This window comes from Triturus cristatus, chromosome 9 (assembly GCF_964204655.1).
Source record: "Triturus cristatus chromosome 9, aTriCri1.1, whole genome shotgun sequence".
Lineage (NCBI taxonomy): Eukaryota > Metazoa > Chordata > Amphibia > Caudata > Salamandridae > Triturus > Triturus cristatus.
In genome coordinates, this window is record NC_140592.1 from 622,284,078 (window position 1) to 622,428,256 (window position 144,179).

Genomic DNA, 144,179 nt, shown 5'->3' on the forward strand with positions numbered 1-144,179 from the left:
GGAAGTGAATAAAATAACATTTGGAGGCCTTTATTGTGCAATCAAAAACGCCTGTTTTTTGGTGAAAGTGATAACCACCCCCCCTTACGACATGCTTCAGAAACGAAAAAAATGGTCCATTTTCAAATGTTGCATCTTTGAACTACAATTCACATTTGTACGTGGATAATCACTTTTAGAGATAAAGTTAGATGTTTAAAGTGATTTTCAAGCTTCCAGGGGCCGTAAACACAAGATTTGAGGAATGGGTAAACGTGAATGAAAATGGCCAATTTATTCACTCTGAGGCCTTAAAAAGTTTTTCTGCTCCACGGGAAGTGAATAAAATACCATTTGTAGGCCTTTATTGTTCAATCAAAAACGCCTGTTTTTTGGTGAAAGAGATAAACACCCCCCCTTACGACATGCTTCAGAAGCGAACAAAAATGGTCCATTTTCAAATGTTGCCTCTTTGAACTACAATTCACATTGTACGTGGAAAATCACTTTTAGAGATAAAATGAGATGTTTAAAGTGATTTTCATGCTTCCAGGGGCCTTAAACACGAGATTTGAGGAATGGGTAAATGTGAATGAAAATGGCCAATTTATTCACTCTGAGGACTTAAAAAGTTTTTCTCCACCCGAGAAAGTGAATTAAATAACATTTGTAGGCCTTTATTGTTCAATCAAAAACGCCCGAGTTTTTGATGAAAGAGATAACCACCCCCCCTTACGACATGCTTCAGAAACTAAAAAAATGGCCGTTTTCAAATGTTGCCTCTTTGAACTACAATTCACATTTGTACGTGGAAAATCACTTTTAAAGAAAAAATGAGATGTTTAAAGTGATTTTCATGCTTCCAGGGGCCTTAAACACAAGATTTGAGAAATGTGTAAAAGTGAATGAAAATGGCTAATTTACTCACTCTGCGGCCTTAAAAAGTTTTTCTCCACCACGGGAAGTGAATTAAATAACATTTGGAGGCCTTTATTGTTCAACCAAAAACGCCTGTTTTTTGGTGAAAGAGATAACCACCCCCCCTTACGATATGCTTCAGAAACAAAAAAATGGTCCGTTTTCAAATGTTGCCTCTTTGAACTACAATTCACATTTGTACGTGGAAAATAACTTTTAAAGATAAAATGAGATGTTTAAAGTGATTTTCATGCTTCCAGGGGCCTTAAACACGAGATTTGAGGAATGGGTAAAAGTGAATGAAAATAGCCAAATTACTCACTCTGCGGCCTTAAAAAGTGTTTCTCCTCCACGGGAAGTGAATAAAATAACATTTGGAGGCCTTTATTGTTCAATCAAAAACGCCTGTTTTTTGGTGAAAGAGATAACCACCCCCCCTTACGACATGCTTCAGAAACGAAACAAATGGTCCATTTTCAAATGTTGCGTCTTTGAACTACAATTAACATTGTACGTGGATAATCACTTTTAGAGATAAAATGAGATGTTTAAAGTGATTTTCAAGCTTACAGGGGCCCTAAACACAAGATTTGAGAAATGGGTAAACGTGAATGAAAATGGCCAATTTACTCACTCTGCGGCCTTAAAAAGTGTTTCTCCTCCACGGGAAGTGAATAAAATAACATTTGGAGGCCTTTATTGTTCAATCAAAAACGCCCGTTTTTTGGTGAAAGAGATAACCACTCCCTTACGACATTCTTCAGAAATGAAAAAAATGGTCCATTTTCAAATGTTGCGTCTTTGAACTACAATTCACATTTGTACGTGGATAATCACTTTTAGAGATAAAATTAGATGTTTAAAGTGATTTTCAAGCTTCCAGGGGCCCTAAATACAAGATTTGAGGAATGGGTAAATGTGAATGAAAATGGCGAATTTATTCACTCTGAGGCCTTAAAAAGTTTTTCTCCTCCCCAGAAAGTGAATTAAATAACATTTGTAGGCCTTTATTGTTCAGTCAAAACGCCCGAGTTTTTGATGAAAGAGATAACCACCCCCCCTTACGACATGCTTCAGAAACTAAAAAAAATGGTCCGTTTTCAAATGTTGCCTCTTTGTACCACAATTCACATTTTTACGTGGAAAATCACTTTTAAAGATAAAATGAGATGTTTAAAGTGATTTTCATGCTTCCAGGGGCCTTAAACACAAGATTTGAGAAATGGGTAAAAGTGAATGAAAATGGCCAATTTACTCATTCTGAGGCCTTAAAAAGTGTTTCTCCTCCACGGGAAGTGAATTAAGAAATATTTGTAGGCCTTTATTGTTCAAGCAAAAACACCCGATTTTTGACGAAAGAGATAACCACCCCCCCTTACGACATGCTTCAGAAACAAAAAAAATAGTCCGTTTTCAAATGTTGCGTCTTTGAACTACAATTCACATTTGTACGTGGAAAATCACTTTTAAAGATAAAATGAGATGTTTAAAGTGATTTTCATGCTTCCAGGGGCCTTAAACACGAGATTTGAGGACTGGGTAAAAGTGAATGAAAATGGCCAATTTACTCACTCTGCGGCCTTAAAAAGTGTTTCTCCTCCACGGGAAGTGAATAAAATACCATTTGGAGGCATTTATAGTTCAATCAAAAACGCCTGTATTTTGGTGAAAGAGATAACCACCCCCCCTTACGACATGCTTCAGAAACGAAAAAAATGGTCCATTTTCAAATGTTGCGCCTTTGAACTACAATTAACATTGTACGTGGATAATCACTTTTAGAGATAAAATGAGATGTTTAAAGTGATTTTCAAGATTCCAGGGGCCCTAAACACAAGATTTGAGAAATGGGTAAACGTGAATGAAAATGGCCAATTTACTCACTCTGCGGCATTAAAAAGTGTTTCTCCTCCCGGGAAGTGAATAAAATAACATTTGTAGGCCTTTATTGTTCAATCAAAAACGCCAGTTTTTTGGTGAAAGAGATAACCACCCCCCCTTACGACATGCTTCAGAAACGAAAAAAATGATCCATTTTCAAATGTTGCGTCTTTGTACTACAATTAACATTGTACGTGGATTATCAATTTTAGAGATAAAATGAGATGTTTAACGTGATTTTCAAGCTTCCAGGTGCCCTAAACACAAGATTTGAGAAATGGGTAAACGTGAATGAAAATGGCCAATTTATTCACTCTGAGGCCTTTAAAAGTGTTTCTCCTCCACGGGAAGTGAATTAAATTACATTTGTAGGCCTTTATTGTTCAATCAAAAATGCCCGATTTTTGATGAAAGAGATAACCACCCCCCCTTACGACATGCTTCAGAAACTAAAAAAACGGTCCGTTTTCAAATGTTGCCTCTTTGAACTACAATTAACATTTGTACGTGGAAAATCACTTTTAGAGATAAAATGAGATGTTTAAAGTGATTTTCAAGCTTCCAGGGGCCCTAAACACAAGATTTGAGAAATGGGTAAACGTGAATGAAAATGGCCAATTTACTCACTCTGCGGCCTTAAAAAGTGTTTCTCCTCCACGGGAAGTGAATAAAATACCATTTGGAGGCCTTTATTGTGCAATCAAAAACGCCTGTTTTTTGGTGAAAGTGATAACCACCCCCCCTTACGACATGCTTCAGAAACGAAAAAAATGGTCCATTTTCAAATGTTGCATCTTTGAACTACAATTCACATTTGTACGTGGATAATCACTTTTAGAGATAAAGTTAGATGTTTAAAGTGATTTTCAAGCTTCCAGGGGCCGTAAACACAAGATTTGAGGAATGGGTAAATGTGAATGAAAATGGCCAATTTATTCACTCTGAGGCCTTAAAAAGTTTTTCTGCTCCACGGGAAGTGAATAAAATACCATTTGTAGGCCTTTATTGTTCAATCAAAAACGCCTGTTTTTTGGTGAAAGAGATAAACACCCCCCCTTACGACATGCTTCAGAAGCGAACAAAAATGGTCCATTTTCAAATGTTGCCTCTTTGAACTACAATTCACATTGTACGTGGAAAATCACTTTTAGAGATAAAATGAGATGTTTAAAGTGATTTTCATGCTTCCAGGGGCCTTAAACACGAGATTTGAGGAATGGGTAAATGTGAATGAAAATGGCCAATTTATTCACTCTGAGGACTTAAAAAGTTTTTCTCCACCCGAGAAAGTGAATTAAATAACATTTGTAGGCCTTTATTGTTCAATCAAAAACGCCCGAGTTTTTGATGAAAGAGATAACCACCCCCCCTTACGACATGCTTCAGAAACTAAAAAAATGGCCGTGTTCAAATGTTGCCTCTTTGAACTACAATTCACATTTGTACGTGGAAAATCACTTTTAAAGAAAAAATGAGATGTTTAAAGTGATTTTCATGCTTCCAGAGGCCTTAAACACAAGATTTGAGAAATGTGTAAAAGTGAATGAAAATGGCTAATTTACTCACTCTGCGGCCTTAAAAAGTTTTTCTCCACCACGGGAAGTGAATTAAATAACATTTGGAGGCCTTTATTGTTCAACCAAAAACGCCTGTTTTTTGGTGAAAGAGATAACCACCCCCCCTTACGATATGCTTCAGAAACAAAAAAATGGTCCGTTTTCAAATGTTGCCTCTTTGAACTACAATTCACATTTGTACGTGGAAAATAACTTTTAAAGATAAAATGAGATGTTTAAAGTGATTTTCATGCTTCCAGGGGCCTTAAACACGAGATTTGAGGAATGGGTAAAAGTGAATGAAAATAGCCAAATTACTCACTCTGCGGCCTTAAAAAGTGTTTCTCCTCCACGGGAAGTGAATAAAATAACATTTGGAGGCCTTTATTGTTCAATCAAAAACGCCTGTTTTTTGGTGAAAGAGATAACCACCCCCTCTTACGACATGCTTCAGAAACGAAACAAATGGTCCATTTTCAAATGTTGCGTCTTTGAACTACAATTAACATTGTACGTGGATAATCACTTTTAGAGATAAAATGAGATGTTTAAAGTGATTTTCAAGCTTACAGGGGCCCTAAACACAAGATTTGAGAAATGGGTAAACGTGAATGAAAATGGCCAATTTACTCACTCTGCGGCCTTAAAAAGTGTTTCTCCTCCACGGGAAGTGAATAAAATAACATTTGGAGGCCTTTATTGTTCAATCAAAAACGCCCGTTTTTTGGTGAAAGAGATAACCACTCCCTTACGACATTCTTCAGAAATGAAAAAAATGGTCCATTTTCAAATGTTGCGTCTTTGAACTACAATTCACATTTGTACGTGGATAATCACTTTTAGAGATAAAATGAGATGTTTAAAGTGATTTTCATGCTTCCAGGGGCCTTAAACACGAGATTTGAGAAATGGGTAAAAGTGAATGAAAATGGCCAATTTACTCATTCTGAGGCCTTAAAAAGTGTTTCTCCTCCACGGGAAGTGAATTAAGTAATATTTGTAGGCCTTTATTGTTCAAGCAAAAACGCCCGATTTTTGACGAAAGAGATAACCACCCCCCCTTACGACATGCTTCAGAAACAAAAAAAATGGTCCGTTTTCAAATGTTGCGTCTTTGAACTACAATTTACATTTGTACGTGGAAAATCACTTTTAAAGATAAAATGAGATGTTTAAAGTGATTTTCATGCTTCCAGGGGCCTTAAACACGAGATTTGAGGACTGGGTAAAAGTGAATGAAAATGGCCAATTTACTCACTCTGCGGCCTTAAAAAGTGTTTCTCCTCCACGGGAAGTGAATAAAATACCATTTGGAGGCATTTATAGTTCAATCAAAAACGCCTGTATTTTGGTGAAAGAGATAACCACCCCCCCTTACGACATGCTTCAGAAACGAAAAAAATGGTCCATTTTCAAATGTTGCGCCTTTGAACTACAATTAACATTGTACGTGGATAATCACTTTTAGAGATAAAATGAGATGTTTAAAGTGATTTTCAAGATTCCAGGGGCCCTAAACACAAGATTTGAGAAATGGGTAAACGTGAATGAAAATGGGCAATTTACTCACTCTGCGGCATTAAAAAGTGTTTCTCCTCCCGGGAAGTGATTAAAATAACATTTGTAGGCCTTTATTGTTCAATCAAAAACGCCAGTTTTTTGGTGAAAGAGATAACCACCCCCCCTTACGACATGCTTCAGAAACGAAAAAAATGATCCATTTTCAAATGTTGCGTCTTTGTACTACAATTAACATTGTACGTGGATTATCAATTTTAGAGATAAAATGAGATGTTTAACGTGATTTTCTAGCTTCCAGGCGCCCTAAACACAAGATTTGAGAAATGGGTAAACGTGAATGAAAATGGCCAATTTATTCACTCTGAGGCCTTTAAAAGTGTTTCTCCTCCACGGGAAGTGAATTAAATTACATTTGTAGGCCTTTATTGTTCAATCAAAAATGCCCGATTTTTGATGAAAGAGATAACCACCCCCCCTTACGACATGCTTCAGAAACTAAAAAAACGGTCCGTTTTCAAATGTTGCCTCTTTGAACTACAATTAACATTTGTACGTGGAAAATCACTTTTAGAGATAAAATGAGATGTTTAAAGTGATTTTCAAGCTTCCAGGGGCCCTAAACACAAGATTTGAGAAATGGGTAAACGTGAATGAAAATGGCCAATTTACTCACTCTGCGGCCTTAAAAAGTGTTTCTCCTCCACGGGAAGTGAATAAAATAACATTTGGAGGCCCTTATTGTTCAATCAAAAACGCCTGTTTTTTGGTGAAAGAGATAACCACCCCCCCTTACGACATGCTTCAGAAACGAAAAAAATGGTCCATTTTCAAATGTTGCATCTTTGAACTACAATTCACATTTGTACGTGGATAATCACTTTTAAAGATAAAGTTAGATGTTTAAAGTGATTTTCAAGCTTCCAGGGGCCGTAAACACAAGATTTGAGGAATGGGTAAATGTGAATGAAAATGGCCAATTTATTCACTCTGAGGCCTTAAAAAGTTTTTCTCCACCCCAGCAAGTGAATTAAATAACATTTGTAGGCCTTTATTGTTCAATCAAAAACGCCCGTTTTTTGGTGAAAGAGAACCCCACCCCCCCTTACGACATGCTTCAGAACCGAAAAAAATGGTCCATTTTCAAATGTTGCGCCTTTGAATTACAATTAACATTGTACGTGGATAATCACTTTTAGAGATAAAATGAGATGTTTAAATTGATTTTCAAGCTTCCAGGGGCCGTAAACACAAGATTTGAGGAATGGGTAAATGTGAATGAAAATGGCCAATTTATTCACTCTGAGGCCTTAAAAAGATTTTCTCCACCCCAGCAAGTGAATAAAATAACATTTGGAGGCCTTTATTGTTCAATCAAAAACGCCCGTTTTTTGGTGAAAGAGATAACCACCCCCCCCTTACGACATGCTTCAGAAACGAAAAAAATTGTCCATTTTCAAATGTTGCGTCTTTGAACTACAATTCACATTTGTACGTGGATAATCACTTTTAGAGATAAAATTAGATGTTTAAAGTGATTTTCAGCTTCCAGGGGCCCTAAATACAAGATTTGAGGAATGGGTAAATGTGAATGAAAATGGCCAATTTATTCACTCTGAGGCCTTAAAAAGTTTTTCTGCTCCACGGGAAGTGAATAAAATACCATTTGTAGGCCTTTATTGTTCAATCAAAAACGCCTGTTTTTTGGTGAAAGAGATAACCACCCCCCCTTACGACATGCTTCAGAAACGAAAAAAATGGTCCATTTTGAAATGTTGCCTCTTTGAACTACAATTCACATTGTACGTGGAAAATCACTTTTAGAGATAAAATTAGATGTTTAAAGTGATTTTCATGCTTCCAGGGGCCTTAAACACGAGATTTGAGGAATGGGTAAATGTGAATGAAAATGGCCAATTTATTCACTCTGAGGCCTTAAACAATTTTTCTCCACCCCAGCAAGTGAATTAAATAACATTTGTAGGCCTTTATTGTTCAATCAAAAACGCCCGTTTTTTGGTGAAAGAGATAACCACCCCCCCTTACGACATGCTTCAGAAACTAAAAAAATGGTCCGTTTTCAAATGTTGCCTCTTTGAACTACAATTCACATTTGTACGTGGAAAATCACTTTTAAAGATAAAATGAGATGTTTAAAGTGATTTTCATGCTTCCAGGGGCCTTAAACATAAGATTTGAGAAATGGGTAAAAGTGAATGAAAATGGCCAATTTACTCATTCTGAGGCCTTAAAAAGTGTTTCTCCTCCACGGGAAGTGAATTAAGAAATATTTGTAGGCCTTTATTGTTCAAGCAAAAACGCCCGATTTTTGACGAAAGAGATAACCACCCCCCCTTACGACATGCTTCAGAAACAAAAAAAATAGTCCGTTTTCAAATGTTGCGTCTTTGAACTACAATTCACATTTGTACGTGGAAAATCACTTTTAAAGATAAAATGAGATGTTTAAAGTGATTTTCATGCTTCCAGGGGCCTTAAACACGAGATTTGAGGACTGGGTAAAAGTGAATGAAAATGGCCAATTTACTCACTCTGCGGCCTTAAAAAGTGTTTCTCCTCCACGGGAAGTGAATAAAATACCATTTGGAGGCATTTATAGTTCAATCAAAAACGCCTGTATTTTGGTGAAAGAGATAACCACCCCCCCTTACGACATGCTTCAGAAACGAAAAAAATGGTCCATTTTCAAATGTTGCGCCTTTGAACTACAATTAACATTGTACGTGGATAATCACTTTTAGAGATAAAATGAGATGTTTAAAGTGATTTTCAAGATTCCAGGGGCCCTAAACACAAGATTTGAGAAATGGGTAAACGTGAATGAAAATGTCCAATTTACTCACTCTGCGGCATTAAAAAGTGTTTCTACTCCACGGGAAGTGAATAAAATACCATTTGGAGGCATTTATTGTTCAAGCAAAAACGCCTGTATTTTGGTGAAAGAGATAACCACCCCCCCTTACGACATGCTTCAGAAACGAAAAAAATGGTCCATTTTCAAATGTTGCGTCTTTGTACTACAATTAACATTGTACGTGGATTATCAATTTTAGAGATAAAATGAGATGTTTAATGTGATTTTCAAGCTTCCAGGGGCCCTAAACACAAGATTTGAGGAATGGGTAAATGTGAATGAAAATGGCGAATTTATTCACTCTGAGGCCTTAAAAAGTTTTTCTCCTCCCCAGAAAGTGAATTAAATAACATTTGTAGGCCTTTATTGTTCAGTCAAAAACGCCCGAGTTTTTGATGAAAGAGATAACCACCCCCCTTACGACATGCTTCAGAAACTAAAAAAATGGTCCGTTTTCAAATGTTGCCTCTTTGTACCACAATTCACATTTGTACGTGGAAAATCACTTTTAAAGATAAAATGAGATGTTTAAAGTGATTTTCATGCTTCCAGGGGCCTTAAACACAAGATTTGAGAAATGGGTAAAAGTGAATGAAAATGGCCAATTTACTCATTCTGAGACCTTAAAAAGTGTTTCTCCTCCACGGGAAGTGAATTAAGTAATATTTGTAGGCCTTTATTGTTCAAGCAAAAACGCCCGATTTTTGACGAAAGAGATAACCACCCCCTTACGACATTCTTCAGAAATGAAAAAAATGGTCCATTTTCAAATGTTGCGTCTTTGAACTACAATTCACATTTGTACGTGGAAAATCACTTTTAAAGATAAAATGAGATGTTTAAAGTGATTTTCATGCTTCCAAGGGCCTTAAACACGAGATTTGAGGACTGGGTAAAAGTGAATGAAAATGGCCAATTTACTCACTCTGCGGCCTTAAAAAGTGTTTCTACTCCACGGGAAGTGAATAAAATACCATTTGGAGGCATTTATTGTTCAAGCAAAAACGCCTGTATTTTGGTGAAAGAGATAACCACCCCCCCTTACGACATGCTTCAGAAACGAAAAAAATGGTCCATTTTCAAATGTTGCGCCTTTGAACTACAATTCACATTTGTACGTGGAAAATCACTTTTAAAGATAAAATGAGATGTTTAAAGTGATTTTCATGCTTCCACGGGCCTTAAACACGAGATTTGAGGACTGGGTAAAAGTGAATGAAAATGGCCAATTTACTCACTCTGCGGCCTTAAAAAGTGTTTCTCCTCCACGGGAAGTGAATAAAATACCATTTGGAGGCATTTATAGTTCAATCAAAAACGCCTGTATTTTGGTGAAAGAGATAACCACCCCCCCTTACGACATGCTTCAGAAACGAAAAAAATGGTCCATTTTCAAATGTTGCGCCTTTGAACTACAATTAACATTGTACGTGGATAATCACTTTTAGAGATAAAATGAGATGTTTAAAGTGATTTTCAAGATTCCAGGGGCCCTAAACACAAGATTTGAGAAATGGGTAAACGTGAATGAAAATGGCCAATTTACTCACTCTGCGGCCTTAAAAAGTGTTTCTCCTCCCGGGAAGTGAATAAAATAACATTTGTAGGCCTTTATTGTTCAATCAAAAACGCCAGTTTTTTGGTGAAAGAGATAACCACCCCCCCTTACGACATGCTTCAGAAACGAAAAAAATGATCCATTTTCAAATGTTGCGTCTTTGTACTACAATTAACATTGTACGTGGATTATCAATTTTAGAGATAAAATGAGATGTTTAATGTGATTTTCAAGCTTCCAGGGGCCCTAAACACAAGATTTGAGAAATGGGTAAACGTGAATGAAAATGGCCAATTTATTCACTCTGAGGCCTTTAAAAGTGTTTCTCCTCCACGGGAAGTGAATGAAATTACATTTGTAGGCCTTTATTGTTCAATCAAAAATGCCCGATTTTTGATGAAAGAGATAACCACCCCCCCTTACGACATGCTTCAGAAACTAAAAAAACGGTCCGTTTTCAAATGTTGCCTCTTTGAACTACAATTCACATTTGTACGTGGAAAATCACTTTTATAGATAAAATGAGATGTTTAAAGTGATTTTCAAGCTTCCAGGGGCCCTAAAGACAAGATTTGAGAAATGGGTAAATGTGAATAAAAATGGCCAATTTATTCACTCTGAGGCCTTAAAAAGTTTTTCTGCTCCACGGGAAGTGAATAAAATACCATTTGTAGGCCTTTATTGTTCAATCAAAAACGCCAGTTTTTTGGTGAAAGAGATAACCACCCCCCCTTACGACATGCTTCAGAAACGAAAAAAATGGTCCATTTTCAAATGTTGCCTCTTTGAACTACAATTCACATTGTAAGTGGAAAATCACTTTTAGAGATAAAATGAGATGTTTAAAGTGATTTTAAAGCTTCCAGGGGCCCTAAACACAAGATTTGAGAAATGGGTAAACGTGAATGAAATTGGCCAATTTAGTCACTCTGCGGCCTTAAAAAGTGTTTCTCCTCCACGGGAAGTGAATAAAATAACATTTGGAGGCCTTTATTGTTCAACCAAAAACGCCTGTTTTTTGGTGAAAGAGATAACCACCCCCCCTTACGACATGCTTCAGAAACGAAAAAAATGGTCCATTTTCAAATGTTGCATCTTTGAACTACAATTCACATTTGTACGTGGATAATCACTTTTAGAGATAAAGTTAGATGTTTAAAGTGATTTTCAAGCTTCCAGGGGCCGTAAACACAAGATTTGAGGAATGGGTAAATGTGAATGAAAATGGCCAATTTATTCACTCTGATGCCTTAAAAAGTTTTTCTCCACCCCAGCAAGTGAATTAAATACCATTTGTAGGCCTTTATTGTTCAATCAAAAACGCCCGTTTTTTGGTGAAAGAGAACCCCACCCCCCCTTACGACATGCTTCAGAAACGAAAAAAATGGTCCATTTTCAAATGTTGCGCCTTTGAATTACAATTAACATTGTACGTGGATAATCACTTTTAGAGATAAAATGAGATGTTTAAAGTGATTTTCAAGCTTCCAGGGGCCGTAAACACAAGATTTGAGGAATGGGTAAATGTGAATGAAAATGGCCAATTTATTCACTCTGAGGCCTTAAAAAGTTTTTCTCCACCCCAGCAAGTGAATAAAATAACATTTGGAGGCCTTTATTGTTCAATCAAAAACGCCTGTTTTTTGTTGAAAGAGATAACCACCCCCCCTTACGACATGCTTCAGAAATGAAAAAAATGGTCCATTTTCAAATGTTGCGTCTTTGAACGACAATTCACATTTGTACGTGGATAATCACTTTTAGACATAAAATTAGATGTTTAAAGTGATTTTCAAGCTTCCAGGGGCCCTAAACCCAAGCTTTGAGAACTGGGTAAAAGTGATTGAAAATGGCCAATTTACTCTCTCTGAGGCCTTAAAAAGTGATTCTCCTCCACGGGAAGTGAATAAAATAAGATTTGGAGGCCTTTATTGTTCAATCAAAAACGCCCGTTTTTTGGTGAAAGAGATAACCACCCCCCCTTACGACATGCTTCAGAAACGAAAAAAATTGTCCATTTTCAAATGTTGCGTCTTTGAACTACAATTCACATTTGTACGTGGATAATCACTTTTAGAGATAAAATTAGATGTTTAAAGTGATTTTCAGCTTCCAGGGGCCCTAAATACAAGATTTGAGGAATGGGTAAATGTGAATGAAAATGGCCAATTTATTCACTCTGAGGCCTTAAAAAGTTTTTCTGCTCCACGGGAAGTGAATAAAATACCATTTGTAGGCCTTTATTGTTCAATCAAAAACGCCTGTTTTTTGTTGAAAGAGATAACCACCCCCCCTTACGACATGCTTCAGAAATGAAAAAAATGGTCCATTTTCAAATGTTGCGTCTTTGAACGACAATTCACATTTGTACGTGGAAAATCACTTTTAAAGATAAAATGAGATGTTTAAAGTGATTTTCATGCTTCCAGGGGCCTTAAACACAAGATTTGAGAAATGTGTAAAAGGGAATGAAAATGGCTAATTTACTCACTCTGCGGCCTTAAAAAGTTTTTCTCCACCACGGGAAGTGAATTAAATAACATTTGGAGGCCTTTATTGTTCAAGCGAAAACGCCTGATTTTTGATGAAAGAGATAACCACCCCCCTTACAACATGCTTCTGAAACTAAAAAAATGGTTCATTTTCAAATGTTGCATCTTTGAACTACAATTAACATTGTACGTGGATAATCACTTTTAGAGATACAATGAGATGTTTAAAGTGATTTTCAAGCTTCCAGGGGCCATAAACACAAGATTTGAGAAATGGGTAAAAGTGAATGCAAATGGCCAATTTACTCACTCTGAGGCCTTAAAAAGTGTTTCTCCTCCACGGGAAGTGAATAAAATAACATTTGGAGGCCTTTATTGTTCAACCAAAAACGCCTGTTTTTTGGTGAAAGAGATAACCCCCCCCTTACGATATGCTTCAGAAACAAAAAAATGGTCCGTTTTCAAATGTTGCCTCTTTGAACTACAATTCACATTTGTACGTGGAAAATAACTTTTAAAGATAAAGGGCCTCATGTAGGTAAATAAATTTTACCGGTTCTTAAATACCGAGCCGTACCGAATCGGTAAATTAGAATCGGTAAGTTATATGTAGGTAAAAATTCGGTAACAGTTACCGATTCGGTAACATTCGGTAATCACGAATCGGAATTCACCAAATCGGTAAATACCGAGGTGGTATTTACCGAATCGGAAAATACCGAGGTGGTATTTACCGAATCGGAAAATACCGAGGTGGTATTAACCGAATCGGAAAATACCGAATCGGTATGTACGGATTCGGTAAATAAAATCACATGACTTGACGAAACAGCTAATCCTGTGCAACGACAGCCCACCCAACCAGGAAGTGCCCACACCCAGGCAGGTGTACATAATTAGCCGAAGTGGCCACACCCAGGCAGGTGTACATAATTAGCCGACCCTGGAGAGGCTTGGAGTGCAGAGGAGAGGCAGGGAGCCGTTGCATGTGCGAGCGGGTAAACGAACAGCATGTCCAGCCAGAGAACACAGAAAGACGGAGGGGAAAGGAGGAGGAAGCTGAAATTTAGCCCCAAGGAACTCCAGGTGCTGGTGGAGGAGGTGGTGAAGCAGCACCAGAAGCTGTTTGGAAGGCAATCCCTGCAAGTGCCTGAGGCGGAAAAGCGCAACATATGGCTGGCCATCCAGGCGCAGGTCAATGCTGTGGGAGTGACCCACAGGGACATTGAGGTCCTCAAAAAGCGCTGGTATGACCTGAGGATTGTAACCAAGAGGAAGATGGGCGACATCCAGAAGGAGGCCAGCCAGACCGGAGGTGGAACCAACAGGGCACCTGCCCTCACCGAACTGGAGGAGCTGGTGGCGGCCACAATCCAGCAGGAGAGCGTCGTGGGTCTTGGGGACGCCGACAGCTCTGCCAGAGCCGCAACACACCAAGGTAAGACGAAAGCACAGCAATGTAGCCCCCCCTACCCCAATCCCACATCCCCCATTGTGAAACGAGAATCACACTGCAGTCCACACGTGTCAGTGCAGACAGGCAATGCATTCCGGGAGATGTAGTCAGGGCAACACTAACCATGACGTAAATGTTACAGGGCAACAAGGCATGTCACGCACTCGAGGCACAAGGAGACAGAGGACATATTGGAATGTGAAATGTTTTATTGTGACGCTTGCAATGCAGCCCTTCGGGGACACTGAGCCAATGTTGTATTTCAGTCCACAGATGTGACATCATGCAGGACAGGGCATGCTGCAGGAGAGACGGCACACCGGCCACAAGTATCACCTCTAGCCAGCACCAGTTCAGACCAGGGAGCAGGCCCACTGGCAGCCGCACCACCAACACAGCCAGCCTCGCCGCACCCAGAGCCAGCATCACCTCACCGAGAGCCAGCATCACCACAACCAGAGCCAGCATCACCACAACCAGAGCCAGCATCGCCACTCATGTTCGATTCACCGGCCACATCTCCGCTTGCAGGTGTGAGAATGAGGAGGCGTCCAGCAGCCAGGCTACGAGCCTTAGACACCTCGTCAGACGACAGCATGGGCCCAGAAGACCGCACCGGGCCCCAGGAAGGGAGCCATGCCACTGTGCCCCACACCTCACAGGCAGCACAGACGGGAGCAAGAGGGCGCCGCAGGTCGCGTGTCCAGAGTCCACCAGCACCCACTGACGGCCATGGTGTCTTCTTGGGTCTCGAGGGCCAAATGTTGAAGCAACAGCGCCTGCAATCAAAGGCAGTCATGTCAGTCCAGAGGCACATGCGGGTGATGAGGACAACATTAGTCAACATGGACAGTAACATTAGCGGCATGGCTGCGGGCATTCGGGACATGTCCCAGTCAATCCAGCAGTTGTGCAGCAAATTAGATGCTGACATCGAAGCACGGCGCCGGGAACGCCAGAGAAGGGACACTACCAGCAGGGCATTCAAGCGTCTGGCAACTGCGACTTCTCTACTGTGCCGGCGCTCTGTGACGATGCAGGAGGGCCTAACACAGTGCTGCAGCGACCTGTCTCGGGGGATGGTGCAGGTGACAAGTGCACTAGGGGTGCTATTGACTAGTCAGGCGTCGACAACTGCTGCAGGGGATGCTGCGGAGAGCATCGACACCAGCAGAAGCATCACACCCCCCGTCCCAGAAGCACGCAGGAGCAGCAGGTGGCTTGGGGTTGGCTCTAGTGAGGATGCACAGGCCGTGCAATCCACCACTGCAGCGCGTATGCGCAAACATTGATGTAGCCCTGCTAAGCCACTTCCCATTGGGTGACGTAACCCTGGACATACTCCTTGTATAGATGGTATATTGCCTGATTGGCCTGTTCATGTGTTCATGGCGTGGTGCCACATTAAAACTACGTCAGTATTTCTCACAACTCGCTGTGTCCCCTCACTTACTCAGAAATAGTTGCATGTGATCTCTGCCCGTCTCTCTCTCCCATCGATTGCAGTTGGCACTCTAGCTGCGTTGCCCTCTGGCTGGCCTGACTCATCCTCGTTGTCCTCAAAATATGTTAGTTCCACATCTGTACCTTTTTTCGTGGCAAGGTTGTGCAGCATTGCACAAGTGGCAATAATCTTGCAGCAGGTGATGGGTTTGTACTGGTGTGCGCCTCCGCTCTTGTGCAGGCAGCGGAACCTGCTCTTCAGTAGTCCAAACGTGCGCTCCACCACATTGCGTGTTGTTTTATGTGCCACGTTGTATCGTCTCTCACTCTGGGTTGCTGGGTGTAGGTAGGGAGTGAGGATGAATGACCGGCATGCATATGCACTGTCGCCTGGATGAGTAAAAGGGAACCATCAGTAACATGCCTCTATACACTATGATTTGCAGGTTTCAAGGGGCGTCACTGTTACTTACCTAGCAGGTATCCCTCTCCGAATTCTCCGGCACTCAGTCGTGTGTAGATCCCACTATTCTGGAAGATGTAAGAGTCGTGGGTGCTCCCAGGAAACTTTGCAACAATATCTGTGATGATGTTCCCTGCATCACAGATCACCTGCACATTGATGGAGTGGGTGGACTTCCTGTTCCTGTACATGTGCTCTGTATCAGCTGGTGGACAGATTGGGATGTGTGTACCATCAATACAGCCGATGACATGGGGGAACTGTGCCATGTGATAAAAGTCTGTTTTTGTTTTCTGCAGTGCAGCCTGTGTGTTTGGGAAGCTTATGTAGTGGTGCATTCTCTGCATCATGGCATCCAGGAACTTCCTGAAGAAACGTGACAGGCAACTCTGGGATACCCCACCCACCGCAGCTATCACCACCTGATAACTGCCGGATGCCAACAGATGTAGGCTGCAGAGCACCTGCACATGTGGGGGTATGGCGTGCGCCCTTCTTATTGGCTGGTCCAGGAGTGGGTGAAGGTCCCTGATTAAGTCCATGATGGTTTCGGGGTGTAGCCTGTACCTCTCATGTATCTCTGCATCAGTCAGCTGGAATAGTGTGATGCGCTGTCTGTAGATTTGTTCCTCCCGTCGCCACACCCTCAGTCCTGCTGCCTGTAGACGTAGGCGCCTTGCAATGACGTACATGGCGGCCATGTTGTCCACGCTGTTGCATTTTGGGTTTGCCTATATGCATTGTTGATGGTTACCACCTGCTTTCAATCCGTGTTAATTACCGACTCTTATTTACCGATTTTCCTGGATTTCTTAATTACCGAGTGCTCCTACATGTCATTTTAAATTTTACCACTTCATATTTACCACTTCATGTTTACCGAATCGTTAATTATGTATTCGGTAACTCTGATTCGGTATTTTGGAATTCGGTAAATATGAATCGGTATTTACCGCCTCATATTTACCGAAAAGTGGTTTTTGGACTCCTACATCTCACTTGTCTGAATACCGGTCGGTAACGGCATATTTACCGAAAATCGGCCGTTACCGACCGGTATTTGGCTACCTACATGAGGCCCAAAATGAGATGTTTAAAGTGATTTTCATGCTTCCAGGGGCCTTAAACACGAGATTTGAGGAATGGGTAAAAGTGAATGAAAATAGCCAAATTACTCACTCTGCGGCCTTAAAAAGTGTTTCTCCTCCACGGGAAGTGAATAAAATAACATTTGGAGGCCTTTATTGTTCAATCAAAAACGCCAGTTTTTTGGTGAAAGAGATAACCACCCCCTTACGACATGCTTCAGAAACGAAAAAAATGGTCCATTTTCAAATGTTGCCTCTTTGAACTACAATTCACATTGTACGTGGAAAATCACTTTTAGAGATAAAATGAGATGTTTAAAGTGATTTTCATGCTTCCAGGGGCCTTAAACACGAGATTTGAGGAATGGGTAAATGTGAATGAAAATGGCCAATTTATTCACTCTGAGGCCTTAAAAAGTTTTTCTCAACCCCAGCAAGTGAATTAAATAACATTTGTAGGCCTTAATTGTTCAATCAAAAACGCCCGTTTTTTGGTGAAAGAGATAACCACCCCCCCTTACGACATGCTTCAGAAACTAAAAAAATGGTCCGTTTTCAAATGTTGCCTCTTTGGACTACAATTCACATTTGTACGTGGAAAATCACTTTTAAAGATAAAATGAGATGTTTAAAGTGATGTTCATGCTTCCAGGGGCCTTAAACACAAGATTTGAGGAATGGGTAAAAGTGAATGAAAATGGCCAATTTATTCACTCTGAGGCCTTAAAAAGTTTTTCTCCACCCCAGAAAGTGAATTAAATAACATTTGTAGGCCTTTATTGTTCAATCAAAAACGCCCGAGTTTTTGATGAAAGAGATAACCACCCCCCCTTACGACATGCTTCAGAAACTAAAAAAATGGTCCGTTTTCAAATGTTGCCTCTTTGAACTACAATTCACATTTGTACGTGGAAAATCACTTTTAAAGATAAAATGAGATGTTTAAAGTGATTTTCATGCTTCCAGGGGCCTTAAACACAAGATTTGAGAAATGTGTAAAAGTGAATGAAAATGGCTAATTTACTCACTCTGCGGCCTTAAAAAGTTTTTCTCCACCACGGGAAGTGAATTAAATAACATTTGGAGGCCTTTATTGTTCAAGCGAAAACGCCTGATTTTTGATGAAAGAGATAACCACCCCCCCTTACAACATGCTTCTGAAAATAAAAAAATGGTTCATTTTCAAATGTTGCATCTTTGAACTACAATTAACATTGTACGTGGATAATCACTTTTAGAGATACAATGAGATGTTTAAAGTGATTTTCAAGCTTCCAGGGGCCATAAACACAAGATTTGAGAAATGGGTAAAAGTGAATGCAAATGGCCAATTTACTCACTCTGAGGCCTTAAAAAGTGTTTCTCCTCCACGGGAAGTGAATTAAATAACATTTGGAGGCCTTTATTGTTCAACCAAAAACGCCTGTTTTTTGGTGAAAGAGATGACCACCCCCCCTTACGATGTGCTTCAGAAACAAAAAAATGGGCCGTTTTCAAATGTTGCCTCTTTGAACTACAATTCACATTTGTACGTGGAAAATAACTTTTAAAGATAAAATGAGATGTTTAAAGTGATTTTCATGCTTCCAGGGGCCTTAAACACGAGATTTGAGGAATGGGTAAAAGTGAATGAAAATAGCCAAATTACTCACTCTGCGGCCTTAAAAAGTGTTTCTCCTCCACGGGAAGTGAATAAAATAACATTTGGAGGCCTTTATTGTTCAATCAAAAACGCCTGTTTTTTGGTGAAAGAGATAACCACCCCCCCTTACGACATGCTTCAGAAACGAAACAAATGGTCCATTTTCAAATGTTGCGTCTTTGAACTACAATTAACATTGTACGTGGATAATCACTTTTAGAGATAAAATGAGATGTTTAAAGTGATTTTCAAGCTTACAGGGGCCCTAAACACAAGATTTGAGAAATGGGTAAACGTGAATGAAAATGGCCAATTTACTCACTCTGCGGCCTTAAAAAGTGTTTCTCCTCCACGGGAAGTGAATAAAATAACATTTGGAGGCCTTTATTGTTCAATCAAAAACGCCCGTTTTTTGGTGAAAGAGATAACCACCCCTTTACGACATTCTTCAGAAATGTAAAAAATGGTCCATTTTCAAATGTTGCGTCTTTGAACTACAATTCACATTTGTACGTGGATAATCACTTTTAGAGATAAAATTAGATGTTTAAAGTGATTTTCAAGCTTCCAGGGGCCCTAAATACAAGATTTGAGGAATGGGTAAATGTGAATGAAAATGGCGAATTTATTCACTCTGAGGCCTTAAAAAGTTTTTCTCCTCCCCAGAAAGTGAATTAAATAACATTTGTAGGCCTTTATTGTTCAGTCAAAAACGCCCGAGTTTTTGATGAAAGAGATAACCACCCCCCCTTACGACATGCTTCAGAAACTAAAAAAATGGTCCGTTTTCAAATGTTGCCTCTTTGTACCACAATTCACATTTGTACGTGGAAAATCACTTTTAAAGATAAAATGAGATGTTTAAAGTGATTTTCATGCTTCCAGGGGCCTTAAACACAAGATTTGAGAAATGGGTAAAAGTGAATGAAAATGGCCAATTTACTCATTCTGAGGCCTTAAAAAGTGTTTCTCCTCCACGGGAAGTGAATTAAGTAATATTTGTAGGCCTTTATTGTTCAAGCAAAAACGCCCGATTTTTGACGAAAGAGATAACCACCACCCCTTACGACATGCTTCAGAAACAAAAAAAATGGTCCGTTTTCAAATGTTGCGTCTTTGAACTACAATTCACATTTGTACGTGGAAAATCACTTTTAAAGATAAAATGAGATGTTTAAAGTGATTTTCATGCTTCCAAGGGCCTTAAACACGAGATTTGAGGACTGGGTAAAAGTGAATGAAAATGGCTTATTTACTCACTCTGCGGCCTTAAAAAGTGTTTCTCCTCCACGGGAAGTGAATAAAATACCATTTAGAGGCAATTATAGTTCAATCAAAAACGCCTGTATTTTGGTGAAAGAGATAACCACCCCCCCTTACGACATGCTTCAGAAACGAAAAAAATGGTCCATTTTCAAATGTTGCGCCTTTGAACTACAATTAACATTGTACGTGGATAATCACTTTTAGAGATAAAATGAGATGTTTAAAGTGATTTTCAAGATTCCAGGGGCCCTAAACACAAGATTTGAGAAATGGGTAAACGTGAATGAAAATGGCCAATTTACTCACTCTGCGGCCTTAAAAAGTGTTTCTCCTCCCGGGAAGTGAATAAAATAACATTTGTAGGCCTTTATTGTTCAATCAAAAACGCCAGTTTTTTGGTGAAAGAGATAACCACCCCCCCTTACGACATGCTTCAGAAACGAAAAAAATGATCCATTTTCAAATGTTGCGTCTTTGTACTACAATTAACATTGTACGTGGATTATCAATTTTAGAGATAAAATGAGATGTTTAACGTGATTTTCAAGCTTCCAGGGGCCCTAAACACAAGATTTGAGAAATGGGTAAACGTGAATGAAAATGGCCAATTTATTCACTCTGAGGCCTTTAAAAGTGTTTCTCCTCCACGGGAAGTGAATTAAATTACATTTGTAGGCCTTTATTGTTCAATCAAAAATGCCCGATTTTTGATGAAAGAGATAACCACCCCCCCTTACGACATGCTTCAGAAACTAAAAAAACGGTCCGTTTTCAAATGTTGCCTCTTTGAACTACAATTCACATTTGTACGTGGAAAATCACTTTTATAGATAAAATGAGATGTTTAAAGTGATTTTCAAGCTTCCAGGGGCCCTAAAGACAAGATTTGAGAAATGGGTAAATATGAATAAAAATGGCCAATTTATTCACTCTGAGGCCTTAAAAAGTTTTTCTGCTCCACGGGAAGTGAATAAAATACCATTTGTAGGCCTTTATTGTTCAATCAAAAACGCCAGTTTTTTGGTGAAAGAGATAACCACCCCCCTTACGACATGCTTCAGAAACGAAAAAAATGGTCCATTTTCAAATGTTGCCTCTTTGAACTACAATTCACATTGTAAGTGGAAAATCACTTTTAGAGATAAAATGAGATGTTTAAAGTGATTTTCAAGCTTCCAGGGGCCCTAAACACAAGATTTGAGAAATGGGTAAACGTGAATGAAATTGGCCAATTTAGTCACTCTGCGGCCTTAAAAAGTGTTTCTCCTCCACGGGAAGTGAATAAAATAACATTTGGAGGCCTTTATTGTTCAACCAAAAACGCCTGTTTTTTGGTGAAAGAGATAACCACCCCCCCTTACGACATGCTTCAGAAACGAAAAAAATGGTCCATTTTCAAATGTTGCATCTTTGAACTACAATTCACATTTGTTCGTGGATAATCACTTTTAGAGATAAAGTTAGATGTTTAAAGTGATTTTCAAGCTTCCAGGGGCCGTAAACACAAGATTTGAGGAATGGGTAAATGTGAATGAAAATGGCCAATTTATTCACTCTGATGCCTTAAAAAGTTTTTCTCCACCCCAGCAAGTGAATTAAATACCATTTGTAGGCCTTTATTGTTCAATCAAAAACGCCCGTTTTTTGGTGAAAGAGAACCCCACCCCCCCTTACGACATGCTTCAGAAACTAAAAAAATGGTCCATTTTCAAATGTTGCGTCTTTGAACTACAATTCACATTTGTACGTGGATAATCACTTTTAGAGATAAAATTAGATGTTTAAAGTGATTTTCAAGCTTCCAGGGGCCCTAAATACAAGATTTGAGGAATGGGTAAATGTGAATGAAAATGGCGAATTTATTCACTCTGAGGCCTTAAAAAGTTTTTCTCCTCCCCAGAAAGTGAATTAAATAACATTTGTAGGCCTTTATTGTTCAGTCAAAAACGCCCGAGTTTTTGATGAAAGAGATAACCACCCCCCCTTACGACATGCTTCAGAAACTAAAAAAAATGGTCCGTTTTCAAATGTTGCCTCTTTGTACCACAATTCACATTTGTACGTGGAAAATCACTTTTAAAGATAAAATGAGATGTTTAAAGTGATTTTCATGCTTCCAGGGGCCTTAAACACAAGATTTGAGAAATGGGTAAAAGTGAATGAAAATGGCCAATTTACTCATTCTGAGGCCTTAAAAAGTGTTTCTCCTCCACGGGAAATGAATTAAGTAATATTTGTAGGCCTTTATTGTTCAACCAAAAACGCCAGTTTTTTGGTGAAAGAGATAACCACCCCCCTTACGACATGCTTCAGAAACGAAAAAAATGGTCCATTTTCAAATGTTGCCTCTTTGAACTACAATTCACATTGTAAGTGGAAAATCACTTTTAGAGATAAAATGAGATGTTTAAAGTGATTTTCAAGCTTCCAGGGGCCCTAAACACAAGATTTGAGAAATGGGTAAACGTGAATGAAATTGGCCAATTTAGTCACTCTGCGGCCTTAAAAAGTGTTTCTCCTCCACGGGAAGTGAATAAAATAACATTTGGAGGCCTTTATTGTTCAACCAAAAACGCCTGTTTTTTGGTGAAAGAGATAACCACCCCCCTTACGACATGCTTCAGAAACGAAAAAAATGGTCCATTTTCAAATGTTGCATCTTTGAACTACAATTCACATTTGTACGTGGATAATCACTTTTAGAGATAAAGTTAGATGTTTAAAGTGATTTTCAAGCTTCCAGGGGCCGTAAACACAAGATTTGAGGAATGGGTAAATGTGAATGAAAATGGCCAATTTATTCACTCTGATGCCTTAAAAAGTTTTTTTCCACCCCAGCAAGTGAATTAAATACCATTTGTAGGCCTTTATTGTTCAATCAAAAACGCCCGTTTTTTGGTGAAAGAGAACCCCACCCCCCCTTACGACATGCTTCAGAAACTAAAAAAATGGTCCATTTTCAAATGTTGCGTCTTTGAACTACAATTCACATTTGTACGTGGATAATCACTTTTAGAGATAAAATTAGATGTTTAAAGTGATTTTCAAGCTTCCAGGGGCCCTAAATACAAGATTTGAGGAATGGGTAAATGTGAATGAAAATGGCGAATTTATTCACTCTGAGGCCTTAAAAAGTTTTTCTCCTCCCCAGAAAGTGAATTAAATAACATTTGTAGGCCTTTATTGTTCAGTCAAAAACGCCCGAGTTTTTGATGAAAGAGATAACCACCCCCCCTTACGACATGCTTCAGAAACTAAAAAAAATGGTCCGTTTTCAAATGTTGCCTCTTTGTACCACAATTCACATTTGTACGTGGAAAATCACTTTTAAAGATAAAATGAGATGTTTAAAGTGATTTTCATGCTTCCAGGGGCCTTAAACACAAGATTTGAGAAATGGGTAAAAGTGAATGAAAATGGCCAATTTACTCATTCTGAGGCCTTAAAAAGTGTTTCTCCTCCACGGGAAGTGAATTAAGTAATATTTGTAGGCCTTTATTGTTCAACCAAAAACGCCCGATTTTTGACGAAAGAGATAACCACCCCCCCTTACGACATGCTTCAGAAACAAAAAAAATGGTCCGTTTTCAAATGTTGCGTCTTTGAACTACAATTCACATTTGTACGTGGAAAATCACTTTTAAAGATAAAATGAGATGTTTAAAGTGATTTTCATGCTTCCAAGGGCCTTAAACACGAGATTTGAGGACTGGGTAAAAGTGAATGAAAATGGCTTATTTACTCACTCTGCGGCCTTAAAAAGTGTTTCTCCTCCACGGGAAGTGAATAAAATACCATTTAGAGGCAATTATAGTTCAATCAAAAACACCTGTATTTTGGTGAAAGAGATAACCACCCCCCCTTACGACATGCTTCAGAAACGAAAAAAATGGTCCATTTTCAAATGTTGCGCCTTTGAACTACAATTAACATTGTACGTGGATAATCACTTTTAGAGATAAAATGAGATGTTTAAAGTGATTTTCAAGATTCCAGGGGCCCTAAACACAAGATTTGAGAAATGGGTAAACGTGAATGAAAATGGCCAATTTACTCACTCTGCGGCCTTAAAAAGTGTTTCTCCTCCCGGGAAGTGAATAAAATAACATTGTAGGCCTTTATTGTTCAATCAAAAACGCCAGTTTTTTGGTGAAAGAGATAACCACCCCCCCTTACGACATGCTTCAGAAACGAAAAAAATGATCCATTTTCAAATGTTGCGTCTTTGTACTACAATTAACATTGTACGTGGATTATCAATTTTAGAGATAAAATGAGATGTTTAACGTGATTTTCAAGCTTCCAGGGGCCCTAAACACAAGATTTGAGAAATGGGTAAACGTGAATGAAAATGGCCAATTTATTCACTCTGAGGCCTTTAAAAGTGTTTCTCCTCCACGGGAAGTGAATTAAATTACATTTGTAGGCCTTTATTGTTCAATCAAAAATGCCCGATTTTTGATGAAAGAGATAACCACCCCCCCTTACGACATGCTTCAGAAACTAAAAAAACGGTCCGTTTTCAAATGTTGCCTCTTTGAACTACAATTCACATTTGTACGTGGAAAATCACTTTTATAGATAAAATGAGATGTTTAAAGTGATTTTCAAGCTTCCAGGGGCCCTAAAGACAAGATTTGAGAAATGGGTAAATGTGAATAAAAATGGCCAATTTATTCACTCTGAGGCCTTAAAAAGTTTTTCTGCTCCACGGGAAGTGAATAAAATACCATTTGTAGGCCTTTATTGTTCAATCAAAAACGCCAGTTTTCTGGTGAAAGAGATAACCACCCCCCCTTACGACATGCTTCAGAAACGAAAAAAATGGTCCATTTTCAAATGTTGCCTCTTTGAACTACAATTCACATTTGTACGTGGATAATCACTTTTAGAGATAAAGTTAGATGTTTAAAGTGATTTTCAAGCTTCCAGGGGCCGTAAACACAAGATTTGAGGAATGGGTAAATGTGAATGAAAATGGCCAATTTATTCACTCTGATGCCTTAAAAAGTTTTTCTCCACCCCAGCAAGTGAATTAAATACCATTTGTAGGCCTTTATTGTTCAATCAAAAATGCCCGTTTTTTGGTGAAAGAGAACCCCACCCCCCTTACGACATGCTTCAGAAACGAAAAAAATGGTCCATTTTCAAATGTTGCGCCTTTGAATTACAATTAACATTGTACGTGGATAATCACTTTTAGAGATAAAATGAGATGTTTAAAGTGATTTTCAAGCTTCCAGGGGCCGTAAACACAAGATTTGAGGAATGGGTAAATGTGAATGAAAATGGCCAATTTATTCACTCTGAGGCCTTAAAAAGTTTTTCTCCACCCCAGCAAGTGAATAAAATAACATTTGGAGGCCTTTATTGTTCAATCAAAAACGCCTGTTTTTTGTTGAAAGAGATAACCACCCCCCCTTACGACATGCTTCAGAAATGAAAAAAATGGTCCATTTTCAAATGTTGCGTCTTTGAACGACAATTCACATTTGTACGTGGATAATCACTTTTAGAGATAAAATTAGATGTTTAAAGTGATTTTCAAGCTTCCAGGGGCCCTAAACCCAAGCTTTGAGAACTGGGTAAAAGTGATTGAAAATGGCCAATTTACTCTCTCTGAGGCCTTAAAAAGTGTTTCTCCTCCACGGGAAGTGAATAAAATAAGATTTGGAGGCCTTTATTGTTCAATCAAAAACGCCCGTTTTTTGGTGAAAGAGATAACCACCCCCCCTTACGACATGCTTCAGAAACGAAAAAAATTGTCCATTTTCAAATGTTGCGTCTTTGAACTACAATTCACATTTGTACGTGGATAATCACTTTTAGAGATAAAATTAGATGTTTAAAGTGATTTTCAGCTTCCAGGGGCCCTAAATACAAGATTTGAGGAATGGGTAAATGTGAATGAAAATGGCCAATTTATTCACTCTGAGGCCTTAAAAAGTTTTTCTGCTCCACGGGAAGTGAATAAAATACCATTTGTAGGCCTTTATTGTTCAATCAAAAACGCCTGTTTTTTGGTGAAAGAGATAACCACCCCCCTTACGACATGCTTCAGAAACTAAAAAAATGGTCCGTTTTCAAATGTTGCCTCTTTGAACTACAATTCACATTTGTACGTGGAAAATCACTTTTAAAGATAAAATGAGATGTTTAAAGTGATTTTCATGCTTCCAGGGGCCTTAAACACAAGATTTGAGAAATGTGTAAAAGGGAATGAAAATGGCTAATTTACTCACTCTGCGGCCTTAAAAAGTTTTTCTCCACCACGGGAAGTGAATTAAATAACATTTGGAGGCCTTTATTGTTCAAGCGAAAACGCCTGATTTGTGATGAAAGAGATAACCACCCCCCTTACAACATGCTTCTGAAACTAAAAAAATGGTTCATTTTCAAATGTTGCATCTTTGAACTACAATTAACATTGTACGTGGATAATCACTTTTAGAGATACAATGAGATGTTTAAAGTGATTTTCAAGCTTCCAGGGGCCATAAACACAAGATTTGAGAAATGGGTAAAAGTGAATGCAAATGGCCAATTTACTCACTCTGAGGCCTTAAAAAGTGTTTCTCCTCCACGGGAAGTGAATTAAATAACATTTGGAGGCCTTTATTGTTCAACCAAAAACGCCTGTTTTTTGGTGAAAGAGATAACCACCCCCCCTTACGATATGCTTCAGAAACAAAAAAATGGTCCGTTTTCAAATGTTGCCTGTTTGAACTACAATTCACATTTGTACGTGGAAAATAACTTTTAAAGAAAAAATGAGATGTTTAAAGTGATTTTCATGCTTCCAGGGGCCTTAAACACGAGATTTGAGGAATGGGTAAAAGTGAATGAAAATAGCCAAATTACTCACTCTGCGGCCTTAAAAAGTGTTTCTCCTCCACGGGAAGTGAATAAAATAACATTTGGAGGCCTTTATTGTTCAATCAAAAACGCCTGTTTTTTGGTGAAAGAGATAACCACCCCCCCTTACGACATGCTTCAGAAACGAAACAAATGGTCCATTTTCAAATGTTGCGTCTTTGAACTACAATTAACATTGTACGTGGATAATCACTTTTAGAGATAAAATGAGATGTTTAAAGTGATTTTCAAGCTTACAGGGTCCCTAAACACAAGATTTGAGAAATGGGTAAACGTGAATGAAAATGGCCAATTTACTCACTCTGCGGCCTTAAAAAGTGTTTCTCCTCCACGGGAAGTGAATAAAATAACATTTGGAGGCCTTTATTGTTCAATCAAAAACGCCCGTTTTTTGGTGAAAGAGATAACCACCCCCTTACGACATTCTTCAGAAATGAAAAAAATGGTCCATTTTCAAATGTTGCGTCGTTGAACTACAATTCACATTTGTACGTGGAAATCACTTTTAGAGATCAAATTAGATGTTTAAAGTGATTTTCAAGCTTCCAGGGGCCCTAAATACAAGATTTGAGGAATGGGTAAATGTGAATGAAAATGGCGAATTTATTCACTCTGAGGCCTTAAAAAGTTTTTCTCCACCCCAGAAAGTGAATTAAGTAACATTTGTAGGCCTTTATTGTTCAATCAAAAACGCCTGTTTTTTGTTGAAAGAGATAACCACCCCCCCTTACGACATGCTTCAGAAATGAAAAAAATGGTCCATTTTCAAATGTTGCGTCTTTGAACGACAATTCACATTTGTACGTGGATAATCACTTTTAGAGATAAAATTAGATGTTTAAAGTGATTTTCAAGCTTCCAGGGGCCCTAAACCCAAGCTTTGAGAACTGGGTAAAAGTGATTGAAAATGGCCAATTTACTCTCTCTGAGGCCTTAAAAAGTGTTTCTCCTCCACGGGAAGTGAATAAAATACCATTTGCAGGCCTTTATTGTTCAATCAAAAACGCCAGTTTTTTGGTGAAAGAGATATCCACCCCCCCTTACGACATGCTTCAGAAACGAAAAAAATTGTCCATTTTCAAATGTTGCGTCTTTGAACTACAATTCACATTTGTACGTGGATAATCACTTTTAGAGATAAAATTAGATGTTTAAAGTGATTTTCAGCTTCCAGGGGCCCTAAATACAAGATTTGAGGAATGGGTAAATGTGAATGAAAATGGCCAATTTATTCACTCTGAGGCCTTAAAAAGTTTTTCTGCTCCACGGGAAGTGAATAAAATACCATTTGTAGGCCTTTATTGTTCAATCAAAAGCGCCCGTTTTTTGGTGAAAGAGATAACCACCCCCCCTTACGACATGCTTCAGAAACTAAAAAAATGGTCCGTTTTCAAATGTTGCCTCTTTGAACTACAATTCACATTTGTACGTGGAAAATCACTTTTAAAGATAAAATGAGATGTTTAAAGTGATTTTCATGCTTCCAGGGGCCTTAAACACAAGATTTGAGGAATGGGTAAAAGTGAATGAAAATGGCCAATTTATTCACTCTGAGGCCTTAAAAAGTTTTTCTCCACCCCAGAAAGTGAATTAAATAACATTTGTAGGCCTTTATTGTTCAATCAAAAACGCCCGAGTTTTTGATGAAAGAGATAACCACCCCACCTTACGACATGCTTCAGAAACTAAAAAAATGGTCCGTTTTCAAATGTTGCCTCTTTGTACCACAATTCACATTTGTACATGGAAACTCACTTTTAAAGATAAAATGAGATGTTTAAAGTGATTTCCATGCTTCCAGGGGCCTTAAACACAAGATTTGAGAAATGTGTAAAAGTGAATGAAAATGGCTAATTTACTCACTCTGCGGCCTTAAAAAGTTTTTCTCCACCACGGGAAGTGAATTAAAAAACATTTGGAGGCCTTTATTGTTCAAGCGAAAACGCCTGATTTTTGATGAAAGAGATAACCACCCCCCTTACAACATGCTTCTGAAACTAAAAAAATGGTTCATTTTCAAATGTTGCATCTTTGAACTACAATTAACATTGTACGTGGATAATCACTTTTAGAGATACAATGAGATGTTTAAAGTGATTTGCAAGCTTCCAGGGGCCATAAACACAAGATTTGAGAAATGGGTAAAAGTGAATGCAAATGGCCAATTTACTCACTCTGAGGCCTTAAAAAGTGTTTCCCCTCCACGGGAAGTGAATTAAATAACATTTGGAGGCCTTTATTGTTCAACCAAAAACGACTGTTTTTTGGTGAAAGAGATAACCACCCCCCCTTACGATATGCTTCAGAAACAAAAAAATGGTCCATTTTCAAATGTTGCCTCTTTGAACTACAATTCACATTGTACGTGGAAAATCACTTTTAGAGATAAAATTAGATGTTTAAAGTGATTTTCAAGCTTCCAGGGGCCCTAAACCCAAGCTTTGAGAACTGGGTAAAAGTGATTGAAAATGGCCAATTTACTCTCTCTGAGGCCTTAAAAAGTGTTTCTCCTCCACGGGAAGTGAATAAAATACCATTTGCAGGCCTTTATTGTTCAATCAAAAACGCCAGTTTTTTGGTGAAAAAGATAACCACCCCCTCCTTACGACATGCTTCAGAAACGAAAAAAATTGTCCATTTTCAAATGTTGCGTCTTTGAACTACAATTCACATTTGTACGTGGATAATCACTTTTAGAGATAAAATTAGATGTTTAAAGTGATTTTCAGCTTCCAGGGGCCCTAAATACAAGATTTGAGGAATGGGTAAATGTGAATGAAAATGGCCAATTTATTCACTCTGAGGCCTTAAAAAGCTTTTCTGCTCCACGGGAAGTGAATAAAATACCATTTGTAGGCCTTTATTGTTCAATCAAAAACGCCTGTTTTTTGGTGAAAGAGATAACCACCCCCCCTTACAACATGCTTCAGAAACAAAAAAAATGGTCCATTTTCAAATGTTGCCTCTTTGAACTACAATTCACATTGTACGTGGAAAATCACTTTTAGAGATAAAATGAGATGTTTAAAGTGATTTTCATGCTTCCAGGGGCCTTAAACACGAGATTTGAGGAATGGGTAAATGTGAATGAAAATGGCCAATTTATTCACTCTGAGGCCTTAAGTTTTTCTCCACCTCAGAAAGTGAATTAAATAACATTTGTAGGCCTTTATTGTTCAATCAAAAACGCCCGAGTTTTTGATGAAAGAGATAACCACCCCCCCTTACGACATGCTTCAGAAACGAAACAAATGGTCCATTTTCAAATGTTGCGTCTTTGAACTACAATTCACATTGTACGTGGATAATCACTTTTAGAGATAAAATGAGATGTTTAAAGTGATTTTCAAGCTTACAGGGGCCCTAAACACAAGATTTGAGAAATGGGTAAACGTGAATGAAAATGGCCAATTTACTCACTCTGCGGCCTTAAAAAGTGTTTCTCCTCCACGGGAAGTGAATAAAATAACATTTGGAGGCCTTTATTGTTCAATCAAAAACGCCCGTTTTTTGGTGAAAGAGATAACCACCCCCTTACGACATTCTTCAGAAATGAAAAAAATGGTCCATTTTCAAATGTTGCGTCTTTGAACTACAATTCACATTTGTACGTGGATAATCACTTTTAGAGATAAAATTAGATGTTTAAAGTGATTTTCAAGCTTCCAGGGGCCCTAAATACAAGATTTGAGGAATGGGTAAATGTGAATGAAAATGGCGAATTTATTCACTCTGAGGCCTTAAAAAGTTTTTCTCCACCCCAGAAAGTGAATTAAATAACATTTGTAGGCCTTTATTGTTCAATCAAAAACGCCCGAGTTTTTGATGAAAGAGATAACCACCCCCCCTTACGACATGCTTCAGAAACTAAAAAAATGGTCCGTTTTCAAATGTTGCCTCTTTGTACCACAATTCACATTTGTACGTGGAAAATCACTTTTAAAGATAAAATGAGATGTTTCAAGTGATTTTCATGCTTCCAGGGGCCTTAAACACAAGATTTGAGAAATGGGTAAACGTGAATGAAAATGGCCAATTTACTCACTCTGCGGCCTTAAAAAGAGTTTCTCCTCCCGGGAAGTGAATAAAATAACATTTGTAGGCCTTTATTGTTCAATCAAAAACGCCAGTTTTTTGGTGAAAGAGATAACCACCCCCCCTTACGACATGCTTCAGAAACGGAAAAAATGATCCATTTTCAAATGTTGCGTCTTTGTACTACAATTAACATTGTACGTGGATTATCAATTTTAGAGATAAAATGAGATGTTTAACGTGATTTTCAAGCTTCCAGGGGCCCTAAACACAAGATTTGAGAAATGGGTAAACGTGAATGAAAATGGCCAATTTATTCACTCTGAGGCCTTTAAAAGTGTTTCTCCTCCACGGGAAGTGAATTAAATTACATTTGTAGGCCTTTATTGTTCAATCAAAAATGCCCGATTTTTGATGAAAGAGATAACCACCCCCCCTTACGACATGCTTCAGAAACTAAAAAAACGGTCCGTTTTCAAATGTTGCCTCTTTGAACTACAATTCACATTTGTACGTGGAAAATCACTTTTATAGATAAAATGAGATGTTTAAAGTGATTTTCAAGCTTCCAGGGGCCCTAAAGACAAGATTTGAGAAATGGGTAAATGTGAATAAAAATGGCCAATTTATTCACTCTGAGGCCTTAAAAAGTTTTTCTGCTCCACGGGAAGTGAATAAAATACCATTTGTAGGCCTTTATTGTTCAATCAAAAACGCCAGTTTTCTGGTGAAAGAGATAACCACCCCCCCTTACGACATGCTTCAGAAACGAAAAAAATGGTCCATTTTCAAATGTTGCCTCTTTGAACTACAATTCACATTTGTACGTGGATAATCACTTTTAGAGATAAAGTTAGATGTTTAAAGTGATTTTCAAGCTTCCAGGGGCCGTAAACACAAGATTTGAGGAATGGGTAAATGTGAATGAAAATGGCCAATTTATTCACTCTGATGCCTTAAAAAGTTTTTCTCCACCCCAGCAAGTGAATTAAATACCATTTGTAGGCCTTTATTGTTCAATCAAAAATGCCCGTTTTTTGGTGAAAGAGAACCCCACCCCCCTTACGACATGCTTCAGAAACGAAAAAAATGGTCCATTTTCAAATGTTGCGCCTTTGAATTACAATTAACATTGTACGTGGATAATCACTTTTAGAGATAAAATGAGATGTTTAAAGTGATTTTCAAGCTTCCAGGGGCCGTAAACACAAGATTTGAGGAATGGGTAAATGTGAATGAAAATGGCCAATTTATTCACTCTGAGGCCTTAAAAAGTTTTTCTCCACCCCAGCAAGTGAATAAAATAACATTTGGAGGCCTTTATTGTTCAATCAAAAACGCCTGTTTTTTGTTGAAAGAGATAACCACCCCCCCTTACGACATGCTTCAGAAATGAAAAAAATGGTCCATTTTCAAATGTTGCGTCTTTGAACGACAATTCACATTTGTACGTGGATAATCACTTTTAGAGATAAAATTAGATGTTTAAAGTGATTTTCAAGCTTCCAGGGGCCCTAAACCCAAGCTTTGAGAACTGGGTAAAAGTGATTGAAAATGGCCAATTTACTCTCTCTGAGGCCTTAAAAAGTGTTTCTCCTCCACGGGAAGTGAATAAAATAAGATTTGGAGGCCTTTATTGTTCAATCAAAAACGCCCGTTTTTTGGTGAAAGAGATAACCACCCCCCCTTACGACATGCTTCAGAAACGAAAAAAATTGTCCATTTTCAAATGTTGCGTCTTTGAACTACAATTCACATTTGTACGTGGATAATCACTTTTAGAGATAAAATTAGATGTTTAAAGTGATTTTCAGCTTCCAGGGGCCCTAAATACAAGATTTGAGGAATGGGTAAATGTGAATGAAAATGGCCAATTTATTCACTCTGAGGCCTTAAAAAGTTTTTCTGCTCCACGGGAAGTGAATAAAATACCATTTGTAGGCCTTTATTGTTCAATCAAAAACGCCTGTTTTTTGGTGAAAGAGATAACCACCCCCCTTACGACATGCTTCAGAAACTAAAAAAATGGTCCGTTTTCAAATGTTGCCTCTTTGAACTACAATTCACATTTGTACGTGGAAAATCACTTTTAAAGATAAAATGAGATGTTTAAAGTGATTTTCATGCTTCCAGGGGCCTTAAACACAAGATTTGAGAAATGTGTAAAAGGGAATGAAAATGGCTAATTTACTCACTCTGCGGCCTTAAAAAGTTTTTCTCCACCACGGGAAGTGAATTAAATAACATTTGGAGGCCTTTATTGTTCAAGCGAAAACGCCTGATTTGTGATGAAAGAGATAACCACCCCCCTTACAACATGCTTCTGAAACTAAAAAAATGGTTCATTTTCAAATGTTGCATCTTTGAACTACAATTAACATTGTACGTGGATAATCACTTTTAGAGATACAATGAGATGTTTAAAGTGATTTTCAAGCTTCCAGGGGCCATAAACACAAGATTTGAGAAATGGGTAAAAGTGAATGCAAATGGCCAATTTACTCACTCTGAGGCCTTAAAAAGTGTTTCTCCTCCACGGGAAGTGAATTAAATAACATTTGGAGGCCTTTATTGTTCAACCAAAAACGCCTGTTTTTTGGTGAAAGAGATAACCACCCCCCCTTACGATATGCTTCAGAAACAAAAAAATGGTCCGTTTTCAAATGTTGCCTGTTTGAACTACAATTCACATTTGTACGTGGAAAATAACTTTTAAAGAAAAAATGAGATGTTTAAAGTGATTTTCATGCTTCCAGGGGCCTTAAACACGAGATTTGAGGAATGGGTAAAAGTGAATGAAAATAGCCAAATTACTCACTCTGCGGCCTTAAAAAGTGTTTCTCCTCCACGGGAAGTGAATAAAATAACATTTGGAGGCCTTTATTGTTCAATCAAAAACGCCTGTTTTTTGGTGAAAGAGATAACCACCCCCCCTTACGACATGCTTCAGAAACGAAACAAATGGTCCATTTTCAAATGTTGCGTCTTTGAACTACAATTAACATTGTACGTGGATAATCACTTTTAGAGATAAAATGAGATGTTTAAAGTGATTTTCAAGCTTACAGGGTCCCTAAACACAAGATTTGAGAAATGGGTAAACGTGAATGAAAATGGCCAATTTACTCACTCTGCGGCCTTAAAAAGTGTTTCTCCTCCACGGGAAGTGAATAAAATAACATTTGGAGGCCTTTATTGTTCAATCAAAAACGCCCGTTTTTTGGTGAAAGAGATAACCACCCCCTTACGACATTCTTCAGAAATGAAAAAAATGGTCCATTTTCAAATGTTGCGTCGTTGAACTACAATTCACATTTGTACGTGGAAATCACTTTTAGAGATCAAATTAGATGTTTAAAGTGATTTTCAAGCTTCCAGGGGCCCTAAATACAAGATTTGAGGAATGGGTAAATGTGAATGAAAATGGCGAATTTATTCACTCTGAGGCCTTAAAAAGTTTTTCTCCACCCCAGAAAGTGAATTAAGTAACATTTGTAGGCCTTTATTGTTCAATCAAAAACGCCTGTTTTTTGTTGAAAGAGATAACCACCCCCCCTTACGACATGCTTCAGAAATGAAAAAAATGGTCCATTTTCAAATGTTGCGTCTTTGAACGACAATTCACATTTGTACGTGGATAATCACTTTTAGAGATAAAATTAGATGTTTAAAGTGATTTTCAAGCTTCCAGGGGCCCTAAACCCAAGCTTTGAGAACTGGGTAAAAGTGATTGAAAATGGCCAATTTACTCTCTCTGAGGCCTTAAAAAGTGTTTCTCCTCCACGGGAAGTGAATAAAATACCATTTGCAGGCCTTTATTGTTCAATCAAAAACGCCAGTTTTTTGGTGAAAGAGATATCCACCCCCCCTTACGACATGCTTCAGAAACGAAAAAAATTGTCCATTTTCAAATGTTGCGTCTTTGAACTACAATTCACATTTGTACGTGGATAATCACTTTTAGAGATAAAATTAGATGTTTAAAGTGATTTTCAGCTTCCAGGGGCCCTAAATACAAGATTTGAGGAATGGGTAAATGTGAATGAAAATGGCCAATTTATTCACTCTGAGGCCTTAAAAAGTTTTTCTGCTCCACGGGAAGTGAATAAAATACCATTTGTAGGCCTTTATTGTTCAATCAAAAGCGCCCGTTTTTTGGTGAAAGAGATAACCACCCCCCCTTACGACATGCTTCAGAAACTAAAAAAATGGTCCGTTTTCAAATGTTGCCTCTTTGAACTACAATTCACATTTGTACGTGGAAAATCACTTTTAAAGATAAAATGAGATGTTTAAAGTGATTTTCATGCTTCCAGGGGCCTTAAACACAAGATTTGAGGAATGGGTAAAAGTGAATGAAAATGGCCAATTTATTCACTCTGAGGCCTTAAAAAGTTTTTCTCCACCCCAGAAAGTGAATTAAATAACATTTGTAGGCCTTTATTGTTCAATCAAAAACGCCCGAGTTTTTGATGAAAGAGATAACCACCCCACCTTACGACATGCTTCAGAAACTAAAAAAATGGTCCGTTTTCAAATGTTGCCTCTTTGTACCACAATTCACATTTGTACATGGAAACTCACTTTTAAAGATAAAATGAGATGTTTAAAGTGATTTCCATGCTTCCAGGGGCCTTAAACACAAGATTTGAGAAATGTGTAAAAGTGAATGAAAATGGCTAATTTACTCACTCTGCGGCCTTAAAAAGTTTTTCTCCACCACGGGAAGTGAATTAAAAAACATTTGGAGGCCTTTATTGTTCAAGCGAAAACGCCTGATTTTTGATGAAAGAGATAACCACCCCCCTTACAACATGCTTCTGAAACTAAAAAAATGGTTCATTTTCAAATGTTGCATCTTTGAACTACAATTAACATTGTACGTGGATAATCACTTTTAGAGATACAATGAGATGTTTAAAGTGATTTGCAAGCTTCCAGGGGCCATAAACACAAGATTTGAGAAATGGGTAAAAGTGAATGCAAATGGCCAATTTACTCACTCTGAGGCCTTAAAAAGTGTTTCCCCTCCACGGGAAGTGAATTAAATAACATTTGGAGGCCTTTATTGTTCAACCAAAAACGACTGTTTTTTGGTGAAAGAGATAACCACCCCCCCTTACGATATGCTTCAGAAACAAAAAAATGGTCCATTTTCAAATGTTGCCTCTTTGAACTACAATTCACATTGTACGTGGAAAATCACTTTTAGAGATAAAATTAGATGTTTAAAGTGATTTTCAAGCTTCCAGGGGCCCTAAACCCAAGCTTTGAGAACTGGGTAAAAGTGATTGAAAATGGCCAATTTACTCTCTCTGAGGCCTTAAAAAGTGTTTCTCCTCCACGGGAAGTGAATAAAATACCATTTGCAGGCCTTTATTGTTCAATCAAAAACGCCAGTTTTTTGGTGAAAAAGATAACCACCCCCTCCTTACGACATGCTTCAGAAACGAAAAAAATTGTCCATTTTCAAATGTTGCGTCTTTGAACTACAATTCACATTTGTACGTGGATAATCACTTTTAGAGATAAAATTAGATGTTTAAAGTGATTTTCAGCTTCCAGGGGCCCTAAATACAAGATTTGAGGAATGGGTAAATGTGAATGAAAATGGCCAATTTATTCACTCTGAGGCCTTAAAAAGCTTTTCTGCTCCACGGGAAGTGAATAAAATACCATTTGTAGGCCTTTATTGTTCAATCAAAAACGCCTGTTTTTTGGTGAAAGAGATAACCACCCCCCCTTACAACATGCTTCAGAAACAAAAAAAATGGTCCATTTTCAAATGTTGCCTCTTTGAACTACAATTCACATTGTACGTGGAAAATCACTTTTAGAGATAAAATGAGATGTTTAAAGTGATTTTCATGCTTCCAGGGGCCTTAAACACGAGATTTGAGGAATGGGTAAATGTGAATGAAAATGGCCAATTTATTCACTCTGAGGCCTTAAGTTTTTCTCCACCTCAGAAAGTGAATTAAATAACATTTGTAGGCCTTTATTGTTCAATCAAAAACGCCCGAGTTTTTGATGAAAGAGATAACCACCCCCCCTTACGACATGCTTCAGAAACGAAACAAATGGTCCATTTTCAAATGTTGCGTCTTTGAACTACAATTCACATTGTACGTGGATAATCACTTTTAGAGATAAAATGAGATGTTTAAAGTGATTTTCAAGCTTACAGGGGCCCTAAACACAAGATTTGAGAAATGGGTAAACGTGAATGAAAATGGCCAATTTACTCACTCTGCGGCCTTAAAAAGTGTTTCTCCTCCACGGGAAGTGAATAAAATAACATTTGGAGGCCTTTATTGTTCAATCAAAAACGCCCGTTTTTTGGTGAAAGAGATAACCACCCCCTTACGACATTCTTCAGAAATGAAAAAAATGGTCCATTTTCAAATGTTGCGTCTTTGAACTACAATTCACATTTGTACGTGGATAATCACTTTTAGAGATAAAATTAGATGTTTAAAGTGATTTTCAAGCTTCCAGGGGCCCTAAATACAAGATTTGAGGAATGGGTAAATGTGAATGAAAATGGCGAATTTATTCACTCTGAGGCCTTAAAAAGTTTTTCTCCACCCCAGAAAGTGAATTAAATAACATTTGTAGGCCTTTATTGTTCAATCAAAAACGCCCGAGTTTTTGATGAAAGAGATAACCACCCCCCCTTACGACATGCTTCAGAAACTAAAAAAATGGTCCGTTTTCAAATGTTGCCTCTTTGTACCACAATTCACATTTGTACGTGGAAAATCACTTTTAAAGATAAAATGAGATGTTTCAAGTGATTTTCATGCTTCCAGGGGCCTTAAACACAAGATTTGAGAAATGGGTAAACGTGAATGAAAATGGCCAATTTACTCACTCTGCGGCCTTAAAAAGAGTTTCTCCTCCCGGGAAGTGAATAAAATAACATTTGTAGGCCTTTATTGTTCAATCAAAAACGCCAGTTTTTTGGTGAAAGAGATAACCACCCCCCCTTACGACATGCTTCAGAAACGGAAAAAATGATCCATTTTCAAATGTTGCGTCTTTGTACTACAATTAACATTGTACGTGGATTATCAATTTTAGAGATAAAATGAGATTATTAACGTGATTTTCAAGCTTCCAGGGGCCCTAAACACAAGATTTGAGAAATGGGTAAACGTGAATGAAAATGGCCAATTTATTCACTCTGAGGCCTTTAAAAGTGTTTCTCCTCCACGGGAAGTGAATAAAATACCATCTGTAGGCCTTTATTGTTCAATCAAAAACGCCAGTTTTTTGGTGAAAGAGATAACCACCCCCCCTTAAGACATGCTTCAGAAACGAAAAAAATGGTCCATTTTCAAATGTTGCCTCTTTGAACTACAATTCACATTGTAAGTGGAAAATCACCTTTAGAGATAAAATGAGATGTTTAAAGTGATTTTCAAGCTTCCAGGGGCCCTAAACACAAGATTTGAGAAATGGGTAAACGTGAATGAAAATGGCCAATTTACTCACTCTGCGGCCTTAAAAAGTGTTTCTCCTCCACGGGAAGTGAATAAAATAACATTTGGAGGCCCTTATTGTTCAATCAAAAACGCCTGTTTTTTGGTGAAAGAGATAACCACCCCCCCTTACGACATGCTTCAGAAACGAAAAAAATGGTCCATTTTCAAATGTTGCATCTTTGAACTACAATTCACATTGTACGTGGATTATCAATTTTAGAGATAAAATGAGATGTTTAACGTGATTTTCAAGCTTCCAGGCGGCCTAAACACAAGATTTGAGAAATGGGTAAACGTGAATGAAAATGGCCAATTTATTCACTCTGAGGCCTTTAAAAGTGTTTCTCCTCCACGGGAAGTGAATTAAATTACATTTGTAGGCCTTTATTGTTCAATCAAAAATGCCCGATTTTTGATGAAAGAGATAACCACCCCCCCTTACGACATGCTTCAGAAACTAAAAAAACGGTCCGTTTTCAAATGTTGCCTCTTTGAACTACAATTAACATTTGTACGTGGAAAATCACTTTTAGAGATAAAATGAGATGTTTAAAGTGATTTTCAAGCTTCCAGGGGCCCTAAACACAAGATTTGAGAAATGGGTAAACGTGAATGAAAATGGCCAATTTACTCACTCTGCGGCCTTAAAAAGTGTTTCTCCTCCACGGGAAGTGAATAAAATAACATTTGGAGGCCCTTATTGTTCAATCAAAAACGCCTGTTTTTTGGTGAAAGAGATAACCACCCCCCCTTACGACATGCTTCAGAAACGAAAAAAATGGTCCATTTTCAAATGTTGCATCTTTGAACTACAATTCACATTTGTACGTGGATAATCACTTTTAAAGATAAAGTTAGATGTTTAAAGTGATTTTCAAGCTTCCAGGGGCCGTAAACACAAGATTTGAGGAATGGGTAAATGTGAATGAAAATGGCCAATTTATTCACTCTGAGGCCTTAAAAAGTTTTTCTCCACCCCAGCAAGTGAATTAAATAACATTTGTAGGCCTTTATTGTTCAATCAAAAACGCCCGTTTTTTGGTGAAAGAGAACCCCACCCCCCCTTACGACATGCTTCAGAACCGAAAAAAATGGTCCATTTTCAAATGTTGCGCCTTTGAATTACAATTAACATTGTACGTGGATAATCACTTTTAGAGATAAAATGAGATGTTTAAATTGATTTTCAAGCTTCCAGGGGCCGTAAACACAAGATTTGAGGAATGGGTAAATGTGAATGAAAATGGCCAATTTATTCACTCTGAGGCCTTAAAAAGATTTTCTCCACCCCAGCAAGTGAATAAAATAACATTTGGAGGCCTTTATTGTTCAATCAAAAACGCCCGTTTTTTAGTGAAAGAGATAACCACCCCCCCTTACGACATGCTTCAGAAACGAAAAAAATTGTCCATTTTCAAATGTTGCGTCTTTGAACTACAATTCACATTTGTACGTGGATAATCACTTTTAGAGATAAAATTAGATGTTTAAAGTGATTTTCAGCTTCCAGGGGCCCTAAATACAAGATTTGAGGAATGGGTAAATGTGAATGAAAATGGCCAATTTATTCACTCTGAGGCCTTAAAAAGTTTTTCTGCTCCACGGGAAGTGAATAAAATACCATTTGTAGGCCTTTATTGTTCAATCAAAAACGCCTGTTTTTTGGTGAAAGAGATAACCACCCCCCCTTACGACATGCTTCAGAAACGAAAAAAATGGTCCATTTTGAAATGTTGCCTCTTTGAACTACAATTCACATTGTACGTGGAAAATCACTTTTAGAGATAAAATTAGATGTTTAAAGTGATTTTCATGCTTCCAGGGGCCTTAAACACGAGATTTGAGGAATGGGTAAATGTGAATGAAAATGGCCAATTTATTCACTCTGAGGCCTTAAACAGTTTTTCTCCACCCCAGCAAGTGAATTAAATAACATTTGTAGGCCTTTATTGTTCAATCAAAAACGCCCGTTTTTTGGTGAAAGAGATAACCACCCCCCCTTACGACATGCTTCAGAAACTAAAAAAATGGTCCGTTTTCAAATGTTGCCTCTTTGAACTACAATTCACATTTGTACGTGGAAAATCACTTTTAAAGATAAAATGAGATGTTTAAAGTGATTTTCATGCTTCCAGGGGCCTTAAACATAAGATTTGAGAAATGGGTAAAAGTGAATGAAAATGGCCAATTTACTCATTCTGAGGCCTTAAAAAGTGTTTCTCCTCCACGGGAAGTGAATTAAGAAATATTTGTAGGCCTTTATTGTTCAAGCAAAAACGCCCGATTTTTGACGAAAGAGATAACCACCCCCCCTTACGACATGCTTCAGAAACAAAAAAAATAGTCCGTTTTCAAATGTTGCGTCTTTGAACTACAATTCACATTTGTACGTGGAAAATCACTTTTAAAGATAAAATGAGATGTTTAAAGTGATTTTCATGCTTCCAGGGGCCTTAAACACGAGATTTGAGGACTGGGTAAAAGTGAATGAAAATGGCCAATTTACTCACTCTGCGGCCTTAAAAAGTGTTTCTCCTCCACGGGAAGTGAATAAAATACCATTTGGAGGCATTTATAGTTCAATCAAAAACGCCTGTATTTTGGTGAAAGAGATAACCACCCCCCCTTACGACATGCTTCAGAAACGAAAAAAATGGTCCATTTTCAAATGTTGCGCCTTTGAACTACAATTAACATTGTACGTGGATAATCACTTTTAGAGATAAAATGAGATGTTTAAAGTGATTTTCAAGATTCCAGGGGCCCTAAACACAAGATTTGAGAAATGGGTAAACGTGAATGAAAATGGCCAATTTACTCACTCTGCGGCCTTAAAAAGTGTTTCTCCTCCCGGGAAGTGAATAAAATAACATTGTAGGCCTTTATTGTTCAATCAAAAACGCCAGTTTTTTGGTGAAAGAGATAACCACCCCCCCTTACGACATGCTTCAGAAACGAAAAAAATGATCCATTTTCAAATGTTGCGTCTTTGTACTACAATTAACATTGTACGTGGATTATCAATTTTAGAGATAAAATGAGATGTTTAACGTGATTTTCAAGCTTCCAGGGGCCCTAAACACAAGATTTGAGAAATGGGTAAACGTGAATGAAAATGGCCAATTTATTCACTCTGAGGCCTTTAAAAGTGTTTCTCCTCCACGGGAAGTGAATTAAATTACATTTGTAGGCCTTTATTGTTCAATCAAAAATGCCCGATTTTTGATGAAAGAGATAACCACCCCCCCTTACGACATGCTTCAGAAACTAAAAAAACGGTCCGTTTTCAAATGTTGCCTCTTTGAACTACAATTCACATTTGTACGTGGAAAATCACTTTTATAGATAAAATGAGATGTTTAAAGTGATTTTCAAGCTTCCAGGGGCCCTAAAGACAAGATTTGAGAAATGGGTAAATGTGAATAAAAATGGCCAATTTATTCACTCTGAGGCCTTAAAAAGTTTTTCTGCTCCACGGGAAGTGAATAAAATACCATTTGTAGGCCTTTATTGTTCAATCAAAAACGCCAGTTTTCTGGTGAAAGAGATAACCACCCCCCCTTACGACATGCTTCAGAAACGAAAAAAATGGTCCATTTTCAAATGTTGCCTCTTTGAACTACAATTCACATTTGTACGTGGATAATCACTTTTAGAGATAAAGTTAGATGTTTAAAGTGATTTTCAAGCTTCCAGGGGCCGTAAACACAAGATTTGAGGAATGGGTAAATGTGAATGAAAATGGCCAATTTATTCACTCTGATGCCTTAAAAAGTTTTTCTCCACCCCAGCAAGTGAATTAAATACCATTTGTAGGCCTTTATTGTTCAATCAAAAATGCCCGTTTTTTGGTGAAAGAGAACCCCACCCCCCTTACGACATGCTTCAGAAACGAAAAAAATGGTCCATTTTCAAATGTTGCGCCTTTGAATTACAATTAACATTGTACGTGGATAATCACTTTTAGAGATAAAATGAGATGTTTAAAGTGATTTTCAAGCTTCCAGGGGCCGTAAACACAAGATTTGAGGAATGGGTAAATGTGAATGAAAATGGCCAATTTATTCACTCTGAGGCCTTAAAAAGTTTTTCTCCACCCCAGCAAGTGAATAAAATAACATTTGGAGGCCTTTATTGTTCAATCAAAAACGCCTGTTTTTTGTTGAAAGAGATAACCACCCCCCCTTACGACATGCTTCAGAAATGAAAAAAATGGTCCATTTTCAAATGTTGCGTCTTTGAACGACAATTCACATTTGTACGTGGATAATCACTTTTAGAGATAAAATTAGATGTTTAAAGTGATTTTCAAGCTTCCAGGGGCCCTAAACCCAAGCTTTGAGAACTGGGTAAAAGTGATTGAAAATGGCCAATTTACTCTCTCTGAGGCCTTAAAAAGTGTTTCTCCTCCACGGGAAGTGAATAAAATAAGATTTGGAGGCCTTTATTGTTCAATCAAAAACGCCCGTTTTTTGGTGAAAGAGATAACCACCCCCCCTTACGACATGCTTCAGAAACGAAAAAAATTGTCCATTTTCAAATGTTGCGTCTTTGAACTACAATTCACATTTGTACGTGGATAATCACTTTTAGAGATAAAATTAGATGTTTAAAGTGATTTTCAGCTTCCAGGGGCCCTAAATACAAGATTTGAGGAATGGGTAAATGTGAATGAAAATGGCCAATTTATTCACTCTGAGGCCTTAAAAAGTTTTTCTGCTCCACGGGAAGTGAATAAAATACCATTTGTAGGCCTTTATTGTTCAATCAAAAACGCCTGTTTTTTGGTGAAAGAGATAACCACCCCCCTTACGACATGCTTCAGAAACTAAAAAAATGGTCCGTTTTCAAATGTTGCCTCTTTGAACTACAATTCACATTTGTACGTGGAAAATCACTTTTAAAGATAAAATGAGATGTTTAAAGTGATTTTCATGCTTCCAGGGGCCTTAAACACAAGATTTGAGAAATGTGTAAAAGGGAATGAAAATGGCTAATTTACTCACTCTGCGGCCTTAAAAAGTTTTTCTCCACCACGGGAAGTGAATTAAATAACATTTGGAGGCCTTTATTGTTCAAGCGAAAACGCCTGATTTGTGATGAAAGAGATAACCACCCCCCTTACAACATGCTTCTGAAACTAAAAAAATGGTTCATTTTCAAATGTTGCATCTTTGAACTACAATTAACATTGTACGTGGATAATCACTTTTAGAGATACAATGGGATGTTTAAAGTGATTTTCAAGCTTCCAGGGGCCATAAACACAAGATTTGAGAAATGGGTAAAAGTGAATGCAAATGGCCAATTTACTCACTCTGAGGCCTTAAAAAGTGTTTCTCCTCCACGGGAAGTGAATTAAATAACATTTGGAGGCCTTTATTGTTCAACCAAAAACGCCTGTTTTTTGGTGAAAGAGATAACCACCCCCCCTTACGATATGCTTCAGAAACAAAAAAATGGTCCGTTTTCAAATGTTGCCTGTTTGAACTACAATTCACATTTGTACGTGGAAAATAACTTTTAAAGAAAAAATGAGATGTTTAAAGTGATTTTCATGCTTCCAGGGGCCTTAAACACGAGATTTGAGGAATGGGTAAAAGTGAATGAAAATAGCCAAATTACTCACTCTGCGGCCTTAAAAAGTGTTTCTCCTCCACGGGAAGTGAATAAAATAACATTTGGAGGCCTTTATTGTTCAATCAAAAACGCCTGTTTTTTGGTGAAAGAGATAACCACCCCCCCTTACGACATGCTTCAGAAACGAAACAAATGGTCCATTTTCAAATGTTGCGTCTTTGAACTACAATTAACATTGTACGTGGATAATCACTTTTAGAGATAAAATGAGATGTTTAAAGTGATTTTCAAGCTTACAGGGTCCCTAAACACAAGATTTGAGAAATGGGTAAACGTGAATGAAAATGGCCAATTTACTCACTCTGCGGCCTTAAAAAGTGTTTCTCCTCCACGGGAAGTGAATAAAATAACATTTGGAGGCCTTTATTGTTCAATAAAAAACGCCCGTTTTTTGGTGAAAGAGATAACCACCCCCTTACGACATTCTTCAGAAATGAAAAAAATGGTCCATTTTCAAATGTTGCGTCGTTGAACTACAATTCACATTTGTACGTGGAAATCACTTTTAGAGATCAAATTAGATGTTTAAAGTGATTTTCAAGCTTCCAGGGGCCCTAAATACAAGATTTGAGGAATGGGTAAATGTGAATGAAAATGGCGAATTTATTCACTCTGAGGCCTTAAAAAGTTTTTCTCCACCCCAGAAAGTGAATTAAGTAACATTTGTAGGCCTTTATTGTTCAATCAAAAACGCCTGTTTTTTGTTGAAAGAGATAACCACCCCCCCTTACGACATGCTTCAGAAATGAAAAAAATGGTCCATTTTCAAATGTTGCGTCTTTGAACGACAATTCACATTTGTACGTGGATAATCACTTTTAGAGATAAAATTAGATGTTTAAAGTGATTTTCAAGCTTCCAGGGGCCCTAAACCCAAGCTTTGAGAACTGGGTAAAAGTGATTGAAAATGGCCAATTTACTCTCTCTGAGGCCTTAAAAAGTGTTTCTCCTCCACGGGAAGTGAATAAAATACCATTTGCAGGCCTTTATTGTTCAATCAAAAACGCCAGTTTTTTGGTGAAAGAGATATCCACCCCCCCTTACGACATGCTTCAGAAACGAAAAAAATTGTCCATTTTCAAATGTTGCGTCTTTGAACTACAATTCACATTTGTACGTGGATAATCACTTTTAGAGATAAAATTAGATGTTTAAAGTGATTTTCAGCTTCCAGGGGCCCTAAATACAAGATTTGAGGAATGGGTAAATGTGAATGAAAATGGCCAATTTATTCACTCTGAGGCCTTAAAAAGTTTTTCTGCTCCACGGGAAGTGAATAAAATACCATTTGTAGGCCTTTATTGTTCAATCAAAAGCGCCCGTTTTTTGGTGAAAGAGATAACCACCCCCCCTTACGACATGCTTCAGAAACTAAAAAAATGGTCCGTTTTCAAATGTTGCCTCTTTGAACTACAATTCACATTTGTACGTGGAAAATCACTTTTAAAGATAAAATGAGATGTTTAAAGTGATTTTCATGCTTCCAGGGGCCTTAAACACAAGATTTGAGGAATGGGTAAAAGTGAATGAAAATGGCCAATTTATTCACTCTGAGGCCTTTAAAAGTGTTTCTCCACCCCAGCAAGTGAATTAAATAACATTTGTAGGCCTTTATTGTTCAATCAAAAACGCCCGTTTTTTGGTGAAAGAGATAACCACCCCCCCTTACGACATGCTTCAGAAACTAAAAAAATGGTCCGTTTTCAAATGTTGCCTCTTTGAACTACAATTCACATTTGTACGTGGAAAATCACTTTTAAAGATAAAATGAGATGTTTAAAGTGATTTTCAAGCTTCCAGGGGCCGTAAACACAAGATTTGAGGAATGGGTAAATGTGAATGAAAATGGCCAATTTATTCACTCTGAGGCCTTAAAAAGTTTTTCTCCACCCCAGCAAGTGAATAAAATAACATTTGGAGGCCTTTATTGTTCAATCAAAAACGCCTGTTTTTTGTTGAAAGAGATAACCACCCCCCCTTACGACATGCTTCAGAAATGAAAAAAATGGTCCATTTTCAAATGTTGCGTCTTTGAACGACAATTCACATTTGTACGTGGATAATCACTTTTAGAGATAAAATTAGATGTTTAAAGTGATTTTCAAGCTTCCAGGGGCCCTAAACCCAAGCTTTGAGAACTGGGTAAAAGTGATTGAAAATGGCCAATTTACTCTCTCTGAGGCCTTAAAAAGTGTTTCTCCTCCACGGGAAGTGAATAAAATAAGATTTGGAGGCCTTTATTGTTCAATCAAAAACGCCCGTTTTTTGGTGAAAGAGATAACCACCCCCCCTTACGACATGCTTCAGAAACGAAAAAAATTGTCCATTTTCAAATGTTGCGTCTTTGAACTACAATTCACATTTGTACGTGGATAATCACTTTTAGAGATAAAATTAGATGTTTAAAGTGATTTTCAGCTTCCAGGGGCCCTAAATACAAGATTTGAGGAATGGGTAAATGTGAATGAAAATGGCCAATTTATTCACTCTGAGGCCTTAAAAAGTTTTTCTGCTCCACGGGAAGTGAATAAAATACCATTTGTAGGCCTTTATTGTTCAATCAAAAACGCCTGTTTTTTGGTGAAAGAGATAACCACCCCCCTTACGACATGCTTCAGAAACTAAAAAAATGGTCCGTTTTCAAATGTTGCCTCTTTGAACTACAATTCACATTTGTACGTGGAAAATCACTTTTAAAGATAAAATGAGATGTTTAAAGTGATTTTCATGCTTCCAGGGGCCTTAAACACAAGATTTGAGAAATGTGTAAAAGGGAATGAAAATGGCTAATTTACTCACTCTGCGGCCTTAAAAAGTTTTTCTCCACCACGGGAAGTGAATTAAATAACATTTGGAGGCCTTTATTGTTCAAGCGAAAACGCCTGATTTGTGATGAAAGAGATAACCACCCCCCTTACAACATGCTTCTGAAACTAAAAAAATGGTTCATTTTCAAATGTTGCATCTTTGAACTACAATTAACATTGTACGTGGATAATCACTTTTAGAGATACAATGGGATGTTTAAAGTGATTTTCAAGCTTCCAGGGGCCATAAACACAAGATTTGAGAAATGGGTAAAAGTGAATGCAAATGGCCAATTTACTCACTCTGAGGCCTTAAAAAGTGTTTCTCCTCCACGGGAAGTGAATTAAATAACATTTGGAGGCCTTTATTGTTCAACCAAAAACGCCTGTTTTTTGGTGAAAGAGATAACCACCCCCCCTTACGATATGCTTCAGAAACAAAAAAATGGTCCGTTTTCAAATGTTGCCTGTTTGAACTACAATTCACATTTGTACGTGGAAAATAACTTTTAAAGAAAAAATGAGATGTTTAAAGTGATTTTCATGCTTCCAGGGGCCTTAAACACGAGATTTGAGGAATGGGTAAAAGTGAATGAAAATAGCCAAATTACTCACTCTGCGGCCTTAAAAAGTGTTTCTCCTCCACGGGAAGTGAATAAAATAACATTTGGAGGCCTTTATTGTTCAATCAAAAACGCCTGTTTTTTGGTGAAAGAGATAACCACCCCCCCTTACGACATGCTTCAGAAACGAAACAAATGGTCCATTTTCAAATGTTGCGTCTTTGAACTACAATTAACATTGTACGTGGATAATCACTTTTAGAGATAAAATGAGATGTTTAAAGTGATTTTCAAGCTTACAGGGTCCCTAAACACAAGATTTGAGAAATGGGTAAACGTGAATGAAAATGGCCAATTTACTCACTCTGCGGCCTTAAAAAGTGTTTCTCCTCCACGGGAAGTGAATAAAATAACATTTGGAGGCCTTTATTGTTCAATAAAAAACGCCCGTTTTTTGGTGAAAGAGATAACCACCCCCTTACGACATTCTTCAGAAATGAAAAAAATGGTCCATTTTCAAATGTTGCGTCGTTGAACTACAATTCACATTTGTACGTGGAAATCACTTTTAGAGATCAAATTAGATGTTTAAAGTGATTTTCAAGCTTCCAGGGGCCCTAAATACAAGATTTGAGGAATGGGTAAATGTGAATGAAAATGGCGAATTTATTCACTCTGAGGCCTTAAAAAGTTTTTCTCCACCCCAGAAAGTGAATTAAGTAACATTTGTAGGCCTTTATTGTTCAATCAAAAACGCCTGTTTTTTGTTGAAAGAGATAACCACCCCCCCTTACGACATGCTTCAGAAATGAAAAAAATGGTCCATTTTCAAATGTTGCGTCTTTGAACGACAATTCACATTTGTACGTGGATAATCACTTTTAGAGATAAAATTAGATGTTTAAAGTGATTTTCAAGCTTCCAGGGGCCCTAAACCCAAGCTTTGAGAACTGGGTAAAAGTGATTGAAAATGGCCAATTTACTCTCTCTGAGGCCTTAAAAAGTGTTTCTCCTCCACGGGAAGTGAATAAAATACCATTTGCAGGCCTTTATTGTTCAATCAAAAACGCCAGTTTTTTGGTGAAAGAGATATCCACCCCCCCTTACGACATGCTTCAGAAACGAAAAAAATTGTCCATTTTCAAATGTTGCGTCTTTGAACTACAATTCACATTTGTACGTGGATAATCACTTTTAGAGATAAAATTAGATGTTTAAAGTGATTTTCAGCTTCCAGGGGCCCTAAATACAAGATTTGAGGAATGGGTAAATGTGAATGAAAATGGCCAATTTATTCACTCTGAGGCCTTAAAAAGTTTTTCTGCTCCACGGGAAGTGAATAAAATACCATTTGTAGGCCTTTATTGTTCAATCAAAAGCGCCCGTTTTTTGGTGAAAGAGATAACCACCCCCCCTTACGACATGCTTCAGAAACTAAAAAAATGGTCCGTTTTCAAATGTTGCCTCTTTGAACTACAATTCACATTTGTACGTGGAAAATCACTTTTAAAGATAAAATGAGATGTTTAAAGTGATTTTCATGCTTCCAGGGGCCTTAAACACAAGATTTGAGGAATGGGTAAAAGTGAATGAAAATGGCCAATTTATTCACTCTGAGGCCTTAAAAAGTTTTTCTCCACCCCAGAAAGTGAATTAAATAACATTTGTAGGCCTTTATTGTTCAATCAAAAACGCCCGAGTTTTTGATGAAAGAGATAACCACCCCACCTTACGACATGCTTCAGAAACTAAAAAAATGGTCCGTTTTCAAATGTTGCCTCTTTGTACCACAATTCACATTTGTACATGGAAACTCACTTTTAAAGATAAAATGAGATGTTTAAAGTGATTTCCATGCTTCCAGGGGCCTTAAACACAAGATTTGAGAAATGTGTAAAAGTGAATGAAAATGGCTAATTTACTCACTCTGCGGCCTTAAAAAGTTTTTCTCCACCACGGGAAGTGAATTAAAAAACATTTGGAGGCCTTTATTGTTCAAGCGAAAACGCCTGATTTTTGATGAAAGAGATAACCACCCCCCTTACAACATGCTTCTGAAACTAAAAAAATGGTTCATTTTCAAATGTTGCATCTTTGAACTACAATTAACATTGTACGTGGATAATCACTTTTAGAGATACAATGAGATGTTTAAAGTGATTTGCAAGCTTCCAGGGGCCATAAACACAAGATTTGAGAAATGGGTAAAAGTGAATGCAAATGGCCAATTTACTCACTCTGAGGCCTTAAAAAGTGTTTCCCCTCCACGGGAAGTGAATTAAATAACATTTGGAGGCCTTTATTGTTCAACCAAAAACGACTGTTTTTTGGTGAAAGAGATAACCACCCCCCCTTACGATATGCTTCAGAAACAAAAAAATGGTCCATTTTCAAATGTTGCCTCTTTGAACTACAATTCACATTGTACGTGGAAAATCACTTTTAGAGATAAAATTAGATGTTTAAAGTGATTTTCAAGCTTCCAGGGGCCCTAAACCCAAGCTTTGAGAACTGGGTAAAAGTGATTGAAAATGGCCAATTTACTCTCTCTGAGGCCTTAAAAAGTGTTTCTCCTCCACGGGAAGTGAATAAAATACCATTTGCAGGCCTTTATTGTTCAATCAAAAACGCCAGTTTTTTGGTGAAAGAGATAACCACCCCCCCTTACGACATGCTTCAGAAACGAAAAAAATTGTCCATTTTCAAATGTTGCGTCTTTGAACTACAATTCACATTTGTACGTGGATAATCACTTTTAGAGATAAAATTAGATGTTTAAAGTGATTTTCAGCTTCCAGGGGCCCTAAATACAAGATTTGAGGAATGGGTAAATGTGAATGAAAATGGCCAATTTATTCACTCTGAGGCCTTAAAAAGCTTTTCTGCTCCACGGGAAGTGAATAAAATACCATTTGTAGGCCTTTATTGTTCAATCAAAAACGCCTGTTTTTTGGTGAAAGAGATAACCACCCCCCCTTACAACATGCTTCAGAAACAAAAAAAATGGTCCATTTTCAAATGTTGCCTCTTTGAACTACAATTCACATTGTACGTGGAAAATCACTTTTAGAGATAAAATGAGATGTTTAAAGTGATTTTCATGCTTCCAGGGGCCTTAAACACGAGATTTGAGGAATGGGTAAATGTGAATGAAAATGGCCAATTTATTCACTCTGAGGCCTTAAGTTTTTCTCCACCTCAGAAAGTGAATTAAATAACATTTGTAGGCCTTTATTGTTCAATCAAAAACGCCCGAGTTTTTGATGAAAGAGATAACCACCCCCCCTTACGACATGCTTCAGAAACGAAACAAATGGTCCATTTTCAAATGTTGCGTCTTTGAACTACAATTCACATTGTACGTGGATAATCACTTTTAGAGATAAAATGAGATGTTTAAAGTGATTTTCAAGCTTACAGGGGCCCTAAACACAAGATTTGAGAAATGGGTAAACGTGAATGAAAATGGCCAATTTACTCACTCTGCGGCCTTAAAAAGTGTTTCTCCTCCACGGGAAGTGAATAAAATAACATTTGGAGGCCTTTATTGTTCAATCAAAAACGCCCGTTTTTTGGTGAAAGAGATAACCACCCCCTTACGACATTCTTCAGAAATGAAAAAAATGGTCCATTTTCAAATGTTGCGTCTTTGAACTACAATTCACATTTGTACGTGGATAATCACTTTTAGAGATAAAATTAGATGTTTAAAGTGATTTTCAAGCTTCCAGGGGCCCTAAATACAAGATTTGAGGAATGGGTAAATGTGAATGAAAATGGCGAATTTATTCACTCTGAGGCCTTAAAAAGTTTTTCTCCACCCCAGAAAGTGAATTAAATAACATTTGTAGGCCTTTATTGTTCAATCAAAAACGCCCGAGTTTTTGATGAAAGAGATAACCACCCCCCCTTACGACATGCTTCAGAAACTAAAAAAATGGTCCGTTTTCAAATGTTGCCTCTTTGTACCACAATTCACATTTGTACGTGGAAAATCACTTTTAAAGATAAAATGAGATGTTTCAAGTGATTTTCATGCTTCCAGGGGCCTTAAACACAAGATTTGAGAAATGGGTAAACGTGAATGAAAATGGCCAATTTACTCACTCTGCGGCCTTAAAAAGAGTTTCTCCTCCCGGGAAGTGAATAAAATAACATTTGTAGGCCTTTATTGTTCAATCAAAAACGCCAGTTTTTTGGTGAAAGAGATAACCACCCCCCCTTACGACATGCTTCAGAAACGGAAAAAATGATCCATTTTCAAATGTTGCGTCTTTGTACTACAATTAACATTGTACGTGGATTATCAATTTTAGAGATAAAATGAGATTATTAACGTGATTTTCAAGCTTCCAGGGGCCCTAAACACAAGATTTGAGAAATGGGTAAACGTGAATGAAAATGGCCAATTTATTCACTCTGAGGCCTTTAAAAGTGTTTCTCCTCCACGGGAAGTGAATAAAATACCATCTGTAGGCCTTTATTGTTCAATCAAAAACGCCAGTTTTTTGGTGAAAGAGATAACCACCCCCCCTTAAGACATGCTTCAGAAACGAAAAAAATGGTCCATTTTCAAATGTTGCCTCTTTGAACTACAATTCACATTGTAAGTGGAAAATCACCTTTAGAGATAAAATGAGATGTTTAAAGTGATTTTCAAGCTTCCAGGGGCCCTAAACACAAGATTTGAGAAATGGGTAAACGTGAATGAAAATGGCCAATTTACTCACTCTGCGGCCTTAAAAAGTGTTTCTCCTCCACGGGAAGTGAATAAAATAACATTTGGAGGCCCTTATTGTTCAATCAAAAACGCCTGTTTTTTGGTGAAAGAGATAACCACCCCCCCTTACGACATGCTTCAGAAACGAAAAAAATGGTCCATTTTCAAATGTTGCATCTTTGAACTACAATTCACATTGTACGTGGATTATCAATTTTAGAGATAAAATGAGATGTTTAACGTGATTTTCAAGCTTCCAGGCGGCCTAAACACAAGATTTGAGAAATGGGTAAACGTGAATGAAAATGGCCAATTTATTCACTCTGAGGCCTTTAAAAGTGTTTCTCCTCCACGGGAAGTGAATTAAATTACATTTGTAGGCCTTTATTGTTCAATCAAAAATGCCCGATTTTTGATGAAAGAGATAACCACCCCCCCTTACGACATGCTTCAGAAACTAAAAAAACGGTCCGTTTTCAAATGTTGCCTCTTTGAACTACAATTAACATTTGTACGTGGAAAATCACTTTTAGAGATAAAATGAGATGTTTAAAGTGATTTTCAAGCTTCCAGGGGCCCTAAACACAAGATTTGAGAAATGGGTAAACGTGAATGAAAATGGCCAATTTACTCACTCTGCGGCCTTAAAAAGTGTTTCTCCTCCACGGGAAGTGAATAAAATAACATTTGGAGGCCCTTATTGTTCAATCAAAAACGCCTGTTTTTTGGTGAAAGAGATAACCACCCCCCCTTACGACATGCTTCAGAAACGAAAAAAATGGTCCATTTTCAAATGTTGCATCTTTGAACTACAATTCACATTTGTACGTGGATAATCACTTTTAAAGATAAAGTTAGATGTTTAAAGTGATTTTCAAGCTTCCAGGGGCCGTAAACACAAGATTTGAGGAATGGGTAAATGTGAATGAAAATGGCCAATTTATTCACTCTGAGGCCTTAAAAAGTTTTTCTCCACCCCAGCAAGTGAATTAAATAACATTTGTAGGCCTTTATTGTTCAATCAAAAACGCCCGTTTTTTGGTGAAAGAGAACCCCACCCCCCCTTACGACATGCTTCAGAACCGAAAAAAATGGTCCATTTTCAAATGTTGCGCCTTTGAATTACAATTAACATTGTACGTGGATAATCACTTTTAGAGATAAAATGAGATGTTTAAATTGATTTTCAAGCTTCCAGGGGCCGTAAACACAAGATTTGAGGAATGGGTAAATGTGAATGAAAATGGCCAATTTATTCACTCTGAGGCCTTAAAAAGATTTTCTCCACCCCAGCAAGTGAATAAAATAACATTTGGAGGCCTTTATTGTTCAATCAAAAACGCCCGTTTTTTGGTGAAAGAGATAACCACCCCCCCCTTACGACATGCTTCAGAAACGAAAAAAATTGTCCATTTTCAAATGTTGCGTCTTTGAACTACAATTCACATTTGTACGTGGATAATCACTTTTAGAGATAAAATTAGATGTTTAAAGTGATTTTCAGCTTCCAGGGGCCCTAAATACAAGATTTGAGGAATGGGTAAATGTGAATGAAAATGGCCAATTTATTCACTCTGAGGCCTTAAAAAGTTTTTCTGCTCCACGGGAAGTGAATAAAATACCATTTGTAGGCCTTTATTGTTCAATCAAAAACGCCTGTTTTTTGGTGAAAGAGATAACCACCCCCCCTTACGACATGCTTCAGAAACGAAAAAAATGGTCCATTTTGAAATGTTGCCTCTTTGAACTACAATTCACATTGTACGTGGAAAATCACTTTTAGAGATAAAATTAGATATTTAAAGTGATTTTCATGCTTCCAGGGGCCTTAAACACGAGATTTGAGGAATGGGTAAATGTGAATGAAAATGGCCAATTTATTCACTCTGAGGCCTTAAACAGTTTTTCTCCACCCCAGCAAGTGAATTAAATAACATTTGTAGGCCTTTATTGTTCAATCAAAAACGCCCGTTTTTTGGTGAAAGAGATAACCACCCCCCCTTACGACATGCTTCAGAAACTAAAAAAATGGTCCGTTTTCAAATGTTGCCTCTTTGAACTACAATTCACATTTGTACGTGGAAAATCACTTTTAAAGATAAAATGAGATGTTTAAAGTGATTTTCATGCTTCCAGGGGCCTTAAACATAAGATTTGAGAAATGGGTAAAAGTGAATGAAAATGGCCAATTTACTCATTCTGAGGCCTTAAAAAGTGTTTCTCCTCCACGGGAAGTGAATTAAGAAATATTTGTAGGCCTTTATTGTTCAAGCAAAAACGCCCGATTTTTGACGAAAGAGATAACCACCCCCCCTTACGACATGCTTCAGAAACAAAAAAAATAGTCCGTTTTCAAATGTTGCGTCTTTGAACTACAATTCACATTTGTACGTGGAAAATCACTTTTAAAGATAAAATGAGATGTTTAAAGTGATTTTCATGCTTCCAGGGGCCTTAAACACGAGATTTGAGGACTGGGTAAAAGTGAATGAAAATGGCCAATTTACTCACTCTGCGGCCTTAAAAAGTGTTTCTCCTCCACGGGAAGTGAATAAAATACCATTTGGAGGCATTTATAGTTCAATCAAAAACGCCTGTATTTTGGTGAAAGAGATAACCACCCCCCCTTACGACATGCTTCAGAAACGAAAAAAATGGTCCATTTTCAAATGTTGCGCCTTTGAACTACAATTAACATTGTACGTGGATAATCACTTTTAGAGATAAAATGAGATGTTTAAAGTGATTTTCAAGATTCCAGGGGCCCTAAACACAAGATTTGAGAAATGGGTAAACGTGAATGAAAATGTCCAATTTACTCACTCTGCGGCATTAAAAAGTGTTTCTCCTCCCGGGAAGTGAATAAAATAACATTTGTAGGCCTTTATTGTTCAATCAAAAACGCCAGTTTTTTGGTGAAAGAGATAACCACCCCCCCTTACGACATGCTTCAGAAACTAAAAAAATGATCCATTTTCAAATGTTGCGTCTTTGTACTACAATTAACATTGTACGTGGATTATCAATTTTAGAGATAAAATGAGATGTTTAACGTGATTTTCAAGCTTCCAGGTGCCCTAAACACAAGATTTGAGAAATGGGTAAACGTGAATGAAAATGGCCAATTTATTCACTCTGAGGCCTTTAAAAGTGTTTCTCCTCCACGGGAAGTGAATTAAATTACATTTGTAGGCCTTTATTGTTCAATCAAAAATGCCCGATTTTTGATGAAAGAGATAACCACCCCCCCTTACGACATGCTTCAGAAACTAAAAAAACGGTCCGTTTTCAAATGTTGCCTCTTTGAACTACAATTAACATTTGTACGTGGAAAATCACTTTTAGAGATAAAATGAGATGTTTAAAGTGATTTTCAAGCTTCCAGGGGCCCTAAACACAAGATTTGAGAAATGGGTAAACGTGAATGAAAATGGCCAATTTACTCACTCTGCGGCCTTAAAAAGTGTTTCTCCTCCACGGGAAGTGAATAAAATAACATTTGGAGGCCTTTATTGTGCAATCAAAAACGCCTGTTTTTTGGTGAAAGTGATAACCACCCCCCCTTACGACATGCTTCAGAAACGAAAAAAATGGTCCATTTTCAAATGTTGCATCTTTGAACTACAATTCACATTTGTACGTGGATAATCACTTTTAGAGATAAAGTTAGATGTTTAAAGTGATTTTCAAGCTTCCAGGGGCCGTAAACACAAGATTTGAGGAATGGGTAAACGTGAATGAAAATGGCCAATTTATTCACTCTGAGGCCTTAAAAAGTTTTTCTGCTCCACGGGAAGTGAATAAAATACCATTTGTAGGCCTTTATTGTTCAATCAAAAATGCCTGTTTTTTGGTGAAAGAGATAAACACCCCCCCTTACGACATGCTTCAGAAGCGAACAAAAATGGTCCATTTTCAAATGTTGCCTCTTTGAACTACAATTCACATTGTACGTGGAAAATCACTTTTAGAGATAAAATGAGATGTTTAAAGTGATTTTCATGCTTCCAGGGGCCTTAAACACGAGATTTGAGGAATGGGTAAATGTGAATGAAAATGGCCAATTTATTCACTCTGAGGACTTAAAAAGTTTTTCTCCACCCGAGAAAGTGAATTAAATAACATTTGTAGGCCTTTATTGTTCAATCAAAAACGCCCGAGTTTTTGATGAAAGAGATAACCACCCCCCCTTACGACATGCTTCAGAAACTAAAAAAATGGCCGTTTTCAAATGTTGCCTCTTTGAACTACAATTCACATTTGTACGTGGAAAATCACTTTTAAAGAAAAAATGAGATGTTTAAAGTGATTTTCATGCTTCCAGGGGCCTTAAACACAAGATTTGAGAAATGTGTAAAAGTGAATGAAAATGGCTAATTTACTCACTCTGCGGCCTTAAAAAGTTTTTCTCCACCACGGGAAGTGAATTAAATAACATTTGGAGGCCTTTATTGTTCAACCAAAAACGCCTGTTTTTTGGTGAAAGAGATAACCACCCCCCCTTACGATATGCTTCAGAAACAAAAAAATGGTCCGTTTTCAAATGTTGCCTCTTTGAACTACAATTCACATTTGTACGTGGAAAATAACTTTTAAAGATAAAATGAGATGTTTAAAGTGATTTTCATGCTTCCAGGGGCCTTAAACACGAGATTTGAGGAATGGGTAAAAGTGAATGAAAATAGCCAAATTACTCACTCTGCGGCCTTAAAAAGTGTTTCTCCTCCACGGGAAGTGAATAAAATAACATTTGGAGGCCTTTATTGTTCAATCAAAAACGCCTGTTTTTTGGTGAAAGAGATAACCACCCCCCCTTACGACATGCTTCAGAAACGAAACAAATGGTCCATTTTCAAATGTTGCGTCTTTGAACTACAATTAACATTGTACGTGGATAATCACTTTTAGAGATAAAATGAGATGTTTAAAGTGATTTTCAAGCTTACAGGGGCCCTAAACACAAGATTTGAGAAATGGGTAAACGTGAATGAAAATGGCCAATTTACTCACTCTGCGGCCTTAAAAAGTGTTTCTCCTCCACGGGAAGTGAATAAAATAACATTTGGAGGCCTTTATTGTTCAATCAAAAACGCCCGTTTTTTGGTGAAAGAGATAACCACTCCCTTACGACATTCTTCAGAAATGAAAAAAATGGTCCATTTTCAAATGTTGCGTCTTTGAACTACAATTCACATTTGTACGTGGATAATCACTTTTAGAGATAAAATTAGATGTTTAAAGTGATTTTCAAGCTTCCAGGGGCCCTAAATACAAGATTTGAGGAATGGGTAAATGTGAATGAAAATGGCGAATTTATTCACTCTGAGGCCTTAAAAAGTTTTTCTCCTCCCCAGAAAGTGAATTAAATAACATTTGTAGGCCTTTATTGTTCAGTCAAAACGCCCGAGTTTTTGATGAAAGAGATAACCACCCCCCTTACGACATGCTTCAGAAACTAAAAAAAATGGTCCGTTTTCAAATGTTGCCTCTTTGTACCACAATTCACATTTGTACGTGGAAAATCACTTTTAAAGATAAAATGAGATGTTTAAAGTGATTTTCATGCTTCCAGGGGCCTTAAACACAAGATTTGAGAAATGGGTAAAAGTGAATGAAAATGGCCAATTTACTCATTCTGAGGCCTTAAAAAGTGTTTCTCCTCCACGGGAAGTGAATTAAGAAATATTTGTAGGCCTTTATTGTTCAAGCAAAAACACCCGATTTTTGACGAAAGAGATAACCACCCCCCCTTACGACATGCTTCAGAAACAAAAAAAATAGTCCGTTTTCAAATGTTGCGTCTTTGAACTACAATTCACATTTGTACGTGGAAAATCACTTTTAAAGATAAAATGAGATGTTTAAAGTGATTTTCATGCTTCCAGGGGCCTTAAACACGAGATTTGAGGACTGGGTAAAAGTGAATGAAAATGGCCAATTTACTCACTCTGCGGCCTTAAAAAGTGTTTCTCCTCCACGGGAAGTGAATAAAATACCATTTGGAGGCATTTATAGTTCAATCAAAAACGCCTGTATTTTGGTGAAAGAGATAACCACCCCCCCTTACGACATGCTTCAGAAACGAAAAAAATGGTCCATTTTCAAATGTTGCGCCTTTGAACTACAATTAACATTGTACGTGGATAATCACTTTTAGAGATAAAATGAGATGTTTAAAGTGATTTTCAAGATTCCAGGGGCCCTAAACACAAGATTTGAGAAATGGGTAAACGTGAATGAAAATGGCCAATTTACTCACTCTGCGGCATTAAAAAGTGTTTCTCCTCCCGGGAAGTGAATAAAATAACATTTGTAGGCCTTTATTGTTCAATCAAAAACGCCAGTTTTTTGGTGAAAGAGATAACCACCCCCCCTTACGACATGCTTCAGAAACGAAAAAAATGATCCATTTTCAAATGTTGCGTCTTTGTACTACAATTAACATTGTACGTGGATTATCAATTTTAGAGATAAAATGAGATGTTTAACGTGATTTTCAAGCTTCCAGGTGCCCTAAACACAAGATTTGAGAAATGGGTAAACGTGAATGAAAATGGCCAATTTATTCACTCTGAGGCCTTTAAAAGTGTTTCTCCTCCACGGGAAGTGAATTAAATTACATTTGTAGGCCTTTATTGTTCAATCAAAAATGCCCGATTTTTGATGAAAGAGATAACCACCCCCCCTTACGACATGCTTCAGAAACTAAAAAAACGGTCCGTTTTCAAATGTTGCCTCTTTGAACTACAATTAACATTTGTACGTGGAAAATCACTTTTAGAGATAAAATGAGATGTTTAAAGTGATTTTCAAGCTTCCAGGGGCCCTAAACACAAGATTTGAGAAATGGGTAAACGTGAATGAAAATGGCCAATTTACTCACTCTGCGGCCTTAAAAAGTGTTTCTCCTCCACGGGAAGTGAATAAAATAACATTTGGAGGCCTTTATTGTGCAATCAAAAACGCCTGTTTTTTGGTGAAAGTGATAACCACCCCCCCTTACGACATGCTTCAGAAACGAAAAAAATGGTCCATTTTCAAATGTTGCATCTTTGAACTACAATTCACATTTGTACGTGGATAATCACTTTTAGAGATAAAGTTAGATGTTTAAAGTGATTTTCAAGCTTCCAGGGGCCGTAAACACAAGATTTGAGGAATGGGTAAATGTGAATGAAAATGGCCAATTTATTCACTCTGAGGCCTTAAAAAGTTTTTCTGCTCCACGGGAAGTGAATAAAATACCATTTGTAGGCCTTTATTGTTCAATCAAAAACGCCTGTTTTTTGGTGAAAGAGATAAACACCCCCCCTTACGACATGCTTCAGAAGCGAACAAAAATGGTCCATTTTCAAATGTTGCCTCTTTGAACTACAATTCACATTGTACGTGGAAAATCACTTTTAGAGATAAAATGAGATGTTTAAAGTGATTTTCATGCTTCCAGGGGCCTTAAACACGAGATTTGAGGAATGGGTAAATGTGAATGAAAATGGCCAATTTATTCACTCTGAGGACTTAAAAAGTTTTTCTCCACCCGAGAAAGTGAATTAAATAACATTTGTAGGCCTTTATTGTTCAATCAAAAACGCCCGAGTTTTTGATGAAAGAGATAACCACCCCCCCTTACGACATGCTTCAGAAACTAAAAAAATGGCCGTTTTCAAATGTTGCCTCTTTGAACTACAATTCACATTTGTACGTGGAAAATCACTTTTAAAGAAAAAATGAGATGTTTAAAGTGATTTTCATGCTTCCAGGGGCCTTAAACACAAGATTTGAGAAATGTGTAAAAGTGAATGAAAATGGCTAATTTACTCACTCTGCGGCCTTAAAAAGTTTTTCTCCACCACGGGAAGTGAATTAAATAACATTTGGAGGCCTTTATTGTTCAACCAAAAACGCCTGTTTTTTGGTGAAAGAGATAACCACCCCCCTTACGATATGCTTCAGAAACAAAAAAATGGTCCGTTTTCAAATGTTGCCTCTTTGAACTACAATTCACATTTGTACGTGGAAAATAACTTTTAAAGATAAAATGAGATGTTTAAAGTGATTTTCATGCTTCCAGGGGCCTTAAACACGAGATTTGAGGAATGGGTAAAAGTGAATGAAAATAGCCAAATTACTCACTCTGCGGCCTTAAAAAGTGTTTCTCCTCCACGGGAAGTGAATAAAATAACATTTGGAGGCCTTTATTGTTCAATCAAAAACGCCTGTTTTTTGGTGAAAGAGATAACCACCCCCCCTTACGACATGCTTCAGAAACGAAACAAATGGTCCATTTTCAAATGTTGCGTCTTTGAACTACAATTAACATTGTACGTGGATAATCACTTTTAGAGATAAAATGAGATGTTTAAAGTGATTTTCAAGCTTACAGGGGCCCTAAACACAAGATTTGAGAAATGGGTAAACGTGAATGAAAATGGCCAATTTACTCACTCTGCGGCCTTAAAAAGTGTTTCTCCTCCACAGGAAGTGAATAAAATAACATTTGGAGGCCTTTATTGTGCAATCAAAAACGCCTGTTTTTTGGTGAAAGTGATAACCACCCCCCCTTACGACATGCTTCAGAAACGAAAAAAATGGTCCATTTTCAAATGTTGCATCTTTGAACTACAATTCACATTTGTACGTGGATAATCACTTTTAGAGATAAAGTTAGATGTTTAAAGTGATTTTCAAGCTTCCAGGGGCCGTAAACACAAGATTTGAGGAATGGGTAAACGTGAATGAAAATGGCCAATTTATTCACTCTGAGGCCTTAAAAAGTTTTTCTGCTCCACGGGAAGTGAATAAAATACCATTTGTAGGCCTTTATTGTTCAATCAAAAACGCCTGTTTTTTGGTGAAAGAGATAAACACCCCCCCTTACGACATGCTTCAGAAGCGAACAAAAATGGTCCATTTTCAAATGTTGCCTCTTTGAACTACAATTCACATTGTACGTGGAAAATCACTTTTAGAGATAAAATGAGATGTTTAAAGTGATTTTCATGCTTCCAGGGACCTTAAACACGAGATTTGAGGAATGGGTAAATGTGAATGAAAATGGCCAATTTATTCACTCTGAGGACTTAAAAAGTTTTTCTCCACCCGAGAAAGTGAATTAAATAACATTTGTAGGCCTTTATTGTTCAATCAAAAACGCCCGAGTTTTTGATGAAAGAGATAACCACCCCCCCTTACGACATGCTTCAGAAACTAAAAAAATGGCCGTTTTCAAATGTTGCCTCTTTGAACTACAATTCACATTTGTACGTGGAAAATCACTTTTAAAGAAAAAATGAGATGTTTAAAGTGATTTTCATGCTTCCAGGGGCCTTAAACACAAGATTTGAGAAATGTGTAAAAGTGAATGAAAATGGCTAATTTACTCACTCTGCGGCCTTAAAAAGTTTTTCTCCACCACGGGAAGTGAATTAAATAACATTTGGAGGCCTTTATTGTTCAACCAAAAACGCCTGTTTTTTGGTGAAAGAGATAACCACCCCCCCTTACGATATGCTTCAGAAACAAAAAAATGGTCCGTTTTCAAATGTTGCCTCTTTGAACTACAATTCACATTTGTACGTGGAAAATAACTTTTAAAGATAAAATGAGATGTTTAAAGTGATTTTCATGCTTCCAGGGGCCTTAAACACGAGATTTGAGGAATGGGTAAAAGTGAATGAAAATAGCCAAATTACTCACTCTGCGGCCTTAAAAAGTGTTTCTCCTCCACGGGAAGTGAATAAAATAACATTTGGAGGCCTTTATTGTTCAATCAAAAACGCCTGTTTTTTGGTGAAAGAGATAACCACCCCCCCTTACGACATGCTTCAGAAACGAAACAAATGGTCCATTTTCAAATGTTGCGTCTTTGAACTACAATTAACATTGTACGTGGATAATCACTTTTAGAGATAAAATGAGATGTTTAAAGTGATTTTCAAGCTTACAGGGGCCCTAAACACAAGATTTGAGAAATGGGTAAACGTGAATGAAAATGGCCAATTTACTCACTCTGCGGCCTTAAAAAGTGTTTCTCCTCCACGGGAAGTGAATAAAATAACATTTGGAGGCCTTTATTGTTCAATCAAAAACGCCCGTTTTTTGGTGAAAGAGATAACCACTCCCTTACGACATTCTTCAGAAATGAAAAAAATGGTCCATTTTCAAATGTTGCGTCTTTGAACTACAATTCACATTTGTACGTGGATAATCACTTTTAGAGATAAAATTAGATGTTTAAAGTGATTTTCAAGCTTCCAGGGGCCCTAAATACAAGATTTGAGGAATGGGTAAATGTGAATGAAAATGGCGAATTTATTCACTCTGAGGCCTTAAAAAGTTTTTCTCCTCCCCAGAAAGTGAATTAAATAACATTTGTAGGCCTTTATTGTTCAGTCAAAACGCCCGAGTTTTTGATGAAAGAGATAACCACCCCCCCTTACGACATGCTTCAGAAACTAAAAAAAATGGTCCGTTTTCAAATGTTGCCTCTTTGTACCACAATTCACATTTTTACGTGGAAAATCACTTTTAAAGATAAAATGAGATGTTTAAAGTGATTTTCATGCTTCCAGGGGCCTTAAACACAAGATTTGAGAAATGGGTAAAAGTGAATGAAAATGGCCAATTTACTCATTCTGAGGCCTTAAAAAGTGTTTCTCCTCCACGGGAAGTGAATTAAGAAATATTTGTAGGCCTTTATTGTTCAAGCAAAAACACCCGATTTTTGACGAAAGAGATAACCACCCCCCCTTACGACATGCTTCAGAAACAAAAAAAATAGTCCGTTTTCAAATGTTGCGTCTTTGAACTACAATTCACATTTGTACGTGGAAAATCACTTTTAAAGATAAAATGAGATGTTTAAAGTGATTTTCATGCTTCCAGGGGCCTTAAACACGAGATTTGAGGACTGGGTAAAAGTGAATGAAAATGGCCAATTTACTCACTCTGCGGCCTTAAAAAGTGTTTCTCCTCCACGGGAAGTGAATAAAATACCATTTGGAGGCATTTATAGTTCAATCAAAAACGCCTGTATTTTGGTGAAAGAGATAACCACCCCCCCTTACGACATGCTTCAGAAACGAAAAAAATGGTCCATTTTCAAATGTTGCGCCTTTGAACTACAATTAACATTGTACGTGGATAATCACTTTTAGAGATAAAATGAGATGTTTAAAGTGATTTTCAAGATTCCAGGGGCCCTAAACACAAGATTTGAGAAATGGGTAAACGTGAATGAAAATGGCCAATTTACTCACTCTGCGGCATTAAAAAGTGTTTCTCCTCCCGGGAAGTGAATAAAATAACATTTGTAGGCCTTTATTGTTCAATCAAAAACGCCAGTTTTTTGGTGAAAGAGATAACCACCCCCCCTTACGACATGCTTCAGAAACGAAAAAAATGATCCATTTTCAAATGTTGCGTCTTTGTACTACAATTAACATTGTACGTGGATTATCAATTTTAGAGATAAAATGAGATGTTTAACGTGATTTTCAAGCTTCCAGGTGCCCTAAACACAAGATTTGAGAAATGGGTAAACGTGAATGAAAATGGCCAATTTATTCACTCTGAGGCCTTTAAAAGTGTTTCTCCTCCACGGGAAGTGAATTAAATTACATTTGTAGGCCTTTATTGTTCAATCAAAAATGCCCGATTTTTGATGAAAGAGATAACCACCCCCCCTTACGACATGCTTCAGAAACTAAAAAAACGGTCCGTTTTCAAATGTTGCCTCTTTGAACTACAATTAACATTTGTACGTGGAAAATCACTTTTAGAGATAAAATGAGATGTTTAAAGTGATTTTCAAGCTTCCAGGGGCCCTAAACACAAGATTTGAGAAATGGGTAAACGTGAATGAAAATGGCCAATTTACTCACTCTGCGGCCTTAAAAAGTGTTTCTCCTCCACGGGAAGTGAATAAAATACCATTTGGAGGCCTTTATTGTGCAATCAAAAACGCCTGTTTTTTGGTGAAAGTGATAACCACCCCCCCTTACGACATGCTTCAGAAACGAAAAAAATGGTCCATTTTCAAATGTTGCATCTTTGAACTACAATTCACATTTGTACGTGGATAATCACTTTTAGAGATAAAGTTAGATGTTTAAAGTGATTTTCAAGCTTCCAGGGGCCGTAAACACAAGATTTGAGGAATGGGTAAATGTGAATGAAAATGGCCAATTTATTCACTCTGAGGCCTTAAAAAGTTTTTCTGCTCCACGGGAAGTGAATAAAATACCATTTGTAGGCCTTTATTGTTCAATCAAAAACGCCAGTTTTTTGGTGAAAGAGATAACCACCCCCCCTTACGACATGCTTCAGAAACGAAAAAAATGGTCCATTTTCAAATGTTGCCTCTTTGAACTACAATTCACATTGTAAGTGGAAAATCACTTTTAAAGATAAAATGAGATGTTTAAAGTGATTTTCAAGCTTCCAGGGGCCCTAAAGACAAGATTTGAGAAATGGGTAAATGTGAATAAAAATGGCCAATTTATTCACTCTGAGGCCTTAAGTTTTTCTCCACCTCAGAAAGTGAATTAAATAACATTTGTAGGCCTTTATTGTTCAAGCGAAAACGCCTGATTTTTGATGAAAGAGATAACCACCCCCCTTACAACATGCTTCTGAAACTAAAAAAATGGTTCATTTTCAAATGTTGCATCTTTGAACTACAATTAACATTGTACGTGGATAATCACTTTTAGAGATACAATGAGATGTTTAAAGTGATTTGCAAGCTTCCAGGGGCCATAAACACAAGATTTGAGAAATGGGTAAAAGTGAATGCAAATGGCCAATTTACTCACTCTGAGGCCTTAAAAAGTGTTTCCCCTCCACGGGAAGTGAATTAAATAACATTTGGAGGCCTTTATTGTTCAACCAAAAACGACTGTTTTTTGGTGAAAGAGATAACCACCCCCCCTTACGATATGCTTCAGAAACAAAAAAATGGTCCATTTTCAAATGTTGCCTCTTTGAACTACAATTCACATTGTACGTGGAAAATCACTTTTAGAGATAAAATTAGATGTTTAAAGTGATTTTCAAGCTTCCAGGGGCCCTAAACCCAAGCTTTGAGAACTGGGTAAAAGTGATTGAAAATGGCCAATTTACTCTCTCTGAGGCCTTAAAAAGTGTTTCTCCTCCACGGGAAGTGAATAAAATACCATTTGCAGGCCTTTATTGTTCAATCAAAAACGCCAGTTTTTTGGTGAAAGAGATAACCACCCCCCCTTACGACATGCTTCAGAAACGAAAAAAATTGTCCATTTTCAAATGTTGCGTCTTTGAACTACAATTCACATTTGTACGTGGATAATCACTTTTAGAGATAAAATTAGATGTTTAAAGTGATTTTCAGCTTCCAGGGGCCCTAAATACAAGATTTGAGGAATGGGTAAATGTGAATGAAAATGGCCAATTTATTCACTCTGAGGCCTTAAAAAGCTTTTCTGCTCCACGGGAAGTGAATAAAATACCATTTGTAGGCCTTTATTGTTCAATCAAAAACGCCTGTTTTTTGGTGAAAGAGATAACCACCCCCCCTTACAACATGCTTCAGAAACAAAAAAAATGGTCCATTTTCAAATGTTGCCTCTTTGAACTACAATTCACATTGTACGTGGAAAATCACTTTTAGAGATAAAATGAGATGTTTAAAGTGATTTTCATGCTTCCAGGGGCCTTAAACACGAGATTTGAGGAATGGGTAAATGTGAATGAAAATGGCCAATTTATTCACTCTGAGGCCTTAAGTTTTTCTCCACCTCAGAAAGTGAATTAAATAACATTTGTAGGCCTTTATTGTTCAATCAAAAACGCCCGAGTTTTTGATGAAAGAGATAACCACCCCCCCTTACGACATGCTTCAGAAACGAAACAAATGGTCCATTTTCAAATGTTGCGTCTTTGAACTACAATTCACATTGTACGTGGATAATCACTTTTAGAGATAAAATGAGATGTTTAAAGTGATTTTCAAGCTTACAGGGGCCCTAAACACAAGATTTGAGAAATGGGTAAACGTGAATGAAAATGGCCAATTTACTCACTCTGCGGCCTTAAAAAGTGTTTCTCCTCCACGGGAAGTGAATAAAATAACATTTGGAGGCCTTTATTGTTCAATCAAAAACGCCCGTTTTTTGGTGAAAGAGATAACCACCCCCTTACGACATTCTTCAGAAATGAAAAAAATGGTCCATTTTCAAATGTTGCGTCTTTGAACTACAATTCACATTTGTACGTGGATAATCACTTTTAGAGATAAAATTAGATGTTTAAAGTGATTTTCAAGCTTCCAGGGGCCCTAAATACAAGATTTGAGGAATGGGTAAATGTGAATGAAAATGGCGAATTTATTCACTCTGAGGCCTTAAAAAGTTTTTCTCCACCCCAGAAAGTGAATTAAATAACATTTGTAGGCCTTTATTGTTCAATCAAAAACGCCCGAGTTTTTGATGAAAGAGATAACCACCCCCCCTTACGACATGCTTCAGAAACTAAAAAAATGGTCCGTTTTCAAATGTTGCCTCTTTGTACCACAATTCACATTTGTACGTGGAAAATCACTTTTAAAGATAAAATGAGATGTTTCAAGTGATTTTCATGCTTCCAGGGGCCTTAAACACAAGATTTGAGAAATGGGTAAACGTGAATGAAAATGGCCAATTTACTCACTCTGCGGCCTTAAAAAGAGTTTCTCCTCCCGGGAAGTGAATAAAATAACATTTGTAGGCCTTTATTGTTCAATCAAAAACGCCAGTTTTTTGGTGAAAGAGATAACCACCCCCCCTTACGACATGCTTCAGAAACGGAAAAAATGATCCATTTTCAAATGTTGCGTCTTTGTACTACAATTAACATTGTACGTGGATTATCAATTTTAGAGATAAAATGAGATTATTAACGTGATTTTCAAGCTTCCAGGGGCCCTAAACACAAGATTTGAGAAATGGGTAAACGTGAATGAAAATGGCCAATTTATTCACTCTGAGGCCTTTAAAAGTGTTTCTCCTCCACGGGAAGTGAATAAAATACCATCTGTAGGCCTTTATTGTTCAATCAAAAACGCCAGTTTTTTGGTGAAAGAGATAACCACCCCCCCTTAAGACATGCTTCAGAAACGAAAAAAATGGTCCATTTTCAAATGTTGCCTCTTTGAACTACAATTCACATTGTAAGTGGAAAATCACCTTTAGAGATAAAATGAGATGTTTAAAGTGATTTTCAAGCTTCCAGGGGCCCTAAACACAAGATTTGAGAAATGGGTAAACGTGAATGAAAATGGCCAATTTACTCACTCTGCGGCCTTAAAAAGTGTTTCTCCTCCACGGGAAGTGAATAAAATAACATTTGGAGGCCCTTATTGTTCAATCAAAAACGCCTGTTTTTTGGTGAAAGAGATAACCACCCCCCCTTACGACATGCTTCAGAAACGAAAAAAATGGTCCATTTTCAAATGTTGCATCTTTGAACTACAATTCACATTGTACGTGGATTATCAATTTTAGAGATAAAATGAGATGTTTAACGTGATTTTCAAGCTTCCAGGCGGCCTAAACACAAGATTTGAGAAATGGGTAAACGTGAATGAAAATGGCCAATTTATTCACTCTGAGGCCTTTAAAAGTGTTTCTCCTCCACGGGAAGTGAATTAAATTACATTTGTAGGCCTTTATTGTTCAATCAAAAATGCCCGATTTTTGATGAAAGAGATAACCACCCCCCCTTACGACATGCTTCAGAAACTAAAAAAACGGTCCGTTTTCAAATGTTGCCTCTTTGAACTACAATTAACATTTGTACGTGGAAAATCACTTTTAGAGATAAAATGAGATGTTTAAAGTGATTTTCAAGCTTCCAGGGGCCCTAAACACAAGATTTGAGAAATGGGTAAACGTGAATGAAAATGGCCAATTTACTCACTCTGCGGCCTTAAAAAGTGTTTCTCCTCCACGGGAAGTGAATAAAATAACATTTGGAGGCCCTTATTGTTCAATCAAAAACGCCTGTTTTTTGGTGAAAGAGATAACCACCCCCCCTTACGACATGCTTCAGAAACGAAAAAAATGGTCCATTTTCAAATGTTGCATCTTTGAACTACAATTCACATTTGTACGTGGATAATCACTTTTAAAGATAAAGTTAGATGTTTAAAGTGATTTTCAAGCTTCCAGGGGCCGTAAACACAAGATTTGAGGAATGGGTAAATGTGAATGAAAATGGCCAATTTATTCACTCTGAGGCCTTAAAAAGTTTTTCTCCACCCCAGCAAGTGAATTAAATAACATTTGTAGGCCTTTATTGTTCAATCAAAAACGCCCGTTTTTTGGTGAAAGAGAACCCCACCCCCCCTTACGACATGCTTCAGAACCGAAAAAAATGGTCCATTTTCAAATGTTGCGCCTTTGAATTACAATTAACATTGTACGTGGATAATCACTTTTAGAGATAAAATGAGATGTTTAAATTGATTTTCAAGCTTCCAGGGGCCGTAAACACAAGATTTGAGGAATGGGTAAATGTGAATGAAAATGGCCAATTTATTCACTCTGAGGCCTTAAAAAGATTTTCTCCACCCCAGCAAGTGAATAAAATAACATTTGGAGGCCTTTATTGTTCAATCAAAAACGCCCGTTTTTTGGTGAAAGAGATAACCACCCCCCCCTTACGACATGCTTCAGAAACGAAAAAAATTGTCCATTTTCAAATGTTGCGTCTTTGAACTACAATTCACATTTGTACGTGGATAATCACTTTTAGAGATAAAATTAGATGTTTAAAGTGATTTTCAGCTTCCAGGGGCCCTAAATACAAGATTTGAGGAATGGGTAAATGTGAATGAAAATGGCCAATTTATTCACTCTGAGGCCTTAAAAAGTTTTTCTGCTCCACGGGAAGTGAATAAAATACCATTTGTAGGCCTTTATTGTTCAATCAAAAACGCCTGTTTTTTGGTGAAAGAGATAACCACCCCCCCTTACGACATGCTTCAGAAACGAAAAAAATGGTCCATTTTGAAATGTTGCCTCTTTGAACTACAATTCACATTGTACGTGGAAAATCACTTTTAGAGATAAAATTAGATGTTTAAAGTGATTTTCATGCTTCCAGGGGCCTTAAACACGAGATTTGAGGAATGGGTAAATGTGAATGAAAATGGCCAATTTATTCACTCTGAGGCCTTAAACAGTTTTTCTCCACCCCAGCAAGTGAATTAAATAACATTTGTAGGCCTTTATTGTTCAATCAAAAACGCCCGTTTTTTGGTGAAAGAGATAACCACCCCCCCTTACGACATGCTTCAGAAACTAAAAAAATGGTCCGTTTTCAAATGTTGCCTCTTTGAACTACAATTCACATTTGTACGTGGAAAATCACTTTTAAAGATAAAATGAGATGTTTAAAGTGATTTTCATGCTTCCAGGGGCCTTAAACATAAGATTTGAGAAATGGGTAAAAGTGAATGAAAATGGCCAATTTACTCATTCTGAGGCCTTAAAAAGTGTTTCTCCTCCACGGGAAGTGAATTAAGAAATATTTGTAGGCCTTTATTGTTCAAGCAAAAACGCCCGATTTTTGACGAAAGAGATAACCACCCCCCCTTACGACATGCTTCAGAAACAAAAAAAATAGTCCGTTTTCAAATGTTGCGTCTTTGAACTACAATTCACATTTGTACGTGGAAAATCACTTTTAAAGATAAAATGAGATGTTTAAAGTGATTTTCATGCTTCCAGGGGCCTTAAACACGAGATTTGAGGACTGGGTAAAAGTGAATGAAAATGGCCAATTTACTCACTCTGCGGCCTTAAAAAGTGTTTCTCCTCCACGGGAAGTGAATAAAATACCATTTGGAGGCATTTATAGTTCAATCAAAAACGCCTGTATTTTGGTGAAAGAGATAACCACCCCCCCTTACGACATGCTTCAGAAACGAAAAAAATGGTCCATTTTCAAATGTTGCGCCTTTGAACTACAATTAACATTGTACGTGGATAATCACTTTTAGAGATAAAATGAGATGTTTAAAGTGATTTTCAAGATTCCAGGGGCCCTAAACACAAGATTTGAGAAATGGGTAAACGTGAATGAAAATGTCCAATTTACTCACTCTGCGGCATTAAAAAGTGTTTCTCCTCCCGGGAAGTGAATAAAATAACATTTGTAGGCCTTTATTGTTCAATCAAAAACGCCAGTTTTTTGGTGAAAGAGATAACCACCCCCCCTTACGACATGCTTCAGAAACTAAAAAAATGATCCATTTTCAAATGTTGCGTCTTTGTACTACAATTAACATTGTACGTGGATTATCAATTTTAGAGATAAAATGAGATGTTTAACGTGATTTTCAAGCTTCCAGGTGCCCTAAACACAAGATTTGAGAAATGGGTAAACGTGAATGAAAATGGCCAATTTATTCACTCTGGGGCCTTTAAAAGTGTTTCTCCTCCACGGGAAGTGAATTAAATTACATTTGTAGGCCTTTATTGTTCAATCAAAAATGCCCGATTTTTGATGAAAGAGATAACCACCCCCCCTTACGACATGCTTCAGAAACTAAAAAAACGGTCCGTTTTCAAATGTTGCCTCTTTGAACTACAATTAACATTTGTACGTGGAAAATCACTTTTAGAGATAAAATGAGATGTTTAAAGTGATTTTCAAGCTTCCAGGGGCCCTAAACACAAGATTTGAGAAATGGGTAAACGTGAATGAAAATGGCCAATTTACTCACTCTGCGGCCTTAAAAAGTGTTTCTCCTCCACGGGAAGTGAATAAAATAACATTTGGAGGCCTTTATTGTGCAATCAAAAACGCCTGTTTTTTGGTGAAAGTGATAACCACCCCCCCTTACGACATGCTTCAGAAACGAAAAAAATGGTCCATTTTCAAATGTTGCATCTTTGAACTACAATTCACATTTGTACGTGGATAATCACTTTTAGAGATAAAGTTAGATGTTTAAAGTGATTTTCAAGCTTCCAGGGGCCGTAAACACAAGATTTGAGGAATGGGTAAACGTGAATGAAAATGGCCAATTTATTCACTCTGAGGCCTTAAAAAGTTTTTCTGCTCCACGGGAAGTGAATAAAATACCATTTGTAGGCCTTTATTGTTCAATCAAAAACGCCTGTTTTTTGGTGAAAGAGATAAACACCCCCCCTTACGACATGCTTCAGAAGCGAACAAAAATGGTCCATTTTCAAATGTTGCCTCTTTGAACTACAATTCACATTGTACGTGGAAAATCACTTTTAGAGATAAAATGAGATGTTTAAAGTGATTTTCATGCTTCCAGGGGCCTTAAACACGAGATTTGAGGAATGGGTAAATGTGAATGAAAATGGCCAATTTATTCACTCTGAGGACTTAAAAAGTTTTTCTCCACCCGAGAAAGTGAATTAAATAACATTTGTAGGCCTTTATTGTTCAATCAAAAACGCCCGAGTTTTTGATGAAAGAGATAACCACCCCCCCTTACGACATGCTTCAGAAACTAAAAAAATGGCCGTTTTCAAATGTTGCCTCTTTGAACTACAATTCACATTTGTACGTGGAAAATCACTTTTAAAGAAAAAATGAGATGTTTAAAGTGATTTTCATGCTTCCAGGGGCCTTAAACACAAGATTTGAGAAATGTGTAAAAGTGAATGAAAATGGCTAATTTACTCACTCTGCGGCCTTAAAAAGTTTTTCTCCACCACGGGAAGTGAATTAAATAACATTTGGAGGCCTTTATTGTTCAACCAAAAACGCCTGTTTTTTGGTGAAAGAGATAACCACCCCCCTTACGATATGCTTCAGAAACAAAAAAATGGTCCGTTTTCAAATGTTGCCTCTTTGAACTACAATTCACATTTGTACGTGGAAAATAACTTTTAAAGATAAAATGAGATGTTTAAAGTGATTTTCATGCTTCCAGGGGCCTTAAACACGAGATTTGAGGAATGGGTAAAAGTGAATGAAAATAGCCAAATTACTCACTCTGCGGCCTTAAAAAGTGTTTCTCCTCCACGGGAAGTGAATAAAATAACATTTGGAGGCCTTTATTGTTCAATCAAAAACGCCTGTTTTTTGGTGAAAGAGATAACCACCCCCCCTTACGACATGCTTCAGAAACGAAACAAATGGTCCATTTTCAAATGTTGCGTCTTTGAACTACAATTAACATTGTACGTGGATAATCACTTTTAGAGATAAAATGAGATGTTTAAAGTGATTTTCAAGCTTACAGGGGCCCTAAACACAAGATTTGAGAAATGGGTAAACGTGAATGAAAATGGCCAATTTACTCACTCTGCGGCCTTAAAAAGTGTTTCTCCTCCACAGGAAGTGAATAAAATAACATTTGGAGGCCTTTATTGTGCAATCAAAAACGCCTGTTTTTTGGTGAAAGTGATAACCACCCCCCCTTACGACATGCTTCAGAAACGAAAAAAATGGTCCATTTTCAAATGTTGCATCTTTGAACTACAATTCACATTTGTACGTGGATAATCACTTTTAGAGATAAAGTTAGATGTTTAAAGTGATTTTCAAGCTTCCAGGGGCCGTAAACACAAGATTTGAGGAATGGGTAAACGTGAATGAAAATGGCCAATTTATTCACTCTGAGGCCTTAAAAAGTTTTTCTGCTCCACGGGAAGTGAATAAAATACCATTTGTAGGCCTTTATTGTTCAATCAAAAACGCCTGTTTTTTGGTGAAAGAGATAAACACCCCCCCTTACGACATGCTTCAGAAGCGAACAAAAATGGTCCATTTTCAAATGTTGCCTCTTTGAACTACAATTCACATTGTACGTGGAAAATCACTTTTAGAGATAAAATGAGATGTTTAAAGTGATTTTCATGCTTCCAGGGGCCTTAAACACGAGATTTGAGGAATGGGTAAATGTGAATGAAAATGGCCAATTTATTCACTCTGAGGACTTAAAAAGTTTTTCTCCACCCGAGAAAGTGAATTAAATAACATTTGTAGGCCTTTATTGTTCAATCAAAAACGCCCGAGTTTTTGATGAAAGAGATAACCACCCCCCCTTACGACATGCTTCAGAAACTAAAAAAATGGCCGTTTTCAAATGTTGCCTCTTTGAACTACAATTCACATTTGTACGTGGAAAATCACTTTTAAAGAAAAAATGAGATGTTTAAAGTGATTTTCATGCTTCCAGGGGCCTTAAACACAAGATTTGAGAAATGTGTAAAAGTGAATGAAAATGGCTAATTTACTCACTCTGCGGCCTTAAAAAGTTTTTCTCCACCACGGGAAGTGAATTAAATAACATTTGGAGGCCTTTATTGTTCAACCAAAAACGCCTGTTTTTTGGTGAAAGAGATAACCACCCCCCCTTACGATATGCTTCAGAAACAAAAAAATGGTCCGTTTTCAAATGTTGCCTCTTTGAACTACAATTCACATTTGTACGTGGAAAATAACTTTTAAAGATAAAATGAGATGTTTAAAGTGATTTTCATGCTTCCAGGGGCCTTAAACACGAGATTTGAGGAATGGGTAAAAGTGAATGAAAATAGCCAAATTACTCACTCTGCGGCCTTAAAAAGTGTTTCTCCTCCACGGGAAGTGAATAAAATAACATTTGGAGGCCTTTATTGTTCAATCAAAAACGCCTGTTTTTTGGTGAAAGAGATAACCACCCCCCCTTACGACATGCTTCAGAAACGAAACAAATGGTCCATTTTCAAATGTTGCGTCTTTGAACTACAATTAACATTGTACGTGGATAATCACTTTTAGAGATAAAATGAGATGTTTAAAGTGATTTTCAAGCTTACAGGGGCCCTAAACACAAGATTTGAGAAATGGGTAAACGTGAATGAAAATGGCCAATTTACTCACTCTGCGGCCTTAAAAAGTGTTTCTCCTCCACGGGAAGTGAATAAAATAACATTTGGAGGCCTTTATTGTTCAATCAAAAACGCCCGTTTTTTGGTGAAAGAGATAACCACTCCCTTACGACATTCTTCAGAAATGAAAAAAATGGTCCATTTTCAAATGTTGCGTCTTTGAACTACAATTCACATTTGTACGTGGATAATCACTTTTAGAGATAAAATTAGATGTTTAAAGTGATTTTCAAGCTTCCAGGGGCCCTAAATACAAGATTTGAGGAATGGGTAAATGTGAATGAAAATGGCGAATTTATTCACTCTGAGGCCTTAAAAAGTTTTTCTCCTCCCCAGAAAGTGAATTAAATAACATTTGTAGGCCTTTATTGTTCAGTCAAAACGCCCGAGTTTTTGATGAAAGAGATAACCACCCCCCCTTACGACATGCTTCAGAAACTAAAAAAAATGGTCCGTTTTCAAATGTTGCCTCTTTGTACCACAATTCACATTTTTACGTGGAAAATCACTTTTAAAGATAAAATGAGATGTTTAAAGTGATTTTCATGCTTCCAGGGGCCTTAAACACAAGATTTGAGAAATGGGTAAAAGTGAATGAAAATGGCCAATTTACTCATTCTGAGGCCTTAAAAAGTGTTTCTCCTCCACGGGAAGTGAATTAAGAAATATTTGTAGGCCTTTATTGTTCAAGCAAAAACACCCGATTTTTGACGAAAGAGATAACCACCCCCCCTTACGACATGCTTCAGAAACAAAAAAAATAGTCCGTTTTCAAATGTTGCGTCTTTGAACTACAATTCACATTTGTACGTGGAAAATCACTTTTAAAGATAAAATGAGATGTTTAAAGTGATTTTCATGCTTCCAGGGGCCTTAAACACGAGATTTGAGGACTGGGTAAAAGTGAATGAAAATGGCCAATTTACTCACTCTGCGGCCTTAAAAAGTGTTTCTCCTCCACGGGAAGTGAATAAAATACCATTTGGAGGCATTTATAGTTCAATCAAAAACGCCTGTATTTTGGTGAAAGAGATAACCACCCCCCCTTACGACATGCTTCAGAAACGAAAAAAATGGTCCATTTTCAAATGTTGCGCCTTTGAACTACAATTAACATTGTACGTGGATAATCACTTTTAGAGATAAAATGAGATGTTTAAAGTGATTTTCAAGATTCCAGGGGCCCTAAACACAAGATTTGAGAAATGGGTAAACGTGAATGAAAATGGCCAATTTACTCACTCTGCGGCATTAAAAAGTGTTTCTCCTCCCGGGAAGTGAATAAAATAACATTTGTAGGCCTTTATTGTTCAATCAAAAACGCCAGTTTTTTGGTGAAAGAGATAACCACCCCCCCTTACGACATGCTTCAGAAACGAAAAAAATGATCCATTTTCAAATGTTGCGTCTTTGTACTACAATTAACATTGTACGTGGATTATCAATTTTAGAGATAAAATGAGATGTTTAACGTGATTTTCAAGCTTCCAGGTGCCCTAAACACAAGATTTGAGAAATGGGTAAACGTGAATGAAAATGGCCAATTTATTCACTCTGAGGCCTTTAAAAGTGTTTCTCCTCCACGGGAAGTGAATTAAATTACATTTGTAGGCCTTTATTGTTCAATCAAAAATGCCCGATTTTTGATGAAAGAGATAACCACCCCCCCTTACGACATGCTTCAGAAACTAAAAAAACGGTCCGTTTTCAAATGTTGCCTCTTTGAACTACAATTAACATTTGTACGTGGAAAATCACTTTTAGAGATAAAATGAGATGTTTAAAGTGATTTTCAAGCTTCCAGGGGCCCTAAACACAAGATTTGAGAAATGGGTAAACGTGAATGAAAATGGCCAATTTACTCACTCTGCGGCCTTAAAAAGTGTTTCTCCTCCACGGGAAGTGAATAAAATACCATTTGGAGGCCTTTATTGTGCAATCAAAAACGCCTGTTTTTTGGTGAAAGTGATAACCACCCCCCCTTACGACATGCTTCAGAAACGAAAAAAATGGTCCATTTTCAAATGTTGCATCTTTGAACTACAATTCACATTTGTACGTGGATAATCACTTTTAGAGATAAAGTTAGATGTTTAAAGTGATTTTCAAGCTTCCAGGGGCCGTAAACACAAGATTTGAGGAATGGGTAAATGTGAATGAAAATGGCCAATTTATTCACTCTGAGGCCTTAAAAAGTTTTTCTGCTCCACGGGAAGTGAATAAAATACCATTTGTAGGCCTTTATTGTTCAATCAAAAACGCCTGTTTTTTGGTGAAAGAGATAAACACCCCCCCTTACGACATGCTTCAGAAGCGAACAAAAATGGTCCATTTTCAAATGTTGCCTCTTTGAACTACAATTCACATTGTACGTGGAAAATCACTTTTAGAGATAAAATGAGATGTTTAAAGTGATTTTCATGCTTCCAGGGGCCTTAAACACGAGATTTGAGGAATGGGTAAATGTGAATGAAAATGGCCAATTTATTCACTCTGAGGACTTAAAAAGTTTTTCTCCACCCGAGAAAGTGAATTAAATAACATTTGTAGGCCTTTATTGTTCAATCAAAAACGCCCGAGTTTTTGATGAAAGAGATAACCACCCCCCCTTACGACATGCTTCAGAAACTAAAAAAATGGCCGTTTTCAAATGTTGCCTCTTTGAACTACAATTCACATTTGTACGTGGAAAATCACTTTTAAAGAAAAAATGAGATGTTTAAAGTGATTTTCATGCTTCCAGGGGCCTTAAACACAAGATTTGAGAAATGTGTAAAAGTGAATGAAAATGGCTAATTTACTCACTCTGCGGCCTTAAAAAGTTTTTCTCCACCACGGGAAGTGAATTAAATAACATTTGGAGGCCTTTATTGTTCAACCAAAAACGCCTGTTTTTTGGTGAAAGAGATAACCACCCCCCCTTACGATATGCTTCAGAAACAAAAAAATGGTCCGTTTTCAAATGTTGCCTCTTTGAACTACAATTCACATTTGTACGTGGAAAATAACTTTTAAAGATAAAATGAGATGTTTAAAGTGATTTTCATGCTTCCAGGGGCCTTAAACACGAGATTTGAGGAATGGGTAAAAGTGAATGAAAATAGCCAAATTACTCACTCTGCGGCCTTAAAAAGTGTTTCTCCTCCACGGGAAGTGAATAAAATAACATTTGGAGGCCTTTATTGTTCAATCAAAAACGCCTGTTTTTTGGTGAAAGAGATAACCACCCCCTCTTACGACATGCTTCAGAAACGAAACAAATGGTCCATTTTCAAATGTTGCGTCTTTGAACTACAATTAACATTGTACGTGGATAATCACTTTTAGAGATAAAATGAGATGTTTAAAGTGATTTTCAAGCTTACAGGGGCCCTAAACACAAGATTTGAGAAATGGGTAAACGTGAATGAAAATGGCCAATTTACTCACTCTGCGGCCTTAAAAAGTGTTTCTCCTCCACGGGAAGTGAATAAAATAACATTTGGAGGCCTTTATTGTTCAATCAAAAACGCCCGTTTTTTGGTGAAAGAGATAACCACTCCCTTACGACATTCTTCAGAAATGAAAAAAATGGTCCATTTTCAAATGTTGCGTCTTTGAACTACAATTCACATTTGTACGTGGATAATCACTTTTAGAGATAAAATGAGATGTTTAAAGTGATTTTCATGCTTCCAGGGGCCTTAAACACGAGATTTGAGAAATGGGTAAAAGTGAATGAAAATGGCCAATTTACTCATTCTGAGGCCTTAAAAAGTGTTTCTCCTCCACGGGAAGTGAATTAAGTAATATTTGTAGGCCTTTATTGTTCAAGCAAAAACGCCCGATTTTTGACGAAAGAGATAACCACCCCCCCTTACGACATGCTTCAGAAACAAAAAAAATGGTCCGTTTTCAAATGTTGCGTCTTTGAACTACAATTTACATTTGTACGTGGAAAATCACTTTTAAAGATAAAATGAGATGTTTAAAGTGATTTTCATGCTTCCAGGGGCCTTAAACACGAGATTTGAGGACTGGGTAAAAGTGAATGAAAATGGCCAATTTACTCACTCTGCGGCCTTAAAAAGTGTTTCTCCTCCACGGGAAGTGAATAAAATACCATTTGGAGGCATTTATAGTTCAATCAAAAACGCCTGTATTTTGGTGAAAGAGATAACCACCCCCCCTTACGACATGCTTCAGAAACGAAAAAAATGGTCCATTTTCAAATGTTGCGCCTTTGAACTACAATTAACATTGTACGTGGATAATCACTTTTAGAGATAAAATGAGATGTTTAAAGTGATTTTCAAGATTCCAGGGGCCCTAAACACAAGATTTGAGAAATGGGTAAACGTGAATGAAAATGGGCAATTTACTCACTCTGCGGCATTAAAAAGTGTTTCTCCTCCCGGGAAGTGATTAAAATAACATTTGTAGGCCTTTATTGTTCAATCAAAAACGCCAGTTTTTTGGTGAAAGAGATAACCACCCCCCCTTACGACATGCTTCAGAAACGAAAAAAATGATCCATTTTCAAATGTTGCGTCTTTGTACTACAATTAACATTGTACGTGGATTATCAATTTTAGAGATAAAATGAGATGTTTAACGTGATTTTCAAGCTTCCAGGCGACCTAAACACAAGATTTGAGAAATGGGTAAACGTGAATGAAAATGGCCAATTTATTCACTCTGAGGCCTTTAAAAGTGTTTCTCCTCCACGGGAAGTGAATTAAATTACATTTGTAGGCCTTTATTGTTCAATCAAAAATGCCCGATTTTTGATGAAAGAGATAACCACCCCCCCTTACGACATGCTTCAGAAACTAAAAAAACGGTCCGTTTTCAAATGTTGCCTCTTTGAACTACAATTAACATTTGTACGTGGAAAATCACTTTTAGAGATAAAATGAGATGTTTAAAGTGATTTTCAAGCTTCCAGGGGCCCTAAACACAAGATTTGAGAAATGGGTAAACGTGAATGAAAATGGCCAATTTACTCACTCTGCGGCCTTAAAAAGTGTTTCTCCTCCACGGGAAGTGAATAAAATAACATTTGGAGGCCCTTATTGTTCAATCAAAAACGCCTGTTTTTTGGTGAAAGAGATAACCACCCCCCCTTACGACATGCTTCAGAAACGAAAAAAATGGTCCATTTTCAAATGTTGCATCTTTGAACTACAATTCACATTTGTACGTGGATAATCACTTTTAAAGATAAAGTTAGATGTTTAAAGTGATTTTCAAGCTTCCAGGGGCCGTAAACACAAGATTTGAGGAATGGGTAAATGTGAATGAAAATGGCCAATTTATTCACTCTGAGGCCTTAAAAAGTTTTTCTCCACCCCAGCAAGTGAATTAAATAACATTTGTAGGCCTTTATTGTTCAATCAAAAACGCCCGTTTTTTGGTGAAAGAGAACCCCACCCCCCCTTACGACATGCTTCAGAACCGAAAAAAATGGTCCATTTTCAAATGTTGCGCCTTTGAATTACAATTAACATTGTACGTGGATAATCACTTTTAGAGATAAAATGAGATGTTTAAATTGATTTTCAAGCTTCCAGGGGCCGTAAACACAAGATTTGAGGAATGGGTAAATGTGAATGAAAATGGCCAATTTATTCACTCTGAGGCCTTAAAAAGATTTTCTCCACCCCAGCAAGTGAATAAAATAACATTTGGAGGCCTTTATTGTTCAATCAAAAACGCCCGTTTTTTGGTGAAAGAGATAACCACCCCCCCCTTACGACATGCTTCAGAAACGAAAAAAATTGTCCATTTTCAAATGTTGCGTCTTTGAACTACAATTCACATTTGTACGTGGATAATCACTTTTAGAGATAAAATTAGATGTTTAAAGTGATTTTCAGCTTCCAGGGGCCCTAAATACAAGATTTGAGGAATGGGTAAATGTGAATGAAAATGGCCAATTTATTCACTCTGAGGCCTTAAAAAGTTTTTCTGCTCCACGGGAAGTGAATAAAATACCATTTGTAGGCCTTTATTGTTCAATCAAAAACGCCTGTTTTTTGGTGAAAGAGATAACCACCCCCCCTTACGACATGCTTCAGAAACGAAAAAAATGGTCCATTTTGAAATGTTGCCTCTTTGAACTACAATTCACATTGTACGTGGAAAATCACTTTTAGAGATAAAATTAGATGTTTAAAGTGATTTTCATGCTTCCAGGGGCCTTAAACACGAGATTTGAGGAATGGGTAAATGTGAATGAAAATGGCCAATTTATTCACTCTGAGGCCTTAAACAATTTTTCTCCACCCCAGCAAGTGAATTAAATAACATTTGTAGGCCTTTATTGTTCAATCAAAAACGCCCGTTTTTTGGTGAAAGAGATAACCACCCCCCCTTACGACATGCTTCAGAAACTAAAAAAATGGTCCGTTTTCAAATGTTGCCTCTTTGAACTACAATTCACATTTGTACGTGGAAAATCACTTTTAAAGATAAAATGAGATGTTTAAAGTGATTTTCATGCTTCCAGGGGCCTTAAACATAAGATTTGAGAAATGGGTAAAAGTGAATGAAAATGGCCAATTTACTCATTCTGAGGCCTTAAAAAGTGTTTCTCCTCCACGGGAAGTGAATTAAGAAATATTTGTAGGCCTTTATTGTTCAAGCAAAAACGCCCGATTTTTGACGAAAGAGATAACCACCCCCCCTTACGACATGCTTCAGAAACAAAAAAAATAGTCCGTTTTCAAATGTTGCGTCTTTGAACTACAATTCACATTTGTACGTGGAAAATCACTTTTAAAGATAAAATGAGATGTTTAAAGTGATTTTCATGCTTCCAGGGGCCTTAAACACGAGATTTGAGGACTGGGTAAAAGTGAATGAAAATGGCCAATTTACTCACTCTGCGGCCTTAAAAAGTGTTTCTCCTCCACGGGAAGTGAATAAAATACCATTTGGAGGCATTTATAGTTCAATCAAAAACGCCTGTATTTTGGTGAAAGAGATAACCACCCCCCCTTACGACATGCTTCAGAAACGAAAAAAATGGTCCATTTTCAAATGTTGCGCCTTTGAACTACAATTAACATTGTACGTGGATAATCACTTTTAGAGATAAAATGAGATGTTTAAAGTGATTTTCAAGATTCCAGGGGCCCTAAACACAAGATTTGAGAAATGGGTAAACGTGAATGAAAATGTCCAATTTACTCACTCTGCGGCATTAAAAAGTGTTTCTCCTCCCGGGAAGTGAATAAAATAACATTTGTAGGCCTTTATTGTTCAATCAAAAACGCCAGTTTTTTGGTGAAAGAGATAACCACCCCCCCTTACGACATGCTTCAGAAACTAAAAAAATGATCCATTTTCAAATGTTGCGTCTTTGTACTACAATTAACATTGTACGTGGATTATCAATTTTAGAGATAAAATGAGATGATTTTCAAGCTTCCAGGTGCCCTAAACACAAGATTTGAGAAATGGGTAAACGTGAATGAAAATGGCCAATTTATTCACTCTGAGGCCTTTAAAAGTGTTTCTCCTCCACGGGAAGTGAATTAAATTACATTTGTAGGCCTTTATTGTTCAATCAAAAATGCCCGATTTTTGATGAAAGAGATAACCACCCCCCCTTACGACATGCTTCAGAAACTAAAAAAACGGTCCGTTTTCAAATGTTGCCTCTTTGAACTACAATTAACATTTGTACGTGGAAAATCACTTTTAGAGATAAAATGAGATGTTTAAAGTGATTTTCAAGCTTCCAGGGGCCCTAAACACAAGATTTGAGAAATGGGTAAACGTGAATGAAAATGGCCAATTTACTCACTCTGCGGCCTTAAAAAGTGTTTCTCCTCCACGGGAAGTGAATAAAATAACATTTGGAGGCCTTTATTGTGCAATCAAAAACGCCTGTTTTTTGGTGAAAGTGATAACCACCCCCCCTTACGACATGCTTCAGAAACGAAAAAAATGGTCCATTTTCAAATGTTGCATCTTTGAACTACAATTCACATTTGTACGTGGATAATCACTTTTAGAGATAAAGTTAGATGTTTAAAGTGATTTTCAAGCTTCCAGGGGCCGTAAACACAAGATTTGAGGAATGGGTAAACGTGAATGAAAATGGCCAATTTATTCACTCTGAGGCCTTAAAAAGTTTTTCTGCTCCACGGGAAGTGAATAAAATACCATTTGTAGGCCTTTATTGTTCAATCAAAAACGCCTGTTTTTTGGTGAAAGAGATAAACACCCCCCCCTTACGACATGCTTCAGAAGCGAACAAAAATGGTCCATTTTCAAATGTTGCCTCTTTGAACTACAATTCACATTGTACGTGGAAAATCACTTTTAGAGATAAAATGAGATGTTTAAAGTGATTTTCATGCTTCCAGGGGCCTTAAACACGAGATTTGAGGAATGGGTAAATGTGAATGAAAATGGCCAATTTATTCACTCTGAGGACTTAAAAAGTTTTTCTCCACCCGAGAAAGTGAATTAAATAACATTTGTAGGCCTTTATTGTTCAATCAAAAACGCCCGAGTTTTTGATGAAAGAGATAACCACCCCCCCTTACGACATGCTTCAGAAACTAAAAAAATGGCCGTTTTCAAATGTTGCCTCTTTGAACTACAATTCACATTTGTACGTGGAAAATCACTTTTAAAGAAAAAATGAGATGTTTAAAGTGATTTTCATGCTTCCAGGGGCCTTAAACACAAGATTTGAGAAATGTGTAAAAGTGAATGAAAATGGCTAATTTACTCACTCTGCGGCCTTAAAAAGTTTTTCTCCACCACGGGAAGTGAATTAAATAACATTTGGAGGCCTTTATTGTTCAACCAAAAACGCCTGTTTTTTGGTGAAAGAGATAACCACCCCCCCTTACGATATGCTTCAGAAACAAAAAAATGGTCCGTTTTCAAATGTTGCCTCTTTGAACTACAATTCACATTTGTACGTGGAAAATAACTTTTAAAGATAAAATGAGATGTTTAAAGTGATTTTCATGCTTCCAGGGGCCTTAAACACGAGATTTGAGGAATGGGTAAAAGTGAATGAAAATAGCCAAATTACTCACTCTGCTGCCTTAAAAAGTGTTTCTCCTCCACGGGAAGTGAATAAAATAACATTTGGAGGCCTTTATTGTTCAATCAAAAACGCCTGTTTTTTGGTGAAAGAGATAACCACCCCCCCCTTACGACATGCTTCAGAAACGAAACAAATGGTCCATTTTCAAATGTTGCGTCTTTGAACTACAATTAACATTGTACGTGGATAATCACTTTTAGAGATAAAATGAGATGTTTAAAGTGATTTTCAAGCTTACAGGGGCCCTAAACACAAGATTTGAGAAATGGGTAAACGTGAATGAAAATGGCCAATTTACTCACTCTGCGGCCTTAAAAAGTGTTTCTCCTCCACGGGAAGTGAATAAAATAACATTTGGAGGCCTTTATTGTTCAATCAAAAACGCCCGTTTTTTGGTGAAAGAGATAACCACTCCCTTACGACATTCTTCAGAAATGAAAAAAATGGTCCATTTTCAAATGTTGCGTCTTTGAACTACAATTCACATTTGTACGTGGATAATCACTTTTAGAGATAAAATTAGATGTTTAAAGTGATTTTCAAGCTTCCAGGGGCCCTAAATACAAGATTTGAGGAATGGGTAAATGTGAATGAAAATGGCGAATTTATTCACTCTGAGGCCTTAAAAAGTTTTTCTCCTCCCCAGAAAGTGAATTAAATAACATTTGTAGGCCTTTATTGTTCAGTCAAAACGCCCGAGTTTTTGATGAAAGAGATAACCACCCCCCCTTACGACATGCTTCAGAAACTAAAAAAAATGGTCCGTTTTCAAATGTTGCCTCTTTGTACCACAATTCACATTTGTACGTGGAAAATCACTTTTAAAGATAAAATGAGATGTTTAAAGTGATTTTCATGCTTCCAGGGGCCTTAAACACAAGATTTGAGAAATGGGTAAAAGTGAATGAAAATGGCCAATTTACTCATTCTGAGGCCTTAAAAAGTGTTTCTCCTCCACGGGAAGTGAATTAAGAAATATTTGTAGGCCTTTATTGTTCAAGCAAAAACACCCGATTTTTGACGAAAGAGATAACCACCCCCCCTTACGACATGCTTCAGAAACAAAAAAAATAGTCCGTTTTCAAATGTTGCGTCTTTGAACTACAATTCACATTTGTACGTGGAAAATCACTTTTAAAGATAAAATGAGATGTTTAAAGTGATTTTCATGCTTCCAGGGGCCTTAAACACGAGATTTGAGGACTGGGTAAAAGTGAATGAAAATGGCCAATTTACTCACTCTGCGGCCTTAAAAAGTGTTTCTCCTCCACGGGAAGTGAATAAAATACCATTTGGAGGCATTTATAGTTCAATCAAAAACGCCTGTATTTTGGTGAAAGAGATAACCACCCCCCCTTACGACATGCTTCAGAAACGAAAAAAATGGTCCATTTTCAAATGTTGCGCCTTTGAACTACAATTAACATTGTACGTGGATAATCACTTTTAGAGATAAAATGAGATGTTTAAAGTGATTTTCAAGATTCCAGGGGCCCTAAACACAAGATTTGAGAAATGGGTAAACGTGAATGAAAATGGCCAATTTACTCACTCTGCGGCATTAAAAAGTGTTTCTCCTCCCGGGAAGTGAATAAAATAACATTTGTAGGCCTTTATTGTTCAATCAAAAACGCCAGTTTTTTGGTGAAAGAGATAACCACCCCCCCTTACGACATGCTTCAGAAACGAAAAAAATGATCCATTTTCAAATGTTGCGTCTTTGTACTACAATTAACATTGTACGTGGATTATCAATTTTAGAGATAAAATGAGATGTTTAACGTGATTTTCAAGCTTCCAGGTGCCCTAAACACAAGATTTGAGAAATGGGTAAACGTGAATGAAAATGGCCAATTTATTCACTCTGAGGCCTTTAAAAGTGTTTCTCCTCCACGGGAAGTGAATTAAATTACATTTGTAGGCCTTTATTGTTCAATCAAAAATGCCCGATTTTTGATGAAAGAGATAACCACCCCCCCTTACGACATGCTTCAGAAACTAAAAAAACGGTCCTTTTTCAAATGTTGCCTCTTTGAACTACAATTAACATTTGTACGTGGAAAATCACTTTTAGAGATAAAATGAGATGTTTAAAGTGATTTTCAAGCTTCCAGGGGCCCTAAACACAAGATTTGAGAAATGGGTAAACGTGAATGAAAATGGCCAATTTACTCACTCTGCGGCCTTAAAAAGTGTTTCTCCTCCACGGGAAGTGAATAAAATACCATTTGGAGGCCTTTATTGTGCAATCAAAAACGCCTGTTTTTTGGTGAAAGTGATAACCACCCCCCCTTACGACATGCTTCAGAAACGAAAAAAATGGTCCATTTTCAAATGTTGCATCTTTGAACTACAATTCACATTTGTACGTGGATAATCACTTTTAGAGATAAAGTTAGATGTTTAAAGTGATTTTCAAGCTTCCAGGGGCCGTAAACACAAGATTTGAGGAATGGGTAAATGTGAATGAAAATGGCCAATTTATTCACTCTGAGGCCTTAAAAAGTTTTTCTCCACCCCAGCAAGTGAATTAAATAACATTTGTAGGCCTTTATTGTTCAATCAAAAACGCCCGAGTTTTTGATGAAAGAGATAACCACCCCCCCTTACGACATGCTTCAGAAACTAAAAAAATGGCCGTTTTCAAATGTTGCCTCTTTGAACTACAATTCACATTTGTACGTGGAAAATCACTTTTAAAGAAAAAATGAGATGTTTAAAGTGATTTTCATGCTTCCAGGGGCCTTAAACACAAGATTTGAGAAATGTGTAAAAGTGAATGAAAATGGCTAATTTACTCACTCTGCGGCCTTAAAAAGATTTTCTCCACCACGGGAAGTGAATTAAATAACATTTGGAGGCCTTTATTGTTCAAGCGAAAACGCCTGATTTTTGATGAAAGAGATAACCACCCCCCTTACAACATGCTTTTGAAACTAAAAAAATGGTTCATTTTCAAATGTTGCATCTTTGAACTACAATTAACATTGTACGTGGATAATCACTTTTAGAGATACAATGAGATGTTTAAAGTGATTTTCAAGCTTACAGGGGCCCTAAACACAAGATTTGAGAAATGGGTAAACGTGAATGAAAATGGCCAATTTACTCACTCTGCGGCCTTAAAAAGTGTTTCTCCTCCACGGGAAGTGAATAAAATAACATTTGGAGGCCTTTATTGTTCAATCAAAAACGCCCGTTTTTTGGTGAAAGAGATAACCACCCCCTTACGACATTCTTCAGAAATGAAAAAAATGGTCCATTTTCAAATGTTGCGTCTTTGAACTACAATTCACATTTGTACGTGGATAATCACTTTTAGAGATAAAATGAGATGTTTAAAGTGATTTTCAAGCTTCCAGGGGCCGTAAACACAAGATTTGAGGAATGGGTAAATGTGAATGAAAATGGCCAATTTATTCACTCTGAGGCCTTAAAAAGTTTTTCTCCACCCCAGCAAGTGAATAAAATAACATTTGGAGGCCTTTATTGTTCAATCAAAAACGCCTGTTTTTTGTTGAAAGAGATAACCACCCCCCCTTACGACATGCTTCAGAAATGAAAAAAATGGTCCATTTTCAAATGTTGCATCTTTGAACGACAATTCACATTTGTACGTGGATAATCACTTTTAGAGATAAAATTAGATGTTTAAAGTGATTTTCAAGCTTCCAGGGACCCTAAACCCAGATTTGAGAAATGGGTAAAAGTGATTGAAAATGGCCAATTTACTCTCTCTGAGGCCTTAAAAAGTGTTTCTCCTCCACGGGAAGTGAATAAAATAAGATTTGGAGGACTTTATTGTTCAATCAAAAACGCCAGTTTTTTGGTGAAAGAGATAACCACCCCCCCTTACGACATGCTTCAGAAACGAAAAAAATTGTCCATTTTCAAATGTTGCGTCTTTGAACTACAATTCACATTTGTACGTGGATAATCACTTTTAGAGATAAAATTAGATGTTTAAAGTGATTTTCAGCTTCCAGGGGCCCTAAATACAAGATTTGAGGAATGGGTAAATGTGAATGAAAATGGCCAATTTATTCACTCTGAGGCCTTAAAAAGTTTTTCTGCTCCACGGGAAGTGAATAAAATACCATTTGTAGGCCTTTATTGTTCAATCAAAAACGCCTGTTTTTTGGTGAAAGAGATAACCACCCCCCCTTACGACATGCTTCAGAAACGAAAAAAATGGTCCATTTTGAAATTTTGCCTCTTTGAACTACAATTCACATTGTACGTGGAAAATCACTTTTAGAGATAAAATGAGATGTTTAAAGTGATTTTCATGCTTCCAGGGGCCTTAAACACGAGATTTGAGGAATGGGTAAATGTGAATGAAAATGGCCAATTTATTCACTCTGAGGCCTTAAACAGTTTTTCTCCAGCCCAGCAAGTGAATTAAATAACATTTGTAGGCCTTTATTGTTCAATCAAAAACGCCCGTTTTTTGGTGAAAGAGATAACCACCCCCCCTTACGACATGCTTCAGAAACTAAAAAAATGGTCCGTTTTCAAATGTTGCCTCTTTGAACTACAATTCACATTTGTACGTGGAAAATCACTTTTAAAGATAAAATGAGATGTTTAAAGTGATTTTCATGCTTCCAGGGGCCTTAAACACAAGATTTGAGAAATGGGTAAAAGTGAATGAAAATGGCCAATTTACTCATTCTGAGGCCTTAAAAAGTGTTTCTCCTCCACGGGAAGTGAATTAAGTAATATTTGTAGGCCTTTATTGTTCAAGCAAAAACGCCCGATTTTTGACGAAAGAGATAACCACCCCCCCTTACGACATGCTTCAGAAACAAAAAAAATGGTCAATTTTCAAATGTTGCGTCTTTGAACTACAATTCACATTTGTACGTGGAAAATCACTTTTAAAGATAAAATAAGATGTTTAAAGTGATTTTCATGCTTCCAGGGGCCTTAAACACGAGATTTGAGGACTGGGTAAAAGTGAATGAAAATGGCCAATTTACTCACTCTGCGGCCTTAAAAAGTGTTTCTCCTCCACGGGAAGTGAATAAAATACCATTTGGAGGCATTTATAGTTCAATCAAAAACGCCTGTATTTTGGTGAAACAGATAACCACCCCCCCTTACGACATGCTTCAGAAACGAAAAAAATGGTCCATTTCCAAATGTTGCGCCTTTGAACTACAATTAACATTGTACGTGGATAATCACTTTTAGAGATAAAATGAGATGTTTAAAGTGATTTTCAAGATTCCAGGGGCCCTAAACACAAGATTTGAGAAATGGGTAAACGTGAATGAAAATGGCCAATTTACTCACTCTGCGGCATTAAAAAGTGTTTCTCCTCCCGGGAAGTGAATAAAATAACATTTGTAGGCCTTTATTGTTCAATCAAAAACGCCAGTTTTTTGGTGAAAGAGATAACCACCCCCCCTTACGACATGCTTCAGAAACGAAAAAAATGATCCATTTTCAAATGTTGCGTCTTTGTACTACAATTAACATTGTACGTGGATTATCAATTTTAGAGATAAAATGAGATGTTTAACGTGATTTTCAAGCTTCCAGGGGCCCTAAACACAAGATTTGAGAAATGGGTAAACGTGAATGAAAATGGCCAATTTATTCACTCTGAGGCCTTTAAAAGTGTTTCTCCTCCACGGGAAGTGAATTAAATTACATTTGTAGGCCTTTATTGTTCAATCAAAAATGCCCGATTTTTGATGAAAGAGATAACCACCCCCCCTTACGACATGCTTCAGAAACTAAAAAAACGGTCCTTTTTCAAATGTTGCCTCTTTGAACTACAATTAACATTTGTACGTGGAAAATCCCTTTTAGAGATAAAATGAGATGTTTAAAGTGATTTTCAAGCTTCCAGGGGTCCTAAACACAAGATTTGAGAAATGGGTAAACGTGAATGAAAATGGCCAATTTACTCACTCTGCGGCCTTAAAAAGTGTTTCTCCTCCACGGGAAGTGAATAAAATACCATTTGGAGGCCTTTATTGTGCAATCAAAAACGCCTGTTTTTTGGTGAAAGTGATAACCACCCCCCCTTACGACATGCTTCAGAAACGAAAAAAATGGTCCATTTTCAAATGTTGCATCTTTGAACTACAATTCACATTTGTACGTGGATAATCACTTTTAGAGATAAAGTTAGATGTTTAAAGTGATTTTCAAGCTTCCAGGGGCCGTAAACACAAGATTTGAGGAATGGGTAAATGTGAATGAAAATGGCCAATTTATTCACTCTGAGGCCTTAAAAAGTTTTTCTCCACCCCAGCAAGTGAATTAAATAACATTTGTAGGCCTTTATTGTTTAATCAAAAACGCCCGTTTTTTGGTGAAAGAGAACCCCACCCCCCCTTACGACATGCTTCAGAAACGAAAAAAATGGTCCATTTTCAAATGTTGCGCCTTTGAATTACAATTAACATTGTACGTGGATAATCACTTTTAGAGATAAAATGAGATGTTTAAAGTGATTTTCAAGCTTCCAGGGGCCGTAAACACAAGATTTGAGGAATGGGTAAATGTGAATGAAAATGGCCAATTTATTCACTCTGAGGCCTTAAAAAGTTTTTCTGCTCCACGGGAAGTGAATAAAATACCATTTGTAGGCCTTTATTGTTCAATCAAAAACGCCTGTTTTTTGGTGAAAGAGATAAACACCCCCCCTTACGACATGCTTCAGAAGCGAAAAAAATGGTCCATTTTCAAATGTTGCCTCTTTGAACTACAATTCACATTGTACGTGGAAAATCACTTTTAGAGATAAAATGAGATGTTTAAAGTGATTTTCATGCTTCCAGGGGCCTTAAACACGAGATTTGAGGAATGGGTAAATGTGAATGAAAATGGCCAATTCATTCACTCTGAGGCCTTAAAAAGTTTTTCTCCACCCTAGAAAGTGAATTAAATAACATTTGTAGGCCTTTATTGTTCAATCAAAAACGCCCGAGTTTTTGATGAAAGAGATAACCACCCCCCCTTACGACATGCTTCAGAAACTAAAAAAATGGCCGTTTTCAAATGTTGCCTCTTTGAACTACAATTCACATTTGTACGTGGAAAATCACTTTTAAAGAAAAAATGAGATGTTTAAAGGCTTCCAGGGGCCTTAAACACAAGATTTGAGAAATGTGTAAAAGTGAATGAAAATGGCTAATTTACTCACTCTGCGGCCTTAAAAAGTTTTTCTCCACCACGGGAAGTGAATTAAATAACATTTGGAGGCCTTTATTGTTCAAGCGAAAACGCCTGATTTTTGATGAAAGAGATAACCACCCCCCTTACAACATGCTTTTGAAACTAAAAAAATGGTTCATTTTCAAATGTTGCATCTTTGAACTACAATTAACATTGTACATGGATAATCACTTTTAGAGATACAATGAGATGTTTAAAGTGATTTTCAAGCTTCCAGGGGCCATAAACACAAGATTTGAGAAATGGGTAAAAGTGAATGCAAATGGCCAATTTACTCACTCTAAGGCCTTAAAAAGTGTTTCTCCTCCACGGGAAGTGAATTAAATAACATTTGGAGGCCTTTATTGTTCAACCAAAAACGCCTGTTTTTTGGTGAAAGAGATAACCACCCCCCCTTACGATATGCTTCAGTAACAAAAAAATGGTCCGTTTTCAAATGTTGCCTCTTTGAACTACAATTCACATTTGTACGTGGAAAATAACTTTTAAAGATAAAATGAGATGTTTAAAGTGATTTTCATGCTTCCAGGGGCCTTAAACACGAGATTTGAGGAATGGATAAAAGTGAATGAAAATAGCCAAATTACTCACTCTGCGGCCTTAAAAAGTGCTTCTCCTCCACGGGAAGTGAATAAAATAACATTTGGAGGCCTTTATTGTTCAATCAAAAACGCCTGTTTTTTGGTGAAAGAGATAACCACCCCCCCTTACGACATGCTTCAGAAACGAAACAAATGGTCCATTTTCAAATGTTGCGTCTTTGAACTACAATTAACATTGTACGTGGATAATCACTTTTAGAGATAAAATGAGATGTTTAAAGTGATTTTCAAGCTTACAGGGGCCCTAAACACAAGATTTGAGAAATGGGCAAACGTGAATGAAAATGGCCAATTTACTCACTCTGCGGCCTTAAAAAGTGTTTCTCCTCCACGGGAAGTGAATAAAATAACATTTGGAGGCCTTTATTGTTCAATCAAAAACGCCCGTTTTTTGGTGAAAGAGATAACCACCCCCTTACGACATTCTTCAGAAATGAAAAAAATGGTCCATTTTCAAATGTTGCGTCTTTGAACTACAATTCACATTTGTACGTGGATAATCACTTTTAGAGATAAAATTAGATGTTTAAAGTGATTTTCATGCTTCCAGGGGCCTTAAACACGAGATTTGAGGAATGGGTAAATGTGAATGAAAATGGCCAATTTATTCACTCTGAGGCCTGAAAAAGTTTTTCTCCACCCCAGAAAGTGAATTAAATAACATTTGTAGGCCTTTATTGTTCAATCAAAAACACCCGAGTTTTTGATGAAAGAGATAACCACCCCCCCCTTACGACATGCTTCAGAAACTAAAAAAATGGTCCGTTTTCAAATGTTGCCTCTTTGAACTACAATTCACATTTGTACGTGGAAAATCACTTTTAAAGATAAAATGAGATGTTTAAAGTGATTTTCATGCTTCCAGGGGCCTTAAACACAAGATTTGAGAAATGTGTAAAAGAGAATGAAAATGGCTAATTTACTCACTCTGCGGCCTTAAAAAGTTTTTCTCCACCATGGGAAGTGAATTAAATAACATTTGGAGGCCTTTATTGTTCAATCGAAAACGCCTGATTTTTGATGAAAGAGATAACCACCCCCCTTACAACATGCTTCTGAAACTAAAAAAATGGTTCATTTTCAAATGTTGCATCTTTGAACTACAATTAACATTGTACGTGGATAATCACTTTTAGAGATACAATGAGATGTTTAAAGTGATTTTCAAGCTTCCAGGGGCCATAAACACAAGATTTGAGAAATGGGTAAAAGTGAATGCAAATGGCCAATTTACTCACTCTGAGGCCTTAAAAAGTGTTTCTCCTCCACGGGAAGTGAATTAAATAACATTTGGAGGCCTTTATTGTTCAACCAAAAACGCCGTGTTTTTGGTGAAAGAGATAACCACCCCCCCTTACGATATGCTTCAGAAACAAAAAAATGGTCCGTTTTCAAATGTTGCCTCTTTGAACTACAATTCACATTTGTACGTGGAAAATAACTTTTAAAGATAAAATGAGATGTTTAAAGTGATTTTCATGCTTCCAGGGGCCTTAAACACAAGATTTGAGAAATGTATAAAAGTGAATGAAAATGGCTAATTTACTCACTCTGCGGCCTTAAAAAGTTTTTCTCTACCATGGGAAGTGAATTAAATAACATTTGGAGGCCTTTATTGTTCAATCGAAAACGCCTGATTTTTGATGAAAGAGATAACCACCCCCCTTACAACATGCTTCTGAAACTAAAAAAATGGTTCATTTTCAAATGTTGCATCTTTGAACTACAATTAACATTGTACGTGGATAATCACTTTTAGAGATACAATGAGATGTTTAAAGTGATTTTCAAGCTTCCAGGGGCCATAAACACAAGATTTGAGAAATGGGTAAAAGTGAATGCAAATGGCCAATTTACTCACTCTGAGGCCTTAAAAAGTGTTTCTCCTCCACGGGAAGTGAATTAAATAACATTTGGAGGCCTTTATTGTTCAACCAAAAACGCCGTGTTTTTGGTGAAAGAGATAACCACCCCCCCTTACGATATGCTTCAGAAACAAAAAAATGGTCCGTTTTCAAATGTTGCCTCTTTGTACCACAATTCACATTTGTACGTGGAAAATCACTTTTAAAGATAAAATGAGATGTTTCAAGTGATTTTCATGCTTCCAGGGGCCTTAAACACAAGATTTGAGGACTGGGTAAAAGTGAATGAAAATGGCCAATTTACTCACTCTGCGGCCTTAAAAAGTGTTTCTCCTCCACGGGAAGTGAATAAAATACCATTTAGAGGCAGTTATAGTTCAATCAAAAACGCCTGTATTTTGGTGAAAGAGATAACCACCCCCCCTTACGACATGCTTCAGAAACGAAAAAAATGGTCCATTTTCAAATGTTGCGCCTTTGAACTACAATTAACATTGTACGTGGATAATCACTTTTAGAGATAAAATGAGATGTTTAAAGTGATTTTCAAGATTCCAGGGGCCCTAAACACAAGATTTGAGAAATGGGTAAACGTGAATGAAAATGGCCAATTTACTCATTCTGCGGCCTTAAAAAGTGTTTCTCCTCCCGGGAAGTGAATAAAATAACATTTGTAGGCCTTTATTGTTCAATCAAAAACGCCAGTTTTTTGGTGAAAGAGATAACCACCCCCCCTTACGACATGCTTCAGAAACGGAAAAAATGATCCATTTTCAAATGTTGCGTCTTTGTACTACAATTAACATTGTACGTGGATTATCAATTTTAGAAATAAAATGAGATGTTTAACGTGATTTTCAAGCTTCCAGGGGCCCTAAACACAAGATTTGAGAAATGGGTAAACGTGAATGAAAATGGCCAATTTATTCACTCTGAGGCCTTTAAAAGTGTTTCTCCTCCACGGGAAGTGAATTAAATTACATTTGTAGGCCTTTATTGTTCAATCAAAAATGCCCGATTTTTGATGAAAGAGATAACCACCCCCCCTTACGACATGCTTCAGAAACTAAAAAAACGGTCCGTTTTCAAATGTTGCCTCTTTGAACTACAATTCACATTTGTACGTGGAAAATCACTTTTATAGATAAAATGAGATGTTTAAAGTGATTTTCAAGCTTCCAGGGGCCCTAAAGACAAGATTTGAGAAATGGGTAAATGTGAATAAAAATGGCCAATTTATTCACTCTGAGGCCGTAAAAAGTTTTTCTGCTCCACGGGAAGTGAATAAAATACCATTTGTAGGCCTTTATTGTTCAATCAAAAACGCCAGTTTTTTGGTGAAAGAGATAACCACCCCCCCTTACGACATGCTTCAGAAACGAAAAAAATGGTCCATTTTCAAATGTTGCCTCTTTGAACTACAATTCACATTGTAAGTGGAAAATCACCTTTAGAGATAAAATGGGATGTTTAAAGTGATTTTCAAGCTTCCAGGGGCCCTAAACACAAGATTTGAGAAATGGGTAAACGTGAATGAAAATGGCCAATTTACTCACTCTGCGGCCTTAAAAAGTGTTTCTCCTCCACGGGAAGTGAATAAAATAACATTTGGAGGCCGTTATTGTTCAATCAAAAACGCCTGTTTTTTGGTGAAAGAGATAACCACCCCCCCTTACGACATGCTTCAGAAACGAAAAAAATGGTCCATTTTCAAATGTTGCATCTTTGAACTACAATTCACATTTGTACGTGGATAATCACTTTTAGAGATAAAGTTAGATGTTTAAAGTGATTTTCAAGCTTCCAGGGGCCGTAAACACAAGACTTGAGGAATGGGTAAATGTGAATGAAAATGGCCAATTTATTCACTCTGAGGCCTTAAAAAGTTTTTCTCCACCCCAGCAAGTGAATTAAATAACATTTGTAGGCCTTTATTGTTCAATCAAAAACGCCCGAGTTTTTTGGTGAAAGAGAACCCCACCCCCCCTTACGACATGCTTCAGAAACTAAAAAAATGGTCCATTTTCAAATGTTGCGCCTTTGAACTACAATTAACATTGTACGTGGATAATCACTTTTAGAGATAAAATGAGATGTTTAACGTGATTTTCAAGCTTCCAGGGGCCCTAAACACAAGATTTGGGAAATGGGTAAACGTGAATGAAAATGGCCAATTTATTCACTCTGAGGCCTTTAAAAGTGTTTCTCCTCCACGGGAAGTGAATTAAATTACATTTGTAGGCCTTTATTGTTCAATCAAAAATGCCCGATTTTTGATGAAAGAGATAACCACCCCCCCTTACGACATGCTTCAGAAACTAAAAAAACGGTCCGTTTTCAAATGTTGCCTCTTTGAACTACAATTCACATTTGTACGTGGAAAATCACTTTTATAGATAAAATGAGATGTTTAAAGTGATTTTCAAGCTTCCAGGGGCCCTAAAGACAAGATTTGAGAAATGGGTAAATGTGAATAAAAATGGCCAATTTATTCACTCTGAGGCCTTAAAAAGTTTTTCTGCTCCACGGGAAGTGAATAAAATACCATTTGTAGGCCTTTATTGTTCAATCAAAAACGCCTGTTTTTTGGTGAAAGAGATAAACACCCCCCCTTACGACATGCTTCAGAAGCGAAAAAAATGGTCAATTTTCAAATGTTGCCTCTTTGAACTACAATTCACATTGTACGTGGAAAATCACTTTTAGAGATAAAATGAGATGTTTAAAGTGATTTTCATGCTTCCAGGGGCCTTAAACACGAGATTTGAGGAATGGGTAAATGTGAATGAAAATGGCCAATTTATTCACTCTGAGGCCTTAAAAAGTTTTTCTCCACCCCAGAAAGTGAATTAAATAACATTTGTAGGCCTTTATTGTTCAATCAAAAACGCCCAAGTTTTTGATGAAAGAGATAACCACCCCCCTTACGACATGCTTCAGAAACTAAAAAAATGGCCGTTTTCAAATGTTGCCTCTTTGAACTACAATTCACATTTGTACGTGGAAAATCACTTTTAAAGAAAAAATGAGATGTTTAAAGTGATTTTCATGCTTCCAGGGGCCTTAAACACAAGATTTGAGAAATGTGTAAAAGTGAATGAAAATGGCTAATTTACTCACTCTGCGGCCTTAAAAAGTTTTTCTCCACCACGGGAAGTGAATTAAATAACATTTGGAGGCCTTTATTGTTCAAGCGAAAACGCCTGATTTTTGATGAAAGAGATAACCACCCCCCTTACAACATGCTTTTGAAACTAAAAAAATGGTTCATTTTCAAATGTTGCATCTTTGAACTACAATTAACATTGTACGTGGATAATCACTTTTAGAGATACAATGAGATGTTTAAAGTGATTTTCAAGCTTCCAGGGGCCCTAAACACAAGATTTGAGAAATGGGTAAACGTGAATGAAAATGGCCAATTTACTCACTCTGCGGCCTTAAAAAGTGTTTCTCCTCCACGGGAAGTGAATAAAATACCATTTGGAGGCCTTTATTGTTCAATCAAAAACGCCCGTTTTTTGGTGAAAGAGATAACCACCCCCTTACGACATTCTTCAGAAATGAAAAAAATGGTCCATTTTCAAATGTTGCGTCTTTGAACTACAATTCACATTTGTACGTGGATAATCACTTTTAGAGATAAAATGAGATGTTTAAAGTGATTTTCAAGCTTCCAGGGGCCGTAAACACAAGATTTGAGGAATGGGTAAATGTGAATGAAAATGGCCAATTTATTCACTCTGAGGCCTTAAAAAGTTTTTCTCCACCCCAGCAAGTGAATAAAATAACATTTGGAGGCCTTTATTGTTCAATCAAAAACGCCTGTTTTTTGTTGAAAGAGATAACCACCCCCCCTTACGACATGCTTCAGAAATGAAAAAAATGGTCCATTTTCAAATGTTGCATCTTTGAACGACAATTCACATTTGTACGTGGATAATCACTTTTAGAGATAAAATTAGATGTTTAAAGTGATTTTCAAGCTTCCAGGGACCCTAAACCCAGATTTGAGAAATGGGTAAAAGTGATTGAAAATGGCCAATTTACTCTCTCTGAGGCCTTAAAAAGTGTTTCTCCTCCACGGGAAGTGAATAAAATAAGATTTGGAGGACTTTATTGTTCAATCAAAAACGCCAGTTTTTTGGTGAAAGAGATAACCACCCCCCCTTACGACATGCTTCAGAAACGAAAAAAATTGTCCATTTTCAAATGTTGCGTCTTTGAACTACAATTCACATTTGTACGTGGATAATCACTTTTAGAGATAAAATTAGATGTTTAAAGTGATTTTCAGCTTCCAGGGGCCCTAAATACAAGATTTGAGGAATGGGTAAATGTGAATGAAAATGGCCAATTTATTCACTCTGAGGCCTTAAAAAGTTTTTCTGCTCCACGGGAAGTGAATAAAATACCATTTGTAGGCCTTTATTGTTCAATCAAAAACGCCTGTTTTTTGGTGAAAGAGATAACCACCCCCCCTTACGACATGCTTCAGAAACGAAAAAAATGGTCCATTTTGAAATTTTGCCTCTTTGAACTACAATTCACATTGTACGTGGAAAATCACTTTTAGAGATAAAATGAGATGTTTAAAGTGATTTTCATGCTTCCAGGGGCCTTAAACACGAGATTTGAGGAATGGGTAAATGTGAATGAAAATGGCCAATTTATTCACTCTGAGGCCTTAAACAGTTTTTCTCCAGCCCAGCAAGTGAATTAAATAACATTTGTAGGCCTTTATTGTTCAATCAAAAACGCCCGTTTTTTGGTGAAAGAGATAACCACCCCCCCTTACGACATGCTTCAGAAACTAAAAAAATGGTCCGTTTTCAAATGTTGCCTCTTTGAACTACAATTCACATTTGTACGTGGAAAATCACTTTTAAAGATAAAATGAGATGTTTAAAGTGATTTTCATGCTTCCAGGGGCCTTAAACACAAGATTTGAGAAATGGGTAAAAGTGAATGAAAATGGCCAATTTACTCATTCTGAGGCCTTAAAAAGTGTTTCTCCTCCACGGGAAGTGAATTAAGTAATATTTGTAGGCCTTTATTGTTCAAGCAAAAACGCCCGATTTTTGACGAAAGAGATAACCACCCCCCCTTACGACATGCTTCAGAAACAAAAAAAATGGTCAATTTTCAAATGTTGCGTCTTTGAACTACAATTCACATTTGTACGTGGAAAATCACTTTTAAAGATAAAATAAGATGTTTAAAGTGATTTTCATGCTTCCAGGGGCCTTAAACACGAGATTTGAGGACTGGGTAAAAGTGAATGAAAATGGCCAATTTACTCACTCTGCGGCCTTAAAAAGTGTTTCTCCTCCACGGGAAGTGAATAAAATACCATTTGGAGGCATTTATAGTTCAATCAAAAACGCCTGTATTTTGGTGAAACAGATAACCACCCCCCCTTACGACATGCTTCAGAAACGAAAAAAATGGTCCATTTCCAAATGTTGCGCCTTTGAACTACAATTAACATTGTACGTGGATAATCACTTTTAGAGATAAAATGAGATGTTTAAAGTGATTTTCAAGATTCCAGGGGCCCTAAACACAAGATTTGAGAAATGGGTAAACGTGAATGAAAATGGCCAATTTACTCACTCTGCGGCATTAAAAAGTGTTTCTCCTCCCGGGAAGTGAATAAAATAACATTTGTAGGCCTTTATTGTTCAATCAAAAACGCCAGTTTTTTGGTGAAAGAGATAACCACCCCCCCTTACGACATGCTTCAGAAACGAAAAAAATGATCCATTTTCAAATGTTGCGTCTTTGTACTACAATTAACATTGTACGTGGATTATCAATTTTAGAGATAAAATGAGATGTTTAACGTGATTTTCAAGCTTCCAGGGGCCCTAAACACAAGATTTGAGAAATGGGTAAACGTGAATGAAAATGGCCAATTTATTCACTCTGAGGCCTTTAAAAGTGTTTCTCCTCCACGGGAAGTGAATTAAATTACATTTGTAGGCCTTTATTGTTCAATCAAAAATGCCCGATTTTTGATGAAAGAGATAACCACCCCCCCTTACGACATGCTTCAGAAACTAAAAAAACGGTCCTTTTTCAAATGTTGCCTCTTTGAACTACAATTAACATTTGTACGTGGAAAATCCCTTTTAGAGATAAAATGAGATGTTTAAAGTGATTTTCAAGCTTCCAGGGGTCCTAAACACAAGATTTGAGAAATGGGTAAACGTGAATGAAAATGGCCAATTTACTCACTCTGCGGCCTTAAAAAGTGTTTCTCCTCCACGGGAAGTGAATAAAATACCATTTGGAGGCCTTTATTGTGCAATCAAAAACGCCTGTTTTTTGGTGAAAGTGATAACCACCCCCCCTTACGACATGCTTCAGAAACGAAAAAAATGGTCCATTTTCAAATGTTGCATCTTTGAACTACAATTCACATTTGTACGTGGATAATCACTTTTAGAGATAAAGTTAGATGTTTAAAGTGATTTTCAAGCTTCCAGGGGCCGTAAACACAAGATTTGAGGAATGGGTAAATGTGAATGAAAATGGCCAATTTATTCACTCTGAGGCCTTAAAAAGTTTTTCTCCACCCCAGCAAGTGAATTAAATAACATTTGTAGGCCTTTATTGTTTAATCAAAAACGCCCGTTTTTTGGTGAAAGAGAACCCCACCCCCCCTTACGACATGCTTCAGAAACGAAAAAAATGGTCCATTTTCAAATGTTGCGCCTTTGAATTACAATTAACATTGTACGTGGATAATCACTTTTAGAGATAAAATGAGATGTTTAAAGTGATTTTCAAGCTTCCAGGGGCCGTAAACACAAGATTTGAGGAATGGGTAAATGTGAATGAAAATGGCCAATTTATTCACTCTGAGGCCTTAAAAAGTTTTTCTGCTCCACGGGAAGTGAATAAAATACCATTTGTAGGCCTTTATTGTTCAATCAAAAACGCCTGTTTTTTGGTGAAAGAGATAAACACCCCCCCTTACGACATGCTTCAGAAGCGAAAAAAATGGTCCATTTTCAAATGTTGCCTCTTTGAACTACAATTCACATTGTACGTGGAAAATCACTTTTAGAGATAAAATGAGATGTTTAAAGTGATTTTCATGCTTCCAGGGGCCTTAAACACGAGATTTGAGGAATGGGTAAATGTGAATGAAAATGGCCAATTCATTCACTCTGAGGCCTTAAAAAGTTTTTCTCCACCCTAGAAAGTGAATTAAATAACATTTGTAGGCCTTTATTGTTCAATCAAAAACGCCCGAGTTTTTGATGAAAGAGATAACCACCCCCCCTTACGACATGCTTCAGAAACTAAAAAAATGGCCGTTTTCAAATGTTGCCTCTTTGAACTACAATTCACATTTGTACGTGGAAAATCACTTTTAAAGAAAAAATGAGATGTTTAAAGGCTTCCAGGGGCCTTAAACACAAGATTTGAGAAATGTGTAAAAGTGAATGAAAATGGCTAATTTACTCACTCTGCGGCCTTAAAAAGTTTTTCTCCACCACGGGAAGTGAATTAAATAACATTTGGAGGCCTTTATTGTTCAAGCGAAAACGCCTGATTTTTGATGAAAGAGATAACCACCCCCCTTACAACATGCTTTTGAAACTAAAAAAATGGTTCATTTTCAAATGTTGCATCTTTGAACTACAATTAACATTGTACATGGATAATCACTTTTAGAGATACAATGAGATGTTTAAAGTGATTTTCAAGCTTCCAGGGGCCATAAACACAAGATTTGAGAAATGGGTAAAAGTGAATGCAAATGGCCAATTTACTCACTCTAAGGCCTTAAAAAGTGTTTCTCCTCCACGGGAAGTGAATTAAATAACATTTGGAGGCCTTTATTGTTCAACCAAAAACGCCTGTTTTTTGGTGAAAGAGATAACCACCCCCCCTTACGATATGCTTCAGTAACAAAAAAATGGTCCGTTTTCAAATGTTGCCTCTTTGAACTACAATTCACATTTGTACGTGGAAAATAACTTTTAAAGATAAAATGAGATGTTTAAAGTGATTTTCATGCTTCCAGGGGCCTTAAACACGAGATTTGAGGAATGGATAAAAGTGAATGAAAATAGCCAAATTACTCACTCTGCGGCCTTAAAAAGTGCTTCTCCTCCACGGGAAGTGAATAAAATAACATTTGGAGGCCTTTATTGTTCAATCAAAAACGCCTGTTTTTTGGTGAAAGAGATAACCACCCCCCCTTACGACATGCTTCAGAAACGAAACAAATGGTCCATTTTCAAATGTTGCGTCTTTGAACTACAATTAACATTGTACGTGGATAATCACTTTTAGAGATAAAATGAGATGTTTAAAGTGATTTTCAAGCTTACAGGGGCCCTAAACACAAGATTTGAGAAATGGGCAAACGTGAATGAAAATGGCCAATTTACTCACTCTGCGGCCTTAAAAAGTGTTTCTCCTCCACGGGAAGTGAATAAAATAACATTTGGAGGCCTTTATTGTTCAATCAAAAACGCCCGTTTTTTGGTGAAAGAGATAACCACCCCCTTACGACATTCTTCAGAAATGAAAAAAATGGTCCATTTTCAAATGTTGCGTCTTTGAACTACAATTCACATTTGTACGTGGATAATCACTTTTAGAGATAAAATTAGATGTTTAAAGTGATTTTCATGCTTCCAGGGGCCTTAAACACGAGATTTGAGGAATGGGTAAATGTGAATGAAAATGGCCAATTTATTCACTCTGAGGCCTGAAAAAGTTTTTCTCCACCCCAGAAAGTGAATTAAATAACATTTGTAGGCCTTTATTGTTCAATCAAAAACACCCGAGTTTTTGATGAAAGAGATAACCACCCCCCCCTTACGACATGCTTCAGAAACTAAAAAAATGGTCCGTTTTCAAATGTTGCCTCTTTGAACTACAATTCACATTTGTACGTGGAAAATCACTTTTAAAGATAAAATGAGATGTTTAAAGTGATTTTCATGCTTCCAGGGGCCTTAAACACAAGATTTGAGAAATGTGTAAAAGAGAATGAAAATGGCTAATTTACTCACTCTGCGGCCTTAAAAAGTTTTTCTCCACCATGGGAAGTGAATTAAATAACATTTGGAGGCCTTTATTGTTCAATCGAAAACGCCTGATTTTTGATGAAAGAGATAACCACCCCCCTTACAACATGCTTCTGAAACTAAAAAAATGGTTCATTTTCAAATGTTGCATCTTTGAACTACAATTAACATTGTACGTGGATAATCACTTTTAGAGATACAATGAGATGTTTAAAGTGATTTTCAAGCTTCCAGGGGCCATAAACACAAGATTTGAGAAATGGGTAAAAGTGAATGCAAATGGCCAATTTACTCACTCTGAGGCCTTAAAAAGTGTTTCTCCTCCACGGGAAGTGAATTAAATAACATTTGGAGGCCTTTATTGTTCAACCAAAAACGCCGTGTTTTTGGTGAAAGAGATAACCACCCCCCCTTACGATATGCTTCAGAAACAAAAAAATGGTCCGTTTTCAAATGTTGCCTCTTTGAACTACAATTCACATTTGTACGTGGAAAATAACTTTTAAAGATAAAATGAGATGTTTAAAGTGATTTTCATGCTTCCAGGGGCCTTAAACACAAGATTTGAGAAATGTATAAAAGTGAATGAAAATGGCTAATTTACTCACTCTGCGGCCTTAAAAAGTTTTTCTCTACCATGGGAAGTGAATTAAATAACATTTGGAGGCCTTTATTGTTCAATCGAAAACGCCTGATTTTTGATGAAAGAGATAACCACCCCCCTTACAACATGCTTCTGAAACTAAAAAAATGGTTCATTTTCAAATGTTGCATCTTTGAACTACAATTAACATTGTACGTGGATAATCACTTTTAGAGATACAATGAGATGTTTAAAGTGATTTTCAAGCTTCCAGGGGCCATAAACACAAGATTTGAGAAATGGGTAAAAGTGAATGCAAATGGCCAATTTACTCACTCTGAGGCCTTAAAAAGTGTTTCTCCTCCACGGGAAGTGAATTAAATAACATTTGGAGGCCTTTATTGTTCAACCAAAAACGCCGTGTTTTTGGTGAAAGAGATAACCACCCCCCCTTACGATATGCTTCAGAAACAAAAAAATGGTCCGTTTTCAAATGTTGCCTCTTTGTACCACAATTCACATTTGTACGTGGAAAATCACTTTTAAAGATAAAATGAGATGTTTCAAGTGATTTTCATGCTTCCAGGGGCCTTAAACACAAGATTTGAGGACTGGGTAAAAGTGAATGAAAATGGCCAATTTACTCACTCTGCGGCCTTAAAAAGTGTTTCTCCTCCACGGGAAGTGAATAAAATACCATTTAGAGGCAGTTATAGTTCAATCAAAAACGCCTGTATTTTGGTGAAAGAGATAACCACCCCCCCTTACGACATGCTTCAGAAACGAAAAAAATGGTCCATTTTCAAATGTTGCGCCTTTGAACTACAATTAACATTGTACGTGGATAATCACTTTTAGAGATAAAATGAGATGTTTAAAGTGATTTTCAAGATTCCAGGGGCCCTAAACACAAGATTTGAGAAATGGGTAAACGTGAATGAAAATGGCCAATTTACTCATTCTGCGGCCTTAAAAAGTGTTTCTCCTCCCGGGAAGTGAATAAAATAACATTTGTAGGCCTTTATTGTTCAATCAAAAACGCCAGTTTTTTGGTGAAAGAGATAACCACCCCCCCTTACGACATGCTTCAGAAACGGAAAAAATGATCCATTTTCAAATGTTGCGTCTTTGTACTACAATTAACATTGTACGTGGATTATCAATTTTAGAAATAAAATGAGATGTTTAACGTGATTTTCAAGCTTCCAGGGGCCCTAAACACAAGATTTGAGAAATGGGTAAACGTGAATGAAAATGGCCAATTTATTCACTCTGAGGCCTTTAAAAGTGTTTCTCCTCCACGGGAAGTGAATTAAATTACATTTGTAGGCCTTTATTGTTCAATCAAAAATGCCCGATTTTTGATGAAAGAGATAACCACCCCCCCTTACGACATGCTTCAGAAACTAAAAAAACGGTCCGTTTTCAAATGTTGCCTCTTTGAACTACAATTCACATTTGTACGTGGAAAATCACTTTTATAGATAAAATGAGATGTTTAAAGTGATTTTCAAGCTTCCAGGGGCCCTAAAGACAAGATTTGAGAAATGGGTAAATGTGAATAAAAATGGCCAATTTATTCACTCTGAGGCCGTAAAAAGTTTTTCTGCTCCACGGGAAGTGAATAAAATACCATTTGTAGGCCTTTATTGTTCAATCAAAAACGCCAGTTTTTTGGTGAAAGAGATAACCACCCCCCCTTACGACATGCTTCAGAAACGAAAAAAATGGTCCATTTTCAAATGTTGCCTCTTTGAACTACAATTCACATTGTAAGTGGAAAATCACCTTTAGAGATAAAATGGGATGTTTAAAGTGATTTTCAAGCTTCCAGGGGCCCTAAACACAAGATTTGAGAAATGGGTAAACGTGAATGAAAATGGCCAATTTACTCACTCTGCGGCCTTAAAAAGTGTTTCTCCTCCACGGGAAGTGAATAAAATAACATTTGGAGGCCGTTATTGTTCAATCAAAAACGCCTGTTTTTTGGTGAAAGAGATAACCACCCCCCCTTACGACATGCTTCAGAAACGAAAAAAATGGTCCATTTTCAAATGTTGCATCTTTGAACTACAATTCACATTTGTACGTGGATAATCACTTTTAGAGATAAAGTTAGATGTTTAAAGTGATTTTCAAGCTTCCAGGGGCCGTAAACACAAGACTTGAGGAATGGGTAAATGTGAATGAAAATGGCCAATTTATTCACTCTGAGGCCTTAAAAAGTTTTTCTCCACCCCAGCAAGTGAATTAAATAACATTTGTAGGCCTTTATTGTTCAATCAAAAACGCCCGAGTTTTTTGGTGAAAGAGAACCCCACCCCCCCTTACGACATGCTTCAGAAACTAAAAAAATGGTCCATTTTCAAATGTTGCGCCTTTGAACTACAATTAACATTGTACGTGGATAATCACTTTTAGAGATAAAATGAGATGTTTAACGTGATTTTCAAGCTTCCAGGGGCCCTAAACACAAGATTTGGGAAATGGGTAAACGTGAATGAAAATGGCCAATTTATTCACTCTGAGGCCTTTAAAAGTGTTTCTCCTCCACGGGAAGTGAATTAAATTACATTTGTAGGCCTTTATTGTTCAATCAAAAATGCCCGATTTTTGATGAAAGAGATAACCACCCCCCCTTACGACATGCTTCAGAAACTAAAAAAACGGTCCGTTTTCAAATGTTGCCTCTTTGAACTACAATTCACATTTGTACGTGGAAAATCACTTTTATAGATAAAATGAGATGTTTAAAGTGATTTTCAAGCTTCCAGGGGCCCTAAAGACAAGATTTGAGAAATGGGTAAATGTGAATAAAAATGGCCAATTTATTCACTCTGAGGCCTTAAAAAGTTTTTCTGCTCCACGGGAAGTGAATAAAATACCATTTGTAGGCCTTTATTGTTCAATCAAAAACGCCTGTTTTTTGGTGAAAGAGATAAACACCCCCCCTTACGACATGCTTCAGAAGCGAAAAAAATGGTCAATTTTCAAATGTTGCCTCTTTGAACTACAATTCACATTGTACGTGGAAAATCACTTTTAGAGATAAAATGAGATGTTTAAAGTGATTTTCATGCTTCCAGGGGCCTTAAACACGAGATTTGAGGAATGGGTAAATGTGAATGAAAATGGCCAATTTATTCACTCTGAGGCCTTAAAAAGTTTTTCTCCACCCCAGAAAGTGAATTAAATAACATTTGTAGGCCTTTATTGTTCAATCAAAAACGCCCAAGTTTTTGATGAAAGAGATAACCACCCCCCTTACGACATGCTTCAGAAACTAAAAAAATGGCCGTTTTCAAATGTTGCCTCTTTGAACTACAATTCACATTTGTACGTGGAAAATCACTTTTAAAGAAAAAATGAGATGTTTAAAGTGATTTTCATGCTTCCAGGGGCCTTAAACACAAGATTTGAGAAATGTGTAAAAGTGAATGAAAATGGCTAATTTACTCACTCTGCGGCCTTAAAAAGTTTTTCTCCACCACGGGAAGTGAATTAAATAACATTTGGAGGCCTTTATTGTTCAAGCGAAAACGCCTGATTTTTGATGAAAGAGATAACCACCCCCCTTACAACATGCTTTTGAAACTAAAAAAATGGTTCATTTTCAAATGTTGCATCTTTGAACTACAATTAACATTGTACGTGGATAATCACTTTTAGAGATACAATGAGATGTTTAAAGTGATTTTCAAGCTTCCAGGGGCCCTAAACACAAGATTTGAGAAATGGGTAAACGTGAATGAAAATGGCCAATTTACTCACTCTGCGGCCTTAAAAAGTGTTTCTCCTCCACGGGAAGTGAATAAAATACCATTTGGAGGCCTTTATTGTTCAATCAAAAACGCCCGTTTTTTGGTGAAAGAGATAACCACCCCCTTACGACATTCTTCAGAAATGAAAAAAATGGTCCATTTTCAAATGTTGCGTCTTTGAACTACAATTCACATTTGTACGTGGATAATCACTTTTAGAGATAAAATGAGATGTTTAAAGTGATTTTCAAGCTTCCAGGGGCCGTAAACACAAGATTTGAGGAATGGGTAAATGTGAATGAAAATGGCCAATTTATTCACTCTGAGGCCTTAAAAAGTTTTTCTCCACCCCAGCAAGTGAATAAAATAACATTTGGAGGCCTTTATTGTTCAATCAAAAACGCCTGTTTTTTGTTGAAAGAGATAACCACCCCCCCTTACGACATGCTTCAGAAATGAAAAAAATGGTCCATTTTCAAATGTTGCATCTTTGAACGACAATTCACATTTGTACGTGGATAATCACTTTTAGAGATAAAATTAGATGTTTAAAGTGATTTTCAAGCTTCCAGGGACCCTAAACCCAGATTTGAGAAATGGGTAAAAGTGATTGAAAATGGCCAATTTACTCTCTCTGAGGCCTTAAAAAGTGTTTCTCCTCCACGGGAAGTGAATAAAATAAGATTTGGAGGCCTTTATTGTTCAATCAAAAACGCCCGTTTTTTGGTGAAAGAGATAACCACCCCCCCTTACGACATGCTTCAGAAACGAAAAAAATTGTCCATTTTCAAATGTTGCGTCTTTGAACTACAATTCACATTTGTACGTGGATAATCACTTTTAGAGATAAAATTAGATGTTTAAAGTGATTTTCAGCTTCCAGGGGCCCTAAATACAAGATTTGAGGAATGGGTAAATGTGAATGAAAATGGCCAATTTATTCACTCTGAGGCCTTAAAAAGTTTTTCTGCTCCACGGGAAGTGAATAAAATACCATTTGTAGGCCTTTATTGTTCAATCAAAAACGCCTGTTTTTTGGTGAAAGAGATAACCACCCCCCCTTACGACATGCTTCAGAAACGAAAAAAATGGTCCATTTTGAAATTTTGCCTCTTTGAACTACAATTCACATTGTATGTGGAAAATCACTTTTAGAGATAAAATGAGATGTTTAAAGTGATTTTCATGCTTCCAGGGGCCTTAAACACGAGATTTGAGGAATGGGTAAATGTGAATGAAAATGGCCAATTTATTCACTCTGAGGCCTTAAACAGTTTTTCTCCAGCCCAGCAAGTGAATTAAATAACATTTGTAGGCCTTTATTGTTCAATCAAAAACGCCCGTTTTTTGGTGAAAGAGATAACCACCCCCCCTTACGACATGCTTCAGAAACTAAAAAAATGGTCCGTTTTCAAATGTTGCCTCTTTGAACTACAATTCACATTTGTACGTGGAAAATCACTTTTAAAGATAAAATGAGATGTTTAAAGTGATTTTCATGCTTCCAGGGGCCTTAAACACAAGATTTGAGAAATGGGTAAAAGTGATTGAAAATGGCCAATTTACTCTCTCTGAGGCCTTAAAAAGTGTTTCTCCTCCACGGGAAGTGAATAAATTAAGATTTGGAGGCCTTTATTGTTCAATCAAAAACGCCCGTTTTGTGGTGAAAGAGATAACCACCCCCCCATTCGACATGCTTCAGAAACGAAAAAAATTGTCCGTTTTCAAATGTTGCGTCTTTGAACTACAATTCACATTTGTACGTGGATAATCACTTTTAGAGATAAAATTAGATGTTTAAAGTGATTTTCAGCTTCCAGGGGCCCTAAATACAAGATTTGAGGAATGGGTAAATGTGAATGAAAATGGCCAATTTATTCACTCTGAGGCCTTAAAAAGTTATTCTGCTCCACGGGAAGTGAATAAAATACCATTTGTAGGCCTTTATTGTTCAATCAAAAACGCCTGTTTTTTGGTGAAAGAGATAACCACCCCCCCTTACGACATGCTTCAGAAACGAAAAAAATGGTCCATTTTGAAATTTTGCCTCTTTGAACTACAATTCACATTGTACGTGGAAAATCACTTTTAGAGATAAAATGAGATGTTTAAAGTGATTTTCATGCTTCCAGGGGCCTTAAACACGAGATTTGAGGAATGGGTAAATGTGAATGAAAATGGCCAATTTATTCACTCTGAGGCCTTAAACAGTTTTTCTCCAGCCCAGCAAGTGAATTAAATAACATTTGTAGGCCTTTATTGTTCAATCAAAAACACCCGTTTTTTGGTGAAAGAGATAACCACCCCCCCTTACGACATGCTTCAGAAACTAAAAAAATGGTCCGTTTTCAAATGTTGCCTCTTTGAACTACAATTCACATTTGTACGTGGAAAATCACTTTTAAAGATAAAATGAGATGTTTAAAGTGATTTTCATGCTTCCAGGGGCCTTAAACACAAGATTTGAGAAATGGGTAAAAGTGAATGAAAATGGCCAATTTACTCATTCTGAGGCCTTAAAAAGTGTTTCTCCTCCACGGGAAGTGAATTAAGTAATATTTGTAGGCCTTTATTGTTCAAGCAAAAACGCCCGATTTTTGACGAAAGAGATAACCACCCCCCCTTACGACATGCTTCAGAAACAAAAAAAATGGTCAATTTTCAAATGTTGCGTCTTTGAACTACAATTCACATTTGTACGTGGAAAATCACTTTTAAAGATAAAATAAGATGTTTAAAGTGATTTTCATGCTTCCAGGGGCCTTAAACACGAGATTTGAGGACTGGGTAAAAGTGAATGAAAATGGCCAATTTACTCACTCTGCGGCCTTAAAAAGTGTTTCTCCTCCACGGGAAGTGAATAAAATACCATTTGGAGGCATTTATAGTTCAATCAAAAACGCCTGTATTTTGGTGAAAGAGATAACCACCCCCCCTTACGACATGCTTCAGAAACGAAAAAAATGGTCCATTTTCAAATGTTGCGCCTTTGAACTACAATTAACATTGTACGTGGATAATCACTTTTAGAGATAAAATGAGATGTTTAAAGTGATTTTCAAGATTCCAGGGGCCCTAAACACAAGATTTGAGAAATGGGTAAACGTGAATGAAAATGGCCAATTTACTCACTCTGCGGCATTAAAAAGTGTTTCTCCTCCCGGGAAGTGAATAAAATAACATTTGTAGGCCTTTATTGTTCAATCAAAAACGCCAGTTTTTTGGTGAAAGAGATAACCACCCCCCCTTACGACATGCTTCAGAAACGAAAAAAATGATCCATTTTCAAATGTTGCGTCTTTGTACTACAATTAACATTGTATGTGGATTATCAATTTTAGAGATAAAATGAGATGTTTAACGTGATTTTCAAGCTTCCAGGGGCCCTAAACACAAGATTTGAGAAATGGGTAAACGTGAATGAAAATGGCCAATTTATTCACTCTGAGGCCTTTAAAAGTGTTTCTCCTCCACGGGAAGTGAATTAAATTACATTTGTAGGCCTTTATTGTTCAATCAAAAATGCCCGATTTTTGATGAAAGAGATAACCACCCCCCCTTACGACATGCTTCAGAAACTAAAAAAACGGTCCGTTTTCAAATGTTGCCTCTTTGAACTACAATTAACATTTGTACGTGGAAAATCACTTTTAGAGATAAAATGAGATGTTTAAAGTGATTTTCAAGCTTCCAGGGGCCCTAAACACAAGATTTGAGAAATGGGTAAACGTGAATGAAAATGGCCAATTTACTCACTCTGCGGCCTTAAAAAGTGTTTCTCCTCCACGGGAAGTGAATAAAATACCATTTGGAGGCCTTTATTGTGCAATCAAAAACGCCTGTTTTTTGGTGAAAGTGATAACCACCCCCCCTTACGACATGCTTCAGAAACGAAAAAAATGGTCCATTTTCAAATGTTGCATCTTTGAACTACAATTCACATTTGTACGTGGATAATCACTTTTAGAGATAAAGTTAGATGTTTAAAGTGATTTTCAAGCTTCCAGGGGCCGTAAACACAAGATTTGAGGAATGGGTAAATGTGAATGAAAATGGCCAATTTATTCACTCTGAGGCCTTAAAAAGTTTTTCTCCACCCCAGCAAGTGAATTAAATAACATTTGTAGGCCTTTATTGTTTAATCAAAAACGCCCGTTTTTTGGTGAAAGAGAACCCCACCCCCCCTTACGACATGCTTCAGAAACGAAAAAAATGGTCCATTTTCAAATGTTGCGCCTTTGAATTACAATTAACATTGTACGTGGATAATCACTTTTAGAGATAAAATGAGATGTTTAAAGTGATTTTCAAGCTTCCAGGGACCCTAAACCCAGATTTGAGAAATGGGTAAAAGTGATTGAAAATGGCCAATTTACTCTCTCTGAGGCCTTAAAAAGTGTTTCTCCTCCACGGGAAGTGAATAAAATAAGATTTGGAGGCCTTTATTGTTCAATCAAAAACGCCCGTTTTTTGGTGAAAGAGATAACCACCCCCCCTTACGACATGCTTCAGAAACGAAAAAAATTGTCCATTTTCAAATGTTGCGTCTTTGAACTACAATTCACATTTGTACGTGGATAATCACTTTTAGAGATAAAATTAGATGTTTAAAGTGATTTTCAGCTTCCAGGGGCCCTAAATACAAGATTTGAGGAATGGGTAAATGTGAATGAAAATGGCCAATTTATTCACTCTGAGGCCTTAAAAAGTTTTTCTGCTCCACGGGAAGTGAATAAAATACCATTTGTAGGCCTTTATTGTTCAATCAAAAACGCCTGTTTTTTGGTGAAAGAGATAACCACCCCCCCTTACGACATGCTTCAGAAACGAAAAAAATGGTCCATTTTGAAATTTTGCCTCTTTGAACTACAATTCACATTGTACGTGGAAAATCACTTTTAGAGATAAAATGAGATGTTTAAAGTGATTTTCATGCTTCCAGGGGCCTTAAACACGAGATTTGAGGAATGGGTAAATGTGAATGAAAATGGCCGATTTATTCACTCTGAGGCCTTAAACAGTTTTTCTCCAGCCCAGCAAGTGAATTAAATAACATTTGTAGGCCTTTATTGTTCAATCAAAAACGCCCGTTTTTTGGTGAAAGAGATAACCACCCCCCCTTACGACATGCTTCAGAAACTAAAAAAATGGTCCGTTTTCAAATGTTGCCTCTTTGAACTACAATTCACATTTGTACGTGGAAAATCACTTTTAAAGATAAAATGAGATGTTTAAAGTGATTTTCATGCTTCCAGGGGCCTTAAACACAAGATTTGAGAAATGGGTAAAAGTGAATGAAAATGGCCAATTTACTCATTCTGAGGCCTTAAAAAGTGTTTCTCCTCCACGGGAAGTGAATTAAGTAATATTTGGAGGCCTTTATTGTTCAAGCAAAAACGCCCGATTTTTGACGAAAGAGATAACCACCCCCCCTTACGACATGCTTCAGAAACAAAAAAAATGGTCAATTTTCAAATGTTGCGTCTTTGAACTACAATTCACATTTGTACGTGGAAAATCACTTTTAAAGATAAAATAAGATGTTTAAAGTGATTTTCATGCTTCCAGGGGCCTTAAACACGAGATTTGAGGACTGGGTAAAAGTGAATGAAAATGGCCAATTTACTCACTCTGCGGCCTTAAAAAGTGTTTCTCCTCCACGGGAAGTGAATAAAATACCATTTGGAGGCATTTATAGTTCAATCAAAAACGCCTGTATTTTGGTGAAAGAGATAACCACCCCCCCTTACGACATGCTTCAGAAACGAAAAAAATGGTCCATTTTCAAATGTTGCGCCTTTGAACTACAATTAACATTGTACGTGGATAATCACTTTTAGAGATAAAATGAGATGTTTAAAGTGATTTTCAAGATTCCAGGGGCCCTAAACACAAGATTTGAGAAATGGGTAAACGTGAATGAAAATGGCCAATTTACTCACTCTGCGGCATTAAAAAGTGTTTCTCCTCCCGGGAAGTGAATAAAATAACATTTGTAGGCCTTTATTGTTCAATCAAAAACGCCAGTTTTTTGGTGAAAGAGATAACCACCCCCCCTTACGACATGCTTCAGAAACGAAAAAAATGATCCATTTTCAAATGTTGCGTCTTTGTACTACAATTAACATTGTATGTGGATTATCAATTTTAGAGATAAAATGAGATGTTTAACGTGATTTTCAAGCTTCCAGGGGCCCTAAACACAAGATTTGAGAAATGGGTAAACGTGAATGAAAATGGCCAATTTATTCACTCTGAGGCCTTTAAAAGTGTTTCTCCTCCACGGGAAGTGAATTAAATTACATTTGTAGGCCTTTATTGTTCAATCAAAAATGCCCGATTTTTGATGAAAGAGATAACCACCCCCCCTTACGACATGCTTCAGAAACTAAAAAAACGGTCCGTTTTCAAATGTTGCCTCTTTGAACTACAATTAACATTTGTACGTGGAAAATCACTTTTAGAGATAAAATGAGATGTTTAAAGTGATTTTCAAGCTTCCAGGGGCCCTAAACACAAGATTTGAGAAATGGGTAAACGTGAATGAAAATGGCCAATTTACTCACTCTGCGGCCTTAAAAAGTGTTTCTCCTCCACGGGAAGTGAATAAAATACCATTTGGAGGCCTTTATTGTGCAATCAAAAACGCCTGTTTTTTGGTGAAAGTGATAACCACCCCCCCTTACGACATGCTTCAGAAACGAAAAAAATGGTCCATTTTCAAATGTTGCATCTTTGAACTACAATTCACATTTGTACGTGGATAATCACTTTTAGAGATAAAGTTAGATGTTTAAAGTGATTTTCATGCTTCCAGGGGCCTTAAACACAAGATTTGAGAAATGGGTAAAAGTGAATGAAAATGGCCAATTTACTCATTCTGAGGCCTTAAAAAGTGTTTCTCCTCCACGGGAAGTGAATTAAGTAATATTTGGAGGCCTTTATTGTTCAAGCAAAAACGCCCGATTTTTGACGAAAGAGATAACCACCCCCCCTTACGACATGCTTCAGAAACAAAAAAAATGGTCAATTTTCAAATGTTGCGTCTTTGAACTACAATTCACATTTGTACGTGGAAAATCACTTTTAAAGATAAAATAAGATGTTTAAAGTGATTTTCATGCTTCCAGGGGCCTTAAACACGAGATTTGAGGACTGGGTAAAAGTGAATGAAAATGGCCAATTTACTCACTCTGCGGCCTTAAAAAGTGTTTCTCCTCCACGGGAAGTGAATAAAATACCATTTGGAGGCATTTATAGTTCAATCAAAAACGCCTGTATTTTGGTGAAAGAGATAACCACCCCCCCTTACGACATGCTTCAGAAACGAAAAAAATGGTCCATTTTCAAATGTTGCGCCTTTGAACTACAATTAACATTGTACGTGGATAATCACTTTTAGAGATAAAATGAGATGTTTAAAGTGATTTTCAAGATTCCAGGGGCCCTAAACACAAGATTTGAGAAATGGGTAAACGTGAATGAAAATGGCCAATTTACTCACTCTGCGGCATTAAAAAGTGTTTCTCCTCCCGGGAAGTGAATAAAATAACATTTGTAGGCCTTTATTGTTCAATCAAAAACGCCAGTTTTTTGGTGAAAGAGATAACCACCCCCCCTTACGACATGCTTCAGAAACGAAAAAAATGATCCATTTTCAAATGTTGCGTCTTTGTACTACAATTAACATTGTATGTGGATTATCAATTTTAGAGATAAAATGAGATGTTTAACGTGATTTTCAAGCTTCCAGGGGCCCTAAACACAAGATTTGAGAAATGGGTAAACGTGAATGAAAATGGCCAATTTATTCACTCTGAGGCCTTTAAAAGTGTTTCTCCTCCACGGGAAGTGAATTAAATTACATTTGTAGGCCTTTATTGTTCAATCAAAAATGCCCGATTTTTGATGAAAGAGATAACCACCCCCCCTTACGACATGCTTCAGAAACTAAAAAAACGGTCCGTTTTCAAATGTTGCCTCTTTGAACTACAATTAACATTTGTACGTGGAAAATCACTTTTAGAGATAAAATGAGATGTTTAAAGTGATTTTCAAGCTTCCAGGGGCCCTAAACACAAGATTTGAGAAATGGGTAAACGTGAATGAAAATGGCCAATTTACTCACTCTGCGGCCTTAAAAAGTGTTTCTCCTCCACGGGAAGTGAATAAAATACCATTTGGAGGCCTTTATTGTGCAATCAAAAACGCCTGTTTTTTGGTGAAAGTGATAACCACCCCCCCTTACGACATGCTTCAGAAACGAAAAAAATGGTCCATTTTCAAATGTTGCATCTTTGAACTACAATTCACATTTGTACGTGGATAATCACTTTTAGAGATAAAGTTAGATGTTTAAAGTGATTTTCAAGCTTCCAGGGGCCGTAAACACAAGATTTGAGGAATGGGTAAATGTGAATGAAAATGGCCAATTTATTCACTCTGAGGCCTTAAAAAGTTTTTCTCCACCCCAGCAAGTGAATTAAATAACATTTGTAGGCCTTTATTGTTTAATCAAAAACGCCCGTTTTTTGGTGAAAGAGAACCCCACCCCCCCTTACGACATGCTTCAGAAACGAAAAAAATGGTCCATTTTCAAATGTTGCGCCTTTGAATTACAATTAACATTGTACGTGGATAATCACTTTTAGAGATAAAATGAGATGTTTAAAGTGATTTTCAAGCTTCCAGGGGCCGTAAACACAAGATTTGAGGAATGGGTAAATGTGAATGAAAATGGCCAATTTATTCACTCTGAGGCCTTAAAAAGTTTTTCTGCTCCACGGGAAGTGAATAAAATACCATTTGTAGGCCTTTATTGTTCAATCAAAAACGCCTGTTTTTTGGTGAAAGAGATAACCACCCCCCCTTACGACATGCTTCAGAAGCGAAAAAAATGGTCCATTTTCAAATGTTGCCTCTTTGAACTACAATTCACATTGTACGTGGAAAATCACTTTTAGAGATAAAATGAGATGTTTAAAGTGATTTTCATGCTTCCAGGGGCCTTAAACACGAGATTTGAGGAATGGGTAAATGTGAATGAAAATGGCCAATTCATTCACTCTGAGGCCTTAAAAAGTTTTTCTCCACCCCAGAAAGTGAATTAAATAACATTTGTAGGCCTTTATTGTTCAATCAAAAACGCCCGAGTTTTTGATGAAAGAGATAACCACCCCCCCTTACGACATGCTTCAGAAACTAAAAAAATGGCCGTTTTCAAATGTTGCCTCTTTGAACTACAATTCACATTTGTACGTGGAAAATCACTTTTAAAGAAAAAATGAGATGTTTAAAGGCTTCCAGGGGCCTTAAACACAAGATTTGAGAAATGTGTAAAAGTGAATGAAAATGGCTAATTTACTCACTCTGCGGCCTTAAAAAGTTTTTCTCCACCACGGGAAGTGAATTAAATAACATTTGGAGGCCTTTATTGTTCAAGCGAAAACGCCTGATTTTTGATGAAAGAGATAACCACCCCCCTTACAACATGCTTTTGAAACTAAAAAAATGGTTCATTTTCAAATGTTGCATCTTTGAACTACAATTAACATTGTACATGGATAATCACTTTTAGAGATACAATGAGATGTTTAAAGTGATTTTCAAGCTTCCAGGGGCCATAAACACAAGATTTGAGAAATGGGTAAAAGTGAATGCAAATGGCCAATTTACTCACTCTAAGGCCTTAAAAAGTGTTTCTCCTCCACGGGAAGTGAATTAAATAACATTTGGAGGCCTTTATTGTTCAACCAAAAACGCCTGTTTTTTGGTGAAAGAGATAACCACCACCCCTTACGATATGCTTCAGTAACAAAAAAATGGTCCGTTTTCAAATGTTGCCTCTTTGAACTACAATTCACATTTGTACGTGGAAAATAACTTTTAAAGATAAAATGAGATGTTTAAAGTGATTTTCATGCTTCCAGGGGCCTTAAACACGAGATTTGAGGAATGGGTAAAAGTGAATGAAAATAGCCAAATTACTCACTCTGCGGCCTTAAAAAGTGCTTCTCCTCCACGGGAAGTGAATAAAATAACATTTGGAGGCCTTTATTGTTCAATCAAAAACGCCTGTTTTTTGGTGAAAGAGATAACCACCCCCCCTTACGACATGCTTCAGAAACGAAACAAATGGTCCATTTTCAAATGTTGCGTCTTTGAACTACAATTAACATTGTACGTGGATAATCACTTTTAGAGATAAAATGAGATGTTTAAAGTGATTTTCAAGCTTACAGGGGCCCTAAACACAAGATTTGAGAAATGGGCAAACGTGAATGAAAATGGCCAATTTACTCACTCTGCGGCCTTAAAAAGTGTTTCTCCTCCACGGGAAGTGAATAAAATAACATTTGGAGGCCTTTATTGTTCAATCAAAAACGCCCGTTTTTTGGTGAAAGAGATAACCACCCCCTTACGACATTCTTCAGAAATGAAAAAAATGGTCCATTTTCAAATGTTGCGTCTTTGAACTACAATTCACATTTGTACGTGGATAATCACTTTTAGAGATAAAATTAGATGTTTAAAGTGATTTTCATGCTTCCAGGGGCCTTAAACACGAGATTTGAGGAATGGGTAAATGTGAATGAAAATGGCCAATTTATTCACTCTGAGGCCTGAAAAAGTTTTTCTCCACCCCAGAAAGTGAATTAAATAACATTTGTAGGCCTTTATTGTTCAATCAAAAACACCCGAGTTTTTGATGAAAGAGATAACCACCCCCCCCTTACGACATGCTTCAGAAACTAAAAAAATGGTCCGTTTTCAAATGTTGCCTCTTTGAACTACAATTCACATTTGTACGTGGAAAATCACTTTTAAAGATAAAATGAGATGTTTAAAGTGATTTTCATGCTTCCAGGGGCCTTAAACACAAGATTTGAGAAATGTGTAAAAGTGAATGAAAATGGCTAATTTACTCACTCTGCGGCCTTAAAAAGTTTTTCTCCACCATGGGAAGTGAATTAAATAACATTTGGAGGCCTTTATTGTTCAATCGAAAACGCCTGATTTTTGATGAAAGAGATAACCACCCCCCTTACAACATGCTTCTGAAACTAAAAAAATGGTTCATTTTCAAATGTTGCATCTTTGAACTACAATTAACATTGTACGTGGATAATCACTTTTAGAGATACAATGAGATGTTTAAAGTGATTTTCAAGCTTCCAGGGGCCATAAACACAAGATTTGAGAAATGGGTAAAAGTGAATGCAAATGGCCAATTTACTCACTCTGAGGCCTTAAAAAGTGTTTCTCCTCCACGGGAAGTGAATTAAATAACATTTGGAGGCCTTTATTGTTCAACCAAAAACGCCGTGTTTTTGGTGAAAGAGATAACCACCCCCCCTTACGATATGCTTCAGAAACAAAAAAATGGTCCGTTTTCAAATGTTGCCTCTTTGAACTACAATTCACATTTGTACGTGGAAAATAACTTTTAAAGATAAAATGAGATGTTTAAAGTGATTTTCATGCTTCCAGGGGCCTTAAACACAAGATTTGAGAAATGTGTAAAAGTGAATGAAAATGGCTAATTTACTCACTCTGCGGCCTTAAAAAGTTTTTCTCTACCATGGGAAGTGAATTAAATAACATTTGGAGGCCTTTATTGTTCAATCGAAAACGCCTGATTTTTGATGAAAGAGATAACCACCCCCCTTACAACATGCTTCTGAAACTAAAAAAATGGTTCATTTTCAAATGTTGCATCTTTGAACTACAATTAACATTGTACGTGGATAATCACTTTTAGAGATACAATGAGATGTTTAAAGTGATTTTCAAGCTTCCAGGGGCCATAAACACAAGATTTGAGAAATGGGTAAAAGTGAATGCAAATGGCCAATTTACTCACTCTGAGGCCTTAAAAAGTGTTTCTCCTCCACGGGAAGTGAATTAAATAACATTTGGAGGCCTTTATTGTTCAACCAAAAACGCCGTGTTTTTGGTGAAAGAGATAACCACCCCCCCTTACGATATGCTTCAGAAACAAAAAAATGGTCCGTTTTCAAATGTTGCCTCTTTGTACCACAATTCACATTTGTACGTGGAAAATCACTTTTAAAGATAAAATGAGATGTTTCAAGTGATTTTCATGCTTCCAGGGGCCTTAAACACAAGATTTGAGGACTGGGTAAAAGTGAATGAAAATGGCCAATTTACTCACTCTGCGGCCTTAAAAAGTGTTTCTCCTCCACGGGAAGTGAATAAAATACCATTTAGAGGCAGTTATAGTTCAATCAAAAACGCCTGTATTTTGGTGAAAGAGATAACCACCCCCCCTTACGACATGCTTCAGAAACGAAAAAAATGGTCCATTTTCAAATGTTGCGCCTTTGAACTACAATTAACATTGTACGTGGATAATCACTTTTAGAGATAAAATGAGATGTTTAAAGTGATTTTCAAGATTCCAGGGGCCCTAAACACAAGATTTGAGAAATGGGTAAACGTGAATGAAAATGGCCAATTTACTCATTCTGCGGCCTTAAAAAGTGTTTCTCCTCCCGGGAAGTGAATAAATAACATTTGTAGGCCTTTATTGTTCAATCAAAAACGCCAGTTTTTTGGTGAAAGAGATAACCACCCCCCCTTACGACATGCTTCAGAAACGGAAAAAATGATCCATTTTCAAATGTTGCGTCTTTGTACTACAATTAACATTGTACGTGGATTATCAATTTTAGAAATAAAATGAGATGTTTAACGTGATTTTCAAGCTTCCAGGGGCCCTAAACACAAGATTTGAGAAATGGGTAAACGTGAATGAAAATGGCCAATTTATTCACTCTGAGGCCTTTAAAAGTGTTTCTCCTCCACGGGAAGTGAATTAAATTACATTTGTAGGCCTTTATTGTTCAATCAAAAATGCCCGATTTTTGATGAAAGAGATAACCACCCCCCCTTACGACATGCTTCAGAAACTAAAAAAACGGTCCGTTTTCAAATGTTGCCTCTTTGAACTACAATTCACATTTGTACGTGGAAAATCACTTTTATAGATAAAATGAGATGTTTAAAGTGATTTTCAAGCTTCCAGGGGCCCTAAAGACAAGATTTGAGAAATGGGTAAATGTGAATAAAAATGGCCAATTTATTCACTCTGAGGCCGTAAAAAGTTTTTCTGCTCCACGGGAAGTGAATAAAATACCATTTGTAGGCCTTTATTGTTCAATCAAAAACGCCAGTTTTTTGGTGAAAGAGATAACCACCCCCCCTTACGACATGCTTCAGAAACGAAAAAAATGGTCCATTTTCAAATGTTGCCTCTTTGAACTACAATTCACATTGTAAGTGGAAAATCACCTTTAGAGATAAAATGGGATGTTTAAAGTGATTTTCAAGCTTCCAGGGGCCCTAAACACAAGATTTGAGAAATGGGTAAACGTGAATGAAAATGGCCAATTTACTCACTCTGCGGCCTTAAAAAGTGTTTCTCCTCCACGGGAAGTGAATAAAATAACATTTGGAGGCTGTTATTGTTCAATCAAAAACGCCTGTTTTTTGGTGAAAGAGATAACCACCCCCCCTTACGACATGCTTCAGAAACGAAAAAAATGGTCCATTTTCAAATGTTGCATCTTTGAACTACAATTCACATTTGTACGTGGATAATCACTTTTAGAGATAAAGTTAGATGTTTAAAGTGATTTTCAAGCTTCCAGGGGCCGTAAACACAAGACTTGAGGAATGGGTAAATGTGAATGAAAATGGCCAATTTATTCACTCTGAGGCCTTAAAAAGTTTTTCTCCACCCCAGCAAGTGAATTAAATAACATTTGTAGGCCTTTATTGTTCAATCAAAAACGCCCGAGTTTTTTGGTGAAAGAGAACCCCACCCCCCCTTACGACATGCTTCAGAAACTAAAAAAATGGTCCATTTTCAAATGTTGCGCCTTTGAACTACAATTAACATTGTACGTGGATAATCACTTTTAGAGATAAAATGAGATGTTTAACGTGATTTTCAAGCTTCCAGGGGCCCTAAACACAAGATTTGAGAAATGGGTAAACGTGAATGAAAATGGCCAATTTATTCACTCTGAGGCCTTTAAAAGTGTTTCTCCTCCACGGGAAGTGAATTAAATTACATTTGTAGGCCTTTATTGTTCAATCAAAAATGCCCGATTTTTGATGAAAGAGATAACCACCCCCCCTTACGACATGCTTCAGAAACTAAAAAAACGGTCCGTTTTCAAATGTTGCCTCTTTGAACTACAATTCACATTTGTACGTGGAAAATCACTTTTATAGATAAAATGAGATGTTTAAAGTGATTTTCAAGCTTCCAGGGGCCCTAAAGACAAGATTTGAGAAATGGGTAAATGTGAATTAAAATGGCCAATTTATTCACTCTGAGGCCTTAAAAAGTTTTTCTGCTCCACGGGAAGTGAATAAAATACCATTTGTAGGCCTTTATTGTTCAATCAAAAACGCCTGTTTTTTGGTGAAAGAGATAAACACCCCCCCTTACGACATGCTTCAGAAGCGAAAAAAATGGTCCATTTTCAAATGTTGCCTCTTTGAACTACAATTCACATTGTACGTGGAAAATCACTTTTAGAGATAAAATGAGATGTTGAAAGTGATTTTCATGCTTCCAGGGGCCTTAAACACGAGATTTGAGGAATGGGTAAATGTGAATGAAAATGGCCAATTTATTCACTCTGAGGCCTTAAAAAGTTTTTCTCCACCCCAGAAAGTGAATTAAATAACATTTGTAGGCCTTTATTGTTCAATCAAAAACGCCCAAGTTTTTGATGAAAGAGATAACCACCCCCCCTTACGACATGCTTCAGAAACTAAAAAAATGGCCGTTTTCAAATGTTGCCTCTTTGAACTACAATTCACATTTGTACGTGGAAAATCACTTTTAAAGAAAAAATGAGATGTTTAAAGTGATTTTCATGCTTCCAGGGGCCTTAAACACAAGATTTGAGAAATGTGTAAAAGTGAATGAAAATGGCTAATTTACTCACTCTGCGGCCTTAAAAAGTGTTTCTCCTCCACGGGAAGTGAATAAAATACCATTTGGAGGCCTTTATTGTTCAATCAAAAACGCCCGTTTTTTGGTGAAAGAGATAACCACCCCCCTTACAACATGCTTTTGAAACTAAAAAAATGGTTCATTTTCAAATGTTGCATCTTTGAACTACAATTAACATTGTACGTGGATAATCACTTTTAGAGATACAATGAGATGTTTAAAGTGATTTTCAAGCTTACAGGGGCCCTAAACACAAGATTTGAGAAATGGGTAAACGTGAATGAAAATGGCCAATTTACTCACTCTGCGGCCTTAAAAAGTGTTTCTCCTCCACGGGAAGTGAATAAAATACCATTTGGAGGCCTTTATTGTTCAATCAAAAACGCCCGTTTTTTGGTGAAAGAGATAACCACCCCCTTACGACATTCTTCAGAAATGAAAAAAATGGTCCATTTTCAAATGTTGCGTCTTTGAACTACAATTCACATTTGTACGTGGATAATCACTTTTAGAGATAAAATGAGATGTTTAAAGTGATTTTCAAGCTTCCAGGGGCCGTAAACACAAGATTTGAGGAATGGGTAAATGTGAATGAAAATGGCCAATTTATTCACTCTGAGGCCTTAAAAAGTTTTTCTCCACCCCAGCAAGTGAATAAAATAACATTTGGAGGCCTTTATTGTTCAATCAAAAACGCCTGTTTTTTGTTGAAAGAGATAACCACCCCCCCTTACGACATGCTTCAGAAATGAAAAAAATGGTCCATTTTCAAATGTTGCATCTTTGAACGACAATTCACATTTGTACGTGGATAATCACTTTTAGAGATAAAATTAGATGTTTAAAGTGATTTTCAAGCTTCCAGGGACCCTAAACCCAGATTTGAGAAATGGGTAAAAGTGATTGAAAATGGCCAATTTACTCTCTCTGAGGCCTTAAAAAGTGTTTCTCCTCCACGGGAAGTGAATAAAATAAGATTTGGAGGCCTTTATTGTTCAATCAAAAACGCCCGTTTTTTGGTGAAAGAGATAACCACCCCCCCTTACGACATGCTTCAGAAACGAAAAAAATTGTCCATTTTCAAATGTTGCGTCTTTGAACTACAATTCACATTTGTACGTGGATAATCACTTTTAGAGATAAAATTAGATGTTTAAAGTGATTTTCAGCTTCCAGGGGCCCTAAATACAAGATTTGAGGAATGGGTAAATGTGAATGAAAATGGCCAATTTATTCACTCTGAGGCCTTAAAAAGTTTTTCTGCTCCACGGGAAGTGAATAAAATACCATTTGTAGGCCTTTATTGTTCAATCAAAAACGCCTGTTTTTTGGTGAAAGAGATAACCACCCCCCCTTACGACATGCTTCAGAAACGAAAAAAATGGTCCATTTTGAAATTTTGCCTCTTTGAACTACAATTCACATTGTACGTGGAAAATCACTTTTAGAGATAAAATGAGATGTTTAAAGTGATTTTCATGCTTCCAGGGGCCTTAAACACGAGATTTGAGGAATGGGTAAATGTGAATGAAAATGGCCGATTTATTCACTCTGAGGCCTTAAACAGTTTTTCTCCAGCCCAGCAAGTGAATTAAATAACATTTGTAGGCCTTTATTGTTCAATCAAAAACGCCCGTTTTTTGGTGAAAGAGATAACCACCCCCCCTTACGACATGCTTCAGAAACTAAAAAAATGGTCCGTTTTCAAATGTTGCCTCTTTGAACTACAATTCACATTTGTACGTGGAAAATCACTTTTAAAGATAAAATGAGATGTTTAAAGTGATTTTCATGCTTCCAGGGGCCTTAAACACAAGATTTGAGAAATGGGTAAAAGTGAATGAAAATGGCCAATTTACTCATTCTGAGGCCTTAAAAAGTGTTTCTCCTCCACGGGAAGTGAATTAAGTAATATTTGGAGGCCTTTATTGTTCAAGCAAAAACGCCCGATTTTTGACGAAAGAGATAACCACCCCCCCTTACGACATGCTTCAGAAACAAAAAAAATGGTCAATTTTCAAATGTTGCGTCTTTGAACTACAATTCACATTTGTACGTGGAAAATCACTTTTAAAGATAAAATAAGATGTTTAAAGTGATTTTCATGCTTCCAGGGGCCTTAAACACGAGATTTGAGGACTGGGTAAAAGTGAATGAAAATGGCCAATTTACTCACTCTGCGGCCTTAAAAAGTGTTTCTCCTCCACGGGAAGTGAATAAAATACCATTTGGAGGCATTTATAGTTCAATCAAAAACGCCTGTATTTTGGTGAAAGAGATAACCACCCCCCCTTACGACATGCTTCAGAAACGAAAAAAATGGTCCATTTTCAAATGTTGCGCCTTTGAACTACAATTAACATTGTACGTGGATAATCACTTTTAGAGATAAAATGAGATGTTTAAAGTGATTTTCAAGATTCCAGGGGCCCTAAACACAAGATTTGAGAAATGGGTAAACGTGAATGAAAATGGCCAATTTACTCACTCTGCGGCATTAAAAAGTGTTTCTCCTCCCGGGAAGTGAATAAAATAACATTTGTAGGCCTTTATTGTTCAATCAAAAACGCCAGTTTTTTGGTGAAAGAGATAACCACCCCCCCTTACGACATGCTTCAGAAACGAAAAAAATGATCCATTTTCAAATGTTGCGTCTTTGTACTACAATTAACATTGTATGTGGATTATCAATTTTAGAGATAAAATGAGATGTTTAACGTGATTTTCAAGCTTCCAGGGGCCCTAAACACAAGATTTGAGAAATGGGTAAACGTGAATGAAAATGGCCAATTTATTCACTCTGAGGCCTTTAAAAGTGTTTCTCCTCCACGGGAAGTGAATTAAATTACATTTGTAGGCCTTTATTGTTCAATCAAAAATGCCCGATTTTTGATGAAAGAGATAACCACCCCCCCTTACGACATGCTTCAGAAACTAAAAAAACGGTCCGTTTTCAAATGTTGCCTCTTTGAACTACAATTAACATTTGTACGTGGAAAATCACTTTTAGAGATAAAATGAGATGTTTAAAGTGATTTTCAAGCTTCCAGGGGCCCTAAACACAAGATTTGAGAAATGGGTAAACGTGAATGAAAATGGCCAATTTACTCACTCTGCGGCCTTAAAAAGTGTTTCTCCTCCACGGGAAGTGAATAAAATACCATTTGGAGGCCTTTATTGTGCAATCAAAAACGCCTGTTTTTTGGTGAAAGTGATAACCACCCCCCCTTACGACATGCTTCAGAAACGAAAAAAATGGTCCATTTTCAAATGTTGCATCTTTGAACTACAATTCACATTTGTACGTGGATAATCACTTTTAGAGATAAAGTTAGATGTTTAAAGTGATTTTCAAGCTTCCAGGGGCCGTAAACACAAGATTTGAGGAATGGGTAAATGTGAATGAAAATGGCCAATTTATTCACTCTGAGGCCTTAAAAAGTTTTTCTCCACCCCAGCAAGTGAATTAAATAACATTTGTAGGCCTTTATTGTTTAATCAAAAACGCCCGTTTTTTGGTGAAAGAGAACCCCACCCCCCCTTACGACATGCTTCAGAAACGAAAAAAATGGTCCATTTTCAAATGTTGCGCCTTTGAATTACAATTAACATTGTACGTGGATAATCACTTTTAGAGATAAAATGAGATGTTTAAAGTGATTTTCAAGCTTCCAGGGGCCGTAAACACAAGATTTGAGGAATGGGTAAATGTGAATGAAAATGGCCAATTTATTCACTCTGAGGCCTTAAAAAGTTTTTCTGCTCCACGGGAAGTGAATAAAATACCATTTGTAGGCCTTTATTGTTCAATCAAAAACGCCTGTTTTTTGGTGAAAGAGATAAACACCCCCCTTACGACATGCTTCAGAAGCGAAAAAAATGGTCCATTTTCAAATGTTGCCTCTTTGAACTACAATTCACATTGTACGTGGAAAATCACTTTTAGAGATAAAATGAGATGTTTAAAGTGATTTTCATGCTTCCAGGGGCCTTAAACACGAGATTTGAGGAATGGGTAAATGTGAATGAAAATGGCCAATTCATTCACTCTGAGGCCTTAAAAAGTTTTTCTCCACCCCAGAAAGTGAATTAAATAACATTTGTAGGCCTTTATTGTTCAATCAAAAACGCCCGAGTTTTTGATGAAAGAGATAACCACCCCCCCTTACGACATGCTTCAGAAACTAAAAAAATGGCCGTTTTCAAATGTTGCCTCTTTGAACTACAATTCACATTTGTACGTGGAAAATCACTTTTAAAGAAAAAATGAGATGTTTAAAGGCTTCCAGGGGCCTTAAACACAAGATTTGAGAAATGTGTAAAAGTGAATGAAAATGGCTAATTTACTCACTCTGCGGCCTTAAAAAGTTTTTCTCCACCACGGGAAGTGAATTAAATAACATTTGGAGGCCTTTATTGTTCAAGCGAAAACGCCTGATTTTTGATGAAAGAGATAACCACCCCCCTTACAACATGCTTTTGAAACTAAAAAAATGGTTCATTTTCAAATGTTGCATCTTTGAACTACAATTAACATTGTACATGGATAATCACTTTTAGAGATACAATGAGATGTTTAAAGTGATTTTCAAGCTTCCAGGGGCCATAAACACAAGATTTGAGAAATGGGTAAAAGTGAATGCAAATGGCCAATTTACTCACTCTAAGGCCTTAAAAAGTGTTTCTCCTCCACGGGAAGTGAATTAAATAACATTTGGAGGCCTTTATTGTTCAACCAAAAACGCCTGTTTTTTGGTGAAAGAGATAACCACCCCCCCTTACGATATGCTTCAGTAACAAAAAAATGGTCCGTTTTCAAATGTTGCCTCTTTGAACTACAATTCACATTTGTACGTGGAAAATAACTTTTAAAGATAAAATGAGATGTTTAAAGTGATTTTCATGCTTCCAGGGGCCTTAAACACGAGATTTGAGGAATGGGTAAAAGTGAATGAAAATAGCCAAATTACTCACTCTGCGGCCTTAAAAAGTGCTTCTCCTCCACGGGAAGTGAATAAAATAACATTTGGAGGCCTTTATTGTTCAATCAAAAACGCCTGTTTTTTGGTGAAAGAGATAACCACCCCCCCTTACAACATGCTTCAGAAACGAAACAAATGGTCCATTTTCAAATGTTGCGTCTTTGAACTACAATTAACATTGTACGTGGATAATCACTTTTAGAGATAAAATGAGATGTTTAAAGTGATTTTCAAGCTTACAGGGGCCCTAAACACAAGATTTGAGAAATGGGTAAACGTGAATGAAAATGGCCAATTTACTCACTCTGCGGCCTTAAAAAGTGTTTCTCCTCCACGGGAAGTGAATAAAATAACATTTGGAGGCCTTTATTGTTCAATCAAAAACGCCCGTTTTTTGGTGAAAGAGATAACCACCCCCTTACGACATTCTTCAGAAATGAAAAAAATGGTCCATTTTCAAATGTTGCGTCTTTGAACTACAATTCACATTTGTACGTGGATAATCACTTTTAGAGATAAAATTAGATGTTTAAAGTGATTTTCATGCTTCCAGGGGCCTTAAACACGAGATTTGCGGAATGGGTAAATGTGAATGAAAATGGCCAATTTATTCACTCTGAGGCCTGAAAAAGTTTTTCTCCACCCCAGAAAGTGAATTAAATAACATTTGTAGGCCTTTATTGTTCAATCAAAAACACCCGAGTTTTTGATGAAAGAGATAACCACCCCCCCCTTACGACATGCTTCAGAAACTAAAAAAATGGTCCGTTTTCAAATGTTGCCTCTTTGAACTACAATTCACATTTGTACGTGGAAAATCACTTTTAAAGATAAAATGAGATGTTTAAAGTGATTTTCATGCTTCCAGGGGCCTTAAACACAAGATTTGAGAAATGTGTAAAAGTGAATGAAAATGGCTAATTTACTCACTCTGCGGCCTTAAAAAGTTTTTCTCCACCATGGGAAGTGAATTAAATAACATTTGGAGGCCTTTATTGTTCAATCGAAAACGCCTGATTTTTGATGAAAGAGATAACCACCCCCTTACAACATGCTTCTGAAACTAAAAAAATGGTTCATTTTCAAATGTTGCATCTTTGAACTACAATTAACATTGTACGTGGATAATCACTTTTAGAGATACAATGAGATGTTTAAAGTGATTTTCAAGCTTCCAGGGGCCATAAACACAAGATTTGAGAAATGGGTAAAAGTGAATGCAAATGGCCAATTTACTCACTCTGAGGCCTTAAAAAGTGTTTCTCCTCCACGGGAAGTGAATTAAATAACATTTGGAGGCCTTTATTGTTCAACCAAAAACGCCGTGTTTTTGGTGAAAGAGATAACCACCCCCCCTTACGATATGCTTCAGAAACAAAAAAATGGTCCGTTTTCAAATGTTGCCTCTTTGAACTACAATTCACATTTGTACGTGGAAAATAACTTTTAAAGATAAAATGAGATGTTTAAAGTGATTTTCATGCTTCCAGGGGCCTTAAACACGAGATTTGAGGAATGGGTAAAAGTGAATGAAAATAGCCAAATTGCTCACTCTGCGGCCTTAAAAAGTGTTTCTCCTCCACGGGAAGTGAATAAAATAACATTTGGAGGCCTTTATTGTTCAATCAAAAACGCCTGTTTTTTGGTGAAAGAGATAACCACCCCCCCTTACGACATGCTTCAGAAACGAAACAAATGGTCCATTTTCAAATGTTGCGTCTTTGAACTACAATTAACATTGTACGTGGATAATCACTTTTAGAGATAAAATTAGATGTTTAAAGTGATTTTCAAGCTTCCAGGGGCCCTAAATACAAGATTTGAGGAATGGGTAAATGTGAATGAAAATGGCGAATTTATTCACTCTGAGGCCTTAAAAAGTTTTTCTCCACCCCAGAAAGTGAATTAAATACCATTTTTAGGCCTTTATTGTTCAATCAAAAACGCCTGAGTTTTTGATGAAAGAGATAACCACCCCCCCTTACGACATGCTTCAGAAACTAAAAAAATGGTCCGTTTTCAAATGTTGCCTCTTTGTACCACAATTCACATTTGTACGTGGAAAATCACTTTTAAAGATAAAATGAGATGTTTCAAGTGATTTTCATGCTTCCAGGGGCCTTAAACACAAGATTTGAGGACTGGGTAAAAGTGAATGAAAATGGCCAATTTACTCACTCTGCGGCCTTAAAAAGTGTTTCTCCTCCACGGGAAGTGAATAAAATACCATTTAGAGGCAGTTATAGTTCAATCAAAAACGCCTGTATTTTGGTGAAAGAGATAACCACCCCCCCTTACGACATGCTTCAGAAACGAAAAAAATGGTCCATTTTCAAATGTTGCGCCTTTGAACTACAATTAACATTGTACGTGGATAATCACTTTTAGAGATAAAATGAGATGTTTAAAGTGATTTTCAAGATTCCAGGGGCCCTAAACACAAGATTTGAGAAATGGGTAAACGTGAATGAAAATGGCCAATTTACTCACTCTGCGGCCTTAAAAAGTGTTTCTCCTCCCGGGAAGTGAATAAAATAACATTTGTAGGCCTTTATTGTTCAATCAAAAACGCCAGTTTTTTGGTGAAAGAGATAACCACCCCCCCTTACGACATGCTTCAGAAACGGAAAAAATGATCCATTTTCAAATGTTGCGTCTTTGTACTACAATTAACATTGTACGTGGATTATCAATTTTAGAAATAAAATGAGATGTTTAACGTGATTTTCAAGCTTCCAGGGGCCCTAAACACAAGATTTGAGAAATGGGTAAACGTGAATGAAAATGGCCAATTTATTCACTCTGAGGCCTTTAAAAGTGTTTCTCCTCCACGGGAAGTGAATTAAATTACATTTGTAGGCCTTTATTGTTCAATCAAAAATGCCCGATTTTTGATGAAAGAGATAACCACCCCCCCTTACGACATGCTTCAGAAACTAAAAAAACGGTCCGTTTTCAAATGTTGCCTCTTTGAACTACAATTCACATTTGTACGTGGAAAATCACTTTTATAGATAAAATGAGATGTTTAAAGTGATTTTCAAGCTTCCAGGGGCCCTAAAGACAAGATTTGAGAAATGGGTAAATGTGAATAAAAATGGCCAATTTATTCACTCTGAGGCCGTAAAAAGTTTTTCTGCTCCACGGGAAGTGAATAAAATACCATTTGTAGGCCTTTATTGTTCAATCAAAAACGCCAGTTTTTTGGTGAAAGAGATAACCACCCCCCCTTACGACATGCTTCAGAAACGAAAAAAATGGTCCATTTTCAAATGTTGCCTCTTTGAACTACAATTCACATTGTAAGTGGAAAATCACCTTTAGAGATAAAATGGGATGTTTAAAGTGATTTTCAAGCTTCCAGGGGCCCTAAACACAAGATTTGAGAAATGGGTAAACGTGAATGAAAATGGCCAATTTACTCACTCTGCGGCCTTAAAAAGTGTTTCTCCTCCACGGGAAGTGAATAAAATAACATTTGGAGGCCGTTATTGTTCAATCAAAAACGCCTGTTTTTTGGTGAAAGAGATAACCACCCCCCCTTACGACATGCTTCAGAAACGAAAAAAATGGTCCATTTTCAAATGTTGCATCTTTGAACTACAATTCACATTTGTACGTGGATAATCACTTTTAGAGATAAAGTTAGATGTTTAAAGTGATTTTCAAGCTTCCAGGGGCCGTAAACACAAGATTTGAGGAATGGGTAAATGTGAATGAAAATGGCCAATTTATTCACTCTGAGGCCTTAAAAAGTTTTTCTCCACCCCAGCAAGTGAATTAAATAACATTTGTAGGCCTTTATTGTTCAATCAAAAACGCCCGAGTTTTTTGGTGAAAGAGAACCCCACCCCCCCTTACGACATGCTTCAGAAACGAAAAAAATGGTCCATTTTCAAATGTTGCGCCTTTGAACTACAATTAACATTGTACGTGGATAATCACTTTTAGAGATAAAATGAGATGTTTAACGTGATTTTCAAGCTTCCAGGGGCCCTAAACACAAGATTTGAGAAATGGGTAAACGTGAATGAAAATGGCCAATTTATTCACTCTGAGGCCTTTAAAAGTGTTTCTCCTCCACGGGAAGTGAATTAAATTACATTTGTAGGCCTTTATTGTTCAATCAAAAATGCCCGATTTTTGATGAAAGAGATAACCACCCCCCCTTACGACATGCTTCAGAAACTAAAAAAACGGTCCGTTTTCAAATGTTGCCTCTTTGAACTACAATTCACATTTGTACGTGGAAAATCACTTTTATAGATAAAATGAGATGTTTAAAGTGATTTTCAAGCTTCCAGGGGCCCTAAAGACAAGATTTGAGAAATGGGTAAATGTGAATAAAAATGGCCAATTTATTCACTCTGAGGCCTTAAAAAGTTTTTCTGCTCCACGGGAAGTGAATAAAATACCATTTGTAGGCCTTTATTGTTCAATCAAAAACGCCTGTTTTTTGGTGAAAGAGATAAACACCCCCCCTTACGACATGCTTCAGAAGCGAAAAAAATGGTCCATTTTCAAATGTTGCCTCTTTGAACTACAATTCACATTGTACGTGGAAAATCACTTTTAGAGATAAAATGAGATGTTTAAAGTGATTTTCATGCTTCCAGGGGCCTTAAACACGAGATTTGAGGAATGGGTAAATGTGAATGAAAATGGCCAATTTATTCACTCTGAGGCCTTAAAAAGTTTTTCTCCACCCCAGAAAGTGAATTAAATAACATTTGTAGGCCTTTATTGTTCAATCAAAAACGCCCAAGTTTTTGATGAAAGAGATAACCACCCCCCCTTACGACATGCTTCAGAAACTAAAAAAATGGCCGTTTTCAAATGTTGCCTCTTTGAACTACAATTCACATTTGTACGTGGAAAATCACTTTTAAAGAAAAAATGAGATGTTTAAAGTGATTTTCATGCTTCCAGGGGCCTTAAACACAAGATTTGAGATATGTGTAAAAGTGAATGAAAATGGCTAATTTACTCACTCTGCGGCCTTAAAAAGTTTTTCTCCACCACGGGAAGTGAATTAAATAACATTTGGAGGCCTTTATTGTTCAAGCGAAAACGCCTGATTTTTGATGAAAGAGATAACCACCCCCCTTACAACATGCTTTTGAAACTAAAAAAATGGTTCATTTTCAAATGTTGCATCTTTGAACTACAATTAACATTGTACGTGGATAATCACTTTTAGAGATACAATGAGATGTTTAAAGTGATTTTCAAGCTTACAGGGGCCCTAAACACAAGATTTGAGAAATGGGTAAACGTGAATGAAAATGGCCAATTTACTCACTCTGCGGCCTTAAAAAGTGTTTCTCCTCCACGGGAAGTGAATAAAATACCATTTGGAGGCCTTTATTGTTCAATCAAAAACGCCCGTTTTTTGGTGAAAGAGATAACCACCCCCTTACGACATTCTTCAGAAATGAAAAAAATGGTCCATTTTCAAATGTTGCGTCTTTGAACTACAATTCACATTTGTACGTGGATAATCACTTTTAGAGATAAAATGAGATGTTTAAAGTGATTTTCAAGCTTCCAGGGGCCGTAAACACAAGATTTGAGGAATGGGTAAATGTGAATGAAAATGGCCAATTTATTCACTCTGAGGCCTTAAAAAGTTTTTCTCCACCCCAGCAAGTGAATAAAATAACATTTGGAGGCCTTTATTGTTCAATCAAAAACGCCTGTTTTTTGTTGAAAGAGATAACCACCCCCCCTTACGACATGCTTCAGAAATGAAAAAAATGGTCCATTTTCAAATGTTGCATCTTTGAACGACAATTCACATTTGTACGTGGATAATCACTTTTAGAGATAAAATTAGATGTTTAAAGTGATTTTCAAGCTTCCAGGGACCCTAAACCCAGATTTGAGAAATGGGTAAAAGTGATTGAAAATGGCCAATTTACTCTCTCTGAGGCCTTAAAAAGTGTTTCTCCTCCACGGGAAGTGAATAAAATAAGATTTGGAGGCCTTTATTGTTCAATCAAAAACGCCCGTTTTTTGGTGAAAGAGATAACCACCCCCCCTTACGACATGCTTCAGAAACGAAAAAAATTGTCCATTTTCAAATGTTGCGTCTTTGAACTACAATTCACATTTGTACGTGGATAATCACTTTTAGAGATAAAATTAGATGTTTAAAGTGATTTTCAGCTTCCAGGGGCCCTAAATTCAAGATTTGAGGAATGGGTAAATGTGAATGAAAATGGCCAATTTATTCACTCTGAGGCCTTAAAAAGTTTTTCTGCTCCACGGGAAGTGAATAAAATACCATTTGTAGGCCTTTATTGTTCAATCAAAAACGCCTGTTTTTTGGTGAAAGAGATAACCACCCCCCCTTACGACATGCTTCAGAAACGAAAAAAATGGTCCATTTTGAAATTTTGCCTCTTTGAACTACAATTCACATTGTACGTGGAAAATCACTTTTAGAGATAAAATGAGATGTTTAAAGTGATTTTCATGCTTCCAGGGGCCTTAAACACGAGATTTGAGGAATGGGTAAATGTGAATGAAAATGGCCAATTTATTCACTCTGAGGCCTTAAACAGTTTTTCTCCAGCCCAGCAAGTGAATTAAATAACATTTGTAGGCCTTTATTGTTCAATCAAAAACGCCCGTTTTTTGGTGAAAGAGATAACCACCCCCCCTTACGACATGCTTCAGAAACTAAAAAAATGGTCCGTTTTCAAATGTTGCCTCTTTGAACTACAATTCACATTTGTACGTGGAAAATCACTTTTAAAGATAAAATGAGATGTTTAAAGTGATTTTCATGCTTCCAGGGGCCTTAAACACAAGATTTGAGAAATGGGTAAAAGTGAATGAAAATGGCCAATTTACTCATTCTGAGGCCTTAAAAAGTGTTTCTCCTCCACGGGAAGTGAATTAAGTAATATTTGTAGGCCTTTATTGTTCAAGCAAAAACGCCCGATTTTTGACGAAAGAGATAACCACCCCCCCTTACGACATGCTTCAGAAACAAAAAAAATGGTCAATTTTCAAATGTTGCGTCTTTGAACTACAATTCACATTTGTACGTGGAAAATCACTTTTAAAGATAAAATAAGATGTTTAAAGTGATTTTCATGCTTCCAGGGGCCTTAAACACGAGATTTGAGGACTGGGTAAAAGTGAATGAAAATGGCCAATTTACTCACTCTGCGGCCTTAAAAAGTGTTTCTCCTCCACGGGAAGTGAATAAAATACCATTTGGAGGCATTTATAGTTCAATCAAAAACGCCTGTATTTTGGTGAAAGAGATAACCACCCCCCCTTACGACATGCTTCAGAAACGAAAAAAATGGTCCATTTTCAAATGTTGCGCCTTTGAACTACAATTAACATTGTACGTGGATAATCACTTTTAGAGATAAAATGAGATGTTTAACGTGATTTTCAAGCTTCCAGGGGCCCTAAACACAAGATTTGAGAAATGGGTAAACGTGAATGAAAATGGCCAATTTATTCACTCTGAGGCCTTTAAAAGTGTTTCTCCTCCACGGGAAGTGAATTAAATTACATTTGTAGGCCTTTATTGTTCAATCAAAAATGCCCGATTTTTGATGAAAGAGATAACCACCCCCCCTTACGACATGCTTCAGAAACTAAAAAAACGGTCCGTTTTCAAATGTTGCCTCTTTGAACTACAATTAACATTTGTACGTGGAAAATCACTTTTAGAGATAAAATGAGATGTTTAAAGTGATTTTCAAGCTTCCAGGGGCCCTAAACACAAGATTTGAGAAATGGGTAAACGTGAATGAAAATGGCCAATTTACTCACTCTGCGGCCTTAAAAAGTGTTTCTCCTCCACGGGAAGTGAATAAAATACCATTTGGAGGCCTTTATTGTGCAATCAAAAACGCCTGTTTTTTGGTGAAAGTGATAACCACCCCCCCTTACGACATGCTTCAGAAACGAAAAAAATGGTCCATTTTCAAATGTTGCATCTTTGAACTACAATTCACATTTGTACGTGGATAATCACTTTTAGAGATAAAGTTAGATGTTTAAAGTGATTTTCAAGCTTCCAGGGGCCGTAAACACAAGATTTGAGGAATGGGTAAATGTGAATGAAAATGGCCAATTTATTCACTCTGAGGCCTTAAAAAGTTTTTCTCCACCCCAGCAAGTGAATTAAATAACATTTGTAGGCCTTTATTGTTTAATCAAAAACGCCCGTTTTTTGGTGAAAGAGAACCCCACCCCCCCTTACGACATGCTTCAGAAACGAAAAAAATGGTCCATTTTCAAATGTTGCGCCTTTGAATTACAATTAACATTGTACGTGGATAATCACTTTTAGAGATAAAATGAGATGTTTAAAGTGATTTTCAAGCTTCCAGGGGCCGTAAACACAAGATTTGAGGAATGGGTAAATGTGAATGAAAATGGCCAATTTATTCACTCTGAGGCCTTAAAAAGTTTTTCTGCTCCACGGGAAGTGAATAAAATACCATTTGTAGGCCTTTATTGTTCAATCAAAAACGCCTGTTTTTTGGTGAAAGAGATAAACACCCCCCCTTACGACATGCTTCAGAAGCGAAAAAAATGGTCCATTTTCAAATGTTGCCTCTTTGAACTACAATTCACATTGTACGTGGAAAATCACTTTTAGAGATAAAATGAGATGTTTAAAGTGATTTTCATGCTTCCAGGGGCCTTAAACACGAGATTTGAGGAATGGGTAAATGTGAATGAAAATGGCCAATTCATTCACTCTGAGGCCTTAAAAAGTTTTTCTCCACCCCAGAAAGTGAATTAAATAACATTTGTAGGCCTTTATTGTTCAATCAAAAACGCCCGAGTTTTTGATGAAAGAGATAACCACCCCCCCTTACGACATGCTTCAGAAACTAAAAAAATGGCCGTTTTCAAATGTTGCGTCTTTGAACTACAATTCACATTTGTACGTGGAAAATCACTTTTAAAGATAAAATAAGATGTTTAAAGTGATTTTCATGCTTCCAGGGGCCTTAAACACGAGATTTGAGGACTGGGTAAAAGTGAATGAAAATGGCCAATTTACTCACTCTGCGGCCTTAAAAAGTGTTTCTCCTCCACGGGAAGTGAATAAAATACCATTTGGAGGCATTTATAGTTCAATCAAAAACGCCTGTATTTTGGTGAAAGAGATAACCACCCCCCCTTACGACATGCTTCAGAAACGAAAAAAATGGTCCATTTTCAAATGTTGCGCCTTTGAACTACAATTAACATTGTACGTGGATAATCACTTTTAGAGATAAAATGAGATGTTTAACGTGATTTTCAAGCTTCCAGGGGCCCTAAACACAAGATTTGAGAAATGGGTAAACGTGAATGAAAATGGCCAATTTATTCACTCTGAGGCCTTTAAAAGTGTTTCTCCTCCACGGGAAGTGAATTAAATTACATTTGTAGGCCTTTATTGTTCAATCAAAAATGCCCGATTTTTGATGAAAGAGATAACCACCCCCCCTTACGACATGCTTCAGAAACTAAAAAAACGGTCCGTTTTCAAATGTTGCCTCTTTGAACTACAATTAACATTTGTACGTGGAAAATCACTTTTAGAGATAAAATGAGATGTTTAAAGTGATTTTCAAGCTTCCAGGGGCCCTAAACACAAGATTTGAGAAATGGGTAAACGTGAATGAAAATGGCCAATTTACTCACTCTGCGGCCTTAAAAAGTGTTTCTCCTCCATGGGAAGTGAATAAAATACCATTTGGAGGCCTTTATTGTGCAATCAAAAACGCCTGTTTTTTGGTGAAAGTGATAACCACCCCCCCTTACGACATGCTTCAGAAACGAAAAAAATGGTCCATTTTCAAATGTTGCATCTTTGAACTACAATTCACATTTGTACGTGGATAATCACTTTTAGAGATAAAGTTAGATGTTTAAAGTGATTTTCAAGCTTCCAGGGGCCGTAAACACAAGATTTGAGGAATGGGTAAATGTGAATGAAAATGGCCAATTTATTCACTCTGAGGCCTTAAAAAGTTTTTCTCCACCCCAGCAAGTGAATTAAATAACATTTGTAGGCCTTTATTGTTTAATCAAAAACGCCCGTTTTTTGGTGAAAGAGAACCCCACCCCCCCTTACGACATGCTTCAGAAACGAAAAAAATGGTCCATTTTCAAATGTTGCGCCTTTGAATTACAATTAACATTGTACGTGGATAATCACTTTTAGAGATAAAATGAGATGTTTAAAGTGATTTTCAAGCTTCCAGGGGCCGTAAACACAAGATTTGAGGAATGGGTAAATGTGAATGAAAATGGCCAATTTATTCACTCTGAGGCCTTAAAAAGTTTTTCTGCTCCACGGGAAGTGAATAAAATACCATTTGTAGGCCTTTATTGTTCAATCAAAAACGCCTGTTTTTTGGTGAAAGAGATAAACACCCCCCCTTACGACATGCTTCAGAAGCGAAAAAAATGGTCCATTTTCAAATGTTGCCTCTTTGAACTACAATTCACATTGTACGTGGAAAATCACTTTTAGAGATAAAATGAGATGTTTAAAGTGATTTTCATGCTTCCAGGGGCCTTAAACACGAGATTTGAGGAATGGGTAAATGTGAATGAAAATGGCCAATTCATTCACTCTGAGGCCTTAAAAAGTTTTTCTCCACCCCAGAAAGTGAATTAAATAACATTTGTAGGCCTTTATTGTTCAATCAAAAACGCCCGAGTTTTTGATGAAAGAGATAACCACCCCCCCTTACGACATGCTTCAGAAACTAAAAAAATGGCCGTTTTCAAATGTTGCCTCTTTGAACTACAATTCACATTTGTACGTGGAAAATCACTTTTAAAGAAAAAATGAGATGTTTAAAGGCTTCCAGGGGCCTTAAACACAAGATTTGAGAAATGTGTAAAAGTGAATGAAAATGGCTAATTTACTCACTCTGCGGCCTTAAAAAGTTTTTCTCCACCACGGGAAGTGAATTAAATAACATTTGGAGGCCTTTATTGTTCAAGCGAAAACGCCTGATTTTTGATGAAAGAGATAACCACCCCCCTTACAACATGCTTTTGAAACTAAAAAAATGGTTCATTTTCAAATGTTGCATCTTTGAACTACAATTAACATTGTACATGGATAATCACTTTTAGAGATACAATGAGATGTTTAAAGTGATTTTCAAGCTTCCAGGGGCCATAAACACAAGATTTGAGAAATGGGTAAAAGTGAATGCAAATGGCCAATTTACTCACTCTAAGGCCTTAAAAAGTGTTTCTCCTCCACGGGAAGTGAATTAAATAACATTTGGAGGCCTTTATTGTTCAACCAAAAACGCCTGTTTTTTGGTGAAAGAGATAACCACCCCCCCTTACGATATGCTTCAGTAACAAAAAAATGGTCCGTTTTCAAATGTTGCCTCTTTGAACTACAATTCACATTTGTACGTGGAAAATAACTTTTAAAGATAAAATGAGATGTTTAAAGTGATTTTCATGCTTCCAGGGGCCTTAAACACGAGATTTGAGGAATGGGTAAAAGTGAATGAAAATAGCCAAATTACTCACTCTGCGGCCTTAAAAAGTGCTTCTCCTCCACGGGAAGTGAATAAAATAACATTTGGAGGCCTTTATTGTTCAATCAAAAACGCCTGTTTTTTGGTGAAAGAGATAACCACCCCCCCTTACAACATGCTTCAGAAACGAAACAAATGGTCCATTTTCAAATGTTGCGTCTTTGAACTACAATTAACATTGTACGTGGATAATCACTTTTAGAGATAAAATGAGATGTTTAAAGTGATTTTCAAGCTTACAGGGGCCCTAAACACAAGATTTGAGAAATGGGTAAACGTGAATGAAAATGGCCAATTTACTCACTCTGCGGCCTTAAAAAGTGTTTCTCTTCCACGGGAAGTGAATAAAATAACATTTGGAGGCCTTTATTGTTCAATCAAAAACGCCCGTTTTTTGGTGAAAGAGATAACCACCCCCTTACGACATTCTTCAGAAATGAAAAAAATGGTCCATTTTCAAATGTTGCGTCTTTGAACTACAATTCACATTTGTACGTGGATAATCACTTTTAGAGATAAAATTAGATGTTTAAAGTGATTTTCATGCTTCCAGGGGCCTTAAACACGAGATTTGAGGAATGGGTAAATGTGAATGAAAATGGCCAATTTATTCACTCTGAGGCCTGAAAAAGTTTTTCTCCACCCCAGAAAGTGAATTAAATAACATTTGTAGGCCTTTATTGTTCAATCAAAAACACCCGAGTTTTTGATGAAAGAGATAACCACCCCCCCCTTACGACATGCTTCAGAAACTAAAAAAATGGTCCGTTTTCAAATGTTGCCTCTTTGAACTACAATTCACATTTGTACGTGGAAAATCACTTTTAAAGATAAAATGAGATGTTTAAAGTGATTTTCATGCTTCCAGGGGCCTTAAACACAAGATTTGAGAAATGTGTAAAAGTGAATGAAAATGGCTAATTTACTCACTCTGCGGCCTTAAAAAGTTTTTCTCCACCATGGGAAGTGAATTAAATAACATTTGGAGGCCTTTATTGTTCAATCGAAAACGCCTGATTTTTGATGAAAGAGATAACCACCCCCTTACAACATGCTTCTGAAACTAAAAAAATGGTTCATTTTCAAATGTTGCATCTTTGAACTACAATTAACATTGTACGTGGATAATCACTTTTAGAGATACAATGAGATGTTTAAAGTGATTTTCAAGCTTCCAGGGGCCATAAACACAAGATTTGAGAAATGGGTAAAAGTGAATGCAAATGGCCAATTTACTCACTCTGAGGCCTTAAAAAGTGTTTCTCCTCCACGGGAAGTGAATTAAATAACATTTGGAGGCCTTTATTGTTCAACCAAAAACGCCGTGTTTTTGGTGAAAGAGATAACCACCCCCCCTTACGATATGCTTCAGAAACAAAAAAATGGTCCGTTTTCAAATGTTGCCTCTTTGAACTACAATTCACATTTGTACGTGGAAAATAACTTTTAAAGATAAAATGAGATGTTTAAAGTGATTTTCATGCTTCCAGGGGCCTTAAACACGAGATTTGAGGAATGGGTAAAAGTGAATGAAAATAGCCAAATTACTCACTCTGCGGCCTTAAAAAGTGTTTCTCCTCCACGGGAAGTGAATAAAATAACATTTGGAGGCCTTTATTGTTCAATCAAAAACGCCTGTTTTTTGGTGAAAGAGATAACCACCCCCCCTTACGACATGCTTCAGAAACGAAACAAATGGTCCATTTTCAAATGTTGCGTCTTTGAACTACAATTAACATTGTACGTGGATAATCACTTTTAGAGATAAAATTAGATGTTTAAAGTGATTTTCAAGCTTCCAGGGGCCCTAAATACAAGATTTGAGGAATGGGTAAATGTGAATGAAAATGGCGAATTTATTCACTCTGAGGCCTTAAAAAGTTTTTCTCCACCCCAGAAAGTGAATTAAATACCATTTTTAGGCCTTTATTGTTCAATCAAAAACGCCTGAGTTTTTGATGAAAGAGATAACCACCCCCCCTTACGACATGCTTCAGAAACTAAAAAAATGGTCCGTTTTCAAATGTTGCCTCTTTGTACCACAATTCACATTTGTACGTGGAAAATCACTTTTAAAGATAAAATGAGATGTTTCAAGTGATTTTCATGCTTTCAGGGGCCTTAAACACAAGATTTGAGGACTGGGTAAAAGTGAATGAAAATGGCCAATTTACTCACTCTGCGGCCTTAAAAAGTGTTTCTCCTCCACGGGAAGTGAATAAAATACCATTTAGAGGCAGTTATAGTTCAATCAAAAACGCCTGTATTTTGGTGAAAGAGATAACCACCCCCCCTTACGACATGCTTCAGAAACGAAAAAAATGGTCCATTTTCAAATGTTGCGCCTTTGAACTACAATTAACATTGTACGTGGATAATCACTTTTAGAGATAAAATGAGATGTTTAAAGTGATTTTCAAGATTCCAGGGGCCCTAAACACAAGATTTGAGAAATGGGTAAACGTGAATGAAAATGGCCAATTTACTCACTCTGCGGCCTTAAAAAGTGTTTCTCCTCCCGGGAAGTGAATAAAATAACATTTGTAGGCCTTTATTGTTCAATCAAAAACGCCAGTTTTTTGGTGAAAGAGATAACCACCCCCCCTTACGACATGCTTCAGAAACGGAAAAAATGATCCATTTTCAAATGTTGCGTCTTTGTACTACAATTAACATTGTACGTGGATTATCAATTTTAGAAATAAAATGAGATGTTTAACGTGATTTTCAAGCTTCCAGGGGCCCTAAACACAAGATTTGAGAAATGGGTAAACGTGAATGAAAATGGCCAATTTATTCACTCTGAGGCCTTTAAAAGTGTTTCTCCTCCACGGGAAGTGAATTAAATTACATTTGTAGGCCTTTATTGTTCAATCAAAAATGCCCGATTTTTGATGAAAGAGATAACCACCCCCCCTTACGACATGCTTCAGAAACTAAAAAAACGGTCCGTTTTCAAATGTTGCCTCTTTGAACTACAATTCACATTTGTACGTGGAAAATCACTTTTATAGATAAAATGAGATGTTTAAAGTGATTTTCAAGCTTCCAGGGGCCCTAAAGACAAGATTTGAGAAATGGGTAAATGTGAATAAAAATGGCCAATTTATTCACTCTGAGGCCGTAAAAAGTTTTTCTGCTCCACGGGAAGTGAATAAAATACCATTTGTAGGCCTTTATTGTTCAATCAAAAATGCCAGTTTTTTGGTGAAAGAGATAACCACCCCCCCTTACGACATGCTTCAGAAACGAAAAAAATGGTCCATTTTCAAATGTTGCCTCTTTGAACTACAATTCACATTGTAAGTGGAAAATCACCTTTAGAGATAAAATGGGATGTTTAAAGTGATTTTCAAGCTTCCAGGGGCCCTAAACACAAGATTTGAGAAATGGGTAAATGTGAATAAAAATGGCCAATTTATTCACTCTGAGGCCGTAAAAAGTTTTTCTGCTCCACGGGAAGTGAATAAAATAACATTTGGAGGCCGTTATTGTTCAATCAAAAACGCCTGTTTTTTGGTGAAAGAGATAACCACCCCCCCTTACGACATGCTTCAGAAACGAAAAAAATGGTCCATTTTCAAATGTTGCATCTTTGAACTACAATTCACATTTGTACGTGGATAATCACTTTTAGAGATAAAGTTAGATGTTTAAAGTGATTTTCAAGCTTCCAGGGGCCGTAAACACAAGATTTGAGGAATGGGTAAATGTGAATGAAAATGGCCAATTTATTCACTCTGAGGCCTTAAAAAGTTTTTCTCCACCCCAGCAAGTGAATTAAATAACATTTGTAGGCCTTTATTGTTCAATCAAAAACGCCCGAGTTTTTTGGTGAAAGAGAACCCCACCCCCCCTTACGACATGCTTCAGAAACGAAAAAAATGGTCCATTTTCAAATGTTGCGCCTTTGAACTACAATTAACATTGTACGTGGATAATCACTTTTAGAGATAAAATGAGATGTTTAACGTGATTTTCAAGCTTCCAGGGGCCCTAAACACAAGATTTGAGAAATGGGTAAACGTGAATGAAAATGGCCAATTTATTCACTCTGAGGCCTTTAAAAGTGTTTCTCCTCCACGGGAAGTGAATTAAATTACATTTGTAGGCCTTTATTGTTCAATCAAAAATGCCCGATTTTTGATGAAAGAGATAACCACCACCCCTTACGACATGCTTCAGAAACTAAAAAAACGGTCCGTTTTCAAATGTTGCCTCTTTGAACTACAATTCACATTTGTACGTGGAAAATCACTTTTATAGATAAAATGAGATGTTTAAAGTGATTTTCAAGCTTCCAGGGGCCCTAAAGACAAGATTTGAGAAATGGGTAAATGTGAATAAAAATGGCCAATTTATTCACTCTGAGGCCGTAAAAAGTTTTTCTGCTCCACGGGAAGTGAATAAAATACCATTTGTAGGCCTTTATTGTTCAATCAAAAACGCCAGTTTTTTGGTGAAAGAGATAACCACCCCCCCTTACGACATGCTTCAAAAACGAAAAAAATGGTCCATTTTCAAATGTTGCCTCTTTGAGCTACAATTCACATTGTAAGTGGAAAATCACCTTTAGAGATAAAATGGGATGTTTAAAGTGATTTTCAAGCTTCCAGGGGCCGTAAACACAAGATTTGAGGAATGGGTAAATGTGAATGAAAATGGCCAATTTATTCACTCTGAGGCCTTAAAAAGTTTTTCTCCACCCCAGCAAGTGAATTAAATAACATTTGTAGGCCTTTATTGTTCAATCAAAAACGCCCGAGTTTTTTGGTGAAAGAGAACCCCACCCCCCCTTACGACATGCTTCATAAACGAAAAAAATGGTCCATTTTCAAATGTTGCGCCTTTGAATTACAATTAACATTGTACGTGGATAATCACTTTTAGAGATAAAATGAGATGTTTAAAGTGATTTTCAAGCTTCCAGGGGCCGTAAACACAAGATTTGAGGAATGGGTAAATGTGAATGAAAATGGCCAATTTATTCACTCTGAGGCCTTAAAAAGTTTTTCTCCACCCCAGCAAGTGAATAAAATAACATTTGGAGGCCTTTATTGTTCAATCAAAAACGCCTGTTTTTTGTTGAAAGAGATAATCACCCCCCCTTACGACATGCTTCAGAAATGACAAAAATGGTCCATTTTCAAATGTTGCATCTTTGAACGACAATTCACATTTGTACGTGGATAAACACTTTTAGAGATAAAATTAGATGTTTAAAGTGATTTTCAAGCTTCCAGGGGCCCTAAACCCAGATTTGAGAAATGGGTAAAAGTGATTGAAAATGGCCAATCTACTCTCTCTGAGGCCTTAAAAAGTGTTTCTCCTCCACGGGAAGTGAATAAAATAAGATTTGGAGGCCTTTATTGTTCAATCAAAAACGCCCGTTTTTTGGTGAAAGAGATAACCACCCCCCTTACGACATGCTTCAGAAACGAAAAAAATTGTCCATTTTCAAATGTTGCGTCTTTGAACTACAATTCACATTTGTACGTGGATAATCACTTTTAGAGATAAAATTAGATGTTTAAAGTGATTTTCAGCTTCCAGGGGCCCGAAATACAAGATTTGAGGAATGGGTAAATGTGAATGAAAATGGCCAATTTATTCACTCTGAGGCCTTAGAAAGTTTTTCTGCTCCACGGGAAGTGATTAAAATACCATTTGTAGGCCTTTATTGTTCTATCAAAAACGCCTGTTTTTTGGTGAAAGAGATAACCACCCCCCCTTACGACATGCTTCAAAAACGAAACAAATGGTCCATTTTCAAATGTTGCGTCTTTGAACTACAATTAACATTGTACGTGGATAATCACTTTTAGAGATAAAATGAGATGTTTAAAGTGATTTTCAAGCTTACAGGGGCCCTAAACACAAGATTTGAGAAATGGGTAAACGTGACTGAAAATGGCCAATTTACTCACTCTGCCGCCTTAAAAAGTGTTTCTCCTCCACGGGAAGTGAATAAAATAACATTTGGAGGCCTTTATTGTTCAATCAAAAACGCCCGTTTTTTGGTGAAAGAGATAACCACCCCCTTACGACATTCTTCAGAAATGAAAAAAATGGTCCATTTTCAAATGTTGCGTCTTTGAACTACAATTCACATTTGTACGTGGATAATCACTTTTAGAGATAAAATTAGATGTTTAAAGTGATTTTCAAGCTTCCAGGGGCCCTAAATACAAGATTTGAGAAATGGGTAAAAGTGAATGAAAATGGCCAATTTACTCATTCTGAGGCCTTAAAAAGTGTTTCTCCTCCACGGGAAGTGAATTAAGTAATATTTGTAGGCCTTTATTGTTCAAGCAAAAACGCCCGATTTTTGATGAAAGAGATAACCACCCCCCCCTTACAACATGCTTCTGAAACTAAAAAAATGGTTCATTTTCAAAT